The 144,179-nt window shown below is 42.7% G+C and overlaps 4 protein-coding genes, 1 long non-coding RNA gene and 1 other non-coding gene across 7 annotated transcripts; 5 read left to right on the top strand and 1 right to left on the bottom strand.

Moving 5' to 3' along the window:
* Positions 1-49,482: 49,482 nt before the first annotated feature.
* Positions 49,483-100,380, top strand: MYH9 (myosin heavy chain 9). Of its 2 annotated transcripts, XM_069967383.1 has the most exons (42): positions 49,483-49,646; positions 67,158-67,507; positions 67,718-67,874; positions 68,237-68,264; positions 69,949-70,042; positions 71,155-71,247; positions 71,737-71,800; positions 73,193-73,291; positions 73,396-73,539; positions 74,033-74,128; positions 74,736-74,854; positions 74,946-75,098; positions 75,640-75,813; positions 75,905-76,078; positions 76,928-77,042; positions 80,562-80,755; positions 81,506-81,627; positions 81,849-81,918; positions 82,619-82,779; positions 83,492-83,600; positions 83,749-83,880; positions 84,343-84,549; positions 85,119-85,256; positions 87,131-87,254; positions 87,581-87,752; positions 87,871-88,083; positions 88,195-88,339; positions 88,790-88,996; positions 89,094-89,198; positions 89,350-89,502; positions 90,250-90,498; positions 90,677-90,889; positions 91,713-91,925; positions 93,089-93,250; positions 93,495-93,623; positions 95,262-95,350; positions 95,502-95,625; positions 96,215-96,423; positions 96,543-96,651; positions 96,741-96,913; positions 98,740-98,769; positions 99,391-100,380. In XM_069967383.1, the coding sequence occupies exons 2-42, from the start codon at positions 67,178-67,180 to the stop codon at positions 99,506-99,508; spliced, it is 5,910 nt and encodes a 1,969-aa protein (XP_069823484.1). In that variant the 5' UTR covers positions 49,483-49,646; positions 67,158-67,177; the 3' UTR covers positions 99,509-100,380. The 2 variants fall into 2 exon arrangements, with proteins under 2 accessions (XP_069823484.1, XP_069823485.1); XM_069967384.1 differs by lacking the exon at positions 98,740-98,769 and having other exon boundaries at positions 49,484-49,646.
* Positions 100,381-108,174: 7,794 nt separating this feature from the next.
* SLC25A38 (solute carrier family 25 member 38) lies at positions 108,175-122,369 on the top strand. Its single transcript, XM_069967381.1, is given in 6 exon segments — positions 108,175-108,559; positions 108,789-108,870; positions 111,207-111,386; positions 117,116-117,284; positions 120,909-121,075; positions 121,492-122,369. Coding segments are annotated over 6 exon segments (930 nt in total). The 5' UTR covers positions 108,175-108,350; the 3' UTR covers positions 121,615-122,369.
* Positions 117,938-128,472, bottom strand: LOC138788951 (uncharacterized). The gene is made up of 3 exons (XR_011362672.1): positions 127,812-128,472; positions 127,503-127,572; positions 117,938-118,730 (listed from the first exon to the last, which is right to left on the bottom strand). It is a non-coding gene; the product is annotated as an uncharacterized lncRNA (long non-coding RNA).
* LOC138788949 (small ribosomal subunit protein uS2) lies at positions 127,973-134,312 on the top strand. The gene is made up of 8 exons (XM_069967380.1): positions 127,973-128,055; positions 128,268-128,434; positions 129,805-129,923; positions 130,525-130,770; positions 131,699-131,827; positions 132,741-132,897; positions 132,981-133,013; positions 134,138-134,312. The coding sequence occupies exons 2-8, from the start codon at positions 128,302-128,304 to the stop codon at positions 134,242-134,244; spliced, it is 924 nt and encodes a 307-aa protein (XP_069823481.1). The 5' UTR covers positions 127,973-128,055; positions 128,268-128,301; the 3' UTR covers positions 134,245-134,312.
* Positions 131,151-131,308, top strand: LOC138790417 (small nucleolar RNA SNORA62/SNORA6 family). The gene has a single exon (XR_011363074.1). It is a non-coding gene; the product is annotated as a small nucleolar RNA SNORA62/SNORA6 family (small nucleolar RNA).
* A 3,868-nt stretch (positions 134,313-138,180) lies between the features above and the next one.
* On the top strand, positions 138,181-141,681 carry FMC1 (formation of mitochondrial complex V assembly factor 1 homolog). Its single transcript, XM_069968947.1, has 2 exons — positions 138,181-138,375; positions 141,395-141,681. Exons 1-2 carry the CDS (start codon positions 138,244-138,246, stop codon positions 141,596-141,598), a joined length of 336 nt encoding a protein of 111 aa, XP_069825048.1. The 5' UTR covers positions 138,181-138,243; the 3' UTR covers positions 141,599-141,681.
* Positions 141,682-144,179: the final 2,498 nt, after the last annotated feature.

The raw sequence follows: 144,179 nt of genomic DNA, 5'->3' as shown, positions 1-144,179 counted from the left end.
ATTCTATGCAAGGGCGGATTCTGTTGTCCGTCCAAAGAATGAACATGTTCACTCTTTGGACGGACAACGGAATCTGCCCATGCATAGAATGGAGTCTATAACACGGGTGGAGACGCGCGCCCAGGGTGCGAGACGCGCGACGGGTTATCCGTGGCCATTCCGTAGTGTGCATGTACCCTTATATGGTGGAAGAAGCAGACCAATGAACTTTGAGTGAATATCACTACTTAGATGTGAGCAGAGTAGATAGAAGCAGGACACTCCTGAGGACAGCAGTAAGGAGCTACAATGCAGCTCTGGTTACACTGCGAGTATCCAGTATACTATATAGACAGCACTGAGATGTCATGTCAGTGTATTAGAAATAGGAAGATGGGGAAACATCACAGTAAATGAGATGACTCCTGTCTACTCTTAAGGCCCTATTCCACGGAAAAATTATCGTTCATAAACTCACTCCAACGACCGCTCGTTAACGATTTCCGAACGATTTTTTTAGCGAACGATAACACATAACACACTTGGGAACGTGAACGATATATGTAGAGTAACGATTATTTTGCGGTCGTTACATGGTCGTTTAAAACGTTCGCCGGGGTGATCATGACCATACGTCACACCTACTTTTTTTTAAACCTTTTTACGAACGACTTAAAGATTTCTAATTTTACGAACCGATTTGCAAATTATCTTTGAAAGACCAACGATTTTCTTTTTCGACATGCTGAAAAACAATTTCCAAAGACAATATAACGATTTCGCCTTTGTCGTTCGCTCGTTTACACCAATTCCATGAAGCGATTATCGTTAACGTGCGGTCGTTGGAGTGAGTTTATGAACGATAAACGTTCCATGGAATAGGGCCTTTAGGAGAAGGAGAGGATAAGCAGAGGATGGAGCAGTGCCGTCTATACACGCCGGTCCTGTATGGGGGGGTACAGCTGTGGACATAACCAATGAGTATAGGAATAAACAGTGAGGCCCCACTGGCACTTCATTTACAAAAAATTCATCAGCCATACATGTATACATATACAGTGGTACCTTGGTTTAAGAGTAACTTGGTTTAAGAGCGTTTTGGTTTAAGAGCTCACAGTTTTTCAAAATTGTGACTTGGTTTAAGAGCATTGTTTTGGTTTAAGAGCTCCCTGTACTGGGTGGGAGCGCGGGTGGGGGAGGGGCATGGTATGCATAGCGGGGTCTATAGCCCTGTACTCTGACCCAGGAAGTCTCCCTCACGTTCCAAATCATAGCAGATCCACTTCAGGCTGGGGCTTACATCAGAAGACAGGACTGTGGAGGCAATCTCTTCATAGCTGTAACCCTTCTCTCCGCGGACAGAGAGTGCTGCTATACTGCACCCACATCTGTCCTGCTCATTCCTTCATACTCCCTGCAGTCTCTGTCCGCCCTTGTGTTTCCCATCCTCTCCATTACTGTACAGTAACTTATAATATCACATATTCTGCTGTTTCTAAAAGTTTGTTTCATCTGTTTTACATGTTATTCAGAATAATAAATATTTATTTTTGGGGTGTGGAACCAATTGTCTGCATTTCTATGATTTCTTATGGGAAAATTTGCTTTGGTATAAGAGTGGATTTGGATTACAAGCACGGTCCTGGAACGAATTATGCTCGTAATCCAAGGCACCACTGTATATTCCAGAATACTATAATTTCCAGAATCATTAGGGGGTGTCTGTAGAGAAACAAACCCTTTAACTGAGTATCTGAACCCTCCAACTGCATAAAGGTACTGTCAGACTTGTTTTTATGTGTGGTAAATTGGGCAGCCGCCATTTTTACTAACTCGTTATGAAATAAATTTGGTTCCGTAACAAACCCAACTTTCTGCAAAGTTCGTAATGAATCTCGGTTTGTGAACTTCGGTTCTCTCATCTCTAACAGCAACAACATAATAATAAAAGACAAACAATGAAGAGAAAGACAAAGCACTCACCGCAATAAGGCTTCTTTATTCCATGCTTGATGTGCAGTTAGGGAGGGAGAACGGATGGTATGGCGGAGAGTACGCACCCCCCCCATACCATCCATCCTCCCTCCCTCCCTAACTGCACATCAAGCATGGAATAAAGAAGCCTTGTTGCGGTGAGTGCTTTGTCTTTCTCTTCATTGTTTGCATTGGACTTTTGTGTCTCTTCGGTAGCACCCCGCGAAGCTTGTGGATTGTCCCTACCATATTATTGTGTACTCCCAAATCTCAGGTGTGGTTCTGACCATTCTTTATTTCTGTTCATAATAAAAAAGACTCTTTGAACCTTTACTACAGCAGAGAAGTATAACTTCCCTTCCTAACACTTCATGTACATGTTCGTCAGAAAGGTTGTATAGAGCTGAGCCTTCTCCAAACATAACAGTTTCTTGACTCCAGTCCTCAAGGACCACCAGGTCATGTTATGATTTCCTTAGGATTTCACAGGTGATATAATTATAGTCCATGTATGAGGTGACACCACAGGTGTTCTTTGTATGGGTATCCTCCTTGTGACCCATTGGGGGTCTTGTGGAATAGAGTTGAGAGACCCCGCTATACCCTACCAATACATTCTGCAATTTTAGCTGTTTAAACCTCTCTAGATGGTTAGACAGCAGGTGGCATTCTGGTCTGCATGTAATCCCAGAAATACCCCCATCACCACTTAGGGGCACTTAGCGGTTAAGACGGCAGTCAGGGGCCTAGCAAAGGCACAGCGTATTAGATGATCAAAAGGTTTAACCCTAGGCGTCTGCTTCATATGCCATGTTTGATCAAGGGATTAGTATAGTAAAGCAATTTGGGAATGGATCTCTTCTGGCTTTGTGTCCAGGGTTATGTTTATAGGGAACAAATTTCCTAGAAGAACAACCGTAAAATAAAAATCCAAAATTTGTGTGAGACTCAGAAAGCATGTGTAAGCATGGGATCTAGCGATGTGTTAGAATGCATTGATGAATATAATGGTCAATCAGTTTGGCAGGATGATTTCGCTAAGGCTGAGCTTTCATGAATCGCTGCTGGAAACAATGGAAACATCAACTCATTGTCCAAAAAAACAAGCCCACATACTGTTTAGGTGTTTTATTGTGAAAAAGCGGTACAACAAAATAAATCTCTGCAATCATATCAATCCACAGATATTATGCTATACTGCATGGTTGGCATTGTAAAAAGAAATCCCTACCAGGCAGCTTTATAAAGTGTTATAAGACTCTAAGCTTAAAGGGAACCTGTCACCGGGGACGGGGGCACAGAGCCCACAGAGCCCAATTCCTTCAATACTTGTTATTATCTATTCAGTCTCCTTTCCCCAGATCTGAGCTGCTGCTTTCTGCTGAAGACACAAAGAAACTGTGCGTGAGCATTTCTCTCCCCCTCCCTGCCTCCCCCTTGTGAGATGGTTGACATAAACAGTCTCTGACAAGCTTTATCTGCAACTTGTGTAATGCTGGAGGATTAATCCCAGTGAGTTTAATAGCAACCTGACCTCAGTTTAAAGGGGTATTCCACTCAAACATAACTTTTGATATGTTGCTGCCCATGGTGGGACCGACGACTTATTCCATACTTGTTATTTTCTATTCAGTTTCCTTCCCCCAGTTCTGAGCTGCTGCTTTCTGTCGAAGACACAAAAATCTGTGTGTGAGCTGTTCTTTCTGTCTCCCCCTACCCCCTCCCTTCTGAGACAGCTGATGTAAACAAGTCTCTGACTAGCTGTATTTGCAACATCCAGGAGGATTAATCACAGTTAGTTCATCAGCAACTTGATCTTACAATAAACCTCTCAGCATTAGAAAGAAGCTAAGAAGGGAGGGGGTAGGGGGAGACAGAGAGAACAGCTCACACACAGATTTTTGTGTCTTCAGCAGAAAGCAGCAGCTCAGAACTGGAAGAAGGAGACTGAATAGATAACAACAAGTATGGAATGAGTTGTTGGTCCCACCATGGGCAGCAACATATCAAAAATATGTTTGAGTGGAATACCCCTTTAGGCATTTAGTTACTGAAAAGAAAAAGCACTTCATAGGGAAACACCCTAAGGTGATTATTTGGCTGTCAGCTATCTCTCTCCAACCTGTCCTGTGTTCTCTATTGAGTGGGGTAAACTACAGCAAGACATCTCTGACTGCACCTTATCTCTCTGAGAACAAAGAGATCAGGCAGTCATTTTACATCACACCACATGCCTATCTCCACTGACCTTATCTGTTGGTAGATGGTCAGGAGAGTCCCATACACCTATACGGGTGGCTGAACCCACCATGAGTGGCCGGTACTAACAACAAATGTATAAAGTGTATGGGCACCTATAGAGAGTAATAATGTATAAGATCTAATGGTTGTGTGCTGGAAACAACTCCCACAACAACTGTAATAGTTATCCACCCTTACAGAATTGCTGTCTTCTCTCTCATTCTTAATATGTAGTACTCTATGAGGAGACCTCTTTCACAGCAATTATCCTTCAAGGAAATTGCTTCAGTCCTTCAACCTTTAAAATCTTCACAGTTTATTAGGTTTAATGCTGTCATTACCTACAGTGCTTTTTAGTGTTGTACCATGGGGATGAAGCTGGTACCAATTTGAAACACGTTGTGTAGAGTGACACAATAAACAAAAAGGGCATAAAGATTTTAAACTTTGAAGGATTGAAGCAATGTCCTTCAAAGACAATTGCCGTGAAATGGTCTCCACATATAATCGAACTAGTTGTTCTAAGCATTTGGTCATGCCTTTCAGACTGTGAAACACCCTTGTTGTCCCACAGGAGATTGTTAATGACAGTTTTCAAGATCTCCCAAACATTTATGTAGCTTGACTGATATTCTTCTTTTCCCCCCTTCAGATCTCCAATCACAATGTGTTCATGTAAAGGTTCTGCTACAATGCCTGATGTGTCCGACTGACTTCAATATTCTAGCCTGTTCTCTGCTAGCCCCTTCACATCCAGATGGATTGTCTTCTTCTGTTTCCAGAATAGCCAGACTGAATGAGAAAAAAAGGTATTCGAATGCTTGAAGGGGTATTTTGGGCTGTAAGTCTTATACAATAAATGTGATCACCCTGGTAGAAAACATTTTAAAAAAAACATACTTACCTTCCTCGGTCCCACAGCTGTTCTCCTGAAGCCTGCTCCATTGCACATAGTTTCTTGTTTAGAGTTGGCACGTGCGTTGCCAGCTCAGCCAATCAGCAGCTGAGAGAGGACATCCAAACACAATAGGGGACATTTATCAAGTCTTAGATAAAGCCCTGCCCCCTTTTCCCCTGCCGGAGTGCCATGGGACCAACTTTAGGGGAACAGTGTTGTTGGAAGGAAACAAGGTAGGTAAGTATATTTTTTTCTGCTTGAGGACTTTTTTACTTAACCCTTTGAGGACCAGGCCCAAAATGACCCAGTGGACTGCGCAAATTTTGATCTTTGCGCTTTCGTTTTTTCCTCCTCCACTTCTAAGAGCTCTAGCACTTTCAGTTTTCTATCTACAAGGCAATGTAAGGGCTTATTTGTTACAGGGAATATATCCACAACCAGAAGATGGTGGCACCACTGCTCCCAGCAATCCTCTTGCTCACAGCCCGTTAACAGCGATAAGCTCAGGTGGTGCTAGTTTCCAAAATACGTAGGCACATACAAAATGTTACAAGTAAAGAAGGAAGATGAAACTGCACTCACCCGTTAAAATTTCTTCGTTTTTATTAGCACATCGTAGTAAAAATTGGACAAGGTGCAAACACCTTATATAATGTAACATAAAATCAGTAATCCACTCACTTTTTTCCCTCTTTTCGTCTACGACGTACGGTATATTATATGTTTATTTATTTTTATATGTTTTATTTATATAATGGGAAATGGGGGTGATTTAGACTTTTATTGGGGGAGGGGTTTGGGGTAGTGTGTTGGTGTTTTTAACTTTTTTTACACATTTGAAGTCCCTTTGGGTGACTTGTACACACTGCGGGGGTCCCGATCGGTAAGTCACAGGGGACTCCCCCTGTCACTTACACTTAAACGCTGCGGCCGCGCCGCGCGGCGTTTAAGGAGTGAATGTCTCGCTGCAGCGTGTCATTAAAGGTGAGGTGTCGGCTGCTGATTGCAGCCGGCCCCCACCTGCTATGAAGCGTGCTCCGGTTCGGAGCCCGCTTCATAGCTCAGGATGTACCGGGACGTCCAGGGTCGTCTAGGGACAGACTTCCAGGACATACCGGTACGTCCTAGGTCGCCTAGGGGTTAAAGGGAGACTAACAGCAGATTAGATGCAACTGTCCCTATAGTGCATGGGGCGCTGAGGATGAAGGTAGTTTTCTTATCTTGACCCTAAGCGCAGTTTTCATTAAGTTTTTAGTTTATTAACTATGCAAATGAGATGGTTTGGTGCATTAGGACTACTGCTGCCAGTGCATTGATCCGCCGAGGATTCTGATCTGTGAAATATCCCTCCAATAAGTGAAAGGAAATTATTTTAACTAATGGCAGATGTTTTTCTAAATCAAATAGAGGATAAAATATAAGGAACTTTTAAACATTGAGGAATACATGTGATTTAGCTATTTGCTGTGACACAAACAAAAAAAAAACCTTGGTGATCATCATTTATACCAAAGGTTGTAGAAATAATATCCGAGGAAACTGACTCTGCGATCTGACTATATAAGGAGGGTTCATATATGATCAGAACATCACAGAGTGTCTGGATGGCTGCGTAACAAAGAAATAGTTTGAGTGCTTAAGAAATACTTTGTGTATGGGGGGCTATTACTGAATGAGGACACACACTGAGCCATATAAGTCATAGAGAGTCACAAAGTGGTGGAGAAAAGTTACATTATTCAAATATGAGTAATTTTTTTTCTCATCCTAGCCCAAGTGTCCCTTATACTGTAAAAGTCCTAAACAAATATGACTTCCATCTTCACCATCCTATGACATCTTCAGACTGAATCTAGCAGACACCTTCCCCATTTTAACCTGTTAGCAGGGGCAGATCAGCGCCACAATGATTTTCTCTGTTTAAATGGGTGGTCAATTTCTAGAAATATTGGCCTAAAGTATCAAAGGCAAATGAGCTTCCTTGGTGCACTGGAGGTAGTCCCAGCATCCCCCTATGTACCACCTTCCTTACTCACTCACTCACTCACTCACTAATAACGCCACTTCATCAATATTCATCAGACTCATCAGCAGCAGGCTGGGAAGTGGTGCACGGGGGGGGGGGGGGGGGGTGCTGGCATCACCTCCGGTGCACCAAGGAAGCTCATTTGCATATAACATTTTAGGTACTATCTCTGGAACACCGATTTACAAACAGAAAAGAGCAATCAAGCCAATGTCATAGTATAATTTGCCCCTACTAACAGGTTAGAATGGGCAAGGTTTCGGCAATAATCTTTATAAAATAAGAAAGAAAAGCCAAGGGACCTGTGGATGAAAAGTTCAAAAAGTTATAAATCATGAAAGATATCCTGGATGTGGTCAGGACTAAATGTAGTTGGCCCGGTCAGGTTTGTATTGAAAAGACATAACTAACTCTTTGTCTGTCTTGCAGCATATAAAGTAAGGGCTAATTGAATACAGTTGCTTATAAGTCAGTAGTAAAGTATTTTATCTATAGTAGCGGGATAAATTGTACGGGTAATAATCTTTATAGAGTGACTCACTGAGATTCCATTTAAAGATAGTTGAATATGAGCTGTAAATGAAATACAGCACAGACAATAAAATAATATTAATAATTAGTAGTAATAATAATAATAATAATAATAATAATAATAATAAAAACAGGAACACTGAGGGCACATTTATCAAAGTCTGTGCCTAGTGCAAACTTGCTAAAAACGGCAAACCTTATTGAAAGGACTCCCAGTGCGCAAAAACTCTGTTTTGTTTTTTGTTTTTTTTTCAAATTTGCGCTTTGTGCACCATATGGGTGGAGACAGAACAAGGAGGGGGCATGGCACTACATGTTTTTCACTCATAATAGTGCAAAAACAGGCTAAAAATCTATGCCGACTACGAGGTGGTTTACCGTGTGGGAACAATAATGTTATCTTTTAATAGACTGGACCTGAGAGCAAACTCTATTCATAGATGGCCGATCCGACAGGACGGAGGTATCACTCAGTGACAGGAGCTTGTCCTGTCACTGAGTACCTTAAATACTGTGATCGCTATAGATGGAGGTGTTTAAGGGGTTAATAAAAAGCAGCTGTGGGATTGCAGCTGCTTGTCATTATCTCCGGCTCCCAGGACACTGATGTGTGCGGGGCCGCTCTCACTGCAGCAGTCCCGCACACATCAAACCTTTCTCACCTCAGGAATGTATATATACATTCCTACTGCACGGGGTGTGTGTGTGCAGTAGGAACATATATCTACGTATTGCTGACGTGGAGGGGTTAAGAGTGATTTGGATTACAAGCCCAGTCCCCGAAGAAAATTATGCCCTCTCTGATTGTTTTGAATAATTTAAATGATATTTTTTGCAGTGTGACGTCACTTTTAATGCCTGCAACCAACAATGAGCTGTTAGGAGTCGGAAGTATTCATGAGATACTCTCCCTGACCCACAGCTGCTGATTTCCAGTTTCCCACCTATTTTTGTACATGGGCAGAAGCTGTCCACCAGCGTCAGTGTACATCAGACTCCCACCTAACAGCTCATGTTGCAACGAATAACCCATAAGTTCTAGAAAACAAAAACATACTTACACATCAGCGACACCGCTGACATCATAGGGCCTGTCAACACTTCATGCTCGGGGGAGGCAGCATAAAGGGGCCGACAGGTTTCCTTTAATCTACTGTCACAAAATTCACTTCAGACCATAAAAACAGTAATTGTTGTTATTAGTGCTGCCTATGCCGTTGTCAACACAGTAAAAAATTTGGGGAATGTCAGGAGGGAATATGATCTTGATCTTTGCAACTCGGGAAGATCCCATTGCCGTCACGGGATGTTTTTAGCATCTGCATCAATTTATGTAAATGTTTAACGTGAAAATCTTTACTTTGTAAAATGGTTAAAAAAAAAAAAAAAAGATACCAGGTACAAAATATCAATTCTCTGCAAATACTCTGTTTTCTTCACTTATTAGCTTTACCACCACGACCCCCCCCCCCCCTTTGCAAAAAGAAAAATTAAAACCAGCAAGCTACATCCTGCTCGCACATTCCTGCTTTGTTTATTTACATCCTGTCCGGACTGGAGGAAGATGAACTAAACTATTGGAAAGAACAAAAAAATGGTCATTTGGAATAAGTTATCCAAGTTGCAGTAAATGTCAGAAAATATGTATAGTTATTATAAAGATTGCTCCTTAGTTGCCCATAGGCATGTACGTCTGCATTCTTTCATTTGACTCTTCTGGCAAGTAACATTCTCTCCTGTGTTTCTTTTACCTGGTTATCATGTCTGGAGGCTCAAATAACACTAGTGATTAACACAGACTCAATAAGCTATAAATGTTGTTAGTTAACCCCTTAAAGGCTTAGGGCCCTATTACACCAAGCGATTGTTGGTCGTACATGGCCAATTATTTGTTGTTACGGTGTAATAGCTAGTGTTAAAAGGCCACGATCAGTCGACATGCACAATGTTGGCTGATCCTTGTCTTTCAACATGATAAAAAATACTTTAACGATAACGACACTCTGGTAGCCAGCGCTCTGTTGCTATCCCCTATGGGTTCCCCGGAGGAACCCACAGGTCAGCACTCGCTTACTCCTACTGATCATCCCCTATAAGGGTACGTTCACACGTACAGGATCTGCAGCAGATTTGATGGCGCAGATTTAAAGCTGCAGATTCAAATCAAATCAATTCTGGGCCATCAAATCTGCTGCAGATCCTGTATGTGTGAACGGGGCCTTTACTTGTCCTCTATCCACAGTATGAAATTGGGGGGGGGGTCACCTCTGGGACCTTTAGAACTGAGCCCCAATTTCTTTGTTATGAATGGAGATGTGAGTCAGTGCATGACCCAGAGCTCCATTAATTTTCTATGGAGCTGCCGGAAAGAGCCAAGTGCTCCATTGGGGCTATTTTACTAACATGTTCCCGGTGGCAAATTGTTGTTTTTTTGTCCTATCTGTTTCTATCTGTTTAGTATCCCGACATGTTAACTAAAGGTGTGCAATGTGGTTTTTCCGAAAACTAGACAAACCCGTCATTTTTGTCAAAAAAACTGCCAATTGGGCGTGCTGTGGGTGTGTCATAGGTATGTTCTTTAAAACTGGCCCCAACCACCAGATTTGTAATTTTTTTCACGGGTTTTCTATTCTAAAAAGCAGCCACTTCTAGAATGGTCGGGCTTTAGTTTTTTTCCTGTGAAAAACCTTCCAGATTTACTAAGGGCGTGCTCCACATTAATGAATTTGACATGAAGTAATATGACACAACCAACAGCATAACGGCTGAAAATTGATGCATTGTTAGTAAATAAAGCCCATTGTGACCAATCAAAGTCCTATATGTATTGGCTTAAAGCGACTCAGTACCCACTTTCCCCTCTCCCCAACTACTTATACCTACTTGTAGCTCATGTGAAGTCCATTCTTCTAGTATGTTTGTGGACGCTGGTAGAGTTTTCGTTCGGGTGAAAAAAGAAGTTTACTTGTGGAGATGTTGTGTCGTACCCAGGTGAAGCGCCGCCTTTGTTGTCCTGGTCTGCGTCTCCCCCTCCTCTCGTTCCGCCCTTTGTCCACCCTCACTACTGAAGTTGTTTTCTTGCGCCTGTGCCATGCGTCGAAACCCCTGGCGTCGTTTCCGTGACGTGAGAGGTCAGCGCCCCCTCGTTGCGGGTCACGCTGTGCGTCGTCCACGCCCAGTGTTGGCAACGTGCTTCTGCGTGGCCCGCCTCCAATGTGTTTGTAATCCGCCTCCCCATGTTCCTGTCCCGCCTCCCATGTCAGTCTTCGTCCACCACGCCCCCCACTTACGCTGTTTACATCCTTTCTATCCTCAGCGTCGCAGCGCATGGGTACGAAGGCTCTCGGGCCGCCTCTTAGACACAACATCTCCACAAGTAAACTTCTTTTTTCACCCGAACGAAAACTCTACCAGCGTCCACAAACATACTAGAAGAATGGACTTCACATGAGCTACAAGTAGGTATAAGTAGGGGGGGGGGGAAGTGGGTACAGAGTCGCTTTGAAGGTAATTAAAAACAAGGGACAGGAAACACCAGACTTTTCTATTCTGGGGAGCACAATCAGGCAAAAGTGAGTTTTATCAGTTTTTACAGCTTTAGCTCAATAACATAATTTTCATAAATTTAGGCTTAATTTTTAACAGATTGTAATCTTAATTTGCATAGTACAAACATTTTGATTAACTTTCATTCTTTTTTGAGTAGAGAAGAGAAGTAAGGAAAGAACACTAATTCTGCTTTTTACACTAAGATTCAGGCCCGGGTTCACCCAGTTTAATCTGACCGTATTTACAGCCATATTTACCTCTGTAATTCCTGACCTGGCCGCGGATCCGATGACCTGAACTGACAGCTTTCAGTTCAGGTCATAAGACCCATAGTCAGGCCAGGAATTGCAGAGGTAAATATAGAATCTTATTAGGCCAGTGTGAACAGGAAAGACATACAGATACACAGTTTGTGAGAACAGAAAAGGGGGTCTTAAAAGAAAATCATATCTCCCCAAGCTCAGCATCTTACCATTTATCCTAGGTTGTTTTTATACAGTGTAGCATTGGAGATCTGCTTTTAACTATAATCTGCATGATGAGGTTGGGTTGAGACAGAGTGAGGCACTTTGATATAGTTTTAGGCTATGTTCACACTACGTAAAATAACGGTCGTTGTCCGCGGTGCAAAACTACGGCCGAAGTTCCCTATAATGACTGCAATGCAATGTAACTACGGCCGTTAAATTCACACTACGTATCAGATAACGGCCGTTGTTTATACGGCCCTGTGAAAAATGAACATGTTAATTATTTCCGGCCTGTAATAGTGCAACAACCGCCGTGGATTTCAATGCGGCCGCGAACGTAAAACTTATATCTGCTGAATTAAACTTGATTTTGATGTAAAAAATTTTCTGAGTGGTTTCTCGGGCTGGACGCAGTATTTAAAGTAAATGACCTGTTTCATCCCGTTTATAATCATGCTAGGAATCAAAATTAAACAACGACCGTAGTTTCACGACTAGCCTGTACGATCGTAATTCTACGGCCGTAGTTTTGGTCGCAAAAGTCCGGCCGGTGAAAACAACGGCCGTTATTTTACGTAGTGTGAACATAGCCTTAGGGTGCGTTCACACCTACAGGATCTGCAGCAGATTTGATGTCGCAGATTTGAATCTGCAGCAGATTTGATGGCCTAGAGTTACTTTGCATTGAATCTGCAACTTCAAATCTGCTGCAGATCCTGTACGTGTGAACGCACCCTTAAATGTATTTTCACAGCTTTTAAAGGGGTTTTCCAGGATAAGGAAAAGCATAGCTACTGTCTTTCAAAAACAGCACCATACCTGTCCTCAGGTCATGTGTGGCATTGCTGTTCAGCTCCATTCAAAACAGTGCAACTGAGCTGATAAACCTAAACCCAAACGAAGGACAGTGGTGGTGCTGTTTCTGGAAGAAAGCAGCCATGTTTTTTTTTTAACCCTAACCCCTTTAATACAGTAGTTTTTAAAGGTATATTAAAAAGTCTGTAGAAGTCTTAAAATTTGGAGCCTAGTGAATTCAGGCAATAAAATTTTTTAAATTCTTAGACATTACCGCATATGACATTTGTAAAAACGTTTAAGGCTTAGATACTTGATGGCCTTATGTTTGCTTTAATATGGAGATGAGTTATTCCAGTAATTTATTCTGACATATGCCATATCTAGATTTAAAAATGTATTTTCTCCTTAATATGGGGGGGATCAGTTTTTATCTTCTTCTAGATCCACACGGTAGGATTAGAGGCGACGATTGATGGACCTCTGTCATTTCCTAACCTAAGTAGGAAGAAGAGATATGCAAAGTTTTTCCTTCGAGTCAGTGTTTCAATCCAACTAGGGGTCTAGGGCACATGACTGGAGATAGATGCCAAGCCAGAAATCTCCACAAAAAAGGAAAGAATATTCATCTTCTGACAGCTGTTTTGGGGTTGTTGCCCCTCACTAGTACAGAGCAGGGTGTGCTGGCTGACTATTGATAGGACTGTTGTCATAGGATCAAAGGGATACTAATTCTGATTGAGTAGAGTGTCATATAGATGTATGAAAAAATATAGGCCATTCATGCTCCCCTGTGGATTCTGGGAAGAAAGGGCGTATATCCCTACTCATACTCCAAGACTCCAAGTTGGTGGGAAACGCTGGCATGGAAGAAAAACTACCTTGAAAGGGTGGTGTGAGAGCTACTTTGCATATTATTTCTTCCCGGAATTCCCAGTGGCGCATAAATGGCCAGTAAGTTTCCATACTTTGTTATGAGGCGCTCCTCAAGGTGAATTATTATCCCTTTGGTCCCTTAACCTTAGTGGAAATACAACTGGTGGATAAGGGAGGAGTCCTGGTTTTCACAGACAGGAAACAGTAGTAAAACTCCTTCAGGATACTGAAACATGCCAAACTTTGAGAAGAGATCCCAAGAAGGAATTTGTTAGATAAGCAGATGTGCTGTTTAAAAGAATTAAAGAGGAAGGCATTGTGAACAAGAGAGAAGCTGTCGTTCAACCACCCTGAACCTGTATTTTACCAAATTTCAGCAGCGCATAAGAACATGGAACACATACTAATATGAGAAAACTAAATAGGCAGCAACAACTACACATAGTTTGCACTGCTACAACCATAACAAAAAGAATGAAATGAACAAAATGAATTTATCCCATGTAGTCAACACCATAAAAAACAGTATAAAAAAAAAAATGGGATACGTCAAGTAACATTTGCAAATTTTATCAAACTTTGTAAAACAGAAAATGGAGAAAATTGCCCACATCAACTAAATACAGAGCTGGAAGCTGCGCTGTAATTGGCTGCAGTTATCTCACAAATAACATCCAGGGCATTAGGTGGGATACCTGAAGGCATCACAGGAGAACTCCCAGGGCAGCGTATCAGGTAAGTATGGGTTATTTTCTATGCAGCCCAAGCAATATATGAAAAAAAGATGATAGTACCCCTTTCACACTACACTACAAATTTCCCACCAATAAAGAATGGAGAGATCTGTAATTGTTATATTAGATACACTTCACCTGTGAGAGACAGATTCTATGAAAAAAAATCCAGAAAATCAAATTGAATTTTAGCTCTTAGCGACGGATGATGTACATTTACGCCATCTCGTCGCGACCCTGCTCTGAACTGCCACTATCCTGACTGCTATCTGCAGCCCGGGACCGTGGTTATTACCGGGAATGGCTGATCACCGCTCCCGCTAATTAAGTGCAGCTGTCAAACATGACAGTTGCATTTAAAAGTCGTTTGCAGCCCCTCTCCCTGGTGTCTAGCGGCAGGATCCCCCCCACCACCCCCAATGCAATCGCGGAGGGGGGATCCCTTCATCTTACCACCCCGGGACTCAGCGCCGGAGTGGCGCTAATCTCGGCTCGGTATTCTATTGATTTGGTCTGCAGCAGGCCAAACCAATAGAGCACCGATCTCATTGATCAGTGCTGTATAACGCATACTACACTGATTTCTATGAGAGTGTAGTTATGTTAGTGATTAAAAAGTCGCATATACACAATCAAGGTACCGATAGAAAGTACAGATTATGGCGCCAAAATTACACCTCTTACAGCCCCATAGCCCAAAGGATAAAAGCTTTATAGGGCTGGGAATAGAGCGATTTTAAGGTTTTACTTTTTTAAAAGCCAACAAATAATATAAAAGTTATGCATGTTACATATCGTTTTATTTGTACCAACTTGCGGAACATATAGAACATGTCAGTTTTTTCATAGGATGGACGGCGTACAAACGAAGCCCCCCCCCCCCCCCCAAATAAAAAGATTTTTTTTTTCATTTTACTGCGCATATAATTTTTTTCTGGTTTCACAGCATATTTTATCCAAAAACAGTCTTTCATTACAAAGTACAATTAGTGACGCAAAAAATAAGGGCTCATGTGGGTCTGTAGGTGAAAAAATAAAAGTGCTATGGCTTTTTAAACGCAAGGAGGAAAATACGAAAAAAACAAAAACGAACGGGGTTAAATAATAATTTTGCATTATCTTGCATGAAATAAGCATTTGATCACCTGCCAACCAGCAGGAATTGTGGCTTTTACAGACCTGTTATGTTTTTCTGTAAGAGTATGTTCACACATGTTGGAGTTTCATTGCGTTACCAAAATGCATGACTGCTGAAAGCCAATTAAATGATTAATTATTGCCATTAAATGATGCATTTACATTTCATTTTCATTGCGTTACTGCATGTGTTAAAACAGCCTAAGAAGCTCCTCCTTCCTTGCACTCACCTGCATTAGTTGCACCTGTATGAACTCATTACCTGAATAAAAAACACCTGACCACACACTCAATAAAGCACACTCCATCCTCTCCACCATGACCAAGACCAAAGAGCTGTCTAAGGGCACCACAGACACAATTGTAGACCTGCACAAGGCTGGGATGGGCTACAGGACTATAGGCAAGAAGCTTGGTGAGAAAACTGTTGACACAATTATTAGAAAGTGAAATAAACACAAGATGACTCTCAACCTTCCTCAGTCTGGGCTCCATGCATGATCTTGCCTTGTTGGGTAAACTTGATTCTGAAAAAGGTCAGAAATCAGCCCAGAACCACATGGGAAGGGAAACATACACTTTCCTTATTATACACCCATTTTATTGCACCTCCTAGTAAGTTAAGCTATAAGGGGAACGCGATCTCACGATTTCCCTCTCTACCCGAGAATGGCAAGATATTGAAACCAACACGGCAAAAAGATCCATTAACGCAGCCCTGGTCGAGGCTATTAAGTCTTGCTGCGCTGGTATCTGGTACCCTTGTGTTTTCGACACTGTGGCGAGGAGGGTACTATGTATCATGTGTAGTGGACGTGCCGAAAGGGTTTTAAATATGTTGTATTCTTTGACACAATGTAATGGATGCATGTCTTCATCTTAAGCTTTGCTAAAAGTGAAACTCCCAGGGACGCCGAAGACCACTCAACAATTTGCCTACTTTTTGTTTTTGGCAGCTAAAATTGCTATTGCCACTTCTTGGAAGAAAGGGGTGATCCCTCTCGACCTAGTGAAGGTAAAACTTAACTGGATAATGGTAAATGACTGATTGCATGCTATCTTACATGATAAAGAAGAGAAATTTCAAATGGTCTGGCAACCCTGGATTTCATATTTATCCTCCTCCCCTTAGGGGTGGTAATAAAATACAATAAAATAAAAGAGAGCTTTAACAGGAGCGGTCTGTGAGGAGGTGCTTGGACTAAATGAGTCTTTCCCCCTTCCCTTTCTCCCCTGCCCCCCCCCTTCTATTTCTACTCTTCCTTCTTGTTTTTCTTCTTTTCTCTTACCTTCCTTTGCTATATGGTCTTACCTTTGGTCCCACATAAGTGATGGAACCAGAGGAATTATTCTTGGTATAACTGGGCTGACGCCTGACGCACAGTTACTGTTGGCCTCAGAAGAGGCCCTTTTATAGTCCTTTTGGAAAGGATACGCAAGATGTAAGGATATAATAAGAGACACATACCTGTTTCAGTTCATATCTTTATTTGTGTTTTATGTTCTATTCTCCAATAATCAGTTGCTCTGGGCTATTGTTGTCTGCCCATTTGTTTGCTTATTTGTGGATTGTTTACTACAAAAACCTAAGAAAACTTTATGAAAACCAGAACCTGGGAGGACCTGGTCAATGACCTAAGGGCCCTATTCCACGGGCCGAGCAGGGCCCGATCAACGATGTAATAGGCTTATTGGGCCTATTCCACGGCCCGATGATCGTTGAGCAAGGGCTGCAGGGACATCGTTACCAATGTCCTTGCAGCCCTTGCACCATACATTACCTGTCCGGGCTTCTTCTCCGCTCTGTCTTCCTCCCCGAGTCCGGCGCGCTCTAGCTTCAGAATGGCCTGTCAGCTGACGGGCCACTCAGCCAATCACAGGCCGCAACGGTCCTGGCCTGTGATTGGCTGAGCGCTCTGACAGCTGACAGGCCATTCTGAAGCTAGAGCGCGCGGGACTCGGGGAGGAAGACGAAGTGGAGGAGAAGCCCGGACAGGTAATATATGGTGCTTCTCAAATCATCGGTCACCCGCCGCGCACCGCTATTCCACCGTAGTGATGCACGGTGGGGGACCGATGATTTTAGGTCTGGCCCTAAATAAACGATCAGCCGATGACACGATCATCGGCTGATCATTCTATTCCACCGAGCAATAATCGGCCAAATAGGGCCGATTCAGCCGGTTATCGCTCCTGTGGAATAGGACCCTAAAGAGAGCTGGGACCACAGTCTCAAAGATTACCTTTAGTAACACACTAAGCTGTCATGGATTAAAATCCTGCAGGACATGCAAGGTCCTAGTGCTCACACTATGCCTGAAGGCATGCCCAGGCCTGTTTGAGGTTTACCAATGATTACCATTGAAAAGAGGCATGGGAGAAGGTCATATGGTCAAACGAGACCAAAATATAACTTTTTATTCTTTACTTCCTATGTTTGGAGGAACAAGGATGAGTACAACTTCAAGAACATAGTCCCAACCATGAAACACAGTTCCAACCAAAGCACACAGCCAGGTCAACTAAGGAGTGTCCCCATAAGACGCATTTCCAGGTCCTGGCGTGGCCTGGCCAGTCTCCAGACCTGAACGTAATAGAAAATCTTGTCCAACAACTACCTCGAAACCTGAAAGATCTGGATCTGTATGGAGGAGTGAGACAACTCCCTGCTGCAGTGTGTGCAAACATGGTCAAGAACTACAGGAAACCTCTGACCCCTGTAATTACAAGCAAAGGTTTTTCCTTATTCTATTGTATCAAATACTGTTTTCATGCAATAATTGTAAAATAATATTGAAAAAAAATCGAACAATTTTCATTCTGTCTCTAACAGTTGAAGTGTATTTATGATAAAAATTACAGACCTCTCCATTCTTTGTTGGTGGGAAAACATGCAAAATCCAATTGCATACTTTACATTAGAGGGGAGTACGACGGGGAACTAATTGCTACTATCATCCTAGTGCAACCCCCTCTTCACTGCACCAACTTAAAGTGTCTCTGTCGTTATAACCTTCAAAATCTAAATCAACAGTAGATGTGATATAAAGCAAGTTTGCAATATACATTCATTTTTTTTTTAGTTGTTGTTGTTATCATGCTGTAAAAAAAAAAAAGCTGAACTTACCAGAAATCCAGGTCCAGTCTCTTGAAGGCAGATTTTCTGAAAAAAACAGACTAAACACAGGAATTCTGGCCAGTACAGAGAGTCACGGCTCAATGTGTCCATCAGTCACATGACTGCCTTCTCTCCTGGGATACACAGGACTTCCTGTTTTCTGACTCTTCAAAGAGTTAGAAAACAGGAAGTGCCGTGTTCTCTATGATAACTAAAAAAAAAATAATGAATGTAAATTTCAGACTTGATTTATATTACATCTACTTTTGGTTTAGATTTTGAAAGTACAATGACAGGTACACTTTAAGGATTATGGGTGAACTTGTGGAAACACAAGACTTTTCAACCTAAACCATTTCCTTAATGTTCTCATAGTACTAAGAAACAAATTATAGGTTGCTCACCGACAGGAGTCCTTACTGTACTATGCAAAATATTTGAGGCTTTGTTTTTTTTCTCCTTTCCCCTTACCTGCCCTCTCCTTATTACTTTCTATTCTCTTCTTCTATCTAAGCTCTACAGTATTAGAATACTTTTCTCTTTCTAAATAGTTTTTTTTACTTTTCTTAAGGTTGTCATTTATGTAATAGCTTCCTAACTCTAGATGTGAACTATTTGCAGAACTATTCTGGTCATGCTGACCTTTTCTCTTTGTGTTTTCTATGTCTCTACAACAACTCGCCAAAAGCCAATAAAAAGCATTTCAAAGTTAAAAACACTGCTTTCACTGAGCTGCGTCACAGAGGGCAGGGGAGATGGTCACACTGAGGGGCGACAGGCCAGTCTCCAGTGCTTCAGCTGGGCCAGAACTTGGGAAAAGACCGGCGCCGCATGCTGGAACCAGGCAGCGTTTCAAAAGAATAAAAATGGCTGTGCCACTGGGATCCCCGCACCAATCGGCTCAGGTAAGGAAAACCAATATACACTTATTACAGGAAATACTTATAAAGTGCTTTTTTTCCCTGCACTTACTACTGCATTAAGGCTTCACCTGGATAACATGGTGATGTCACTTCCTGGATAACATGGTGGTGTCACTCCCAGAGCTGTGCGGGCTGTGGCTGCTGGAGAGGATGATGGCAGAGGGATGCTCAGTGTCCCTCCAGTGCCCTGTGTCCCTCAGTGTCCCCCTGCCATCATCCTCTCCAGCAGCCACAGCCCGCACAGCTCTGGGAGTCGGGTCGGGACGTCAAAATTTTATCCAGGAAGTGACATCACCATGTTACCCAGGAAGTGACGTCACCATTTTATCCAGGAAGTGAAGCCTTGATGCAGTAGTAAGTGCTTTATAAGCATTTCCCATAATAAGTGTATATTGGTAATTTGGAGGGCAATACAATACTTTAATAAAAATTTTCGCCGGACTTCTCCTTTAAGAACAGCGTACTGGAACTCTACATATATTGAAAAACAAGTTAGAAGAAGAGTCTGGCTTTACCAAACCATGAATTTCAATAAGGTAGTTGTTGGCACTATTCTTGTTCTAGATGAGGGTTGCGGATTATCTTCGATCTGAGATTGTTTTGGGTTAAATAAATCATTACGTTGTCACGTCTAAGGTGCTTATTATGCTTTGTCACATACAGTAACTAGTGGCATGGTGTCGGACTGAGACAAGATGCAACAGGAAAATTAGTTGTCTTTTCTCAACTGCAGTGATATTGCAGGATGTGAAACCCAAATTAAATGTCTTGCTTTCTCCTGTACCTTCATATGCCTCTGATTTTATATGGGGTCATAACATTGTAGCTGCTAGGCTACGATCCCTACAAGTCTGCTGTTGCAGAGAGGAGTTGCTCTGCAGTGGATTCCTGAGATTGATTTCTATCATTTACAAGTTAACCAATTAAGCGCCAGTGTCCTAGTAAATGGCCTTCTATCTCCATGTCTTACCTTGCAGAAAGGGACGAGACGGTCCAGATTTTTCAGGACAAATTCTACAGGGGGATACAAATTGGCCCTAGGGGCAGCTTATATATAGATTACTCGGTAGTCCTACAAACAATGACTCTTACAGATGCCTTTGGAGAAGCTCTCCCAAGATTTCTTGTATACTGGCAGTAATCCTATTTCATGCCCCTTAAAATAAGGACTTGGATAATAGACCCAGAGTCTTTTAGGCTCCAGTCTTCTCAATTAAATATTTAGGTATAATGATTCCATGAGCTCATCCATCATCCTTCTATAACCTAATATCTATTTTACTGTCGTATCTACAATCTAAATTTACAACATGGAAATCCATGTTGTCCAGAAATCCATGGTGTCAGTACCAGGATGAATCAGTCTTATTACACATATTCTCGGCCGCCTGTGGCTGCGAGGTTGGCGATGATTTGCAGAACCTTTACATGGCACAATCAATCGAGCGGCCGGGCTGCATGAACAATCCTTGTATCATTCGTGCGGCCATTTAATAAAGGGAAACTGAAAGCAAGGATATGCATATATCGTGCTGACAGTTTCCAGATGCCTAGCACACAAGCAGTGTATACATACCATCTGCGCTGCTGTGTGATCTGGTATCTCACACAGGAAGATGTGCAGCCAATATCGATATATTTTACCGCAGTCCAAGAAATGCAATTGGCCAAGAATTGTGTGTTTTCACCCTCCTCGGCTGATCACTGTCATTTTTATAAGGGGAGATTATTGCCTGAAGGAGCGTTTCTAGCATCGTTCCTGGACGATAATCGGCCCATGTAAAAGGGCCTTAACGTCATGGAATCCTGTCACTTAAGGACCCATGGGTCAGGCGGCGCTATGAAGTGAGCTCAGGAGCAGAGCTCACTTTAAAGCAAGTGGGTACCGGCTGCTATATGCAGTCAAGTCCTCACTGTTAATGATGGGCCCTTACATCAGCACTTACATCGGTGACAGGAGCTGCAGCTCCTGTCACTGGCCCGATCGTTGTAACTGAGTGTCGGAGGTCTCTTACCTGTTTCCCAGCAGCAGTCAGATCGTCGATCCCTGCATTGTGTCTGCCACAGGCAGGCTCTATGCAATGACCGCAGATATCACTGATCAATGCTATGCTATGGCATAGCAATGATCAGTGTTACTAATCTACTGTAAAAATGTAAAGTCCCTAAGGGGACTTAAAAAGTGTAAAATAAAAAACACATACTAAGTTCATCTGATGGCTTCAAAAAGGTCAATATTATAGAGCAGTACTGAGCAGTGTAAGCTGTGAATCCCTTATTAGAATTTTAGCCAGGTCTCCTCTGTTTCTATCAACCTCTCTCTCCTTCTGTCCCCACCCTCTCCATAGACTTCTGAATTATGAGCCATTTAGGAAGAAAGGGAGGAGGAAAAGGGCCTGATAAGTGTATAGAAAGAGGCATTTCTTCTCTTCTATTTCTTAGTGGAAAATGTAAAAATTTCATGCTATAGTGATATTGTATCATGGAGCATTTAAGTAAAAGCAGCAATGGTGATTTCCTCATCTAAAACAATTTACTGAAACAGAAGTCGCCCCCCAGTAATGGGTGTACCGCAACAACATGTCACCGTCTCTATAATTTGTCATGTGCTATTAAGAATTAATTACAGCTTACCAGGGACATCTCATGCTCTTCACAAGTCTCCTTATTGTCTGCCGAGGCATGACATCCCACTTTTCTTGAAGGTCAATGAGGCTCTGGCATACAGAGTTATGAGCCTCTACACGGAGACTTGGCTGATCCCATAGGTTTCCTATAGATCTGGAGAAAGTGCAGCCACTCCATGTAAGGTCCCCAAGTCTCCAGCAGCCTCTCCATGTGAGGTCCCCAAGTCTCCAGCAGCCGCTCCATGTGAGGTCCCCCAGTCTCCAGCAGCCACCGCTCCATATGAGGTCCCCCAGTCTCCAGCAGCCGCTTCATGTGAGGTCCCCCAGTCTCCAGCAGCCGCTCCACGTGAGGTTCCCCAGTCTCCAGCAGCCGCTCCATGTAAGGTCCCTCAGACTCCAGCAGCCACTCCATGTAAGGTCCCCCAGTCTTCAGCAACCGCTCCATGTGAGGTCCCCCAGTCTCCAGTAGCTGCTCCATGTGAGGTCCCCCAGTCTCCAGCAGCAGCCGCTCCATGTGAGGTCCCCCAGTCTTTACATCCTCTCCATGTGAGGTCCCCCAGTCTCCAGCAGCCGCTCTATGTGATGTCCCCAATCTCCAGCAGCTGCTCCATGTGAGGTCCCCCAGTCTCCAGTAGCCGCTCCATGTGAGGTCCCCCAGTCTCCAGCAGCCACTCCATGTGAGGTTCCCCAGTCTCCAGCAGCCGGTCCATGTGAGGGCCCCCAGTCTCCAGCAGCCGCTCCATGTGAGGTCCCCCAGTCTCCAGCAGTCACTCCATGTGAGGTCCCCAGTCTCCAGCAGCCGCTCCATGTGAGGTCCCCTAGTCTTTACATCCACTCCATGTGAGGTCCCCCAGTCTCCAGCACCCGCTCCATGTGAGGTCCCCCAGTCTCCAGCAGCCGCTCCATGTGAGGTCCCCCAGTCTCCAGCAGCCACTCTATGTGAGGTCCTCCAGTCTCCAGCAGCTGCTCCATGTGAGGTCTCCCAGTCTCCAGCAACCGCTCCATGTGAGGTCTCCCAGTCTCCAGCAACCGCTCCATGTCAGGTCCCCCAGTCTCCAGCAACCGCTCTATGTCAGGTCCCACAGTCTCCAGCAGCTGCTGAATGTGAAGTCCCCTATTCTCCAGCAGCCGTTTCCTAATGCTGTGACTTCGATGAGCTGAAGCATTGTCCTCCATGAAGATGACATTAGGCGGCTGTGCTACCCATGCAGAGGCACAATGACTGGATTACTGATGTTATACAAGTCGTATGGGCTTGTCCCTCTACTATTCACAAACTGTAGGGCAGCTCTGTATTTACACACCTGCCCTGTACACCAACACCACCACTAGACACACCTGCCCTGTACACTGTAACACCACCACTAGACACACCTGCCCTGTACATTGTAACACCACCACTGGACACATCTGACGCATACACTGTAACACCACCACCTAAAAAGCTCCTTATTAGAGAACAGCAAGTTGTGCAAAAAGTACTGGAACATTAAACAGTTGAATACGTGCATTTAAAAGTTTAGATCAGGTTACATTAAGTTCACATGTAAAGGTTATTTTAGGGCATTTTAGGTTCATCTTGAAATTTCATCCCCAAGCCAAATATCCCTAATTTTTAGTGAATAGTGAATATTACAAAGGTTCTCATATTCACTTGTACTATTGATTTATGCAAAGTTTGTTGAAAGGTTAGTGACCATTTAGATCAAGCCTTGCAAAGCTAACACCATTCATCGTGTGAAATGACGAAAAGTGAAAAACCATAAGGTCATAGAAAGTAAACATTTTCAGGTGCATGTACAAAGTTCTTCACATGTATTGTGGAAAAAAGGAGCCTGAACTATAATGCTAAAGCTATGTACAGCAACTTATTATTGTGTTATTATTCATCTTTTTATTATTATAACACTGAATAGGGTGACACGGTGTTTCCCTTTAACTAGATTATCAAACTCTAAGAATTATGGTGCGTTTACACAGACAGATTTATCTGACAGATCTTTGAAGCCAAAGCCAGGAATGGATTTGAGAAGAGGAGAAATCTCAGTCTTTCCTTTATGACCTGTTCCCTGTTTATAGTCTGTTCCTGGCTTTGGCTTAAAAAAATCTGTCAGATAAATATGTCTGTGTAAACGCACCATTAGACTGCAACATATGGTTTACTTAAAGGAGAAAGTATTGAATTGTCACCCAAAAGTTATACAAATCACCAATATACACTTATTACGGGAAATGCTTATAAAGTGTTTTTTTCCCTGCACTTACTACTGCATCAAGGCTTCACTTCCTGGATACCATGGTGATGTCACTTCCTAGATAACATGGTAATGTCACTTCCTGGATAACATGGTGATGTCACTTCCTGGATAACATGGTGATGTCACTTCCTGGATAAAATGGTGATGTCACTTCCTGGATAAAATGGTGATGTCACTTCCTGGATAATATGGTGATGTCACGACCCAACTCCTTGAGCTGTGGGGGCTGTGGGAGTCGGGTCGTGACATCACCATGTAATCCAGAAAGTGAAGCCTTGATGCAGTTGTAAGAACAGGGAGAAAAGCACTTTATGTGCATTTTTTCACGTAATACAGTCAGTGTATATTGGTGATTCGTATAACTTTTGTGGGGCAATACAATACTTTAATAACATTTTTCACCGGACTTCTCCAGTACTACAAAAACATGGCCACTTGCTTCCAGAGACAGCACCACTCTTGTCTCCAGTTTGGGAGCAGATTTTGTAACTCAGTTCCATTGAAGTGAATGGAGCTTAAAGGGGTTATCCAGTGCTACAAAAACATGGCCACTTTCTTTCAGAGACAACACGACTGTTGTCTCCAGTTCAGGTGAGGTTTGCAATTAAGCTCCATTCACTTTAATAGAACTGAGCAGCAAAACCCCGCCCAAGCTGGAGACAAGAGTGAGGCTGTCTCTGGAAGAAAGTGGCCATGTTTTTGTAGTGCTGGATAACCCCTTTAATTGCAAACCACACCTGAAGTGGAGACAAGAGTGGTGCTGTCTCTGGGGAAAGTGGCCATGTTCTTGTAGTGCTGGATAACCCCTTTAACATGAGGCATGGGGGTCCTAAGTCCATTAATATTTCTGTTGATCATTAAACTATGGGCTAAATTTTTAAGTAGAAAAGGAAAGGACATGTGGGATATATGAAGGAGCGGTCCTTTGGCATGGCCCAACCTCAGGTCACAAATGAGCAACGATCAGTGAGATCAGCTCTCATTTACAGATACAAGGCTCAGTCAATCCTGCAGACGGGCAGCACAAACATTCACTAGATCGTCTACATGGCCCACTAATTTCATCACAGTTGACTTTCCTGTTTAAACAGATAGATGTTTGGTTTTTCCAGCAACAATGTGGCTACACAAGATGTGACCAAATCATGAGAAATCTGTCATCTAATAATTTAAGAGGAAAAAAAAGGAAGAAGAGATGCTGGGAAACTGCTGGGAATTCACAGAGTAAAAAAAATTGAGGATCAAGGTACTTGAAACTTGGTCCTTTTACACAGACAGATTTATCTGACAGATTATTGAAGCCAAAGCCAGGAATGGATTTGAAAAGGGGAGAAATCTCAGTCTTTTTTTTATAACCTGTTATCCGCATGCATCATATGTCCTAGGGGGAGTTACTCTGGGAGAGTCACTGATGGAGAAGGATCTGGGTGTACTTGTAGATAATAGACTACAGAACAGCACACAATGTCAGTCAGCTGCTTCTAAGGCCAGCAGGATATTGTCATGCATTAAAACAGGCATGGACTCACGGGACAGGGATATAATATTACCGCTCTATAAAGCCTTGGTGCGGCCTCATCTGGAGGATGCTGTCCAGTTTTGGAACCCGATTCATAAAAAGGATGTTCTAGAGCTGGAGAGGGTACAAAGACGGGCAACTAAACTAATAAGGGGAATGGAGCATCTTAGTTATGAGGAGAGATTAAAAGAATTACATTTGTTTAGTCTGGAGAAGAGACGTTTAAGGGGAGATCTGATTAATTTATTTAAATATATAAATGGCCCCTACAAGAAATATGGGGAAAAGATGTTCCAGGTAAAACCCCCTCAAAGGACAAGAGGGCACTGCCTCCGCCTGGAGAAAAAAAGGTTCAATCTCCGGAGGCGACAAGTCTTCTTTACCATGAGAACTGTGAATCTGTGGAACAGTCTACCACAGGATCTGGTCACAGCAACAACAGTAGAGGGCTTCAAAACAGGCCTAGACAAGTTCTTAGAGCAAAATAATATAAATGCATATGTATAGAACATATCACCCCTCCCCCTTCCCTGTATCCATCCCCTCCTTGGTTGAACTTGATGGACATGTGTCTTTTTTCAACCGTATTAACTATGTAACTGTTTATAGCCTGTTCCTGGCTTTGGCTTCAATAATCTGTCAGATAAATCTGTATGTGTAAAAGGACCCTTATGGCCTTATAACACAGAACCAGTATTCGGCATATATCGGCCAATAATCGTCCTGTGTAATAGAACACAACAATCAGCCAACATGAAAGATGTTGCATTAGGTATGCAACATTTCACAAATCTATAAGTCCCAGCATTCAGTGAATTTATGGAGTTATGTATACAGAGAGCCATGACCTAATCCCTGAGATAACACTGTTGAGTTATGATTCTGTTGCATATAAGATTAATTTATCATCCGGAGAAGTGGAATTGGTTTAATGTTATGGGGAATCATAATCATTGAGATTGTACAGGTACAGGCTCTATGGATAATACATTAATATCACTGTGAAACAATGACAGCACCTGTGAAATATAACTTTGCATTTAAACATATGTAAATTGTTAACCACTTAATGCTATGAACCTATCACATGCCTCTGTAAAGATAATAGTAAAAATATATTACGTCAACAGGGAGCATAAATTCTAGTGTAGCTAAAAAGTGATACATAATAGCTGGTATGCCAGACGGGAACATATAGTTCCCTAGAAACAGAAAGAACACAAAGACACAAAGTTTCATAATATCGGTTACTAGAGATGAGCGAACCTCGAGTACCCTTGGGTTTGTCTCACCCCAAGCATTTGATTATCGTCGGCAGAAGAAGTCGGATGCAGCCCTACACTGTCCTTAAAAACATGGATACAGCCTATGGCTGTTTCCATGTTTTCCAGGCAGCCTTAGGACATGCTCGGGTTCTCTCATATCTATTGGTTACCTGTTTTTTTTCCAAATCAAAACCTTAAAGGGGTAGTTCACAAAAAAAAATTCTTTCAAATCAACCGGTGCCAGAAAGTGCCAGAGATTTGTAATTTACTTCTAATAAAAAAATCTTGTCATCCAGTACTTATCAGCTTCGGTATGTCCTGCAGGAAGTGGTGTATTCTCTCCAGTCTGACACAGTGTCAGGAACATTCTAGGGCTGGATTCACACTACGTATATTTGAGGCTGTATAGCAACCAAAACCAGGAGTGGATTGAAAACACAGAAAGGATCTTTTCACATAATGTTGTAATTGAGTGGATGGCCGCCATTTAATGGCAAATATTTGCTGTTATTTTAAAACAACGGCCGTTATATTGAAATAATGGCCGTTATTTACTGTTATATGGCGGCCATCCACTCAATTTCAACATTGTGTGAACAGAGCCTTTCTGTGTTTTCAATCCACTCCTGGTTTTGGTTGCTATGAGGACCTGACATGAGGACCAAATACAGCCTCAAATATACATAGTGTGACCCCAGCCTAGAGCAGTAGCACATCCCCATGAAAATCCTCTGGAAAGAATGACATCCCATAAAGCCTCATAGGGGAAAGAATAAAACCGAAATAAGAGTCACAAAAGGGCAAAATAAATCATAATTATGAGCAAAAAAAAGTTTTACTGTAAAAAAAAAAAAAAAAAAAAAAAAGTAAAACATTAGAAAAGTTATGTAAACATGCATATTGTTGTGTTCGGACTCATGTATAGAATAAAGACAACATTTCAATTTTACCCCCAAAAGTAACAAAATTGCATTTTTTCCTATTTCACTCAAATTATTTTTTTAAGGTTCCATCATACCTTTTAGATCAGGGAGGTTGAACCTTTGGCCCTCTAGCTGTAGCAAAACTACAATTCCCATCATGCCTGTGCAGCCATAGGCTGGCCATTTCGGCCGGGTCATGAAGAGGTTAACTTTGGCTACCATTTGGTTCTAATCTCCGCAAACAGCTATTTTTTTTATCTGTTTGTGTGTAGTGTATGCTGTAAAATGTAAAACAATGGGAAAATTGGCCCTGAAAGGCACTTGGAGATTCTATTGACTGTTAACAAAATAAATAAATAAATAAAATAATAGTAACGAATAAATAAAAAGCTAAAAGATTGTGACAGGAACATTGTTTTCGTTTTTACAAAAAAACACTATTTAGACCGCACAAGGAATACTGTATACAATGTTCAGCATGAGTTTATAAATAGGACATAGCTGAGATGGAGTGGGTGTAGAGTAAAGAGAATAGGTGGATTATTTAACTACACTGGTGCCTTGAATTAGGATCATAATTCGTTCCAGGACAGCGCTTGTAATCCAAATCCACTCTTAAACCAAAGCAAATTTTCCTATAAGAAATCATGGAAATGCAGACAATTTGTTCCACACCCCAAAAATAAAGATTTTATATTCTGAATAACATGTAAAACAAATGAAACAAAGATTTATAAACAGCTGAATATGTTATAATATAAGTTACTGTACAGTATAGCAATCAGCATGTGGAGTATAATGTATAGTAAGAGTATTAACCTGAAAAACAGCAGCAGTTTGTAGATACAGGATGGAGCCGCAGATCCCCATAATGCAGTAGCGTAGTACAACAGGCTAGAATAGAGAAGCAGGGCTGCTGTCAGAGGTCTGTGTGGTCACATGACAGCAATGGGGAAGGGGTGTGTGTTCAGCATGGACCAATCCGGACAGTCAGACTGCAGGGGGCATAAAGGAATGAGCAGGACAGATGTGGGCACATACATGCAGCACTCTGTCCGGGGAGAGAGGGGTTACAGCTATGAAGAGATTACCTCCACAGTCCTGTCCCCGGATGTAAGCCCCAGCCTGAAGTGGATCTGCTATGATTTGGAAGGTGAGGGAGACTTCCTGGGTCGGAGTACAGGGCTGTAGACCCCACTCTGCATGCCAAGCCCCTCCCCCACTCACCCTCCCGCCCAGTACAGGGAGCTCTTATACCAAATCAATGCTCTTAAACCAAGTCATAATTTTGAAAAACTGTGAGCTCTTCTTGCAAAACGCTCATAAACCAAGTTACTCTTAAACCGAGGTACCACTGTATATTATTTTTAACAATCAAAGTAATATATTACTGGACAATACAGAGGGTTTATTACCTATTTATACATAGAACCATAACTGCGACAAGAAAGTCTCTACACCATCATAGATGAGGTTTCCTTTCTGTAAGATGTGTAACTATGTAGCTTTCTCTCACAGGATGTTATGATGGTAAATTCCTTAAAGACGGGGCCGGGATGCCTTTCTTGACACATAAAATATTGCAAATTATCAGAACTAAACTTTTGGAGAAAGGTCATTGTTCCATATTTGGAATTAAAAAAGCATTTTCCCTCTTAGAAATGGTGACTGCTTATTTAATAGTTTTCTGCCTTCCTCTGGATCATCATCATAGGCTTCTACAACAAACTTCTGCATTTAGCACATGTTTATTACTTTTTTTCTTCTGTGGTATTTACTGCAGTGTCCAGATGTTATAGCGTTGGGAACAGGAGTTTTAGAAATCACTTTCGCAATCGAGTCGAAATGCAGTTGCACAATTTTTAGGGCAGTTTAAAAAAAAAAAAACTATATATATTTTTTTTAATATCAGTTTGTAGCCATTGGCCCCTGATTAAAAGTGTTTTCAGTTTGTTTCAAGACCAACCGTTTGCAAGATTTAGAAATTTTACTATTTGACTGCAAATCTTAAATAGTTAAACCCCAGGTTTAAAAACAAAAATAAAAAAATAATACTTAAATGTAAAATGAAAAAACACATCAACAAATCTTTATTGTACTGTAATGTACCGTCCGTACAGATACTGTATATAAGAATTTTACTATACCAGTTAATATGGTTCTTCACAATACTACATATACAAACATTGCATCACTTAAAGGGGTTATCCAGCACTACAAAACCATGGCCACTTTCTTCCAGAGACAGCCCCACTCTTGTCTCCAACTTGGGCGGCGTTGTTCTGCTCAGTTCCATTGAAGTGAATGGAGCTTAATTGCAAACTGCACCTAACCTGGAGACAAGAGTCATGTTGTCTCTGAAAGAAAGTGGCCTTGTTTTTGTAGCACTCGATAACCCCTTTAACCCCTTAGTGGCCGCCGATACAGCTTTTTACGGCGATGGCAGAGAATAAGATTGCGGGGCCGGGAAGGCCCCCACCCCATCCCCCCAGCTACCGGAGGTAGCTGAGGGGTTGGGGCAGTGTGTGGGGTCCGTCCCGGCCGGCCCCCATACCGGCGATTGCCGCTATTAACGTTATAGAGGCGGCCGCCGGTAACGGGCATTGCCGGAGCCGCCTCCACCTTTCATCTCCCCCCGCAGACCCCAGATCATCTGTCCCCTCAGACCCCAGATCAGCCCCCCTAGTGCCCCGGTCACTAAACCCCCTCTCCGCGACGGCCATCAGATCCAAGATGGCCGCCGCAATCACTGTGAAAAGACATAGTCTGTTCACAGTGATTTTAAATAAAAAATGAATGAAAGCCCCATGCTCTCCGCCACCGAAGGTAGCGGAGAGCATGGGGCAGTGATCGGGGACCCCCCTGTGGGGTCCCGATACAAGCTATCAGCGGTATATACTATATACCGTTGATCGCTTGTGCCATGTGCATCCCGGCACTTTTTATCCCCTGTCACCATAAATGATTGATGACAGGGGATAAAAAGTGATGTGTCAGTCCCCCCAAGTCGCCCCCCACCCCCCCAGTCCCCCCCGTCCCCCCCCCCCCTGCCCCATATACTCACCGGATCCAAGGAGGTCCGTCCTCCTCGGCGTCCAGGCTGGTTATGAAGTGCGCATGCGCTCCATAACCAGCAAAATCTGCACTGAAAATGCTAATTGGCGCTCCTTTCCTTCTGAGCCCGGCTGTGTGCCCATACAGTGGTTTATGCCCACATATGGGGTACCTTTTTACTCAGGAGAACCTGCGTTACAAATTTTGGGGTGCTTTTTCTCTCATGTTCCTTTTGAAAATGAGAAACTTTAATCTAAACGTATATATTATTGGAAAATTTTAATTTTCCATTTTTTTACGGCCTAAGGCTATGTTTACACTACGTATATTTGAGGCTGTATAGCAACCAAAACAAGGAGTGGATTGAAAACACAAAAAGGCTCTGTTCACATAATGTTGTAATTGAATGGATGGCCGTCATTTAATGGCAATTATGTGCTGTTATTTTAAAATAGCGGCTGTTATATTGAAATAATGGCAGTTATTTACCGTTATATGGCGGCCATCCACTCAATTTCAACATTGTGTGAACAGATCCTTTCTGTGTTTTCAATCCACTCCTGGTTTTGGTTGCTATGAGGACCTGACATGAGGACCAAATACAGCCTGAAATATACTGTGTGTGAACCCAGCCTGATGGTGAATACTTTCCTCCAGCCCCTGTAGGTTTAAAATGCTCATTATACCCCTAGATTAATTCTTTAAGATGACTTGTTTCCAAAATGGGGTCACTTATGGGGCTTTTCAGGATACAAGACTTCTAAATCCATTTAAAAAAAGAACTGGTCCCTAAAAAAATCAGTTTTGGAAACTTTTACGAAAATGTGATAATTTGCTGATAAATTTCTAAGCCCCGTAACACCCTAAAAAAGTAAAATATGTTTACCAAATTATGCCAGAATAAAGAGGACATATCGGTAATGTGACTTAGTAACTAATTTATGTGCTACGACTTTTTTTTTTAGAAGCAGAGAATTTCAAAGTTTATAAAATGCTATTTTTTAAAAAAAATTTATGATATTTTGATGTTTTTCACAAAAAACATACAAAGTAGTGACCAAATTTTGCCACTAACATAAAGTGCCATATGTGACGAAAAAACAATCTCAGAATCGCTAGCATACATTAAAAGCATCACTGAGCTGTAAGCGCTTAAAGTGAGACAGGTCAGATTTTGAAAAAATTGGCCCGGTCATTAAGGCCCAAACTAGCTGCAGCACGAAGGGGTTAAAGTATCACTGTCATTGGATTAATGGAAAAGTCCCGATGTTTTAAAAATGTGACAGGCAGCAGGGGAGAAAATAACAAGCAAGCCTGGCTAGCCCATGCCCACAATGCGCCATTTGACCTGCCCTGGATCTTCTGCCAGAAGGCATTTTCCCCTGAGTTCTAAAGACGTCAGGAGTAGGGTAAAATACCCATCTCGGCTGATGGACAGTCTGCTCAGCCAATAAGTGACTGGAGTGGTATCCTGTCACTGACTGGCTGAGCAAGCAGTCCATCAGCCGGGTCATGACGTCGGCTCTGTTGGAGATCCTTATCCAGTGCTGGAGGGGCGAGTTGGTATAGTTTTTATGTTCCAACCTGTTTTCCTGTGGCCAGACTTCTCCTTTAACTTTTCACATGTTGTTTTAACCTGTCATCTGAAAATGCAGCACCAAAGTGCTGACATTGTTACATAGTTCTTGTGGAAAGGATACACACGTTACCTTTCCTTCAGATGTCTGTGGCTATGTTCCCACAACGTCTTTTTTTGGCTGTTTGATTTTAAGAGAGGCTGTTATTTCATAATGTACATAAATTTGTACAATAACGGCCAAAAAAGACGTTGTGGGAACATAGACAGATGAGGGCCGTAATCTATCCGGGCCATGCCTCTTTAGCACTACACTGCAGCATAAAATAGCATTCATTTAGCACATTGCTTTTGCAGAAAGCTAAATGAAAGGTCATATGTGCATTCTTTTTCCCAATAACTATCAGCACTTTGGTGCTGCATTTCTAGATAACAGTTTCACTTAAAGATTTCACCCGATCTCAGTCCTGAGACCTGCTGCAATCAGGAGTTATAGTCAGGAAAAGTGAACAACCCCACTCTTTACTCCTCAGCTGGCCGCCCAATCTGACTGATAGCAGGAGCCAGGCTCTATAGACTTATAATAAAGGTTCAATCTATATACCTGTATAAAGTTTTCTGTGTCTTCTTTCTGCTCTAAAATCGCTTAATTTCACTGGTAGACAGTGTCACCTGGGGGGGTGGGGGGGGGGGGTCAATTCGGTTGGTTCCCCTCTCCCCTGGGGGCCCAACTGCGGTGAAGCTCCGTCTCTATGACACTGTCAACCGAAGAGAACTGCAAATAGAGTAGTGGGGGAGCAGTATCAGCCCCAAATTCAGGGCTAAAAACTGTACCACCTACTCAAGGATTTTGCGTATGTAAGTTTGTGCAATGCTTTCTTTGATGGTGATTAGAAGAATTGTTTATACATTGGAAGTAATTAACGGGGGCTGCTCGCTGATTATTGTCATTTTTTTTAATTTAATTTCTACTACATTATAGGGGTTATTATGAATAGGAGAGGTTGTGTAGGGGTCATTCTCCAGTAAGGGGGGACCCTTAAGACCTCTCAGCAGTGCTATAGTAATCACATAGCTGCCTTCATGGTACACCACTGACCGCACTGTCTCTCTCGGCTCACTCCAGCACATCCCTCCGTTCATACACTCCCCTGCCAAGTAGCTGGGAGAATTAAGTAATGCCGGGGGACTGCACAGAGCCAGGTGAGTATAAGGGGGGCGTATAGGATCTATGGGGCCCTGTACAGTTTTTTTTGCTATGGGGCTCCATGAATTCTAGCTATGCCCCTGCCTAGGAGCTTCAGCTACTGTGAAGATCCTGTATTATCTATATACTGGTTTAACTCCTGCTTCAACCGCTGTAACTCCCAGGGGTTTGGCAGTGAAATGATCCGCAAATATGAACAGCATAAGGCTGACATCTGTATGCTGTCCACATTTTTCACTGACCCATTGACTTCTATGAGCGAGTCCGTTCCACAAATAAGGACGGTAAAAGTGCATGTCCTATTTTTATGTGAACAGGACTTTCCGAAAATATACAGAGCGTGATTAAGACGGTCATGTGCATTGGCCATTCACCAAGAGCTCTAGAGCACTTAGTTAAAAGACACAGAAGAACACATACATACAAAGAAAGTTAATAGAGATGATCACAAGTGAAGTATGCATAAGTTGATAGAAGATGGATGCAGCCCTATGGAGTTCAGGAAAACATGGATACAGCCTGGGTTTCTCTGTAGGTAAAACTTGACAGTAAAAAGTTGGGCCATGGTTGGGAGAAATATCCCCTGCAGCTAATAGCAGGAGAACAGAGCCAGCAGATGGTTTAGTGATTTATGAGAGAGGCTTTTGTGTTGCACGGGGGAATCAGATAGTTTAAAGTGATTCAAGAAGGTAAATAGTGCATGTGAGCTGTACATGGGCGAGGACACGAGAGAGGGACTTATGTGGATAGAAACCAAGAAGAGCGTGAATGGATGGAAGGTTTGAAGGCAAACAGCTAAAATGTAGACAGAACCAATGACAGTGTGAATATGTTTGTAACAAGATAGTAAAACAATCTAAATCATACTGTCCTCTTCTTTCCGCATCCATTTTCATTTTTAAGCTTGTTTTATTCTTCCTCACCTTCCAAGAACCATAACTTTTTTCTAAAATAAAAAACGGAGCAGTAAAAAGGCTAAGTTTCTGCAAAAAACTATTGACGCCCTTTATTTTACCATATAACATATGGCAAAACAAAAATAAATTGTGGAGAAAAATTAGGGAAAAAAATTAGGCAAAATTTTGTGGGACGTTCTTGTGTGGTAAAAATTACACATCTGCAGCATAGTATGATTACAATTAGAGATGAGCGAACCGGGTTCGGGTTCGAGTCGATCCGAACCCGAACGTTCGGCATTTGATTAGCTGGGGCTGCTGAACTTGGATAAAGCTCTAAGGTTGTCTGGAAAACATGGATACAGCCAATGACTATATCCATGTTTTCCACATAGCCTTAGGGCTTTATCCAAGTTCAGCAGCCACCGCTAATCAAATACTGAAAGTTCAGGTTCGGATCGACTCGAGCATGCTCCAGGTTCGCTCATCTCTAATTACAATGATACAATGATTTATAGTTTTTATTTTGATTTACTTTTTGATTTTTTTTATAGGTCTGCTTTGCCATATTTTAATCCTTTAAAATGTTTATTGCCCACATCATCTCCCACTTAGACTACTGCAACATCCTCCTCTCTGGCTGTAACGGGAGGAGTTATGGATCCGCTGTACCACTGCTATCGATGGCAAAGCTGCACCAGGGAGAAGACTCTGATGGATGGCAGAGGGACACAGGGCCCTAGAAGGACACTGAGCATCCCTCTGCCATCATCCTCTCCAGCAGCCACAGCCCGCACAGCTCTGGGAGTCGGGGCGTGACATCACCAGGTTATCCAGGAAGTGACATCACCACGTTATCCAGGAAGTGACATCACCATGTTATCCAGGAAGTGGAGCATTGATGCAGTAGTTAGTGCAGGGAAAAAAGCACTTTATAAGCATTTCCTGTAATAAGTGTATATTGGGGATTTGTGTAACTTTTGGGGGGCAATACAACACTTTAATAAACAATTTTGTCGAACTTCTCCTTTAACTTGTAGATTGTAAATCCTTGTGAGAAGGGTCCTCTCTCTCTATGTATCAGTCTTTCATTTACTTTATTCATGTGCTCTGTCGTGATGTTATTTTTAAAGATGAGCGAACCTGGAGCATGCTCGAGTCGATCCGAACCCGAATTTTTGGCATTTGATTAGCGGGGGCTGCTGAACTTGGATAAAGCCCTAAGGCTATGTGGAAAACATAGATATAGTCATTGGCTGTATCCATGTTTTCCAGACAACCTTAGAGCTTTATCCAAGTTCAGCAGCCACCGCTAATCAAATGCCAAACGTTCGGGTTCGGATCGACTCGAACCCTAACACAGTGCGCTCATCTCTAATTATTTTACATTCTGTATGTTGTCCCTTTATCACGTACAGCATTCTGGAATCAAGGGGGCTTTAAAAATAAATTATAATAATGGACTTTATCAAGTTAAATTCCACGGTCACACTCCTTAAGTAGCATTGTCAGATTCTGGAAGGTAAAAGGCAGTTTGCTGTCAGGACTAGAAATCAGTAGCAGGAGGCATTGTCAGGGGTCAGGGAAAAGGTTGTTACATAGATCAAGCTGAAACAGGGTTTAAGCAAGCTGGGTAAAACACAGGGGAGCCATATTCATAATCAGGAAAATACCAGAAACATACCACCGAGGCTCATAACCAAGCTAGAAACTATGGAACAGCTAGAGGCTATGTGGAAAACATGGATATAGTCATTGGCTGTATCCATGTTTTCCAGACAACCTTAGAGCTTTATCCAAGTTCAGCAGCCCCCGCTAATCAAATACCGAACATTCGGGTTCGGATGGACTCAAACCCGAACCCGGTTCGCTTATCTCTACATATTATCTAAACTTTCTGCGGAGTATTTAAAGCGTAACTGTCATGTTTTTTTTATTGCAGAAATCAGTAGTATAAGCGATTTTAAGAAACTCTGTAATAGGTTTTATCAGCCAAAAAAGCCTCCTTCTGTACTCAAGAAGCAATTTCCCAGCCTCCCTCCCCCCGACTTCTTATCTGTGCATTATCAGGCAAACACGTCTTCATTACAGAGAAGCCAGTGAAGACGGGCTCTGCTCTCTCCATTGTAAGCCTATGGAGGGGGGAGGGGCTGAGGGAGATGAGGGAGCAGGAAGAGGTGACATGAAGGTCAGCTGTTTGTAGACTCTCTGGGCACCTAAACCGCAGGATTCTGGGATCAGAAAGGTCAGTGCTTATCTATGAACTTACTGAGAGAAGATTGCAGGGTGTTTTGCTTTGCAGAAATCCTCCGTGCTCAGTCACTCCTAACAGCCCCTCCCCTCTCCATAGCCATAATGGAGACAGAAATCTTGCTTCATTTGATGTGAGGGGGGAGGCTGGGAGATTGCTTTTTCAGTACAGAAGGAAACTCTTTTAGTACATAAAACCTATTACAGAGTTTCTTAAAATCGCTTGTACTGTTGATATTTAATGTTTTCAGAAAAATGACCCTGAAATGACAGTTACACTTTAAATATTTAACATGGATATAGAAAACAGTAGGAGCTGACCTTATCGACTTCTACAGGAGAGATTTCTAGGTACGCTCTGTGTCATGTGCAGAGGTCATAATAAGGCCATGGCTGTTTTAACAGTCAGGAAGTACTAATCCTTTTGCTTCTTCATCTCCTTTCCTTAACTGTGAACGCGTGAGTGACATCACTCGTACACCGTAGTGCTGTGTGTGTGTGTGTGTGTGTGTGTACTGAACTAACTACAACGCCAGAAAGTCATGTTAGTCCATGGTCTAACCATGGAAAAGGACTTCGGGATATTAAGTGTCAGTAAAAGTAAAGTGGCACTCTAGAGAAAAAGTTTTTATATCAACTGGTACCAGATATTGATACAGATTTGTAAAATCAGTATAAAGTGGTGTATTCCTTCTAGTCTGACACAGTGCTCTCTGCTGCCACCTCTTCCCATGCCCAGAACTATCCAGAGCAGTAAGAAATTCCCATAGAAATCCTCCCCAACTCTGGACAGTTCCTGACATGGACAGAGGTGGTAGCAGAGAGCACTGTGTCAGACTAGACACAACTTCCTGTAGGACATACAGCAGCTGATAAGTACTGGAAGACTTAAGATTTTTAAATATAAGTAATTTACAAATCTTTATGACTTACTGACACCAGTTTGTTTAACCCCTAGACGACCCTGGGCGTACAGGTACGTCCAGAGCCACCAATGGGTGCTCAGAGCGGGGCCGCACGGCGTCAGCGATCTGAACTGCGGCTATTAGCGGGCACGGTCCGATTGCCGTGCCCGCTAATTAAGTAATCGGATGCAGCTGTCAAAGATGCAGCTGCGATTACCTTATGCAGCCCTTCCCTGCTCAGCACTCGACTGCTCCTGGCTGCAGCGGCCGGAAGTAATAGAGTGCCTATCTCATTGATCTATGCTGTATAACTATACAGCATAGATCTCAATGAGAGATCAGTGTACTTATACTAGAAGTCCCCCATGGGGAATAACCCTAACCCCAGGGGGAATAACCCTAACCCCAGAGGGGCTTCTAGTATAAGTGTAAAAAAAAAAAAAAAAAGTGTTATTATTAATAAAAAGCCCCCTCCCCTAAAAAAAGTTCGAATCACCCCCCCCCCCTTTTCCCATGTTATAAATAAAAATAAATAAATAAACACGTTTTGCATCACCACGTACATCACCCGAACTATTAATTTATCACATTCCTGATCTTGCACGGTAAACGGCAAAAGCGCAAAGAAATCCCAAAGTGCAAAACTGCGCATTTTTGGTCGCATCCAGAAAAATTGTAATAAAATTGTCGCATATGCGCAATCAAGGTACTGATAGAAAGAACACATCATGGCACAAAAAATGACACCTAACACAGCCCCATAGACCAAAGGATAAAAGCGCTATAAGCCTGGGAATGGAGCGATTTTAAGGAACATATATTTTTGTTAACAATGGTTTGAATTTTTTACAAGCCATCACATAAAAGAAAAGTTATACATGTTACATATCGTTGTAATCGTAACAACTTGAGGAACATATATAACAAGTCAGTTTTACCCCAGGGCGAACAGCGTAAAAACAAATACCCCCCAAATAAAAGAATTTTTTTTTAATTTCACCACACATTGAATTTCTTTCTGGTTTCGCAGAGTAATTTATGAAAAAATTCAGCTTGTCATTGCAAAGTACAATTAGTTGTGCAAAAAATAAGGGCTCATGTGGGTTTCTAGGTGAAAAAATGCAAGTGCTATGGCCTTTTAAGCACAAGGAGGAAAAAACGAAAACGCAAACATTGAAATTGGCCCGGTCCTCTAAGGGTTAAAAAATGTTTTCCTTCACAGTACCCCTGTACCAACCGGTGTCAGGCATCTGCTCTTCATGGTAATAAGATAGCTCTGTACACCTGGATTTCATATCCAGCACATATTCTCCATATACCAAGACCCCACATGATCCACCATGTAGTGTGTATATCATACAACTTTGGATATATCTATGTAAAAGCCAAAACAAGGCAAACTTGGCAGATCATAATCTACTTCCCAGAATATTATATAAATACACCCACGTCAAACCAGTGATTACAAAACCTATAGGTCACGCCATCAATTGTGCCACAAAATGTGAAAGAAGTGTTGCCTTGTTTTTAGACAGATATCCTATGCTTGCTTCCACAGTACCTCCTATCAATCCTTAATTCCCATTATGAATAACTGGTTCTCCCTGATATACAGAAACAATGACATCTTTCATGTAACAGGTGTTTCCAAATGCTCTGTACCTAACAGAAAACCATTATTGAAAATAGTCCAGACACACTGTTTAAATAAAATCCACAAAGGTGGATCCCAAAGATGAACGATAAGAGGCTATTACCACATCATGGCATTATGAGACTGACATCTCCTTTAGACCAAAAAATCTCATCGTGCTCAAGGTCTCAAACCATTTGCGCTTCCTTTGAAAAAGAGATTTTCTTTGTGTAATCACCTTCTCCGATTCCAAATCTGATCATTTAAATTAAATGGCCCTGTTCACACATCCATATGTGTGATTCATGCTGCAGAAAAAAAAATGCAGGTCCTAATGCAGACCTGCAACTGGGACATAAATCACTATACTTCAATGGATAGTTGCGTGCATTGCGGAAAACTTGCAGTTGTACTTCTGTAGTGCTGCCAGTAGCAACAGGTCCACGGTTATGGACAGCTTACGGAACATGTAACAGAGGCCTAAGGGTCCTATTAGACAAAGCAATGTTTCGTTCACCACATACATGGAACGATAGTAGTTATGATCGTAATTATGATAATTTGTATATCTACTATAGATAAGTATACGGACGATGTGTACATACCCCGAAAGATTTGCAAAGGAATAAGAACCATCTTATGGTCAAATCAAAAGATGCCATCAACAAGATGCAAACAAATTTTTGTTAGTATTTTGATCATTGCTTGCATACACACGGAAAGATTATCACTTAAATTGGAACGATATAGCGATTTTTCGCACAATAATCTTTTTGTGTACTTGGACCCTAAGATGTAGCTCTGCAGATCGATGATGGAAAGATATCACAGATGATAACTGTGATGATGGAGTTATAACAGACACCCACAAATTATTTTTTTCCACACTTATTTGTGTTCATGTTTCTTTTTTGCATCGCTTTATTCTTATCAAATAATTCACATCAAACAGGGCATGTAACACAGCATGCTTTGTCTTTACAGTGTAGCCGATAGCAACGTAAGAAAGCCCCCCCCCCCCCCAGCTCTATATGTATATGAGAAAAAGTTCTCGCCCACTTCTCTCTTCCTGATGTGCTGCAGCTGTGGTCCTTAGCTGTGATAAAACCCTCGTGATCTGTGTATAACATGACTTTGACTGCACACAGAGGTTCTCTCGGCCCCCCTGGCTTCTGAAGGGAAGGTCTAAACAATAGGGATACACTGAGACTTTAGTGCTCTACTAATTGGTAATAACTATCAGGCTGACCAGAGCAATACTTTGTTATTTGTAATCTTGCGGACTGCAGCTGTCACTCAATAGTGAATATCAATAAAGAGTCTCAGCATCGTCTGAGCCTGCATGAAGATCTTTTAGGTATATTGGCCCAGCATCTGCCAGATGTGCCTAAGTATCTAGAAAGTGTGCCATAGTAGAAAGGTGGGCAGGTTCATGTTGCAAGGACATAAATTCGGTTTTGTACACAACCTCTAAACGAGTAATGTGACAATCTATGTCGGTCTAAGTAGGCACAGACGTCATATGGGACTTATGGGACTAGTGCCATCTGTGGCCTGGCATTTACTAAGGAAGAAGTCAGTAAAAATTTGTAAGTCAGTTAAAATGTTGAAAATGTCTATTTTGGGTCGAATCTGTCCAAAAAAGTAATGCAATTTATAACACATTATGATGCAGTAGGGCCATTGTCTTAAAAATGTTTTTAAATCGACTGGTGTTGGAAAGTTATATAGATCTGTAATTCACTTCTATTTAAAAATCTCACGTCTTGCAGTACTTATCAGCTGCTGTATGTCCTGCAGCAAGTGGTGTATTCTTTCCAGTCGGACACAATGTTCTCTGCTGCCACCTCTGTTCATGTCAGGAACTGTTCAGAGCAGTAGCAAATTCCCATAGAAAACCTGTACTGCTCATGACAGTTCCTGCAGAGAGCACTGTCTAAGACTAAAATGAATACAGCACCATAATACAGTAGAAATACCATCAGTATGTCATCAGCAAAGGTCATAGAACATGTTTGGAATGCTCCTCACTCAAAGAAGTCAATAAGTTTGCCCCAGACTAGGATCCTAATGTGTCTGCTCTGTAAAAAAAAAAATGGTAAAAGCAGCTCAGGCAAGATGGCCGCCCCTATAATCATATACAGAAGTAGAATTAAGAAAAATATTAAATCAGTATTGATATCAGTATCTGATTTTAATTTGTAGGTAAAAAATAAGCAAAGAAATTTCTGGATGCTGCCTTCTTTTTCAAATGTGAGTGGCACTTTAAGTGGTAATAATACCGGGCTGCTTTTACACAGTCGAGTTAGGCTGGGTTCACACTGCATTTTTGCAATCCGTTTTTTTCATCCGTTTTTTTTGCAAAAAACGGATGCATTTGTGTGTATCCGTTTTTCCATTGACTTCCATTGTAAAAACTGATCCGTTTTTTTTGACGGACACAAAAACGTAGCTGACACTACTTTTGTGTCCATTAAAAAAAAACGGATCCGTTTTTTTTTTTACAATGGAAGTCAATGGAAAAACGGATCAAAACGGATGCACACAAATGCATATAAACAAATATAAAAGTAGATTCCAACGTGAATTTATTCCATACGAAAAAAGGGTGCGACGTTTTAACCGCCTCTCGCGGTGTTTTTCAAGCATAAACACGTGATGCACACAAATGCATCCGTTTTTTTCATCAGTTTTTTTTTGCAAAAAACGGATTGCAAAAACGCAGTGTGAACTCAGCCTTACAGTATTATGACCGACCAACTTATATCCAGATTAATCGCCTTGTAAAGCATGGACAGCAGCTAGAGAGGCTGCAAGTGACTCAATAAGGTCCTGGTTGGTGTCACAGGTATCTGTAGCCAAGCTGACTGCAGTACATGCCACAGCTGCTGGAGGGTGTATGGGGCAGCATCCATTGAGCGATCAATGTAGTCCCAGATGCTCAATTGAGCTCAAGTGAGGGGAAGTAGGGGCCAAGGTAGTACTTGAAAGTGTTGGTTATATGCTTTTCAACCAATTTTGGACATTTTCAGTCATGTGAAATGTTGTACTCTTGGCAGAAGATCCCATCCACCCCAGGGAGGGCAATCAGCATATATGGATTTACATACTCTGCAAGGATGGATTTCAACCAAAATCGAATGAGAGCGCCCCCACATGGATGAGTGGCCTAAAAACATTCCCCAGACCATAATGCTGCTATAACCAGCTTGTATTCTTCCACGAATGGTTCACAGAGTGTTTGTTCTCTGATGTTTCTCTTCTGACACACCAACGTCCATCTGTTTGATGAAGCAGAAAATGTGATTCATCAGAGAAGGCAACCTCTTTTCCAAGTCCAATTCTGATACTGCCGTGAAAACTAAAGTCTTTTCTGCCGATGCAACATCATTAGCAAAGGTGCAGTGACCATTCACCTGCTCTTGGGCCCCATACATAGTATACATAGTAGGGAACTGTTGTTTTAGAAACGTCTGGTGGCCCCCTGGTTCACTTTGGTGGTGAGCTGCTTCACTGTAGCGTCTGAACAGTTCCCAAACTGCACAGTTTTAGAACCCACGACAGCACACCTTATTTACTCACCAAGCTAGCTCATGACACTCGACTTCCTTCATGAGCTTTGTACTGCTCGAACATAGAGAGTGGTCATAACATTGAAACTCGACATTGTACTTAGCTAAATGATGCTGAGGTTGATTTTTTTCACGACACATTACACTTTATGTTTTTTTGTGTACTTTTGAAAATTCCTCAATTTACAAATAAACAAACTTTATATTTTTTGGCTTTTAAGGCTAGTTTCAGATTTCTGTGTCAAATTTCTGTCTGACCCAGGGTCTAATCACCCAAACTATGAGCATTTTACTGTAGATGCCTAGAATACTGTTGTTTCAGGTCATTAGAACCACGGTTGAGATGGGACTTGCTTCCATACTCTGCTTGAGTAGAACTAGTCTAAAACAGATACAGGAATTGGACAATATAGCTAGAACATCATCTTCAGATCACACATTTTATATTAAGAAGTAGCACCCTCATTTACATCAAGAAATAGACTAATACAAATTCAACAATACAATACTGACATACCCCCGCAGCATGGCTTTGTACGATTACCCCCCCCCCCCCCTCGGCCACGGTTGACAGTGGATTTTAAGGCAGTCGACACTGTGGCCTTCATCCTGTGAGCTCCAGACATACATATAACGGGAAGTGTAAAAAACTGATCTCAGACCATATCACGTTTTTATTCCTCCGGTGTCTGTGTTTTGTGGTCTCTGCACTATTCAACACTTTGTTTGACATTTCATGGTGTCAGCAAATTTGGCAAGGTCATCTCTGCCATGGATATACCTGCCTGACTGTTTTTACCTATACTGGTACACTTAAAGCGAATCAAGAGCATTTGTACCCTAGGCCAGCAAAGCCTCTCTCCCAGCCCAGGGGCATGCCAAAAAGGACGAAGAAAGATGTGCTCCAGGCCTAGGGAACGGATGCTCTAGGCGCCGCCTGATTGACACTCCACCTCGCCTTGGAAATAAAAGTTGATTCGCTCTAAGCTTATGTCCAGACTATATACAAAACAGCTGTTGTCTGACACAGCCATTGTATGCAGTGTCAAACAACGGCCGCATGTTCCTGCAGCCGACACTGCCATATCAGCCGCTAGAACATTATTTAAATATATTGAATTGGGCAGGATGCATGGGAGTAACACAGAATGAGTTAAGCATTGTTTGGAAACAACGGTAAGAAAAAAATGACAGATCAATTATTTCCATGGCAGTTGTTCAATACACTATGTGAACAACGGCCATTGTTTGCATTGATTCCAATGCGGTTCTTTTTTTTTTTTTTTTATGACAAGAATGGCCATTGTTTTAATTGGCAGCCGTTCTTGTCATAAAAAATACATAGTGTGAACATAGCTTAAAGGGGTAGTGCAGCGCTAAGAAATTATTCACAAAATAACACACATTACGAAGTTATACAACTTTGTAATGTATGTTATGTATGTGAATCGCCCCCTTCCCCGTGTTCCCCCACCCCGGTACATGGACCCGGAAGTGTAGTGTACCATACATACCTGACCGGTGACGACCTCCGTCCACATACATAACATACATTACAAAGTTGTATAACTTTGTAATGTGTGTTATTTTGTGAATAATTTCTTAGCGCCGCACTACCCTTTTAAGGGTCTCTGAGGATGGGAATCTGAAGAGCACCACCACTGCGGTGTGAAGACCACCGACAAATCGTCCTCAGCACTGTGGTGACATGTTTTGTATAGTTTTCTGGATGTAACGATGTTACGATTTTGATACTATAAAAAGGTACATTTTGCAACCACAAGTTGTCTTGTCCTGTGGTTTGGAATTATTAATGCAGTTTATACCAAGGTTAGCGGCTCGGTTCGGGACTAAGTCAAACAGTGTGTCTAGGCACCAATTTGCATGTTTTGCATAGCCTAAGGGTACCAGTATAGGCCACCAGAATAATAAAATATATAAAATACACTGCTAAAAAAGGGAACACTCAAATAAGACATCATAGATCTGAATGAAAGAAATATTCTAATTGAATCCTTTGTTCTGTACAAAGTTGAATGTGCTGACAACAAAATCACACAAAAATCATCAATGGAAATTAAATTTATTAACCAATGGAGGCCTGAATTTGGAGTCAAACAAAATTAAAGTGGAAAACCACACTACAGGCTGATCCAAGTTTGATGTAAGGTCCTTAAAACAAGTCAGAATGAGGCTGAGTATTAGTGTGTGGCCTCCACGTGCCTGTATGACCTCCCTACAATGCCTGGGCATGCTCCTGATGAGGTGGCGGATGGTCTCCTTAGGGATCTCCTTCCAGACCTGGACTAAAGCCTCCGCCAACTCCTAGACTGTCTATGGTGTAACGTAACATTGGTGGATGGAATGAGACATGATATCCCAGATGTGCTTAATTGGATTCAGGTCTGGGGAACGGTTGGGCCAGTGCATAGCTTCAATGCCTTCATCTTGCAGGAACTGCTGATACACTCCAGCCACATAAGGCCTAGCATTGTCCTGCATTAGGAGGAACCCAGGGCCAACCGCAACAGCATATGGTCTCACAAGGGGTCTAAGGATCTCATCTTGGTACCTAATGGCATTCACGTTGCCTCTGGCGAGAACATAGTGGTCTGTGTGACGCTACAAAGAAATGCCACCCCACACCATTACTTACCCACAGCCAAACCGGTCAGGCTGAAGAGTGTTGCAGGCAGCAGATCGCTCTCCACGGCGTCTTCAGACTCTCACGTCTGTCACTTGCTCAGTTTGAACCTGCTTTCATCTGTGAAGAGCACAGGGCGCCAGTGGCAAATTTGCCAATCAAGGTGTTCTCTGGCAAATGCCAAGCGTCCTGAGCAGTGTTGGGTTGTGAGCACAACTCCCATCTGTGGACCTTGGGCCCTCATACCATCCTCATGGAGTCGGTTTCTAACAGTTTGAGCAGACACATGCATATTTGAGGCCTGCTGGAGGTCATTTTGCAGGGCTGTGGCAGTGTTCCTCCTTGCACAAAGGCGGAGGTAGCAGTCCTGCTGCTGGGTTGTTGCCCTCTTACGGCCTCCTCCACGTCTCCTGGTGTACTGGCATGTCTCTTGGTAGCACCTCAGGACACTACACTGACAGACACGGCAAACCTTATCGCCACAGCTTGCACTGATGTGCCATCCTGGATGAGCTGCACTACCTGAGCCACTTGTGTGGGTTGTAGAGTCTGTCTCATGCTACGAGTGTAAAAGCACCACCAACATTTAAAAGTGACCAAAACATCAGCCAGAAAGCATAGGTACTGAGAAGTGGTCTGTGGTCCCCACCTACAGAAGCACTCCTTTTTTTAGTGTGTCTTGCTAATTGCCAATAATTTCCACCTGTTGTCTATTCCATTTGCACAACAGCATGTGAAATTGATTGTCAATCAGTGTTGCTTCCTAATGGTGCGTTTACACGTAACGATTATCGGCGAATTTGCGCGATATCTATCGAATTTGAACGATAATCGTACGTGTAAACGCAGCTAACGATCAAAGGACGAGCGAGAAATCATTCATTTTGATCTTTGTACATGTTCTCAAATCGTCGTTGATCGTTCACAAAAAATTTGCAGATCGTTCCGTGTGAACAGTCGTCGCCGATTTAACCAATGTGTGAGATAGGCTTAAGCGATCGCAAAACGAATCTTCCGTACGATATATTGTACCATCTAAACGTTGATCGTTATGAAAAAAAAAATCGTTACTCCGACATCGTTAATCGTATGATTGGGCCAATTATCGTTTCGTGTAAACGCAGCATAATGCAGCGTTTACACGAAGCGATAATTTGCCCAATCGATCGTGTAACGATTTTGAAGCAACGATTTGGTTTTTATAACAATCAGCGTTTACACGAATAAATCGTTAGAATATTCGTAAGAAAAATCGTTATTGCAAACGTTTTTAAGATCGCTTAAGCCCATCTTTCACATAGGGTGAATCTTTGAAAGACTGTTTACACAAAGCGATCTGCAAATTTTTAGCGAATGACGATTTGAGAACATGTTGAAAGATCAAAATGAACGATTTCTCGTTTGTCGCTTGATCGTTTGCTGTGTTTACACAGAACGAATATCGCTCAAGTGCGATCGTTATTGCAAAAAATTTGAATGATAATCGTTCCGTGTAAAAGCAGCATAAGGGTCCATTAAGAGTCCATTTACACAGAAAGACTATCTGCCAGATAATCTGCCAAATATTTGAAGCCAAAGCCAGAAACAGACTATAAACAGAGATCAGGTCATAAAGAAAAGCCTGAGATTTCTCCTCTTTTCAAATCCATTCCTGGCTTTGGCTTCAAATCTTTGGCAGATAATCTTTCTTTGTAAATGGACCCTAAGTAAATAGTTTGATTTCACAGAAGTTTGATTTACTTCGAGTTAGAGTGGGTTCATACTGAGGAACCCGTGCTAATAAGTTCCCATGGATTCCGTCGCTCAGCCCTGCTCGCGTCTCCGCCTGCGCCATAGACGCCATTCTATGTATAGGTGGATTCTGCTGTCCGCTGAAAAAACTAACACATCAATTCTTTAGGTGGAGAGCAGAATTCACCCGACCATAGAATACAGTCTATGGCATTGGCGGAAATGCACGCGGGCACAAGAGGAGGCGAGCAACGAAATCCGCGGGAACTTCTCTGTGCGGATTCCTCAGTGTGAACCCACCCTTACATTATGTTTGTGTTCCCTTTATTTTTTTGAGCAGTGTATATACATACCTGTCCATGCTCGCCAGTGTCTTCCTGGCTTCTGCCGCCGAGAGAACTGTAGAGCTGGTCTCTAAAGTGACAGACTGCTCAGTCAATCACCAGCCGCAGCACTGTCATGTCTTGGCCAGTGATTGGCTGAGTGGCCTGTCACTTCAGAAACCAGCTCTGAAGTTCAACAGGTTGCTGCAGGCGGAAGACACCAGGAGCGGACAGAAGCACCGAGGAACATGGACAGGTAAGAATATACTTTTCTTTACAGATTCATCAGCTGTGCATCACTACTACGACACGGATGGTGGCCGATAATTTTAGGTCAGGACTTAACGACACGATCACCTGACAATGGTTGTCTTTCTCACTTGGAGTGTTAATTTACCTTTTTTAGGGCCCTAAAAACTGTGGACCTGAACAATCACTGAATGTGTGAATGAGGCCTTAGGGCCCTATTACACAGGACGATTATCGTGCAAAAAATCGTTGGAATTTAAACGATAATCGTTCTGTGTAATTGCAGGCAACGATTGAAAAATCGTTCGTACATCGTTGATTTAGATCTAAACCTAAAATTATCGTTAATCGATTGCTGTAATTCCACGTTCATTCGCTCAAGTTCCATGTTTTTTTCACTAATCGTTCAGTGTAATTTCACATTGTTCATTGTTTTTCTGGGATCAGAAGGAAGAACAATTATGCACTTTGCCCCTCTGCCATTCTGTCTCGCACCCCCTCCTGATAGTATGTAAGCTCATGCATGCGAGCAGGGACCTCACTCCTCATGTATGGATAATTATATGTATATCTCTGTAATGTCTATGTATGTACCCCCAGAATTGTAAAGTGCTGCGGAATCTGTTAGCGCTATATAAATAAAAAATAATTATTATTATTAAACGATCATAGTAACGATTGTATCTAACGATTATTGTTCTGTGTAATATGGTGAACAATTTCAGGTTAACGATAAACAATCTCGTTTGCGATCGTTTATCGTTAAAAATCGCTCAGTGTAATAGGACCCTAATGGTATTTTTTTTTTACACGGAGCGATAATTCGCCCGATTGCACGATTTTGAATGAGCGATGTTTTTCTTATTACGATCAACGTTTAGACGGAATGATACATCTTACGGAAAAAGTGTTTTGCGATCACTTAAGCCTATCTCACACATAGGTGAAATCGTTGAAAGACTGTCTACACGGAACGATCTGCGAATTTTTTGCGAACGATCAACGACGATTTGAGAACATGTTGAAAGATCAAAATGAACGATTTCTCGCTCGTCGCTTGATTGTTCGCTGCGTTTACACGTACGATTATCGTTCGAATTCGATCGTTATCATGCAAATTCGAACGCTATATCGTCTCGTGTAAAACCACCATTAGCCATACTATTCTGGTTTTCTCGCACATGCCAAACCATACTGACAAGTGAATTTGGAATTGAAGTTTTGATTCTCAATAGTGGGCAGGACCTCATCTGACTGATAACAAGCTGTGTACACCGCTGTGGTATACGATGGCGATCTAAAAGTAAAAGAATTCTTATACAAACACTGTGAGCGGTCTCTATCTACAGATATCAGCCCTTTTCCTCCTCACTTCTTCACCTTTGCTCCCACCCGCCGTCGTCGTCTCCTCCTACCTCAGCTCCCCTCATAAATCTGAGCGCGCTTCTTCTCCTCATACCTCATCGCCCGAGAAACGCGCAAAACCCACCGAGCGCGCGCTCGCCTCATTGGCCAGCTGAGGTGACTGACCACGCCCTTTCTGAAGGGGGAAAAAAGCGGCACTCCCACACAGTCACATAGTGGGCGTGTCCTGTCGGCCACCTCCCTGCTTCAAACCTCCGCCGCCGGTGGCTGTTTAGTTGGTCCCCGGCTCCTTCAGAGGTGGCCGCAGGAACACGGAACGCGTTGGGAAAGTTCAACGCTAAACTATTGGTGAATTGTCGAGTGTCGCTGCTCTCTGTCGCCGGACGCCTTGCCCTCAGGTACGGTAAGCGGCTGTCTCCACACCTTAGGAGCTGTTTGCGGTGCGGTGTGCGCTGACAGGACGCTGTCTTGTACCGGGTGCCGCACGCTCTATTGACAAGTGACCACTCCTAGATGGGGATTGTCTGCGTGTCCCGTGCTGCACCATACAAAGGGACCTGCTCCTCTTCTCCCTCTTCTCTGCTCCTCTTCTCCCTCTTCTCTGCTCCTCTTCTCCCACTTCTCTGCTCCATGCTAGAACTTTATTTCCGGGTTGCAGCGCGTGCAGGGCGGCTCGGTCCGTTCCCGGTGCGGACTCTCCGTAACTCAGCATGCACTATGCAGGAAAACATGTCGGCATGCCCTGTTGTGCACACATCCGCCCTTGGGTTTTCTCCTAGTAAGGTCACATAGTAGTAATGTCTGCAACACAAAGTATAAACTTCATCCTGTGACGCACCGTCTTAGGCACAGCCACTTCCTTTAGAAGAATAGATGCGGTTTGAGGGGTCTGATGCGACTTTTTTTTACACACTTACAGGAGTGGGGCGACTTCTGTAGGCAGTAGGGCGTGTGATGGTGGTGGGAGTTCCTATTCTTCTTCCTAGTCACCTAGGCAGGTTTATGCTTTGTGATGTGGTGAGGAGTAGTGTTACATTCTCTCCTGCACAGTCTCTATGACTTTCTAAACTTTACAAGTTATCCTTGTGGTTACAATGTATCCAGCTGCTACTCTGCTGCATTGATACCATGTGTCCAGCCCTGTTACCTGTACTCTGCCCATGATCTCATGCTCTCTCTCATGACGTGGACTCTCTCAGCGCTATCAGCATGGATTTCCTGCACTGTTGTCCCAGGTCACTTTAGCAACTAGGAATTATGACTTTGGTTTTCTGCCCCCCCCTAAAGAGATGCAGTCTGTGTTGGTTTCTGTTGCATAGTGATTTTTTTTTAAATGGTTAGTGATGGTTTGCTATGTTTAATCCAGAGTAACTTCCTCTGAGTGAGTTTCATAGTGAACAAAGTTGCCACACCCAGCTGAGGAGTGCAAATGCTTATGCTTAGGTGTATAGGTGGGCTATGGTGACTTGTCCAAGAGAAAGTGAGGTGTGTGTGTGTATATGTATGTATGTATGTATATATATATATATATATAATTAGTGTATGTATGTGTTATTCAAGAACTTTACTGTGCAGAGAGAGAAGAAATATTATATATATTTTATACATTTTTTTTTCCCCCCATATCTACCTCTGTACTCGTACATATTGTTTGCATGGATTGGCCTTATTTGAATATTTATATGTACATGTTAAATAAAATTTTAAGTGTGTTTTGCCTTTGACGTGGGTTTTACAGTTTACATATTGTATTTTAAATAGCTTTGCTGGTCCTGTATATTATGGATTGCGTGCTCCAGAGCTGTATTTACATACAATTAAGTTAATGTTTGAGCTACAATTTGACTGTTTTTTTGGCTGCTTCAAAGTTGGAGAGAGTTTAGGGGGTTAATGCTCTGAAATGGGTATTCTCATCACATAAAGGGATGGGACATGGTTAGGTGATATGACTCTTGATTTGGACCTCCGCCAAACCTGACAATGAAGGGACTGCAGCAGTAAATCAGTGGGACCGCCTTCTAAGTCTTTCAAGTCATTGGGGTGGGCTTCAGTTCCCTGCACAGCCACATGACCGGGAGTGTCGCTGTGCAGGGGAGAAGAGTAGAGGGGGCGGCAGTGCTGAATCAGCTGTAACACCTTATTTCTCAGGATGTGTGGGTGTCTGACCTCTGACACCTAGCAATACGATAACGCTCTGAGAATGGGGGAGAGTAGTTATAATTAAAACTTTGTGACTTCATTTCAGTAGCTTAGTTAACTTGTTAGGGTGTGTCTGTCCACATTATTGCTTCCAGTAGCAAGCAGCTGCACTGTAAATGTAGCTCTGGGCTATAATATAGGCTGTGACCCAGGCACAATGGAGAATGAGTAATATATAGGTGACACCACCATTCAGGGCTTTTCAGGCAGTTCAATCACTTTGACGGCAAGAATAGTGAAACGTGTGGCTGCCTTATCAGGATAGTGGAGCACTGATGGATCCAGTAATCATTGGGAAGTCAAGATGCAAATGTAAACCTAGTCTAGTATATAAGAATATAAATGCAGTTGTATAATTTTCACACCCATGTTTACAGTGTTTCTGTATTGCCATATAATGTGTATGGGGGTTTGTCCCTACTCTTGCAATGGTAGACTTTTATTTTTGTATGTCCAAATCTCTTGTTATCGAAGGAGATACCGATACCAGAGGAGTCCGACGACATGAATGCTATCTAATTTGTTTGGCAAGCCCTAGACCTGTAGAACAGGGCTGCTCTGTATTCCCTAAACAGCATGGGGCATGTTGAGGTATGTCGCACTCATCTCCTATTACTGTTGAACAAGCTCAGCAGTGCACTAGTGTTAGTAAATATGCTCATTGTATATACAAAGTTAACAGGGTTTTACAATAAAAGCATTTATCTATCCACAGGACAGGTGATGTGTGCTCACTGGGGCCTATGGGACCCTTGTGAATGGAGTGGTACTGTGCTTGCCTGCCCACCTTTCAGTTCACTGCTATCGGGTACATATATACATTACAATTTATGTGTTGAATGGCAATTGGAAGAGCAGCCCACTGGACATCACCCCTAATCCGTGGTGTCACCATGTGGTTACCAAAACCTTGTGATGATGGCAGGGTTGATGCATGGATTGCATGGCTATTGGTGATCAAATGGTTTCGGTTGTATTCTGGACTGCAAATGTCAAAATTAGGCCTTCGTAATAGGGCCAAAAGCCTAGAAAGAGGTGAGAGGAGCCCAAGACTGATCTGACAAAATCGGCATAGAACGTTATTGACTAGTTTGTATTGTAATATATAAATAGATGTATAACAACATTTTTAAAGAAAACGAGTTAAATCTTTTATTTGTAAACTTACCCATGCAGTAACAAATTTGGTCCAAAGGTGTTCACAGCCTTTACTTTTTATGCAGTTGTATATTTTACAGGTTTTTTGTGGTTTAGCATCTGTTGCAACTTGCCAAATATTATAAATCTCTGGATGAGGAAAGGCGCTTTTACTTTAAACCAATCACATCACATTGCCTGTTATAGCAAATGTCAGGTCACGTGATAGCTGTCAGCTTGTAGATGCTACAAAGTTCTCTACTTACTGAGGGTAGTAGCATTCTGGATACAGATCTTACATCCAGTACTGGTGGTGGGGGAGATACATTCTCATGAGAAGTCTGAAACTAGAAGCAGGTTGCAAATTGCATGTACATATATCTGGAAATGAGCTATAATTGTAGCCTGAAACTTAATGCAGCTGTAACTGTAACAGCCTCCATTTAAATGGGATGTCTAATAAAGACTATCCTTGTACATGTGCCCTGTGGATGTTATGGAGGTGGTGAGCTACATTTGCCAAAATGGAGAGTGGCTCCTGTTCTATCAAGCAAGGGAATCCCATCAGAATGACTGCACTGTAATATGTGGATTGTGCTAGGGAAGCCTTGTCTGGATATGCAGTTTTCTAGACCAGCTGAGAGCTGGACCTGTGGTGACTGCAATCTATAAGAGGTTGTCTCTGGTTATGATGCCTTTATAGTTTGCATATTGCATTATGCTGTGTCATTCCTTCTGCATGATTTCTGCAGAACTCTCCTCTTTGCTGGTGACTATTGGCCCTCTTCCCTTGTGTAATGTAATTTTTTTTTATTTCCTTTGCATTTGGCAGTATATGCCTGTATTGTATTAGCGTTACACTCAGGATCTGTCATGTCACCCTGCAGCACCATCATTTCCTGTTGGAACCTCTTCTATCTAGCAAGCTCTGTACTTGTAGACATTACTCATTTGAATCTCAAGGACTTCCCCTTTTCTTTAATGATGTCATACGGTAGACCTGGAAAAAATCTTGGTTTGAATAATTGGTACATAGTTATTACCAAATTTATAGATTTTTTGCATATTTTCAGATGGATGGGGAGAAATTTCTCACAAACTTTACACTTAGGCCTTGTTTTCATGTTCTGTGGACGGGGTTTGGCGCTTCTGAGATAATTCACTATGACAGCGTGTCAGTACAGTAGTGCAAAGATGATGCTTGGAGCTCAGAACTCAGCTCTGTAGCATATCATCCATATTTAAATTTAAGGACCATGCATTGAATGTGGGACTAAGGCCACTAATGCATGACTTGGGGGGGGGGGGGGGGGGGGGGGGGGGGGGGGGACGGATGGACTTGTCTTTCCTAAAACGGAGAGAACACCATCCTTCACCCACCCTTAAGTGACAAATGGGCTTTACTATTCCTCTTATTGTTACTGTTGCAGAGACATGTTAAATGTTTTGATTGGTTGACGCTTCACTGCTGAACACCCCACCAATCGTACTCCCTGGCTCTTATTGCAGGTGATGGGCTATATAAAGTTATATTGGAGTGCATCTGTTGCAATGTGACTGAGATTGAGCACCAAGCCCCCCCCCCCCCCCCCCCCCCCCCAACTATTTTACTATTGGAACTACTTTCCATTCACTACTGCTGAACCAGCAAAGGTGGTCTGGGGAACTGATGAGGAGGGGAGCAATGCATTTAGAAGCATTTTTCACCTTCATTGAGTACTGGTTGTCTGAGTAAAGTGCTTTTAAGGTTACACTCAAGTTACCAAAAACGCATATGTCCAACATGTGATCACTTAGTTCTGGGCGGTGAGGTCAGAGGTTGGCATTCTAATCCTTTCCAAAGTTCCCTATTTCCATTACATGCTGGTTACAAAATGTAAGTACAACTGGTTTGCAGGTATTTTTTGCTTGCTCTCCATTTCAGCCTTTCTTCCAGGTAACATGCAGGACTGCAGACTGTTTGCACAAAGAAAGTAATCACTTTGATTCTGGACATTCTTGCTTCATTTACCATGACACAGGAATGTCAGGAATGCAGCCGTGAGGGCCGAATCGCAGATCAAAAAGTCCTTTTTTTTTTTTTTTTATAAAGACTTATATGATCTTGATTTTTCTCCTGCTCAGGACATGATGCTGCTATGGAGGGGTCTTCTGCAAGTACCTCCCTAATTAAAATATGTTTGCAAAAAAATCTGCGTGAGGCTTAATGATCAAAGCACATACTGAAGTTGCAGGGTTACATACATTAATTTTTTTTCTTTTCGTTTCTGACATTTTGACAAAAATAAAAACCCTGACATGCTGACTTTTGCAGCATGTACAGTGCAAGCTGCTCTGGATGCTGTTCTGTGCTCATTTTGTCAGATGGTTGCCTACACTCCGTTTCACTGAATCTGAAATCCTCTTTTGTTTATTTTATTTTGCATGCTAAGTTGTTAGTTCCTTCATTAGAAAGGTCTCAACGTTTAGCTTCTACTTAGAAAGGGTTGCACACCAGCTTTCTTAGTAGATAGGGGGGAAACAAGCCTTTAGGACAGCTTGCATACAATGGAAACACATGGCCTACAGGGGAGAATCCTGTAGGCTGTGTAAAAGGATAAAGATCGAATAGAGATCACAGAAAGTAATGTTTGTACAATAAAACTTTTTTGCCCTAGAAGTACAATGCAAGAATAAACAATCAAAAGCAGAATTTCTGGGCTTGTCATCAGTTTACCTTTTAAGCGTTCAATGTAACTTTGTAAGTTCAAGTAACTTAGACTATTTAAGATTTTATTTTACATAATTATATATAATGGTGTGAAGGTCCGTTTAAAGCCTCTTGATGTACACACAGGCTGTGTCCCCATGTGTGAAACAGGAAGTGGAGCTGTTATGTACTGTTGAGCTTCCTGTGCAGTAATAAAGAACATAGATATTGATCTGTTTTTTTTTTTTTTATAATCTACACACCTGTGTTTTTGTTTTTTTAATCTAGAAATTGAAGTCTTAAAATTACATATGAAACTTAGTTTTGCAGGTACAACTTCAAGATGTTGGTGGTCTATCCTGCCACTGCTTGGCTTTAAAGGGATACTCCAGCAAAAAACTTTTTTTCCCAGTAGTTAAAGCATATTACAAAGTTATACAACTTCGTAATGCTTTTCATTCACCTATCTGCCCCCCCTTCCCTATCTCCCCCCCCCCCCCCTCAATCCCTCACCAGGAAGTGAAGTAAATTCATGCTTAACTTATGACTTTTGACACCAGGATTTTCTATGGCAGCCATTTTGTGACAATATCATCAAGAGGGAGGCTTGTCTAAGCCCTGTTAGGTCAGCCTCCCTTTGTCTCATGACACAGGTTGCTCAGCTCTGATTGGCTGAACAAGATGTTAGACATCACAGGAACAAAGTGCATCATGGAAAAGATCACACTAGGAAGTGAAGAAAAAAATTAAGCTACCAACTAGAGCTTCAGTGATCTACAAACAGTGGGAAATTCAAACGGAGACAGACTCTGGAGGGATGGTAAATGTAAAAACTATGTTTATGATTGTTTTTTTTGTTTTTTTTCAGCGCTGGAGTACCCCTTTTAATAAGTTTTATAGATAAAGAACACTCTTTCAAAGGTTTTACAGTACAGAGATGGGGGAGCTGAATATTCTAGAGGTCCCAGCAGTCGAGCCCCTCCACTATCCTTTATCACCCAATGTTTGGAGAGGTGATAAATATTTTCTTCTTTAGGCCGGGTTCACACTGAGCAAAACCGCTGTGGAATTGTCCGCCACTGAATGCCGTTAGCCTCCCTCTCAAAATGGGAGTCTATGGGAGGCGCGCGCTCCTGCTCTGTCCGCGCTGAAGAATGAACATGTTCATTCTTCAGCGCGGAGAGACGCTGTGAGAACAGCAGCGTGCGCCTCCCATAGACTCACATGAGAGGGAGGATAACTGCATTCCACGGCGGACAATTCCGCTAGTTTTGTTCAGTGTGAACCCGGCCTTAAAATAAACCCAATCTTTGTAGCCATGATTCTCTCCCCCCCCCCCCCCCCCCCCCCCCCTTTCATCTAGAGCTCTGAATATTTTTTATAGACCTAAATAAATGATTAAATAGTCTAACAATTGAGTCCAGTATAAATGCAATGTGCCCATAACTGTCAGGCAGACATAAGTTGAATGAAATTGAATGAAGTCTTCATTTTGAAAAAAAATTGTTGTAATTTTGTCCCAAAATAGTGTCAAGGAGGTGGGCCCTAGATACCCCCAGTACTCACAATTAGACTATCAGGTTTATCTCTACAGTCCGCTGATCACTCTGCTTTTATTTAAAGCGACTCTGTACCCACAATCTGACCCCCCCCCCCCCCAACCGCTTGTACCTTCGGATAGCTGATTTTAATCCAAGATCTGTCCTGGGGTCCGTTCGGCAGGTGCTGCAATTATTGTCCTAAAAAAACCCACAAACTTTAAACGTGCAGCCCTGTGCCCAACGGACGGGGTTTAGAATGTCTATGCATTAGGCTGGCACAACTCTGTCCCTCCTCCCCGCCCTCCTCCTCATTAGGAATGCCCTTGGCAGATTGTCTCCTATTCATGAGCTGTGTAAATACTGAACATGGGCTGGATCGTTAAGGCACCTGTGCAATGTTCAGACAGGAGAAAATGTTCCACTGGTAATCCTAATGATGAAGAGGGTGGGGAGGGGTGGTGCCAGCCTAATGCATAGACATTCTAAGCCCCGGCCATTAGGCATGGGGCTGCAAGTTTAAAAGTTGTTTTTTAGGACAATAACTGCATCACCTGCCGAACGGACCCCAGGACAGATCTTGGATTAAAAGCAGCTATCCGAAGGTACAAGTGGTTTGGGGGATCAGATTGTGGGTACAGAGTCACTTTTTAACAGTCTGCTGCTCCTCCCCGGGTGCTGGGAAAGCTGGATCCAGTCATGGAGAAACTTCTCCCAGTTTCCCAGGACCTTTCCAGCTTTTCCCAGCACTCGGGGAGCAGTGTTTCAGAGATAACCAAGCGCTTTGCTTCATTACTGTAAATACGCTAATCTCTACTCACAATGGTGCTGTATAATTGGACACTCTCTTTTGAATGTTCTGCCATGCCATATGTATAGGGAGAACGGGAGAGAACGATCAGCTGAATACTGTTTGACTAGTGGTTATTTAAGGTGTACGCTCACCTTTCAATCAGTCAGGGTATGAGTGTTCACATCATATCATCATAACCAATCAGTAGAATAAGTGAGAGGAGACGTGCACTGTCCGCCTTTCTTTCTGCTATGTGTCTGTATATGAGACTGCCCCATAGATATGCATTATGTAGCCCACTCACATGACAGCTGGGGGAGAATGCACTAATGGAGCTTTTAGTTGGAGTGATAAATCGCTCAAGGATCGTTTAACGACCTAGATGTTTTTCATTTTTTTTTTTCTAGCGATTTTTCGTTTAGCCGAACAGATAAAACATTGCAAAGACTAATTGTTTTAATCTTTTGAACATTTTTTTTTTCTACTTTTAAACAGTACAATTATGGATAGTTAAAGGCTCTGTACACTAACAGATCTGTGGACTATCTAACGATCAACGATTTTAGGACAATGTTGTTGTGTCTTTCAACAATTTTTATCACTTGCAGATCGGTGGCTACATTTACATGGACAAATAATGGCTAAGTTTGTTATCGCAAATGTTTGAAAAATTATCGCTCCGTGTAAAAGAACAATTATTGCGGACTCCTTCCAGCTAGTTCACCTGATCAGTTAGGACATTCAGATGCTGGGACAAAGCTCCCTGGATGGAGCTCTAATACAGTTGTTTACCTTACCTTAGCTATGACCTATGTTTTGGATCTACTTGGACCTGGTGAGCATATATATGTGTAAAATAGGCCTAGTTCTTAAAGAGGTTATCCAAAATCAGAAAAACGTAACTGCTTTTCTTTAAAACCAGTGCCACACCTGTACCACAGGTTATGTATGGTATTAAAACTTCATTCATTTCAGTGAAGCGAAGTTGCAATAACACCCATAACCTATGTCCTGTGAGGAAATGCCTGGGCAGTCTTGGCTTTCTCTGGTGACAATAGCTGATAGCAGGGGGTGAGATAAACAATGATATACAGTCCAGTCTATATTTGACTTTCACCAGTGCATTTATAACTCTAGTGAATACAGTTCTGGAAACGTGCTGAAGTTTTTTTTTTTTTTTTATTATTATTTTTTTTGTGATTCAAAAAGTGGTGATCATGCTTAGAAAATATGCCGGGTCCTGCATCACGTCTACAGGTCTATGCCGGAGGAAAGCATGACCCGTTCTTGTGATGACCAAAAAAGGCAATTCCAGCCATGTTTCACATAGAATCAGATGCCGGAAATTCTGTAACAATGTGCATGTGTGACTGTCTTGTTTGCCAAGTGATGAAATGTTTGCCAAAGACCGTTCAGCCTGACTTCCTTCCAACTTTTGTTTTAATGAAGGACTATTTTTGTTTTAATCTGTTGTAGAGGAGGAAAAAAAGATTTGAGGGTGATGAAGCCTGAAGTGTGACTGCTTTAGTGTTGTATAAGAAGAGACGTTAGACTGTGTAAAGTGTCTGTTGTGGGTGGATTATCAGTAAATTATCACGTGTGCTCGAGTAATAGCATTTCTGATCGCAGTGTTAGTTATATTAGGTGTTCGAACTGACAGGGGAACCAGTCTTTAAAAAAATGCCCTGAAAGCTATATGTACGGTGTAATGAAAGATGTATAACTGGACACCTATAAGATTTGAACTTAACCCCTGAGAACAAAGTTTGTACATGTCCTGCACTGTACGCAAATCTCAACTAGTCATGTGGGCATTTTTAGGGACAAACTAGTCACCAATGGCGCTCTGGAGTAGGCTGTAATCCCGCCTCTTTGGGAGCGTTGGCACTCAAGGATGACCCCCTTTGTGACGTGCAGCAGACTCCTGCATTGAGAATCCCAGAGAGGCGGGATTACAGTTAAAGTGTCACTGTCGTGAATTTTTTTTTTTGCAGAAATCAATAGTCCAGGCGATTTTTAAGAAACTTTGTAATTGGGTTTATTATCCAAAAAAATCCATTGTTATAACGAAAAAGCAGTTTGAAGCTCTCCCCCCTTTCAGTCTTCATTGTTCTCCTATGGAGAGAGCTAAAGAAAAGACCAAAACAGGACAACAAAGAGTTAATCTACAAATCCCTCACCCGTTATCTCCTCTGACCATCACCAGTGACCTGTCTGAGCTCAGATTACAGCTGTCACCCAGCTCTGTGCCTGTAATCCTCTGTTACCCTCCTTCCTCCTCCCCTCTCCCTAGAGCAGACAGGGTACGACTCCTGCAACAAGTCACAATTTTCAGATTTTTTGGAGTGGATGAAAAAGAGGAAGGAGGGGGGGGACCTGGGAAAAGGCTTTTTACATGCAGATAATGGCAGATTTGGCTAATAAACCCAATTACAAAGTTTCTTAAAATCGCCTGGACTATTGATTTCTGCAAAAAAATAAAAAATACGACGGTGACTTTTTAACTCGAGCGCGCCATTAGAGAGACGCTGAGGACCGCTCACGTGAATACCTGAGGGTAATTTGCATGGGACTTCCTTTTTGGAAGGGGGTTTGTGCAAAGCTACAGTTACACGTTTGAAACCAGCGCAGGAGTCTTCATTACACTGTACGTATTTGTTCCCGGTAATTTTTGGAGTGGTTGGTCCCTTTAAATTATCATATTTACACATAAAAGGAGGAAAAAACCCCAACGATTTACCTGAAAAGGTTAATTATGGAGCAGGTGTAGATTTCTGCACAGATAATCGTTCCGTGTAATAGGGCCTTAAATCTGGCATGGGTGGAGGCCTCTTCTGCATCTGTTTGCTGGCGTACACTAGGAGCGCTTATATTAAATCTCCCCTATTACAGTAGGGGAGAATACATAGGGGCTTGATAAATTCCCTATGTGCTGGGGGGGGGGGGTGTGCTCTTGTCCATTAATGCTGCCTTTTTGTTTGGGCAGCAAGAAACTGCTCATATTCCACACCCACACCCCCATTCCCTAACATACAGACAACTCATATTGTGTATATACAAAAATGATGCTATAAGACCTTATGCTTGACAGAACATCCGAGCCTCTTTTGTGGTGGTCTAGCAATCGTCATTTATCCAGTGAAGAGGTAATAAATGTGTTGTACTGCTGGAGGCCTAGATAACAGGATGGTAACATAGATAATGCGAAATAAATCCCGGCACTCATTGTATGTCATGCGTCTTTTATTTAACCATCCAGATTACAAATTAGCTGATTTTGTAAAAGAAGCATGACATACAATAAGTGACATATCACATTGGTTACCAGAGTTATCCAATCCCACATGCACCACAAGTTAATGTAGGGCTGAGACTCGCATAAGAACTTATTCTTCATTTCATGGAAGTTATTTATATGACGTTTGTCATGACTTCAATTTATACACACTATGCAAAAGTATGTTTCCAATATGGCTGCTCCTAGGAAAGTTTAGAAAAAAAAATACTAGACCATTTAATAAAAAATAAATTAAATAATTCTTAAGACTAAGGGTGGGTTTACACGGGCTGATGGGGGGGCCCGATAATACCTGTGGACGAGCGCCGATCTGCTAGATCAGCGCTCGTTTACTGGGCCTATTGCACGGCCGCTCTTAAGCTGGAGCGCCCGGACCCGGGGAGAAGCACAGAGGAAGAGGAGACCTGCCACCTGGATAGGTATGTATTCCTCTTCGCGGTTGGCGCCTGACGATTATAGGTATAACCTATATCAATGATCAGCGGATGACGACGTTCACACACTGTACTTTTTATGAAAAGCCGTTCTTTTCACAATGAAGTTATTTGCATTGAAGTCAATGGAAATGGTCATTTCACACAATGTATTGAACGGCCATTGTATGGCTACTGCCATTGAAATGTTCATTTCATTTCCCGCCGTTGTCCATAGACTTAAATGCAATTTTTCATTTAAAACAACGGATGTTTGGTACTCAAAACGGACATTGCTTTGAGTGCCAAATAATGGTCGTTAATACGTAGTGGAAACATGGCCTTAAAAGTTCTATCAACTGTACATGACCTGTCTATACAGGATGATGTGTTTGCATTGGTGGCAGATCGCTGGTCCTTTTTTTTAAATGGGCTGATTGTAATAAGAGTTCCCAATGCTTATTTAATAGTGAGTTTCTGCAGCCAGAAGTTCCGGTACCCATGGATATAACTACGTTGTGACTGTAATGAGCGCGACCCCCATTCTGATCCAGTTGTTGTGAAGGCATGGTCGCACCCAAACTTGTGGCTGCAGAGTGTAATTCACCGCCGATTGGGTCAGTGGATGGGTACGCTTTAAATCTCATTGATTGTGGGAAAAATCTTATATATAATTTTTTTTTTTTTTTTTTTTTTTTTTTTTAGCATGACCCAGCAGCAAGAAGTATATTATAGCAATCTAGTCTATGCTATTCTATACAACTGTTTTTATAGAGCCCTATAGCTGGGTTTTCATGTACTGTTTTTGACAATCGTTGATCGTTTAATAGGATCCGGACCTATTTTTATTGTTTGATCGTTCGGTGGAATAAGAATTCACAGCTGAAATGTACGCTATAGCGCCGACTAAACGACCGCAAGAACAATCATATATAACGATCATCGTTCCGTGTAATTGGGCGAACAATTTCGGGTCGTTTGCCTGAGCGGTCGTTTAAGATCGTTAATCGTTAGTCGTCGAAAAATTGCTTGGTCTAATAGTACCCTAAGGGAGAGCCCCAGCTGATCTATCTGAAATAAGGATGTGTCCACACACAGCAGTACTTGCTATCACAGGAAAAGAGGCTGCAGTGCTGTATCCTAACTGCAGTGTAAGAACACGGCCAAATGTATTTTTGCTGAGAAGTAAAATACAGTCATATAGACAGATTTTTATAGTACCTTAATATTAGACAGCACATGACTGTACAGGGAGAGGATGTGGGTGACAGGAATGGAGACAATCAAATCTACTGGGGGGGGGGGTTGGGATTGGTAAGGCGTGAGCCAGACTGATGTGATATAATGGCTTCTTGATTCCAGGCAATGATCAGAGGAATGTAACACTTGAAGTGATTCTTCTATACACTGTACTTTCTACGGCACATCTTTGTGTGACTACATTAGATATACATACTTTGAGAGCCCTTCATATGTCCCCTAAATGGGCACTGTCCTTTGCAAAATGGTGACATATCAAATATTTTCATAGGTCGGGGTCTAAACTCTTAGGCCCCTATTACACGAATCGACTATTCCTGATGACAATAGTTTAGTGTAAAGCTCATGTTGAAAGGCAGCCATCAGCCGACCTGTACGATGATGGCTGATTGTTGTCTTTCATCGTGTTCTAACATCATATCAAAGGTCTGCTGCCCAGCGCTCCATGTATTAGGAGCAGTGGCAGCTTATCGCCTCCCTCCTCTGTGCCAACCCGACGATCTAAAGATCACTCGGCCAGCCGCTGCACCCGCCACCCTCCTCCCTGCTTGATGTCTGTGAGTGTAAAAGCAGACAGCTAGTGGGGAATGAGGGGGAAGCAAGCGCTGACCTGACAAGTCTGCACTCCCTCCTCCACATCGGGCCTTGCACTACGGCCGATGAGAAGAAAGGGGTGAAAAGAAAAAGGTCTGCTTTTTTTTTTTTTTTTTTTTTTCTCTCTCTCTCAGGCTGTGTCACGTGATTGATAAGGCCGTACAATGTAGGTTTATGGGGGTGTCTTGCCTACACTGAGCAATTTTACATGTGAAGATAGAGTAGATAGTGAGTTAAAGTATATGGTGGTTATTACATATAAATTCCTGTCTTTTGTACTTTAGATCCCTTTACTTCCTACTTTCTGCATTTATACAAAGTCTTATATTACACTTCTCCTGTCTGGTCTGCTTACGCATATCATGTACCTCTTTAGACATGGCGGTATCGGTACAACAAATGATGACCCTTGACATTTGGTTAACCCTAATTTCTCGCTCATTGAGCAGTGGTCATGAACTTAAAACCTGTAATACAATAGTTCACACAATCATTGGCCCAGAGAAGAGTGTATATTGTAGATGAGGCCACACGCCGTAAAGCATTAATAGTACGTCCTTGTCTCACAACCTCTTCGTGCTGGCCTTAGAGGCAGCCGACTGACATGCCCTGCTGATGTTTAGTCTATGATCTACAAGTACACCCAGATCCTTGTCAGTAAGTGACTCTCCCAGTTTTTTTTCCCCCTAGGACATATGATGCATGTATATTATTAGTACCTAGATCCATAACTTTACATTTTATCTGCATCAAATCGCGTTTGCCAGTATGCTCAAACACGCAGTTATTACTAGACTGATCATAATCAATGCATGCTTTATATAGAGTGCACTATTATACTTAGCATTGTCTAGAAAACATAAGCTGTGCTATAAATCCCACCCCTACTTGTGAACAATGGACACTGTCCTTGGGATTTTCTGTCCCATTACAACCAATACTTATAATGAACTTCTAGACTTCATTACACAGCCAGTCAGCCAATCTATAAAATTCACCTATATCTCCTTTAGTTCTGTGTAATAATTCCTGGGATCCTTACCTTCAGTTAGGTCATGTGATCTCATGATGACCCCCTTGGAAGTTACATGTGTTTCTGTGCCATCTCATCCAGAAAATCTATGATCTGCATGAACAATTCAATGCAAGCTCTTCACAGGGGGAGACAGCATCAAATTAGACTTATGGATAATGATTTTACAGATCTTGACACAAGGTTATAATGGATTTGATGACTGTTCTGCCCTGTTAGGTTTTTAGGGATCTATAGAAAAGAGGATCATTACACTTCCAAGCTGGTACTGGCTCTAGCTGCCCATTGGAAGCTGTGCTCATGCCAATGTGAGGTGGCTGTTCAGAGATCACATGACCCAAATTCACTAATGAAATGTATAGATGCTGCAGAGCTGGGAAGAAACAAATGACCCTGCAGAGTAGGTATAATGAATAGTGTGCATTATATGGGGAGGAAAGAAAACAGATCCAAGAGTAGTACTGTTTGCCTACTAGGAGACTGAGGGTCTTTGCCATAGGCTGCATTCACACGTCCCATAAAATTTTAGGGACCATTGAAGTGAATATGATCCTCGCCGCGACCCGCTCTGCGAAAAAATAGGACATGTCCTAGTGCGGATCGCAGCACACATCACCCCCCGGCCGCGGAGATGACCGGAGAGCATGATGTGCTCTGTCATTGCATCTACTACTCTCTTATTTCTCCGTCCTGACCAGCGTACATGTTCCCCAGAAGTGGCCTGGACTACGCTGCCTTCTCCCAGATCATGCTCTACTTTTATCTCTGCAGCCGGGGGGATACGTGCCAGGCGGCAGGTGGGCTCCGGCTAGCGGTTCCGTGCCGGATCGTGGCACGCATCGTGTGCATGTGACACAACTGTATATTGTGGACTGTATGTGAATGCTTTGCTTATATACTTCAAAAACAAATTCTCTTTTCATGCCTAGGGTGTTTTTCATGGCTTTCATGTATATGTTCTGATGTATTTTTCTGTACGTAATCCCATAACAACAAACCTCCCCACAAATCTTTTTTTTTTTTTTTTTTTTTTTTTTTTTTTTTTTCCTGCAACAATACATATTACAATTGTTCATGTATAATTAGTCAGGGCAGCCTGGGGGTAAGTAGAAATAAGTAACATATGACTGCATGGTCAGGTTACACTGGGTTTGTTCGTAGTCAGCGCATGTGCGTTTGTATTTGTTTGTGAGACTATTATATTTTATATTCTTTTGTTCCTTAAAGGGCTCTTTTCTGGGAAGTAAAAATGATAGCCTTGTTCTCCTTTTGTGGGGATGTTTGTTGCACAAATTGCAGGCGCAATGACTACATGATCATGCTGATAGCTACTGGCACCAAAGTTTAGATCCTCTCCTGAAGTCGCCCAACTGGTTCTAAAGTGTTTTGTTAAATGGAAAATTGGCTATCAATAAATTCTTCCTGGAACAGCTAATCTGATATTGATGAACTATGAATAACATAGCCTACATTCACACACCTCTAGTGGCGCTCGCAACTGCGGTCCCGCACTACGAATGTGCATCTGTTGTGCTTCGTGCTTCATGGAGCACTACATTGCCACTACTTTAATATAGCGATCCGTGCTGCAAAATTCAGTCCACATTACAGCAGGTTCTATTTTGCAGCACAGATCGCGACCTGTATGGATGTGAGAATGGGGCCATTGAATAAAATTGGTCCTATGTTCTGTCCGCGGTTGCTTGCCCGCAATTGCAGACAGAATGGACGTGTGAATGTAGCCATTAGCCGTCTGCTTTCAGACAAATATCTATTTGACCGATGGGCACAAATAGATGAGTGTTCCTTATTAGCAATGAGCGAACTTGCTTGACCCGAACACTCTGCATTTGACTTCCGGCAGCTGGAGGGGTTGGAGGCAGCCCCAGGGAGTCCTGGAAAACATGGATACAGCCATATGCTTTATCCATGTCTTCCTGGCTGCCCTAGGGCTGCCTCCAACTTCTTAAGCTGCCGGGAGTCAAATGCTGAACGTTCGGGTTCAGACGAACCTTAAAGTTCATCAAATTTGCTCATCACTACTCCTTTTGCAACCGTTTTTACCAGCCTAACCCAGCATGGTGTCTACACAACCTTCGGAGTGGTGTTTTAATGTACTTTGGCACTCTGGCAAATAGATGATTGGTTCCCTTTAATATCAGCTCAGAGGGCACCTCCTACCAATCAGCTCAATTGGGCTGATATGATTCCCTGAACTGCTGTATACACCTAATGCAGAAGGAGCTGTATAACGGAAAAAAAGCACTTTAATCCCTCGGGCGCGTGAGAGGCGGGGAGGTAGTCATCTGGGCGGCTCCCCACCCATCACTAGTCACCGCGCTCTGCCTGTCCAAGGGATGACTGACAGGCAGAGAGGCCAATAACTGACCTCTCTGCCTGTCATTCATCCCCTCGGAGCGTGGGGACTAGACACTGGTGGGTTGCTGCCCAGATGACTACCTCCCCGCCTCTGCCTCTCACGTGCCCACCTAGGGATTATAAAGTGTTTTGGGTTTTTTTTTTCCCCCTTTATACAGCTCCTGCAGCTGCAGCCGGTACGTGCCGCGGCTGCTGCAGGAGCTGTATACAGCGGTTAATTGAGCCATATCCGCCCAATTGGGCTGATTGATTTCCTTTAATTCTTTACTTGTATTCTGCATGCTGCAAAAGTTCATTGTGTAGTGAAAACGTAAATTTTCCAATATACTGCGTCAACCTCCGTGGTCTTCAAGACTAATGGTTGTTGCCATTTAATAGCACCTTTCATTGATTTAGTCGGGAAAACAGTTGGTCCTCCACACGATCATGACCATTGCCGTAAAGGTGTGTTCACCAGTGGGAAGTTATTATGGAGATTCTCTCCGATAATGCAGTCTGACTAGACTGGGTGAATGTATCTTTAGCACCGTGTGTAAGAGCTCGGTCTCCTAACATAGCCTTTTTTGTCTTTTACAGGTCTGCTTTAGAGAAACATCATGGCGCAAAAAGATGCAGACAAATACCTTTATGTGGATCGGAATATAAACAATCCGCTAGCTCAGGCGGACTGGGCAGCAAAGAAGCAAGTATGGGTACCCTCAGAAAAACATGGTTTTGAAGCCGCTAGCCTGAAGGAGGAGGTGGGCGATGAGGTAATCGTGGAGCTAGCAGAAAATGGCAAGAAAGTCAAGGTCAATAAAGATGACATCCAAAAGATGAACCCACCAAAGTTCGCCAAAGTTGAAGATATGGCTGAGCTGACGTGTCTGAATGAAGCATCCGTCCTGCACAACCTGAAAGAGAGATACTACTCTGGCTTAATATATGTAAGGAGATCTTTATGCAATACTTAGAAGTATTCTTTTTAACATTACACTTTATAAATATTTCTATGTCCCCTGAAAGTTTTGCTATTTTACCATTAGTCGACTATTGGTGTTTTTTTTTTTTGTTTTTTTTTACACGTTTCTTTTTTTCTGACAATCTCTGCTTGTGTTTCTGCATGTTAAATCTATTTTTTTCCCCCCAATTTACAGACTTACTCTGGTTTGTTTTGCGTGGTAATAAACCCTTACAAGAACTTGCCAATTTACTCAGAAGAAATAGTCGATATGTACAAAGGAAAGAAGAGACACGAAATGCCACCACACATATATGCAATTACCGACACAGCCTACCGCAGCATGATGCAAGGTATTGGATGATGCAAAGCTTAATTTTGAGTACTTTTTTTTTTTTTTTTTTTTTTTATATCCTTAGCAGAATGGTATGTAGATGCAGAGTTAATGTACTTAAGCAAACCTTTATTTATGACCTCTTATGGCAGACGATGGCCCCGTTGATAAGGCCTGTAATGGCCATAGGGAAGGCTGCTGATAACTGATCCTTTGTACTAGGACTGTGATCTGATCTGCTTCTCTTCTTGCAGCCATAAACAGGCAGTTAATGTATATGTATAGTTAATATATATATTATCAGCAATACCCCCTAATGAGTGGTTTGTATTTGTTCAGTCTTTTTGATTTGTTTTTAATTATCTTTCATCGTCTCCTCAGATAGAGAAGACCAGTCCATCCTTTGCACGTAAGTTTGTATGGCTTTATAGACTTATAGATATTGGGGATAATGGTTGAGTCTTTTCTGTTTCTCCTGTATAGTTTCTTAAAGGATGAGTCAGACAATATTTAAAAAATTACAGGAGGCAGGGACATGGAGGAACATAATAAACAAACTCTGGAATTCCTGGCTCCATCGACGACACCACTCGGCTGATGGATTTCTGCTCAGCCAGTCAGTCAGTCACTGGGACAGGACACCACTGCTGTCACTGACTGGCTGATGGGGCAATCCATCAGCCCTGTCTGGAATTTTTCCCCGAGCCCTAACTAGGTCGGAACTCTGGGTGGGGTGAATGAGTTCTATCCCGGGATAACACTTGTTTGTTTCCTCTGCCCCTGCCTGCTGGTAAATTTTAAAAATTTGCTGGACTTCTCCTTTAAGGTAGACATAAACCTTCAATTACTCGTCTGATGTCCTTGCAGATCGAAAGCTAACAAACATTTCCCTGTTCTCACCAGTGCTCTGCACATTAGAATTAACTAGTATATAAATGGAGGAATTTTTTTTTTTTTTTTTTTTTTTTAATTCAATTAGGCAAATTGTTATGCATGACTTAATAGGAAATGAATATTTAACTGAGAAAACTATTTTAAAGCTAATTCTGCCTCTGGTACTTTTGCTTTTAGATTGTTAGCTGAAATGTTAGAGCTATACATAGTCCTATAGCATAGGAAAAGACACATCCGTCAAGTTTACCCTTTGTCTGATCAATTATACTGCATTCGGTGCTAAAATATTCATAATCCTCAATGCCATTTCTCATAAGAGTCTAGCTTTTTTCCCCCTTTCCAATTGCTGACTTGTTGTCCACCATTATTACCTATTGGGATAGGACATTCCACAGCCTGAGTACTCTAATAGTAAAGAACTCTTTCCTATATTGATATTTCCAGTACCTTTTTGTTAAGGAGGTCTCCTGGGTCTTCTATACAGTTTAAGAATGCATAAATCCTCTGCCACTCTGTATGGACTGCAATTGTGGTGTTCACTTCTAAACTGTGTGGATATACATGTATATTATATAGCCAAACAGCTAATGCCTTGGATAGCTCATCAGTATGTTTTGTCCAAAGAACCCCTTTAAGGTCCCCTAACATCTTTGAATGCCTTTGGCCATATGCATGTTCCTTTCACCCAATACCCCCATGCACATGAATGTTTGTTTGGCTCGGCACAATCTTCAAGCATGCTTTGTGGCCTAATTCCAATGGGAGGAGGAGGAGGCTGGGTTTATTTTTGCTATAATCTGGCATCACTCTTCACTGTAATGCTGTACAGCTGCCTCCTTATGCTAGAAAAGGAAGTCTCGGCTCTGTTTTAAGCACAGGGGCCAAACTAAAATTTATTTTTAGGCTTATTTTATCATCTAGATGGTAGTTATGATTAACATAAACATTTAAATTCAAAAAATTGCTAATTTTCTGATAACCTTTAAGTTTTATTCACCGCGTAAGCAGAAAAATGAAGACCAATGAGAAATAAACAATGATACAGGTTCATTGAAGGAGGCCAGTAACCTGAATATAAGATTGGCTTTTTTCCCACATCACCCAATATATTTCCTTTTTTGTTTGCCCATTAAGTTTTTACTGTAAGTTTGTGTTCATTGCCTTAGCCTTATTTTTATTTATTTGTACTTCTTATGTAGAGGCGAGTCTGGTGCTGGCAAAACAGAAAACACAAAGAAAGTCATCCAATACTTGGCCTATGTTGCATCTTCTCATAAATCCAAGAAAGACCAGGTTGGTTTTTTATTTTGGGCAATGTGATATTGTGTCTTAATTTTCAAGCTTTAAAGGTAAGAATGGAGGCTGCGGGGCTTTTTGTGATCCACTTATTAGGGGTCCCGTTGAACATGTAGGGGTTGGGAAACACCATTTACTGCACAGAAAGTAAAATCACTGCATGTTACAGAGCTTTACAGAAAACTTTACCACAATACCTTCCTCCTGTCCGACATCACTTCCGAAATCACAGCTTCAACCCCCTGCATATAATTTTGGCTACACCGAGGGCTCTCTGGAACCAAAAACGAATATATAATTTTTTTTTTTTTGCTGGCAATTACTTTAGAGGTAGAGAACAATGCTGGAATCAAGATGGGGCTGAACAGTTTATAACTGGTTGTGTTACATTGACAAGAGGGACTTCTGATTTTCATAGCTGGAATGTTTGGTTGCCGCAGGAATGTGTAGGGAAGCGTGCACGGACATGACTAGTACAGAGTTATCAGAAGAAACCCTTACCTGCAGTCAGCTCATCTAGTATCGCCCCAGAGCCCTTTAGGGAAGAAGCAATTCATAGTAAGGTGCTGGTTTTCAACAAAACAAAGATTATAATATCCAGGTGTGCATTTGTGGAAGAACAAACTTGCCACAATATATTTTTAATAATCAATAATATTGTAGGAAAGCTCTCAGGCATGCTGTCTAGCACTTGGCTTAACAAGGATGACTTTTTTTTTTTTTGTTTACTAGAGATGAGCACAACTCAAACATGAATAGCTGAAGAAGTTGGAAGCATCCCTAGGGGGAGTCCTGTAAAACGTGCATACAGTCTGGACTTATCAGTCTGCCCTGGGGCTGCATCCAACTTCAGCAGCCACCATGTTCAAATGCTGAATGACTTGACTCTAGCATGTTTGTGTTGTGCTAATCTGTTGTCTACTTTCTTGGGGCTCCTTCACACACACTTTTGTTAGGGGGAAAGTCTATGCCACATATTAAGAGACAAAAAAAATCTGACTGCAAAAATCAGAATGCACTGTATTTACAATTTACAATATTTTCTATAGACCTTAAAGGTACACATTTCCTTTCATATACCTAACCATATTATATATTTTCTTCCATAGGGTGAACTGGAAAGACAGTTGTTGCAAGCTAATCCAATCCTTGAAGCCTTTGGTAATGCCAAAACCGTTAAAAACGACAATTCATCCAGATTCGTAAGTATCAAGTTTAGCTCTTAAAACCCCTTTATTTCCCAATGATCATGTTTAGCAATGTCTCTTCTAAAAACTGTATGCTTTTACAATTGTTTTGTGTCTGATGTATTTGGAGGCTCCTGACTCCAAATGTAGAGTGGCTAATAGAGATTAGCGAACCGGGTTCGAGTCCACCCGAACAATCGGCATTTGATTAGCGGGGGCTGCTGAACTTGGATAAAGCTCTAAGGTTGTCTGGAAAACATGGATACAGCCAATGACTATATCCATGTTTTCCACATAGCCTTAGGGCTTTATACAACTTCAGCAGCCACCGCTAATCAAATGCCGAAAGTTTGGGTTCGGATCGAGTCGAGCATGCTCCAGGTTCGCTCATCTCTAGTGGCTAAGCATATCTTGATAAGAAATTAAAGGGCAGGGTAGACCCGTATGGGTTTTTATATGCATAAAAAAATACTGAAAACCTCACTGTGTATTGTTTTACTCTAGGGAAAATTTATTCGGATTAACTTTGATGTGAACGGCTTCATTGTTGGAGCAAACATAGAAACCTGTATCCTTTTTACATGTAGAAAATTCATAGGAGCAAACTTCTCCGGTACAATCCAGATACCGGTAAAGACTTGAGTCACAGCAAGTTACTTTGCTGATTGACTGATGAAGAAATGAGGAAAAGTTCAAGTACTCTTACTGGAGCCCTTACTGGGAGAGAGGTGACTGTAACAGGCTGTGATCTATTCTGATGTCCGTTACCATAACATTTAACAAAAAATGTTGTTTTTTTTGGGGGGTTTTTTTACCAAAACCAGGAGTGGATCTAAGAGGAGAAAACTATACTGGGAAGATTTGCACAGCTTCTGTGTTTTCAACCCTCTCCTGGTTTTGGTTCAAATAAAAAAAAAAAAAAAAAACGAGATGTGTGAACATAGCCTAAGTGTGTGGTTGTACTGAAGGGGCAAGCCCTAGATCTGGCCGTAATTTAACTTATATGGCAGATTTTTGCGTTGGATGTTGACTTTTAGCTGTCTTTGCAGTGTGTTCCCAGACACCCCCCTCCCTCCATGGGCATCTATTGCTTGTAACCTGATGCCTGAGCTAGCTGCAAATCATAACCAGTAGAGATGAGCAAAACTTGAGCACATCTGAACCAGAGCATGCAGCATTTGATTATCGCTGGCTGCAGAAGCTTGATGGAGTCCTGGAAAACTTTGATACAGCCACAGAACTGTGTCCATGTTTTCCAGGACTCCTTAGGGCTGCATCCAACTTCTTCTAGGTTTTGCTAGTCTCTAATTAATCAAAGATTGTTGCCAAGCTGATTTTTTTCAGGGAGGATGACAGGTTAAGCAGAAGGAAAATGCTTGATAACAGAAGAAAGCATTATTGTCTGATATATTACAAAGTTTCTCATTTGCTTTTACAGTTGATCTGTACAGGACCTAAAACTTAATATTGAAGTTTATGATAAACTGTGAATCGGTGCACATTTCAGATTTGACTGCATTTAGAGATATTTTTGTTTCTGGTAGTGGTGCAGCAGCCTGCTGTGTTTAGCTGCGATTATTGTATGGCCAATACCGATCAAGCTGCTTTTAGCTGCAGTCACTATGAAAACTATGCCACATATTTGGCTGCATAACATCCGCACTTTGGCCGCGTCCCAGCCACCACGTATAAAGCCTTTGAGATGAGGTTTTATAGAATAAAGGAATGACACTGAACCTACCTGAGTAAACAGCATGGGGTGCAGCTGGGCACTCTTATCCAGACACTCTGCAGGATTAGGAAACTAACATCTATGTTTGCTTCCACTAGAACATGTCATGGTTCAGGAGAATTGTATGTACTCTCCCTGTAACCTAATCTACACAGCAACAGCAGAGGATCATATTCACATTGTAGTTTAATGGATGTCGATAAATGTTTTACCTTAACTACACACCAGACTTGTTGGAGAAATCCCGTGCAATTCGACAGGCTAAAGACGAGAGAACGTTTCACATGTTTTACTATCTGTTATCAGGATCTGGAGAAGCCTTGAAAAGTAAGATTTCAATATTTGATTTGCCCAGAAGGGTAAAAATAATACACTTTGGATGTATTTACGTATTGTAATCCTGCAAAAAATAACCTGACTTTCTCTTGTAGCTGATCTTCTGTTAGAGCCCTACAACAAGTACCGCTTCCTTTCCAATGGGCACGTTACCATCCCAGGTCAGCAGGACAAAGATTTGTTTCAAGAAACCTTGGAAGCAATGAGAATCATGAGCATCCCTGAAGATGAACAAATTGGTATGTGCCAAAGTCCCAGTCCTACAGCTTTTCTTTACGTATAATCCTTTTAAAAACTACATGGGGTTAAAGTTCCTAAGCAAGTAGCTGAAAACTAGACATGTACTTTTACACCTATCTCAAAGTGTAAATATTTAAAGGGCTTATCCAAGGTTACAAAAACATAGCTGTTTCCAAACAGCGCCACTCATATCTTCAGGATATGTGTGGTATTACAACTCTGCTCCAATTGCTTTAATGCAGGGATTTGGGAACCTTCGGCCCTCCGGCTGTTGCAAGACTACAATTCCCATCATGCCTGGGCAGCCGAAGCTAAAGCTTCGGCTGCCCAGGCATGATGGGAATTGTAGTTTTGCAATAGCTGGAGAGCCGAATGTTCCCCATCCCTTCTTTAACGGAACTAAGCTGCTATATCCTAAACTAAGAAACTGGAAGAAAACAGCCATGTTCTCATGTTCACCCATTTTCTAATTTTTAATGTTTGTGTCTGCAGGATTGCTGAAAGTCGTTTCTGGTGTACTGCAGCTGGGTAACATCATGTTTAAGAAGGAGCGTAACACAGATCAGGCTTCCATGCCGGACAACACTGGTAAAATATACAAACTGATGATTGCTATGACTAGTACAGATGAGCACAACTCAAACATGCTCAAGTCTGTTCGGACCCAGATGTTTCAGCGTTTGATTACCGGTGGCTGAAGTTGGATGCAGCCCTAGGGAGTCTGGGAAGATATGGATACAGCCATAGGCCTATGGCTGTATACATGTTTTCCAGGCAGCCTTAGGGCTGCATCCAAGTTCAGCCCCTGGTAATGAAATGCTGAAACAACCGGGTCCGGACACACTTGAGTATGCTTGAGTTGGGCTAATCTCTATCTAGGAATCTACTTGGAATGTTGCAACTGAATGCTTCACATATGTACAAGTCGCTTTGCTCTCACTTGGTGGTTTTCATGACTGCCATTCATTTCATTGGAGAGGGACAATGTATATGCACCCTGCTTACCATGTAAGCATTTGATAAATCACCCATCATCGTTCTTATAGATCTGAGAGTGATATCCTTTGCTCATAGAACCAGAGCTCAGCTTTCAAATATTCAGGAGCCCTGGAAAAATAAAAGCTGAGGTGTAATTGGCTCTAGAACATTCCCATTGTCATGCAATAATAATCTCAACTGGTTTCTTTGGTTACAGCTGCACAGAAGGTGTGTCATCTTTTGGGAGTTAATGTGAACGACTTTACCAGAGGAATCCTCACACCACGCATCAAAGTTGGCAGAGACTATGTTCAAAAAGCACAGACAAAAGAACAGGTAAATATTAACTTCTTTAAAAAAAATTATTCATTGACCACCCTGTTCATCATATACAAGTTATTTACATCTGTTCCCATTTTCTTCTTAGGCAGACTTTGCTATAGAGGCACTGGCTAAAGCAACGTATGAGCGCATGTTCCGCTGGCTCGTGATGCGCATTAACAAAGCCTTAGACAAAACAAAGAGGCAAGGCGCGTCATTCATTGGCATTCTGGATATTGCCGGGTTTGAGATCTTTGAGGTAAGGCGCGTGAAATTTAGGTTTTGTGCACTGGAAATGAGCATAGTGTATACATGCTTTAGGAAGTGCCCACAAGAAATTGGTGACTGTTGGTGGACTGTGTGTTATAAGTTATTGGGGCTAAAATGCCAGCCCTCTTAGAGGGAGATCAGCAGTACAAAAATGCCTCCTAAAAGTCATTACCACCTCAGGGGAACAATGTGTACAATAAAGACGTAAATAAATAAAAAAATAGATCATATTATATATAGTTTATCACTTTTAGGCCTTATTTACATGCAAGTGCACAGTCAGTGTATGCGGAGTATGGACCTCCCGGCATCGTATATCATAATGATGCCAGGAGCTCTGAAACTGTTTAACTCTTTGCAGTACTGTACTGATACAAATGGTCCGTAGCACATCTTCCATGCATGGACCGTATTCACAGAACATGGGTATAAGGCCTTAAACTTTTAAGAGATTTTGCAAACTCTAGACTTAAATCGTCAAGAGCAATTTCTTTATTGATGACCTTTCTTTCTGTTTTTCCTATTTGTAGCTGAACTCCTTTGAGCAGCTTTGCATCAATTACACCAATGAAAAACTGCAGCAGCTCTTCAACCACACCATGTTCATACTGGAGCAAGAGGAGTATCAACGGGAAGGGATCGAGTGGAATTTCATCGACTTTGGCTTGGACCTTCAGCCTTGTATCGATTTGATAGAACGACCTGTGAGTTAAAGCCGCCTATATCAGTTTTGTGTTTTTTGTTGTTTTTTTTGTTCTCTTTAAAAATTTGGTCATGTGTTTTATTGTTTTGAAGGCTGGTCCCCCAGGTATCCTGGCTCTTCTGGATGAGGAGTGTTGGTTTCCAAAAGCTACAGATAAAAGCTTTGTGGAGAAAGTGGTTCAGGAGCAGGGCACCCATTCCAAGTTCCAAAAGCCCAAACAGCTCAAGGATAAAGCTGACTTCTGCATCATGCATTATGCTGGGAAGGTAATGTATAAATAAAAGATACGTGCATGCTCCTAGAGTACTGTGATCTTCAGTGGGACAGCAGAGAAAAGCAAGGCTATGGTTTTATAGGCACAGTGTTCTTATGGTTATATGAAGCTTAATGTACATCTTTACTTGGTGCTAAAGTAGAGGAGAACATTGATCATTTGGCATGAAAAGAATCTCTATAAACCAATTCAGCAGCCAAGGACGTGCATTCAGTTTGCAGTAGGCTATTTTTCTTTAGCCGCAGTAGATGGCTTTTACAACATGTACTAAAAGTAGGGAAGCCCACCTAGTGCACTATGGTTATTCATTGGCACTGACGTGACATACAACTGCTTGGTAATTTATATGATTTAAAGCATAACGTTAATCATGGCAGGTTTGCTGCAGAAATGTCCATCCGTGGACTGTGTCCTTACTGCTAAAATGAGTCCGCACTAAAGAATAGAACAGGTTTTGAAAACATTCTGACCCTTTGAAATCTTACTATGACGCGTCACACATCAATAGGTTGCATCATTCAGGATCTAGGTATTCAGACCTCCACCAGTTGCTATAATGAGGCGTGAGAAGCGCACGGCTGAGCGTTTCTCTCCAGCTTGCTGCAGTACATGGGCTCCATACACTTGCTATAGAATACAACCGCTGAAGTGCTCAGCCGCACTCGTCTCTTATCTAGTAGTTGTGGGAATGTGAACACTCAGTCTGGTTGATAAAAACTTTTGACTTGTCGCTGTGAAGTGACTGTCACACGTCATGAATTTTAGTGTAATTTTAAGCTTGGACTGTGCTAATGAAAGATGATAGTGTGTGGTTTTATTCCAAGCACTTTGTCTTCCATAGGTTGACTACAAAGCAGATGAGTGGCTTATGAAGAATATGGACCCCCTGAACGATAACATTGCCACACTTCTGAACCAGTCATCTGATAAATTTGTGTCAGAGCTTTGGAAAGATGGTAAGAAATTATTATAAAAGTACTTAGCAGATCTAGCCTAACACTTGTCATAGCCCTAGGTCATTGTTTCCCAATCTGTGGCTCTGGTGACAGAACTACATCTCCCATTGTGCCCTGACTGTCTTCGGTGCTAGATTTTCCACAGGTTGGGGAAGACAAGACTGCTCTGGGTGCCAACAGGTGTATGTGTTTAGACTGTGCTATAAACCCTATGGTGGAAGAAAAAACACTATTTACCCTCCAATCTTTCTCTTGACCACTGTCAAATCTTCAACTGTTCAATAACTTTAATAGTTCTAGGTTTATACTAAAACACTTGTCAGAGCCGCCCAGCTGCCGGAACTACTCTGTGACGCCTCTTGTTCCCTCTGATCTTTCTGTTTTGTCGCTTGCTCTTCAAAAACCCTTAATTTCTCCTTTTCATCAGATCTTCAGAAATGGCACCTGTCTATCTTGAGGTGATTCAGAGTAGCAGGTATTGTTGTGCATGGCGTGGCTATTCACCTGCCTGTCTTAAGTTTGATCTCCTTCACAAATCATTGAGCACCTGTCCTCAGAAGTGTATAGTATTTACCTAAGAATCAACGTGAGAAGTTATAGGATGTGAACAGTTATGCCACCACTTTTAGTTTCAGTTTCTGGATTTTCAGAATATCTGCTTTTTTTTTTTTTTTTTTTTTTGGTAACCTTGCAGTGATATGTGTAATTTTTGCCAGTGACTCTTAGCCATAAAAAAAAAACTACTATTCCCATTATGCCTAGACAGCCAACAGTTTGGCTTTGCCTACCCAGGCATGATGGGAATTGTAGTTTTGCAACAGCTGGAGAGCTGCAGCCTCCCCATTCCTGATCTAGGGGTTATATAGATTTATTTCTCCTTTCACTGAGAGCACAATTTCCAAATGATTCCGCAGGGCAGATTTCTCAGATCAGTTTCTCCCCAAATCCTACAGAATTTCATTTTTTCACCTGTTTGAAGAGATGGTACTCAAAAGCAAAAGCCTCTTTATGTAAAGAACAAATTTTATACAGGTTTCTAATATACGTGTTCCACATATTCGTGAGCTCTTCTAATCCTGTACGTCCTCGGCGAGCTCGGATAGCGTGGGATCATGGGAACTGTGTTTACTTCCTAGCACAAGCTGCTGGATTCTAAATTCCAGCTGGTGTAACAGAGGAAATACAGGCATAGATATGCTGTGGAGTGTATTATGGATCTAGTTTATTTAAAGGGGTATTCCAGGAAAAAAACTTTTTCCACAGGATAAGGGAAAAGTAGGAGATCGCAGGATGTCTAACCACTGTACCACCCCGGCGATCTCCGTTTTGGTCCCCAACTTCTGTATTATGAATAGAGCCATGGGTACGGTACATGACCCGCAGCAAAGTACAGCGCTCTTCTGGTGTACGCCTCCTCCCCCCTCCCCCCCGAGCCGTGGGTCATGTGCCGTACCTGCGGCTCTATTCATAATACAGAAGCCATGGCCCAATATACAATGTATACTCAGTATAATACAATGTATACCCTTTTTAAAAAACAGCCAAGGGGCCTCCCGGATCCCCTGCTGATCTTTTCTTCCGGCTTCAGTAATGTCTGGTAGAAACCTGGTAGAAAACTGTTGCGGCTGTGTGTCTATTCATAATACAGGAGCCATGGCCCAATATACAATGTATACTCAGTATAATACAATGTATACCCTTTTTAAAAAAACAGCCAAGGGGCCTCCCGGATCCCCTGCTGATCTTTTCTTCCGGCTTCAGTAATGTCTGGTAGAAACCTGGTAGAAAACTGTTGCGGCTGTGTGTCTATTCATAATACAGGAGCCATGGCCCAATATACAATGTATACTCAGTATAATACAATGTATACCCTTTTTAAAAAACAGCCAAGGGGCCTCCCGGATCCCCTGCTGATCTTTTCTTCCGGCTTCAGTAATGTCTGGTAGAAACCTGTTGCGGCCGTGTGTCAACTCAGCACATTGCTGGAGGCCAGTGCATAGGCTGGCAGGGGAACAGGGACGTCTCACCATGGGAGCTCCAGTCAGTAGGGAAAATATGCCGCAGATCTGCGTTTTCAAACTCTGAAATGGCGTGCAGCGAATTTAAAGGGGACATGTCACCCCGGCTGCCAGAGACCGGGACTTCGAGAGGGGAATGATGGGGTCGGGCGGGCTTTAGCAGTTTGGAGTGTGAATTCCAGCTGACACTGTTAGTACCTTGTATATATTTGTTAATGCTTCCAGAACATAGAAAAATGCTTTTATTCTCCAGTAAAAAGTGTTGGAGACTTTCTGGAGCTCCTGATCTGTGGAATACCTCCTCAGTCCCCCTCCTATACCTGATTCTGCTTGATTGACAGTCAGCTGCAAGCAGAGCTCCTAGCGGGGTCAGGGATGGGAAGGAAGGAGGCATTACTTTCATCAAAAGATTAGCAGAATAACAGCACAGATTGATATATCAAAGGTACAATGTGTCTTCTTGACTCAATGGCTATCTACGGAACATGGATCGCAGCTGACAGATTCACTTTAAATGCACACTAGATGGATTTTACGTTTTAGGCAGTAATATGTGGCTATTATATACCAGAGTAACTATGCACTATAAAAGTTCTTTACAAGAAATAGAAATTTGCTTTCGGACTTTTGAAGAGTCTGGAGACTTTTATGGTACCAAAGTCTGTAAAAGCAGCTGAAGCATGAGCACCAGTGTCACAACAGATTAAATAATTTCTTTACAATCTTATCACTAAAATGCACTTTGCATGGGTTGTTCCTATCATTATCGCTTGTGTTGTGATATTTGAAGTGTTAATGTTTGTACAATTGCTGAAAGTGCAATGAATTAGAGGTTTTCCTGCGCTGGGATCCTTACCTGGATTATGCAGCTGAACCACTGACACATCATAGCTATTGAACATGCCCTTTTACTGTAGGGAAGTCAGTGCTGCAACATGGGTAAGTTGTTCATTTCTCTTATATATTGTACAGGTGTGAGCAATAAGTCTCGAGTTAGAAAAATAGCAAGGGCACTCACCGGTTTGTGCAGTAATCTTTATTGTCTTCTTAATAAAACATGGTATAGCAGGCGGCGAGGACGCCAAGCACCTCTAAGGACAGCTGTTTCACGGTATTCGCTTCGTCAGTGACGAAGCGAATACTGCGAAACAGCTGTCCTTAGAGGTGCTTGGCGTCCTCGCCGCCTGCTATACCATGTTTTATTAAGAAAACAATAAAGATTACTGCACAAACCGGTGAGTGCCCTTGCTATTTTTCTAACTCGAGATTGTTTGTGAAAGTGCTGGACTGCCGTTCAGCAAGTGAGCACCACCGCACAGAATATACAGTGTATTACTCCACTCACCATTGTGTGGATCCCAACCGCATGAAAAGAGTTGTAGTGCCGGTGTCTGTGACTTTTTAAATAGGTGTGAGCAATAAGGATACAATTTTGAATGTATACCATAAGATTTAGGAAGTGAACTCTTCTAAATTCCTATCTTTTCTATCATGATTGTAGTGGATCGCATTGTTGGCTTGGACCAAGTAGCAGGCATGGGTGAAGCGGCTTTGCCAGGTGTTTTCAAGACCAGGAAGGGAATGTTCCGTACTGTAGGTCAATTATATAAGGAACAGCTGTCTAAGCTCATGGCCACCCTAAGGAACACAAACCCCAACTTTGTCCGCTGCATTATCCCAAATCATGAAAAGAAGGTATGTAGTGACTGGCTTTATGCAGTATTGTGTGTATGTAATATATATTATATATTTATAGTATATATTTATATAATATAATCGTATTACTGTATTTTCCGGCGTATAAGACGACCCCTAACTTTAAAGCAGATTGTCAGGGGTTCGCCTTATATGCCGGTAAATGTTAACCCACAGCTGCAGGCAGGGGTTAACTTCAGCTAAATTAAGAAAACAAACAAAAACATTTAACTCACCTAGGGCCCGTTCCCGACACAGGCAGTGTGACGTACACTTCCTGCGCCGGGGACTGAGATCGCTGAACCTCTCCCTAGCAGCCAAGTGTCTCATCGGAGACGCTCGGCTGCCGGGAGAGCTTCGGGAGAATGAGAGAGGCGTTGGAAGTTGCCGAAGCCTCATATTCTCCCGGCAGCTAAGAGTCTCTGGGCCTCTCCGATGAGACGCTCGGCTGCTAGGGAGAGATTCAGCGATCTCAGTCACCGGTAGTGTACGTCACACTGCCTGCACCGGGAACGGGCCCTAGGTGAGTTATTTATTTATTTTATTTATAGTAGTCTCCCCATACGGTGGGGATGGGGCCATTTTTGAGCCCTCCCACCATATGGGGCGACCATAAAGGTCGTATAAGACGACCCCCCGACTTTAACCCTGATTTTTATACGCCGGAAAATAAGATATAATAGAATGATACTGTATATATTATAATATTTTTAGCCATAGAAAATATAAAGCTTATTCACTCTTTTCTAGTCTGGTAAACTGGACGCCCACTTGGTGTTAGATCAGTTGCGCTGTAATGGTGTGTTGGAGGGCATCAGGATCTGTCGTCAAGGATTTCCTAATAGAGTTGTATTCCAGGAGTTCCGCCAAAGGTAGAGAATATTAATTCTGATATTTAATGGTCAAGTGATCCTTTGTGTATATGAAATTCTGAGCCTTTTTCTCTATAAAATGCACTTGAGGGTTTTGCTGCTGCTCTGTAGCAAATTTGCTGTAAAACCCACAAACCTAGATTAACAGAATAACTTTCAGAACTGATGATCTTGTCTCACTTCCACCTTACCAAACCATCTTTCTCCCTCACTCCACATAGATATGAAATTCTCACTCCAAATTCCATTCCCAAAGGCTTTATGGATGGAAAACAAGCATGTGTTCTAATGGTGAGTAAAAGGCTACTTTTACTTCTTGCTGAATCATACAGTATTACGTGTGTTAACTATAGGAGCATTAAATGTACCAGATAAAACCAGCCATCAAATATGTGGAAACATGTTTTTAGAAACTTCAAAACTTGTCTAACCAGAATCAAATGTATATCAGCTCTCATATGTCTGCAGTGTAAATATTACCGTGCAGATTTTTGCAGAGGTTATGAATGTCACCAGTGTAAATATGAATTGCACATATTGGAGACTATGCTAGGTATAAAGTTAACCTGTTAAATTCCTGTTCACTTTGTTGGTAGAGTGTTCTAGAGCAGGAGATGCTGAGCAGATTGATATATGAACTTGAGTTACATCCATGTACTTTCTGTGCTTGATAGGAATCCAGCGGGCAGTCCTATCTGATGATTGAAGGCCTTCCCAATAGAAATGGCTTAGTGATTAGGACCGCCCACTGGACTCCTAAACTCTCAGTAGGGATTTAAATTGATAAAATCGATTGTACTGAACTTTTCCCACAACAATGATATCCAGTTTAGCTGCTCCTGCTATATAATGTAATGGATGATTAGGCAGCATTTTCATGGTGACTGGTTCTGTTTTAAATCAGAAAAAGGTTATCCCTCCATGTTTGGATGCACTTTGTGTACATCTGTTCCTGTACTAATAGTATCCTAACCTTGGTCATGTTTTACAGATCAAAGCCCTGGAGCTAGATTCCAACCTTTATCGCATTGGGCAAAGCAAAGTGTTCTTCAGAGCTGGTGTCCTTGCTCATTTAGAAGAAGAACGTGACCTTAAAATTACTGATGTGATTATCGGTTTTCAAGCCTGGTGCAGAGGCTACATTGCAAGAAAGTGAGTGCACGCATATATGTAGTGTGTGTGTGTGTGTGTGTGTGTGTGTGTGTGTGTGTGTGTGTCTCATTCCTGCTACGTTCTAACTCAGGGGTGGGGAACCTTCGGCCCTCCAGCTGTTGCAAAACTACAATTCCCATCATGCCTGGGCCCAGGCATGATGGGAATTATAGTTTTGCAACAGCTGGAGGGCCGAAGGTTCCCCACCCCTGCTCTAACTCCTAAGCAGTATTGTGCCATACTGCCTACACTTGGTGTTTATGGTGTGACAGTATCTATACTATACACTCCTATTTTATTGGTTAACAGAGTCAACTGGGCAGAGCTTCACAGCAGTTGCGCCTTATCTCCTGGCTGAGTGGGCCTAACTGTCATGAAGCCCCGCCTAGTTGACACTGACCTGATAAAATGAAGCTATTTTTTTAATTAGAAAAGACTGACAAGTTTCATACAGGTATATATGAAATTTGCAGCGTCTATGCTTATGGATGGTGCAGAGAACATAGAATAAGTAGGTGACGGTATCACTTTTAAGAACCTGTCTGGTTCGAGGTGGATCATAGATGGTCCCAGGACCTGACTAAAGAGAAGAGTATCCTGACACCATTCTCCTCTGCTCTATGCTTAAACGTTTTTTTTTTTTTTACTTAAAAAACAATCTTGTTATATGAACAGCATTTTGCTGAATTTCTTTGACACTGATTATTTTCAGGGCATTCGCCAAACGTCAGCAGCAACTTACCGCCATGAAAGTAATTCAGAGGAATTGTGCAGCCTACCTAAAACTGAGGAACTGGCAGTGGTGGCGGCTGTTCACAAAGGTGGGTGTCTGGATTTCAGTAAGGGAAGTGGTCAGCGCTGCATTATTCCTATGAAATACGAGGCTCTAAAGACAGATGTGAACAGAGCCTCATAAATCCAGGTATATGGCATAAATACTTGGTTTTTAAGTAACTTTTTTGTTTCCAGGTTAAACCACTGTTACAAGCTAACAGATTTGATGAAGAACTGCACGCAAAGGAAGTTGAACTTCAAAAAGTGAAGGACCTTCAAACGTTTTCAGAACAGAAAGTTTCAGACTTAGAACGGTTACAGACGCAGGTGATTATTAAAAAATGACTGTAAAATTGCTTTTCACATTTGATTTCTGTATTTAACCACCACTCACATTACTAGTATTTATGCCAGCCACATCATCATCCACTTTAGTCTGACTTTTCACGCATGCTTTCACTTATGCCGAATGGCACTGGTATTTAGTGGCAAAAAAAATGGACATTGTACTGTGAATTGCAACTTTTACTAGTAAAACTAGTGCGTGTACCTTGTAGATACACATGGCACAGTATAGGTGGCACTAAGACTATGTAAAAGAACTCAAGTCTGGCATGTAGGAGTATCCCAGTCATGACTGTAAACCAGTTATACATCTTACAGCCAGCTAATGACGTTATATTAATGCCTTTCTGTGACTTGGATAACATTACACTTTTTGACTTGTAGCCACCATTATAAACTATAAGTCCGGTCTGTCTTATTGCTCTGTGTTTTTTCCATCTTCAGCTTCACCAAGAGAAAATGCAGCTGCAGGAACAGTTGCAGGCCGAAACAGAGCTCTGTGCCGAAGCAGAAGAGATGAGAGCTCGGCTAGCCGCTAAGAAGCAGGAACTGGAGGAGATCTTACATGATTTGGAGTCCCGGGTAGAAGAGGAGGAGGAGCGGTGCCAGATTCTGCAGACTGAAAAGAAAAAAATGCAGCAGAATATTGGGGTAAGTTCAAAGCATATTAATGCTAAGTAGAGTGTAGTTTTGGCTAGAACTTTTTTTTTTTTTAAACCCATGACAATACTTTAGAGAATTTATGCTTTTTGTGTACCTGTCCCCTTAAAAGAATAAATACATTTTGATCACTCTGTATCTGAGTGTCCAGACATTGACCAGTTGCTAGTATAAGGAGGAAGAGAAGTGCACAGCAGAGAATTCTGCCCCCTAGCTGGCAGGGGCTAAAAATACTTAAGTGTTCAGTTTCTAGATCTTTCTAGCTATCTCTCATCCTGAACACCCAGAACCTGAATGATCAGATTTTATTAACATGACAGAGTGCCCATTGAAGGAAGGCGAAGATGCATGTCATAAGATGAGTTATGTCCGTGAGTCCCTAATGTGTACCCCCTGCCAGACACTGCAAAGGTGGTAGTGGGCCAACGGACAAAGCCCTTAAAAATGCTGCCAAAGTTTCTATTTGAGGTGGTGCCCAGTGTATCTAATACCTTTTAACACAAGGATATTGTGTTCAGTTTAGCTAAAATTGTGCTTGCCTTTTCATTTACCTTGTGTAGGAGCTAGAGGAACAGCTGGAGGAAGAAGAAGCTGCCAGACAGAAGCTTCAACTGGAGAAAGTCACAATTGAGGCAAAATTGAAGAAGATGGAAGAGGATGTAATCGTCTTAGAAGATCAAGCTAGCAAACTGAGCAAGGTGAGAAAATAAACACAGGATGCAGCCATATTATATGCAGTAGGTCCAGATATACACTACAAATGACTACTTTATTCCAAAAATGGTGCCCCATCTGTGCACAGGTTGTGTTGTGGTATTGCAATAATTTCTGTAGCATTAAGCTGCTATACCAGACACAACCCTTGTACATATGTTGTGCTGGTAGTGGAAGAACCAGCAATTTTCTTCTAACCCTGTGCAAGCCCCTCTTAACCCTTAGACGACCCAGGGCGTATAGTTACGCCATGGAAGTCTGTCCCCAGACAACCTAGGGCGTAACTGTACGCCCTGGGTGTTTCTCCCGCTATGAAGCGTGCTCCGGAGCGGAGCACGCTTCATAGCAGGTGGGGGCCGGCTGCAATCAGCAGCCGGGACCTCACCGGTAATGACACGCTGCAGCGATCGCGCTGCCGCGTGTCATTAACTCCTTAAACGACCGCGGCGTTTAAGTGTAAGTGACAGGGGGAGTCCCCTGTCACCTACCGATCGGGACCCCCGCAGTGTGACTGCGGGGGTCCCGATCGGTAAAACGGGCCGCCGGAGCTCTCTCACCTGCCTCCGTGCGGTCCGATCGGCGCTCTGGTCACTGAGCCTGCATAGGCAGGCTCAATGAGCAGAGCGCCGATAACACTGATCAATGCTATGCCTATGGCATAGCATTAATCAGTGTAAAAATCCAAGTAGTGAATGTAAAAGTCCCCCAAAGGGACTTCAAATGTGTAAAAAAAAAAAAGTTAAAAACCCCTCCCCCAATAAAAGTTGAAATCACCCCCCTTTCCCATTATATAAATAAAACATATAAAAATAAATAAATAGATAAACATATAATATACCGTAGCGTGCGTAATTGTCCGATCTATTAAAATATAACAAGCGTCATTGCGAACGGTAAACGGCGTACACGAAAAGAGGGAAAAAAGTGCGCGGATTACCGATTTTATGTTACATTATATATATAAAAAAATTAATAAAAAGTGATCAAAACGTCCGATCTTCACAAATATGGTATTAATAAAAACTAGAGATCATGGCGGAAAAAATGACACCCCATACAGCCCCGTAGGTGAAAAAATAAAACCGTTATAAGCGTCACAATAGTCCCATTTTATTTATAATTAATTGCCAAAAAAAAGGATTTCATTTAAAAAAAAATATATAACATTAGAGAATCTGCGTAAACCTGCATATGGTTGTGTTCGTACTGACCTATAGAGTAATGGTATCATGTCGCTTTTACCATATAGTGCATTACGTAGACACAGGAACCCCCCAAACGTTACCATATTGCATTCTTTTTTGCGATTTCACCAATTTATATCTTCATAAATAATATATTTGGAATTCCATCATACATGTTATGGTAAAATGAAAGACGCCATTACAAAGTACAACTATTCCTGTAAAAAACAAGCACTTACATGGCTTGTAGATAGAAAACTGAAAGTGCTGGAGCTCTTAGAAGGGGAGGAGGGAAAAACGGAAACACTAAGATCAAAATTTGCGCGGTCCACTGGGTCATTTTGGGCCTGGTCCTCAAAGGGTTAAAAGTCATAATTTGGCCTTTTCTATGTTCTTGTCAACAACCATTGCTTCTAGGATTGCTGGACTACTTGCACTTTATCTAGAACAAGTTCTCTAGAACAAGTTCTCTAATCTATCTGTAAAATATTTAAGGATTTGTATGCTTTGTCCTAATTCACACCTTGATCTTGTCTGACACGATTAGCTTCCTAGTCTGAACGTCACTTGATCTGTAAAGGCCTCATTAATATCTCTATAAAGGGTAGATCCACTTTAGGCCATGTGTATTCATCCTGTTTTATATCTCCCACCCCTGAATTCCATTTTTTTAGGAGAAGAGACTTCTTGAGGATCGTATTGCAGAATTTTCAACCAATCTAGCTGAGGAAGAGGAAAAGTCAAAGAGCCTGGCTAAATTAAAGAACAAGCATGAAACCATGATCTCTGACTTGGAAGGTAAGTACGCCTAACATGTGAGAGCCAGGGCCGTGCCAATGGGATGGGATAAATAACTGTATGAAATGGGCACTATGGATGCAATGAATAATTGTGCTGTGCCCATAAGATTGGGGTTGATTGGCAATGCCAGATGTACTGTACTGTGTATATTATTTTGGCTGATATTGGTAGCCCTTTTTTTTTTCCCCAGAAGTAGTAGGCATGGCAAGTTTGATGCATGGGTAGCTTAGGAGCTGCTTTACTCAAAATGTTTGGATGGAAAATCTATTTTAAGGCTTAATTTTCTTCAAGCTCACAAATATTTTGGTTGAACCTGCTTACAGAACGCCTGCGTCGTGAGGAGAAGCAGCGCCAGGAGCTCGAGAAAACCCGCCGCAAGTTAGAGGGAGACTCTACAGATCTACATGATCAAATCGCTGAACTGCAAGCACAGATAGCAGAATTAAAACTGCAGCTAGCTAAAAAGGAGGAAGAATTAAATGCCACCCTTGCAAGGTTAGTCGTACATCATTTACTGGTCACAGATCTCTAGTACTCTATAGGGACTTTCCTCTTGAGTTGTCTCTAGTCTTGTTTGCTACCATTCTAATTTGTGCTGTTAAATGTTTTTCAGAGTGGAAGAGGAGTCAGGGCAGAAGAATATGGCTCTTAAGAAAATTCGGGAGCTTGAATCACAAATCAGCGAATTACAGGAAGACCTGGAAGCAGAGAGAGCAGCTCGCAACAAGGCAGAAAAACAGAAGAGGGATCTGGGAGAAGAACTTGAGGCTCTTAAGACAGAACTAGAAGATACTTTGGACTCCACTGCAGCCCAACAAGAACTCCGGTATAACTTTGTGTTTTTTGTTTGTTTGTTTTTTTTGTTTTTTTTTTGCTTTTGTTTTTTTGGTGCAGAGTCTTTACAGATTGATTAATATCTTGTAATTTATCACATTAGAACAAAGCGAGAGCAAGAAGTGACACAGCTGAAGAAAAACTTGGATGAGGAAGCCCGAGTGCACGAGGCCCAAATCCAGGAGCTTAGACAGAAACATGGCCAAGCCGTAGAGGAGCTCTCTGAGCAGCTAGAGCAAACAAAGCGGGTGAGTAAACTACATAAAATGCATGTACATAAAAATGCATAGTTTACCATCTGGCGTTAAGGTCTCCACTTTTTATAGTTCCATCAGTATAAAGTGTATAGGGCTCTCCCGAGACTCAACCGTCGTGTGATGGTGGTGATATGGGTCAAGCGTTAGGGAATATCACCACCTGACCTTTTGTGTTTTTGGAGAATGAAGCCGCTGCCAGACTGCAGCTCACCCCTCCCCTCCTCCTAAAGAACACAGGAACGTTCTGCCGAGCCACACATTCGTGTGTATTGGGAGGACAGGAGAGAGCTATTATTGAAGATGTATGGCCAGCTTTACATGTACATTTACTCTAGGGAGATCTGGTTGTAACTTCTCATTCATCACTGCAGTTATAGGAACTTTTAACCTAGCATTGGGTAAAGAACACCAATGGCACAATTTTAAATTATGTTCATTTAGGTGAAAGGAAATTTGGAAAAAGCCAAACAGGCTCTGGAGAGTGAGCGTAATGAGCTGGCCAATGAGGTGAAGGCGCTGCTCCAAGGCAAGGGGGACTCTGAGCACAAGAGAAAGAAGGTAGAGGCCCAGCTACAGGAGCTGCAAGTGAAAATCTCAGAAGGGGACAGAGTACGGACAGAGTTGGCTGAGAAGGCAAACAGGCTGCAGGTAAGTTACAGTTCTAGGTATTCGGCACATTAAATTGTTTTTGGTGTTTTTTCCCTTTGCTAATTTTTTTTATATATTTTTTTTTAAACCTTTAAAGTTGGAATTGGACAATGTCTCAGGGCTGCTTAATCAAGCAGACAGCAAGTCTATCAAACTCTCCAAAGACTTTACCACTTTGGAATCACAGCTTCAGGACACTCAGGTATGTAACTTTTTTCAGTGCAATTCACATAAAGTATAAAATTGCTAAACAATCATAGTATTGCTGAGCAATTCATAGTATTACGGTACATCAGATATGTAGAAAAATATGTTGAGGTGGATTCTTATTCTTTTCTCCTACGTTACTTTAGGAACTTCTGCAAGAAGAAACTCGTCAAAAGCTTGGCCTCAGTACAAAACTGAAACAAATGGAAGATGAGAGAAATGGTTTCATTGAGCAGATAGAGGAAGAAGAGGAGGCGAAGCGAAACTTGACAAAGCAGATTTCAACATTGCAAGCACAGGTAAGTGATCTGGTGAAAATGGGATGTATAGTCTGACCTTGGCACAAATATCAGCAGAGCGCTGCCTTAATGTTAGAAGGGGAGGGACAGCTGGCGTGGATTGGTGCATTAAGGCTGGTATGACCGCCCCCACAGCACAGAAACTCTTCATTAGCATATTAAAGATAATATCCTGAAAAGGATGCTGAGGATGAAGGTAAGAACACTACCTTCATTCTCCGTGTTCTATAGGGACACATCAGCAGGTTAGATGCTTCTAACCTGCTGGTGGTTTCTCTTTAAATGATTGGTATTGTAGAAGTTCTAACCTTGGCCTAGTCTTAAAAGGGGTTATCCCAATATCCAAAATAACCCCTGTCCTGCGGATGGGCTATCTTGCTGTTTGATAGCCAGCCACAGACACCCCTACTGCCACTGCCTCTTTCAACATGTTATGTTGTGGGTAGGGAAAAAGTTCTGATCATGGGACGACCGCTTTATTTCTCTTGGTCAAATCTTCACTAGCATGAAGTGTGTGTGTGTTAGAATGTTAGTGTAAATTTAGCTTTATTTGGCTTAAATGTATGTAACCAGAATTCAGTTTATGTATAGACATACTTATACAGTCACATTCTTACACAGTAGGCTATATCTACCTTTGACTGTTATATCAGAAAGGGTGTACTTCAGGATTTTCTTCCTAATTAAAGGGTTTGTCTAAGATCCTCACACCGGTAATGGTATAGTCGACTCTTTGTATCTTCTTAGATGGTAGACATGAAAAAGAGGATGGAGGAGAGCGTTGGGTCCTTAGATGCTGTTGAAGAAGCAAAGAAGAAACTGCAGAAAGAACTAGAAGCTACAAATCAACAATACGAAGAAAAAGCAGCGGCTTACGACAAGCTGGAGAAGACAAAGACTAGGCTTCAGCAGGAACTGGAAGATATTAGTGTGGATCTTGATCACCAACGTCAGATCGTTTCCAACTTGGAGAAGAAGCAGAAAAAGTTCGACCAGGTATATTAAGCAAATGAAACGGTTACTTCTACTTGGGTTGAATCCTTTATTTTGTAAGTGTTTTAGTTTGCCCAAGGCCAGCTGCCTTGTTCAGCTGTCCTTGCTGGTTTTAAGTGTTCCTCTGTACTAGAAATAAAAGCTAGTAAATTAACAGGGTTTTATCTCTTGATTCCCTTAGTTGCTCGGTGAGGAGAAGACCATTTCTGCCAAATATGCAGAAGAACGTGACCGTGCCGAAGCAGAGGCTCGTGAAAAAGAAACCAAAGCCCTTGCCTTGGCACGCTCCCTTGAAGAGGCCTTGGAAATGAAGGCTGAGTTAGAAAGACTCAACAAGCAGCTGCGTACTGAAATGGAAGACTTGGTCAGCTCTAAGGACGATGTTGGAAAGAGCGTAAGTTTGTTTTGATTCTGGTTTGATTTCTCGTTGCTCACAAACTTTTAATCTGTCACATGCCTGTACAGTGCACATAGAAATAGATTGTCACAAAAGCATTTGTACTATGCCACTAAAACATGGCAGCCATTGGTGGCTGCCGTCAAACAAAGTGTATAGGTGGTCAGTGCCAGGTGAACGCTTACTGGTGGCTGCAGTATTCTGTTCACTGCCTATTTTAAGTTTCAATGTTAAATGGGGCATTTTGCTCATCCATGTAGACTGCAGTGGAGGATGTACAGTTTAGATCAGTATGTGTAAACTTGGTAAGAGCTATGTTGGATATTTACTGAATGAGATGATAGCTGTCTAGGTGTTGGCGGGCACGGCAGTATTTTTTATTTTTGTAAGTATGCTTTGGTGGCAGCTTTAAAGGACCATTTGAATTGGGGAATGTCATACGCAATAAATGTTATAAAATAAGATTTGGCATTCTCTGGAGGTTTTCCGCAAGAGGTTTGTGGGGATTGTAAACCACAGTGGGCACTGTGCCATTATCTGGTTGTTTATATTTCAAGAGGGATCCTTGCTGTGGGTTATTCCTATGGTTGTAATACACACAGACTGCAATGTCCCATTGCAACATCACATTTAATGACTGTCACTGTGGTCACATTGAGAGAGAACACAACTGCAACACGATGGTCATCCAAAGACAAATTTGATGCTTGTGTTACAGTCTTGCTTAGAAAGTCACTTAACATTTGCACCTTAGACTATTAGGTTAGATGTGTGTGAATTTTAGTTTGCCCGTGTGCTAAGTTCTCACTTGTGTCTACAGGTTCACGAACTCGAGAAATCTAAGAGGGCACTGGAACAGCAAGTAGAAGAAATGAAGACTCAGTTGGAGGAGCTTGAAGATGAGCTGCAGGCCACAGAAGATGCCAAGCTGCGTTTAGAAGTCAACTTGCAAGCTATGAAGGCACAATTCGAGAGAGATCTGCAAGGACGCGATGAGCAGAGTGAAGACAAGAAGAAACAACTTGTCAGACAAGTGAGTCATCTCATGCATTACGTGCACTTGGCTGTCGACTATAGATGCGCACGATTACAGCTACATCTGATGTAGTCACTTTCTAATTTTGGTTCTTGGCCCTGAGGTTTTATGCAGAAATATTGATTTCTGTTGTCGTAAGGAGTCTTAAGCAAGGTTGCATCGATACCAAATATCCCCTTTTAAAGAGAAATGGTAACATGGGAAAATGTGAAGCTTATAATGTACACAAATTGACCATGTCTGTGCCAGACTCCTAATGGTATTAAATGGTATTTGAAAACCAGTTCTTTCTAAAGGCTGTGTACCCGGGTTGCATCCCTTCTGCAGTTACCTAGTCAGTCTTAAAGGGTTCTCCAATTAAAACGAAGTTGTCCACAAGAAAGATCACGGTGGTCTGACCCCAGTACCCCAGGCGATCTCCAGATCGGCCCTCAGCTCTATTCATTTTCTATGGAGCTGTCTCTCTAGGTCTTTCCAGCAGCTCCATAGTGTTTAGAACCGAAGGTCACTTACCAACCCGTGTCTTTTCAAAACAAAGGAGCTGGGGAACCAATCTGGAGATCAAAAGGGTTAGGGGTACAGTGGTTAGACCCCCGCCATCTTACTTGTCTCCTATCCTGTGGATAGAAGACAAGTAAATTTTAATTAGCGAAACCCTTAAAGGTGGCTATACATATTGATAGCAGTCGGCCAAAGATTCACAACCCTCCTGCACATGCACTCAGTTGAACAGAGCTTGCATTTGTTCTCAGTGGGGATTGGTGAGTAAAACGCAGCAGGGCACTTCTAAAAGTTGCTTATCTGCCTTGGGGACAAAGTTTGGGTGCGTTGAAATCACGCCCAGACTTGTGTTCTCGACATTGGACAAATGATTGGCAGCAGAACATCTAATATGCATTCAGACAGTCATCTGGTCCTCTGAAATCTTTAGTTTAATGTGCCAATCTATGACTTTCACATGAATACAACTATGATTCTGGGCTCATTCTCTCTGTAGCTGCAAAAGATTAAAGATTGGTATTGCTTTTTGTTTTCTAAATATTTAGAATTTTATTAGTTATTTTTTCTCTTTAAAACCAATAAATCTTTTCACACTTGATGATTCAGTACTGCCTGCACTTACTTACAGCCATGTTTGCAACACTTAATAACCTTTTCAGGTCAAAGAAATGGAAGCAGAGTTGGAGGATGAAAGGAAGCAACGTACATTGGCCGTTGCAGCCAGAAAGAAGCTTGAGATGGATCTGAAAGACTTGGAGGGACAAATTGACTCTGCAAACAAAAACCGAGAAGAAGCCATCAAACAGCTGCGCAAACTGCAAGTAAGTCTTATCGGAGTTGGTGGATAAAATGTTCATATATAATATATGCAAAGGGTTTGCATGTGTAACTGGTATAAGTATTTTAATGTGCGCAAGCATATCTGTGATTTTACAGAAGTAATAAAGTATACGGACGGAATATTTAATCACTGCAATGCTCAGTAGTATTAGTACAGTTATGTTTGGGGGGGGGGGGGGGTGTTATGCATTGCCCATTTACTATATCTACCATTTTACAAAACAGGCACAGATGAAGGATTACCAGAGAGAGCTGGAAGACACCAGAGCGTCCAGGGATGACATCTTAAGCCAATCTAAAGAAAATGAAAAGAAATTTAAGAGTATGGAGGCAGAGATGATCCATATGCAAGAGGTAAAACAGTCTGCTAATGTACAATCACCACTGCTTAATTGGGGGAGCAGTATCCATATGTTTTTAGTTGTCAGATGAGAGTAAAAGGGCTTATTACATGGTCATATTATTGGTAAAATGATTGTTCCCAGGAATGCTTGTTTTTCACAAGTTGCCTGTGTAAAAGGGCCAGTGATTGGCGGATGAATGAGCAAAACCCTTCACCGGCTGGTTTGATCTTTGTAGCTATTAAAATTATATTTATTGGCCAAACATTACCCCATATAAAGAAGTGATGTGCAGCAAACGTCTGTTACGAGCCTCAAAACACGGTAATAGCCAGATATCCCTCCAGGGGAGGGAAGCCTATTGCCAAGGGGGTGCCTCCCAGTGGGGAGATCACCAAACCACCCTGATACGTAGCCCCTTAAGTCCCACTAGGTTGCGAGTATTGGAACATAAATAGGGAAACACCAGGGTGGCCCCTTTTTACGTCAAAGTCTAACTCTGTGGCGAGTTTTGCGACATGACAAGGGTTTACCAAGGCAGGCATCCATCCACAGACTATCGTTTCAGGATAGTTGCCCCTCGTCAGTGTGGAGTAGGATTCTGGTTAGAAGGGGCAATGAAAAATAGACCAACAAAACACAGTAATCGCTTGGCTCAGGAAGACCAGCAACAAAAAAATCAAATTGAGTACTCACTGAGTCTCTCTGAGATTGGCGCACTTTATCTGTATCGTGACCAATAGTCGGGGGTCGAGTGTGATGGAAAAATCACTGTCTGCCCTTTTGTTCTGTGAGCAATAAGTCAGAGCTCTTTACCCTCCCCTCCCTATTGAAAAAGCAGGAATGCTCAGCCGCTCTAAACATTCCTGTGTATGTGGAGGACGGGAGTGATAAGACTGCTACAGTCTTTCAGCTGTCTGTTATTGAAGGTGTTTGGCCACCTTTTTATGGTCCTTTTACATGGAGCGATTATTCCCCCAATCGAACAATTAACAATTTTGAAGTAACAATGTGTTTTTTTTGTTTTTTTTTATAACTATCAGTGTTTAGACGGAAAGATTTATCGTTTGAAAAAATCGTTATTGCGATCGTTTTAAGATCACTTAAGCCTATTTCACAAACTGTGTGAATCATTGAAAGATTGTTTACTCGAAGCGATCTGCGAATTTTCAGTGAACAACCAACGATAATTTGAAAACTTGTTGAAAGATCACAATGACCGATTTATCGTTCATCGCTTGACTGTAAGCTGTGTTTAAACAAGCCAATTATCACTCATATGCGATCTTTATCGTGAAAATTCGAATGTTAATCGTTCCGTGTAAAAGGACCATTAGACTCTAAATAACTTTTAGCTTTGAATTAGTTTCTGCCGGTCATAAAACAAGAATAATCAGTCCTGCTATTCAGGAACGGTAGACTTTTTGCTGACTGGTAAAGAAGCCAAAATGTGATTTTTATTTTTAACATCAAAGTAACTACTGAAAAAAGTAAGACTTTTGTGTGCAAAATTTTTAATCTTTAAAAAATAAAAAAATCCTTCTGTCAGAAGTTCCACTGTAATGTAGTGTGGGGGAAGAGGTATTAGTCATAAATGTTGACAGATCAGTCTTTCACCTTGATGTACTCATCCTGTGGTTCTCTATTGCAGGAGCTTGCAGCTGCAGAACGCGCCAAGAGACAAGCACAACAGGAGCGAGATGAGCTGGCAGATGAAATTGCAAATAGCAGTGGTAAAGGGTAAGACAATCCACCTTTTCCTTTTTGTCCACCCTAGGATTACTAAACTGATATGAATAAAAACAATACTGTTCAGTGCATAGTCTCTATATTGGTGTTCATATGTTGGATTATAGAATATACTTTATTTATTTATTTTTTTTATTTGTAGTGCTCTGGCTTTGGAAGAAAAGAGACGTTTAGAGTCCCGCATTGCACAACTTGAGGAAGAACTGGAGGAGGAACAGGGCAACACTGAATTGTCCAATGACAGACTGAGGAAGGCTACCCTACAGGTACTGTTACACTGATAAATATATCATTAAGGTTTCCAAGGTCTTAGTTCAGACTAGAGAGAAGCGAATTTACAGTAGAAAGAAGCAAAACATTTTGTTAAGATCAGCCGGCAGCGGCCTTGGTGTCTGTGTCGCTCCTTTACGAGTGCCGTGAAAAGCTAGATCCAGCCCTGTGAATCTTCTCCCAGGACTGGATCCAGCTTTTCATGACAGACTTCAAAGCCAGCAGCCTGACAAGCTGGCGGCCGATTGTAACAAAGCACTTCATAATTCACTCATCCCTAGTTTAGACATGTGCAATGAATAAGCTACCTAAGCTTATATAACTGTTTATTTTAATAAAGTAGCAGTAGTATCTTTTCATTGGTTACACATTAACCTGCAAATCGGGGTCCCAAACAATATATCGAAAAAAAGTAGTTGACCTTTATTTCTCTTTGATGTCCTGTGGTGGTCACTGGGAACCCCATCATCAATTGGATATTATCACCTATTGTATGAATCTGTAATAATAATAAAAAGCATTAGCCCAGAATGCTTAATTATTTTTTTTTTTTATACTTTTTTTTTTTCTTCCAACCCATCAAAGATTGACCAGCTGAACGCTGATCTGAATGCAGAACGTAGCAATGCTCAGAAGAATGAGAACGCCCGTCAGCAATTAGACCGCCAGAACAAGGAGTTAAAAACAAAGTTGCAAGAACTGGAAGGCACCGTTAAATCTAAATTCAAGGCTTCAATCACAGCTCTGGAAGCAAAGATCTCACAACTGGAGGAACAGCTTGATGCTGAAACAAAGTACGTAGGCTGCCTTAAATTTAGAATAAATTGCAGCTTATGCCCGTAGGCTCTATGTATGAAGAATCGAAACCACTTGATGCTGTAGAACTAAACTCCTTATTTTTCTTCCTAAATAGAGAAAGGCAGGCAGCAAGCAAACAAGTCCGTCGCACAGAGAAGAAACTGAAGGATGTGGTAATGCAAGTGGAAGATGAAAGGCGCAATGCCGAACAGTATAAAGACCAGGTGGTTAAAAAAAATAAAAAATTTACTGTAAAATGAATACTTAAGAGTCTTGAAGATTCAGTAAGCTTATCCATATACTTTGTCATTAGGCGGAGAAGAATAATATTCGTTTGAAACAGCTGAAGCGCCAGGTGGAAGAAGCAGAAGAAGAAGCGCAGCGTGCCAACGCTTTACGGCGTAAATTGCAGCGTGAACTTGAAGATGCCACAGAGACTGCAGAAGCAATGAACCGAGAGGTTAATACTCTGAAGAGCAAACTTAGGTAAGTGGTCAATTACCTAAGTGGTAAGTGGTTTTCCAGCACTACAAAAACATGGCCACTTGATTCCAGAGACAGCACCACTCTTGTCTCAGGTTTTGTAACTTGGTTCCATTGAAATGAATGGAGCCTATTTGCAAACCATGCCTGAAATAGAGACAAAAGTGGTGCAGCCTCTGGAAGAAAATGGCCATGTTTTTGTAGCACTGGATAACACCTTTTAAAATGGATCTTTTGTCTGATTATACAGTATTGCCCCATGTACAAGCAGATACCCTGTGGAATCAAAGCTATGAGCCTCCTGCATTCATAAGAGAAGTTCCTCCTCCCTCCCCCTGCAGTTGTCAGGTGGTGGTAGTCTGGTGGTGGTAGTTGGTTGCTATGTATACAAACAGGTTACTACAGAAAAGGGTTGAGTAGCAAAAGGGGGTTCCTGTTCAAAAAACAACAAGGTTACATATTAGGGCCAGTTTACATGGAGCAAAAGCGGCAGAATTGTAACGCTCAAAAAATTGACATGTCAATTCTTTGAGCGGAGAGTAATGGAAGTGGAGGCGCGTGAGCCCTCCCATAGAGACACTGTGTGAGACTGAGGCAGACGGGATTCCGACGCTTTTGCTCAGTGTGAACTTGCCCTTACAAGGTTAAAAAAGCTAAAAGCAGACTTGGAGAATACTGTAGCAGCTTCCAACAGGATTCTGCCGGTGTCAGTAATGGGGTATACTTCTGTCCCTCAATGAACTACTGTTCACCCGTTTTATATGTGAAAACTGCAGTTCTAATGTTTTCTTGTAAAAAATATAGCATTAGCCATTCTTTGTTAGTGAAGACTTTAAAAGAAGGTTTTAGGGGTAGTGACTTCTAAAAGCCTTAAAATCAGTCACCAGTGCAACCAGGTGGTGATATGAGCTAATGGTATGCTGGGCTGTAAATATAATTGTATGCTGGGCTATATAGTTAGAGGTATAACCAGTAGGAAGAGGGAGGTTGTGATCCCGCTGTATAAAAGTTTAGTGAGACCACATCTGGAATAGAGATGAGCGAACCTTGAGCATGCTCGATTCGATCCGAACCCGAACTTTCGGCATTTGATCAGCTGTGGCTGCTGAAGTTGGATAAAGCCCTAAGGCTATATGGAAAACATGGATATAGTCATTGGCTGTATCCATGTTTTCCAGACAACCTTAGAGCTTTATCCAAGTTCAGCAGCCACCGCTAATCAAATACTGATCGTTCGGGTTCGGATGGACTCTAACCCGAACCTGGTTCGCTCATCTCTTATCTGGAACAGGAAAAAATTGACACTACATCCGTATAAGCTGGAAGAAAGTGGGTACATGGCTGAAATATAAATTTTTAAGGTTTCAATCATGTCCCTTATTCCCTCGTCCCCCCTGAACCATATTTAAAACTTAACATATGTTAAGCAGATGTGGTTGGTAAATCCACAGTAAGAATGTAAGCCTGTCTGGAATAAGCATATATTGAATATATGATTTCCTATTATATGAAATATAAGACAGACTAGATGGACCAGATGGCCCTTTTCTGTTCTGACACATTTCACTGGTTCGGTAACACCATAGGAACAATGTGTTATGGATCATAAGACTGATGCCATTTAGTTAGCTCTCAGGTGTCAAACCTCCAGCCCTCCAGTCGATGCAAAGTTACAATTCCCATGAGACATGGATAGTCAAAGCTTTTGCTGTCCAGGTGTGATGGGAATTGTAGTTCTGCAACAACTTGAAGGTGCAAGTTTGATCTGTTCGCCCCATAGGTTAGATGACTATGGACTAATATGTGGGCTATACCATTTTTCTTTTTAGAAAAGGGCCTACTGCATCAAAATTGGAAAGGTATGTGCGCAAAACTTATAACGCATGTACATTGCATGTAGGAAACTGATCACCTATCCTATAAATAAAAGCAAAAATGGGCAAGCCTTTTAATTGGGCACTGTCATTACAAATAAGTTATTGATTACATAGGCTCCCACTCTGATCAGAATTTATAGCCTTGAAGAGAACACAGCAGCACGATCCACTCCCCAGCTGACTGCCCGTTCAGTCAGTATTTTCTCATATAGACCTAAATTGCTTGTCGACTGAATGAGCGGCCGGCCCGGGAGTGCATTGTGGTGAGTGCATCTTTCCCCGGCTGTATCTTCGGATCAGAGTGTAATCAATAACTTTTGACATGTCTGACATGGCAAGTTATTTGTAGTGACTGGTACGCTTTAAGGTTCTGTACAAATATAAATGTATATTACACTTCCCATTGTAGATACATAATGTAAACACTTATCTGTTAAGAAGCTACAAAGATGGCAGGCAGCAGATTTGTGCGTGGCTGCAAGGAGTGCTAAACTACTATACACTTTAATTTGTACAGAAACTTTAAAAATAAAATCAAAATCTAATTTGGTTAATTTTGGTAAATCTCTTCCCTGACACTTAATAATTTCTTTTCATACACAGGCGAGGCGGTGATGTACCATTTGTTACAAGACGCGTTGGACGAAAGGGAGTGGATGAAGCTTCCGATGAAGATTTGGATGGAAAAGCCGATTCTGGGGATATAAAATCTACTGATTAGGGATTAAACCACCACATAGAGCCACAAATATAAAATGTTATATCTTGTCGGAAAAGAGCAATGACGCATTTTTTCCCCCCCTCTTTCCTACAGCCATTACTTGATCAGATACAATCATTTTCCATTGAATTTGTGTTGTTTTTTTTTTTTTTTTTTTTTTGGCCTAGATCTCTGGGCACTTTCTGTAAATGAGAATGGATTTGTCAGCGGTTAACAAAAAGGAAAAAAAAATTAGTCTTCATTGCCTATCTTAATTCCAAAAGTGTCTTGAAGGGAGTGGCTGCTAACAGATCTGGTTTACCTTCCCTCTGGAAAGTGTTCTTTTTTTGTTTGTCTAGAAACCCTAAGTCTTCATTGCTGCCTTTTCTGTTTTAATATGCTGTTTTGCCAAAATACACTGTCATTGGAAAGTCTGATACGGACCAAATATTTAACATTTGGATCACATTTTTATATTACAAGTATGTGGTTTTTGTTTGTTTGTATACATAAAAGTATATAAGGGATAAATAAATTTGTTATAAACCTATAACTGGAGAATTAGCTGTCCTGCACCACTTATATTGAACCGAGATACTGTGCACTCCTTTTATTTTAATGGTCAAAGAATTTTCAATGCATTTTCTTTTCGCTTCACTGCCAGTCTGTAATGATCATTGTAAATGTATGCAGAGTACTGTTCCCTGTCGAACCAAATGACGTCTTTACAAGAGTTTGCAAACTCTTTAGAGAAGTTTTTGTTAATCTCTATCAGATTATCCTGTATAATGCAAGTGCCTTTATACTGCAGCCTGTTTGTATACAGAGTTGAGGAATCACAAGTCTGATCCCTTTTCGCTATTGCTTATAATAAATATGAACAGTACTGCAAATTATGTCCACGGGTGGTTTTAATCCGTTTCTTTGGGATTTTTGCAAGATTTTAAGGAAAACAGAATAAAGTTTCATACTTACTTACCATGCAGTCGGTACTATGAGACCAGTAGAGAATTTGCCGACAATTTATAATCATGATTTACCAGGTTGTGCGGCAATTAGTGTTACGGTCATGACAAAAATTTGGTATGTCAAAAGAATTGACCAGTCAGGGCTCTGGGTGCAGAAACCCTCATTGGTCACTAAAAAGATAGTGGCACTCTTTTTTCCTCTTCCAGTCCTCTCCGCAGAAGATGGAGCCGGTGAATAGAAGTATTTATCTAGAATGAGCCAGGAGAAGTTCTCAGCTTCTCTCCTCTTGCTCCATAGACTTTAGACTCCATCTCCAGCAGCAAAAAGAGAGAGAGCATTCAGTTGATCAGTACTTTTTAGCTTGTTCTAGTGACTGGTGGGGTCTCTTTGACAGTAACTCTTTTAAAAGTGTACCTGTCATGACAGTCCACCTCTCGATCAGCAGCAGCGTGAGGTCCTCTGCTAATCCAGAAGTTTGGATCTCCATGGATATGGACACTTAATGAGACCAAGATGTGGTGACACCCATTGGATTCCATTAGGGTTATGCTTATTATGGTCTCATTGCATGTACATATCCATGGAGACCTGAATGTCTGGATTAGTAGAGAAACTCCTAATCTGGAAATAGGCCATCACGACAGGTAAACTTTTTAAAGGGATTATCCAGAGAGAAGGAAAGATCCTACCTCTTCTGCTGTCTGGTGCTCCACTCCCTCCCTACACTTCCAGAGATGATTTGAGGGGGTGTATGTTGCGGACAGTGATCAATAGCTATCTGATGTATGGAATTTCTGCTGCAATTCACATCCAAACTGCTGACACTGTTAGATCGGGAAGACACATTACTTTTTATCTGTCTGTGATGTACAAAAATGCTTTTATTATATAGTAAGAAGAGTCAGAGGCTTTCCGGAACTCCTGAAGTAATCCACCCCCCCCCCCCCCCCCCCCCCCCCCAATACCTGACCCTGTTTGGGACACTGCTTCCAGGTGTCAATAAAGCAGGGAGGCTGGGAGAGAGAGGAGGCAATGCAGCTTGTAGCAGCCATTCAGAAGCTCTAGAGCAGTCATGTCAAACTCCGTGGTGCCATTACTTTTGGCCTGCCAGGCAATTCAGAGTTTTCATTACATCTGGCCTGCCATGGCTACTATATAAGAGACTATGGGGGAGGGCTGGCTACTATATGAAACTACAGGGGAGGGCTGGCTACTACATTACACTATTGGAGAGGGCTGACTACTACATGAGACTACTGGGAAGGGCTGTGTACTACATGAGACTATTGGGGAGGGTTGGCTACTATTTGGGCACTATTGGAAGGGTTTGCTAATATGTGGGGCAATTTTTGGGGGATTGGCTATTATATGGGTTGGGTTTAATCATATCATAGCAATTTACCATGTCATGTCATTTATCATAGTGCACACCGCTGGGAGACACACAACACTGAGTGTCAGGAACAACGCACGCTGCTCTGACAGTGTCAAGCATGGCATTCACGCTTCAATAATTATCGAGGTTGGCCTGCGACTTTGTCCAAATTTTTAATTTTGGCCTACTGTGTATTTGAGTTTGACACCCCTGACATAGAGGCATATCTTTGTACCAGAGAATTAAAGCATTTCTTTCACATCCTAGAAGCACAGCTAGATATAGGAAAGATATTGTGTCTCCTTGTCCTAACAGCTATCCTGCTTACTATGTAAACAGTGTGGAAATTCAATAGGATGTCTTGCGTGCACTGTATAATCTGTCCAAAGAAATGACACTTCCTATCACTCCTCCAAACAGACATGGGAAACGAGTGACCACCAAAGAACTAAAAAATTAAATGCTCCCAAACCTAGCTTGTGTTACTCAGTCTCCCTGAGTATTTTGAGCCATATCCCATCTTTCTAGCTGCTGCTGTTCCTGAGCTACAAGTTTTTCTAAAAGCCAAACCATATTGCAAGATGGCACTGGCCAGGAAACTACATTTCCCAGCATGCATAGCACCTCAGAGAAAACTGCTCAGTACCTGCCCATTGCTAGCTTAGGGTGGGTTAACACTGAGGAACTCTCGCTGATAAATTACGTGGAATTCTGTCGGCTGTGCACGGCCGCGCGTCTTTCCGCCGGCTCCATAGACACCATCCTCTGGGCCGCCTGATTCCGCATTCTGCCGAAAGAATTGACACTGACACAAAAATATCTATCTGTTGTCCACAGCCCAGTATGGCAGTAAGGGATATTGTGAGTTTTTGAGATTGAGGGAGGATACAGTAAACTCCAACAAAAATAATCAGTAGTAATAATGAAATGCTTCCTAGCACCCACACAGTCTGGCTGCTGCTTACAGGGGGCTAAGTCAGGTACCGGAGTTTCACTAGTCCTATCCTGTAATCCATCTGATTACATTACTTGATTTGCTTCATTTTACCTCACAACACACTGACTGGACTCCACACAATGCCTCTCCTCACACTGCACAACTCTTTTAACTTCCTCACTGCTGGACAAGTAGCAATGTTGTGTGCTGGCACTTCTGGCATTCTCTAACTGCCTGACAGAGGTAATTAATTAACCCTTGACAGTGATAAACTTACCCTGGGCCACATATCCATTTACATAGATTAGAAACAGATGAAAAAAACTTCCCTATACTGCTCAGGAGGCTGCCACTGTTCTGTTACTCCACCCCTTGGCCAGGTGCTCACTGATTGGTGTGGTGGTAGGGGCTGTCGATTACACTGCTCAAAAAAATAAAGGGAACACTTTAACCACACAATAGAACTCCAAGTCAATCGCACCTTTATAAAATCACTTGGTCCAGTTATGAAGCAACACTGAAGGTGAATCAATGCCTCCTGCTTTTGTGTAAGTGAAACAGTTAACAGGTAGAAATGATCGTCAAATAGCAGGACGCCCCTATAAAGGAGAGATTCAGCAGGTGATAACCACAGACCATTTCTGTTCTCATCACTTTTTTTTTTGGTCACACTTGCATTTTGTCGTTGGTCTCACCCATAGAGGTAGCATATGGCGGTGTCTACAACTCACAGAAGGTGCTTGGGTTTTGTAGCTTAGAAGGTTATTTGTGTCTGTCAGAGTAGTGTCCAGAGCATGGAGCAGATACCAGAAGACACAGAGGGGGCTGTAGGAGGGCAACAACCCAGCAGCCGGACCGCTATCTCCTCCTTTGTGCAAGAAGTGCCGGAGCCTGGTAAAATGACCTCCAGCAGGCCACTAAATATCCATGTGTCTGCTCAGACTGTCAGAAACAGACTCCATAAAGATGGTATGAGGGCCCAACTTCCACAAGTTAGTGATGTGCTTATACCGCAACACCGTGCAGGACGCTTGGCATTTACCAGAGAACACCAAGATTGGCAGATTCGACATTGGAGCTCTTTGTTCTTCATGGATGAAAGCAGGTTCACACTGAGCACATGTGACAGAGTCTGGAGACGCCGTGGAGAGCGATCTGCTGCCTGCAACATCCTTCAGCATGTCCGGTTTGACAGTGGGTCAGTAATGGTGTGGGGTGGCATTTCTTTGGAGGGCCACACAGCCCTCCATGTGCTCCCCAGAGGTGATGTGAATGCCATTAGGTACCTAGATGAGATCCTCAAACCCCTTGTGAGGCCATATGCTGGTGTGGTTGGCCCGGGGTTCCTCCTAATGCAGGACAATGCTAGACCTCATGTGGCTGGAGTGTTTCAGCAGTTCCCGCAAGGTGAAGACATTAACGCTATGGACTGGACGCCTGATCCCCAGACCTGAGTCCCATAGAGCACATCTGGGACATCGGGGAAGATTTATCAAATTGGTGTAAAGTAAAATTGTCTCAGTTGCCCCTAGCAACCAATCAGATTCCACTTTTAATTCCTCACAGATTCTTTGAAAAATTAAAGGTGGAATCTGATTGGTTGCTAGGGGCAACTAAGACAATTCTACTTTACACCATGTTTGATAAATCTCCCCATCATGTCTCGTTCCATCCACCACAGACTGTCCAGGAGTTGGCGGATGCTTTAGTCCAGGTCTGGGAGGAGATCCCTCAGGAGACCATCCGCCACCTCATCAGGAGCATGCCCACACAATACCCATCTCATTTTGACTTGTTTTAAGGACATCAAGTTTGGATCAGCCATGAGGGTGTAATTTTGTGTGACGTCAAATCCAGGCCCCCATTGGTTAATAAATTTGATTTTTGTGTGATTTTCTTGTCAGCACATTCAACTTTGTACAGAACAAAGTATTCAGTGAGAAGATTTCATTCATTCAGATCTAGGATGTTATTTGAGTGTTCCTGTCAGGAACTTACCTTCCCGGGCTCCAGCGACGTCTGTCTCCAGCACGGCTCCGGCGGCCGGCTCAGGAGTGTGCCGCCGCTCCGCCCGCCGGAGCCGAGTGACGTCGCGGAGACCCAACGGCGTCCCTGACAACCAGGTAGGCCGTGGTCACGTGACCACCGTCCGGCACTCAGCTGAGCAGCTTCAATGCAGGCTGAGTGACGGATCGCTCTGCCACTCAGCCTGCAGTGCTGCAGCTGAATTGTGTCTGGATTCAGGAGGCCGGACCAATCAGCCTTTGGTCCGGGCTCCTGATCCAGTATAATAGTAAGTCAGAGCCAGCCTCTAATCGCTGGCTATTAGTTCATTCTGATCCCAGCTCCCCTTATCCTATTCCTGCGAACCCCAAATGGCGCGATTTTATCTCTCTTGCTGAGTTTGTACTCAATAACCATGAGCAACGTTCTACTAAAATGTCTCCATTCTTTTGTAATTATGGATTTAATCCTAGATACTCCTCTGTTCACTCCACCTAATCCGTTAACCCTTCAGCCGAAGCTATATTGTCAAAACTGTGCACAGTTTGGGCCCAGGCTCATCAGAGCTTGGTTAAAGCCCAAGAGTCCTGCCAAAAATATGCAAACAAAAGACGCATATCTGGCCATCAATATGTAGTTGGTGATCTCTACTAGGTATCTTAAACGTAGGGTACAATCAGGGAAGTTGGCGCCCAAATACATTGGGCCATATACCATTACGGAAGTCATTAACCCTGTTACTTTCAGACTCAAACTACCAACCTCTCTTAGAATTCATTCCGTATTTCACAAAGCTTTGCTAAAAAAATATGTGCCACCTGTGTCCCCATCGCCTTCCCCTGCTCCAGTGGTCATTCAAAGTGAGTTGGAATACGAGTTGAAAAGAATTCTGAACTCTCGTTGGGTACAGGGCTCGTTACAGTACCTGGTCCACTGGAGGGGTTTTGGACCAGAGGAACGTACTTGGGTGGCGGTTAGGGACATACATGCTCCCCAGTTGATCCGACGATATCATGCCCAGAATCCGTCTAAGCCCGGTCCAGTGGATAAGGGTCCTGAGGCCCCTCATAAGAGGGGGGGTAATGTCAGGAACTTACCTTCCCGGGCTCCAGCGACGTCTGTCTCCAGCTCGGCTCCGGAGCGTGCCGGCGCTCCGCCCGCCGGAGCCGAGTGACGTCACGGAGACCCAACGGCGTCCCTGAATACCAGGGATGCCGTGGTCACGTGACCACCGGCCGGCACTCAGCTGAGCAGCTTCAATGCAGGCTGAGTGGCGAATCGCTCTGCCACTCAGCCTGCAGTGCTGCAGCTGAATTGTGTCTGGATTCAGGAGGCCGGACCAATCAGCCTTTGGTCCGGGCTCCTGATCCAGTATAATAGTAAGTCAGAGCCAGCCTCTAATCGCTGGCTATTAGTTCATTCTGACCCCAGCTCCCCTTATCCTATTCCTGCGAACCCCGTCCTATTCCTTCTGCCTGACTTACTCATGTTTTGACCTCCGCCTGACTTTTGACTATCCCTTGTGTTGCTGATTGTGTACTGCGTTGCCCGTGTGGTTTGACCCGGATTGTTTTACTATTCTATATTGTGTTTGTCTGTCTGTCTTGTTCTGTGTTTCACTTACGCAGTATAGGGAACGTCTTTGTGGTTGTCCACGGCCGCCTAGGGCCGCTTGAGGCAAGTAGGCAGGTAACAGTGGGGGGGTTCAGACCTAGGGCCCACTGTCTTGTCCTGTCTGTATCGCCCGATCCTGACAGTTCCCTTTTTTTTTTTTTTTTTGAGCAGTATATATAAAATCGCCAGACTTTTACTTTTTAATATGGGATCACTTCAGTATAACCATGCTTATACCATTCCCCATATTGGCTTTATCTGAAAATAATTTACCTGTGCATTTAAAATAACTAACATGGGAAAGGTTGAAATCAGCTCACCTTGTTAATGTCTTGAATCTCAGTGCATTCATGAGGGTGCATGGTTCCTACGGTGGCTAACCGCCTGTAAATACAATAGACTGCAAATGGTGTGGTTCTGGCACTCCAAGATACGTTAAAAGGTTAATATTTATTGAATCATAATGTTAAAACTAGCAGGACAAACCATGCTGTATGATAAGATCGACGCATTTCGCGCATGTGCGCTTAGTCATGGTGTATAAGATCAGCGCATTTCGCGCTTAGTCATGATCATGACTAAGCGCGCATGCGCGAAACGCGTCGGTCTTATCATACAGCATGGTTTGTCCCGCTAGTTTTAACATTATGATTTAATAAATATTTACCTTTTAACGTATCTTGGAGTGCCGGAACCACACCATTTGCAGTCTATTGTATTTAAAATACCTGTTTGCATCCTCCTGTCTCTCAGGACAGTCTCCTTCCCTCATAACCATCCTCTCTCAGGACAGTCTCCTTCCCTCAGCACTCTCCTCTCTCAGGACAGTCTCTTTCCTCATCACCCTCCTCTCTCTGGATATTCTCCTTCCCTCAGCACTCTTCTCCTCTCAGGACAGTCTCCTTCCCTCAGCACTCTCTTCTCTCAGGACATTCTCCTTCTCTCAGGACAGTCTCCTTCTCTTAGCACTCTCTTCTCTCTGGACAGTCTCCTTCCCTCAGCACTCTCTTCTCTCAGGACAGTCTCCTTCTCTCAGCACTCTCTTCTCTCTGGACAGTCTCCTTCCCTCAGCACTCTCTTCTCTCAGGACACTCTCCTTCTCTCACCACTCTCCTCTCTCAGGACAGTGTCTTTCCTCATTACCCTCCTCTCCCTGGATATTCTCCCTCCCTCAGCACTCTTCTCCTCTCAGGACAGTCTCCTTCCCTCAGCACTCTCCTCTCTCAGGACAGTCTCTTTCCTCATCACCCTCCTCTCTCTGGATATTCTCCTTCCCTCAGCACTCTTCTCCTCTCAGGACAGTCTCCTTCCCTCAGCACTCTCTTCTCTCAGGACACTCTCCTTCTCTCACCACTCTCCTCTCTCAGGACAGTGTCTTTCCTCATTACCCTCCTCTCCCTGGATATTCTCCCTCCCTCAGCACTCTTCTCCTCTCAGGACAGTCTCCTTCCCTCAGCACTCTTCTCCTCTCAGGACAGTCTCCTTCCCTCAGCACTCTCTTCTCTCAGGACAGTCTCTTTCCTCATCACCCTCCTCTCTCAGGACAGTCTCTTTCCTCATCACCCTCCTCTCTCAGGACAGTCTCTTTCCTTATCACCCTCCTCTCTCAGGACAGTCTCTTTCTTCATCATCACCCTCCTCTCAGGACAGTCTCTTTCTTCATCATCCTCCTCTCTCTCAGCACAGTCTCTTCCCTCAGCGCCTCCTCCCCTCTCACAGCGCGCCCTGCCCTAGACCTGCACAGTACAGATAGGAAGTAAAATCATGTGACCTAGTTGGAACACGTGACCTCACACGTCATCATCCCCGGCAGGATTAGCTCGGCTCTAGCGCTGACCCTGGACTCTGGCGGCGGCGGACGGACGGGCGGGCGCACGCGGTGATGCGCTGTCACGTTACTCCGGTTCCTGCTCCGCGGTGTCAGCTGGCAGTGCTCGCTCTGGGCATCCAGTAAGGCCGGGCAGATGAAGGCGCTGTGTAACGCCGGGGGGGTGATGGCAGCCGATCCCATAGTGAGCAGCTCCCGGTTCCCGGTGCTGTCGCACATGCACCCGGTGATGAAGGCGTTTGTGTGCGGTTCTCTGAGCGGGACCTGCTCCACTCTGCTCTTCCAGCCGCTAGACCTGGTGAAAACGCGGCTACAAACGCAGCAGATCGCCTCCGCAGGGTAAGGGCTGGCTTCTGCTATCTTACTGAAATTTGGGCTGAGTTCACACGCAGCAGATTAGGTGCAGAAATTTCTGCATTTAAACTTTGGGTGCAGACACCTGAATGGAGAACGTTTAGATGCAGAAATGTCTGCACCCAATCTGCTGCGTGTGAACTGGTCCATATTGCAGGGATGTAACTTTCTGTGGACTGAGGGGTCACTAACTTTCTCCATGTATCCTATATACCTGCAGGAGCCGAGCGGGGATGGTGAAGCTTTTCCTCAAAGTCATTCGCACTGAGAACTTCTTAGGACTGTGGAAGGGGGTGTCCCCGGTAAGTAACCGTGCAAAGACGGTCGTGAAAATCAAAGATGCTGGAGCAGACGTCGGTCCCTTCCAGAAATAAATATATTACAGTTCACTATATGTGCAGTGCTTCAGCCCGTAAGGAGATGCTTCCTCATGGGAAAACACACTGCAATAAATTTCATTCTGGAGTGGATTGAAGTCTGCTGGAGTATTTTCTTTGAACAATTGTATAGAACAAACAGTAGCCCTGTCCGCACGACAGTGGAGGGGTTCTTAGTGATACTCACCTACCCCAGTCCCCTGCCGCTTCCAGTCCAGCTCCTCACTGCTTGTTCTTGCTCAGCCAATTACTGACTGATGAGACCCTGCTGAGACGTCTTTTGGAAGCAGAATCAAGCGGTGATGAACCGGACTGGAAGCTGCGGGGGTCTGGGGTCGATGAGTATCACTTATTTTTAATTATTAAGGGTGCGTTCACACCAGATTTGATGCTGTGTTCAGTTATTTAAATGAAATCTGCTGCAGAAAATCAGCTGCAGATCCTGTAGGTGTGAACGCACCATAAAGGAGAAGTTTGGGCATGTGCTTTTTTTTTTTTTTTTTTTTTTTTTTTTTTTCTTCCTCCTTTCCTCACATGTGCTGGGGAGGATAAGAGAAATAAGGGCCCTTTTACACAGATTATCTGCCAAAGATTTGAAGCCAAAGCCAGGAATGGATTTGAAAAGAGGAGAAATGCCAGGCTTTCCTTTATGACCTGATATCTGTTTATAGTCTGTTTCTGGTTTTGGCTTCAAATCTTTGGCAGATAATCTTTCTGTGTAAAAGGGCCCTAACATGCTCTCACCTCCTGGGCTCCAGCGTCGGTGGCCACGTACCACCGATCCGGTCTCTAGGTCCCCCGCTGCTTCCTGGTCTAAGTGTGGACCTGGGTCATGACGTTTCAGGTCTGCTCAGCCATTCAGCTGCATCAGAGTCAGAGTCTCCTGGCCGGGAGAGGGAGGACATCACCGTGCAGGAGCTCCAGGGCTGCTCCTCTTCTCCTGGACTGCTGGTAGTATAAAGTGTATAGGGGGATGCCAGCGTATTGGGGTTGACTGAGCTTCTGCACAGTGCTATCCCCTCTCCCCAGGCGGCTGGTGTGTCTCCTATGCAGCTGAGTGCACTGACTACATGGAGAGGCAGGACGTCACCGTGCAGGAGCTCTGGAGCTGCACCTCTTCTCCTGGACTGTTGGTAATATGAAGTGTATAGGGGGTGACCCGAGCTTCTGCACAGTGACGTCCCCCCTCCCCAGGTGGCTGGTGTGTCTCCTATGCAGCTGAGTGCGCTGACTACATGGAGAAAGGGGATGTTAAGGTGCTCGGTTTAGGGGGGGGATTCCCGCTCCTTTATAATAAGTAGCAGTACATCGTACTCCATTACTTACTGCTAGTCTTTACACCCTATGGGCCGGGAGCGCTGTAAAAAACGGTTAAACACATTTACATTGTTCCCTATGGGAACACACTGCTTGGTTCTGGAACAGATTAGGTTAGAGAACAGAGGTATGACTGTATTACTGCAGTTGTAACAGTAGGACGTCCAGTTGTATTGGTTGTTACTTATCTAATATCCTGTACGTCTATCTTATGGGGGAAATAAAGATCAGACGACGTATATTATAGTGACCTCAGGCCAGAAGTCAGCTGATGATCAGCTACGGACAAACGTTTCATTGTTCGAGTCATTTTAATCCAGTAAAAAAAAATAATTAAAAATCCTTGTCTGTCTGTCTCACATCCCCCTGTTTAATAGAGGATATGCAGCCACCAATTACAGTACGGTCCTCCCTGCCCAACACTGATACACTCCTTTACATAGAGCGTGGGGCAGTGTTATATGGACTTTTCCAATCAATTGGTGTCAGAAAGTTATATACATTTGTAATTTACTTCTTTTGAAAAAACTGAACCCTTACAGTACTTATCAGCTGCTGTATGTCCTGCAGGAAATTGTGTATTCTTTCCAGCCTTCCATGTAAGGAACTGTTTAGAGCAGGAGCAATTTCCCATAGAAAACCTCTACTGCTCTGGACAGTTCCTGACATGGACAGAGATGGCAGCAGAGAGCACTGTGTCAGACTGGAAAGAATACACCACTTCCTGCAGGACGGACAGCAGCTGCAAAGTACTGGAAGGATTGAGTTTGTTAAAGAGAAGTAAATTACTAATTTGTGTAACTTTCTGACACCGGTTGATTGGAAAACCATTTTTTTTTTCCCCGGAGTACCCGTTGAATGCCTAGCATATCTATTAGAGAATGCATTGTGTGTGACGTTGCTAATATAAACTTTAATTTTCATATTGATGATTTAATTTCCAGTCTTTTATGCGCTGCATTCCTGGGGTCGGCCTCTACTTCAGCACACTCTATTTCTTGAAGCAACATGTTTTTTCGGGGCAGGAACTCAGCCCCCTAGAGTCAGTTCTATTGGGGGCAGGATCCAGGACAGTAGCAGGAGTATGCATGCTACCATTTACAGTTGTAAAGACCCGATATGAGGTAAGTCTTAATTTGTACATATAATAATAAAAATTATATATACACTGTGTTTTGGTCTAAAAGATTTATTTGGAACTTAAGGGGGGGGCGTGTATTCACTAAACAGTGTGTGTCTTATAGTTCACAGGTGCAGGCTTCCTTTAAAGTTTTGCCCGTTTTTTTTATTGGCACCTAAATGCAATATTAGGGTGTGTTCACACTATCTGATTCTTGCAGATAACTTCCTGTGGATTCTGCCACTTGACTCTCTGTTCGTCCCATAGACTACATTCTATGCTCGGGCAGATTTCGCCATCCGACCCAAAGAATTGGCATGTCAATTCTTTGGGCGGATGGCGGAATCTGCCCGAGCATAGAATGTAGTCTATATGGCATGGGCAGAGAGTAAAGTGGGGGCAAGCGGCGGAATCCGCAGGAAGTTATCCATGTGCATTCCATAGAGTGAACACACCCTTTAAGTGTCACTGTCGTTTGTAAAAACTTTTAACGTATCATAGAGGCATGTCAAAAGTTTTGATCGGTTCAGGTCTAAGGGTTCAGACCCATACCAATTGGGAAAACGAGCAGGGAGATGACCACGCCAAGCTTTGTGTGATCGGTTGGGCTCCGTTTGATTGCCTCTGTAATTCTATGGAGCCCAACTAATATCACATGACACAGACAGGAGAGGATTGCGCTTAGCACGGTCTCCTCATAGCTTGTTCTCCTGATCGGTACAGGTCTGAACACTGGAACAATCAAAACTTTTGACATGTTAGTGACATGTTAAATGTCTTTACAAATGACCGTGACACTTCAAAGTGTTCCTGTCGTTATACACAGCAGGTTTGCAATTATTTTTTATCATGCTTTACAACAGAGTAAATGTGATAAAGAAACAAGAGGCACTACAGGTCACAGTTCATATTGGTAACGGATCCCAGGTTGTAAATTGAGGCAAGACATGTGGTGGTGCTAACTAATAAAGTCATATAAATCATGCTTTACAACAGAGCTGTACTTACTTGTATTCAGGTCCAGTCTCCTGAAGCTTTTTAGTCTTGTCCTGGTTGAAAAAAAGGGACTAAACACATGAACTCATGGCAAGTACAGAGAGTCACAGCTCAAATGACTGCCTTCTGTTTGAGCACAGATGATAGGGACTTCATGTGTTTTGTTTTTAACCAGAACAAGACAAAAAATCTTAACTTCAGGAGACTGGACCTGGATACAAGTAAGTATAGATTTTATTGTAAAGGATGATAACTAACAAAATAAAAAAGAATGTAAATTGCAAACATTCTTTATATAACATCCCCTATGGATTAGGATTTTGGAAATTATAACGACAGTGACACTGTAAGCAATTTTTTGACTAGTCTTCATTTTTTACTGTAAGGGCAGTAAGGTGGACTCTCTGCCATGGGCCGTGATGGTTAATTTTGAGAGTTTAACATGGATTACGTTCTTATAGGTAATATTACACATTAATGGTCACTAGATTAGTGGAGAAAAAAATGTTAAACCAGGGATCGAGTCTGATTGCCAGATGTGAGTTTAGGAAGTAATTATTTCCCTTAGCTAAGGCTTCTGCCTCATCAGGTTTGTCTTTCATCAGTGTTTCAGAAGAACAGGTTAAGCTTGATGGACTTATTTTCAACATTGCTATCTATGCGCTGTTTGTATTTGTGCAGTATACATTCAGAACCATGTGAATGAAGGCAAAAATGTAGATGTTTGACAGAGCCGGTTCACAGGTCAAGGATGGCATTTTTGGCAAATAGAGTTTTAAAGGGAAAATAACAGCAGGTTAGACGACTGTTCTAACATCGCACAGAAAGATGAGAATAATTTTTCCATAAAATATTAGATATTGGACATATCCAGATTAGATTTGTCCAAAAATCAGCAATTTTGCAATTTGCCATTTTTGTACACTTACGCCATTTACTGTGCAAGATCAGGAATGTCGTAATTTAATAGTTTGATTCCGCACATAGCGATTTCAAATATTTTTATTTTATATTTTAAAAAAAATGGGAAAAGCAGGGGTGATTTAAACTTTTGTCTCAGAGATTAATGCAGTACATATGTACTGCATTGATCTATGAGATCAGTGCTCGATTACTATGGGCTGCTGGGGCCGATCGTAGTTGATTGTCCAGCGGGGATCTGCGCCATTTCTGTGCAAAGCCCTGAAAGTGGCACTATCAGCAGGTTCGGGCCAGTGAACCTGCTGATATGAGCCACCTGCTATTTACCTCCGGATTCCAGGGCTGCAAGTCATATTTTTGTGGGGTCAGGTATAGTGGCGTTTTCGGCTAATTGGTGATATGGTAATTAGCGTGCTCTGAGCATTTGGGGCGTTCCCCATGCTCCCGGAGCACCAGCTCGGGCCGCCCTAGCCTGCCTCCTCCCGGCCCGCCCACTATGCATATTCATATATGCATAGCTAGGCCACTTGTTACAGCGCATGTGCAGGGAGCAGCCAGTAACAAGCGGCCTAGCTATGCATATATGAATATGCATAGTGGGCGGGCCTGGAGGGGGAAAGCTAGGGTGGCCGAGCGGGTGCTTCGGAAGCATTGGGAATGCCCCACATGCTCAGAGCACGCGAATTACCATATCACCAATTAGCCGAAAACACCACTATACCGGACCCCACAAAAATATGACTTGCAGCCCTGGAATCTGGAGGTAAATAGCGGGTGGCTCATATTAGCAAGTTCATTGATAGTGCCGCTTGAAGGGGGCAGAGCTAATATTGGCGTTTAGTAGCAGCTGTAGCAGAAAGCTCAGCATGGCATGGAAGAGAACAGGGGCTGTTAGCTATTTCATTGGTGGCACAGGTTTTGTCTTGTAGTGCTGGACAAAAAGTAGCCCATTAGCTACTAAAGAGCTCCAATATTAGCTGTTCCTACAGGGGTAGGGCTAAAAATTAATGTGGAATTCCAGCCAGCCAATGGGAGGGACACCTGCCCCACCCATCTAATGACTCCACCTATCTGATGACTCCACCTCTGATCATATTCAGTGTAAGTAACAGGAAACTGATTAAGAGGATTATCCAGCATTAGAAAAACATGGTCGCTTGACTCTTGTCTCCATTTTGGGTGCAGGTTTAGCAACTCTGTTTCATTGAAGTGAATGGAGATTAACTGTAAACAACACCTGAACTGGAGACTAGAATGGTGCTGTCTCTGGAAGAAAGTGGCCATGTTTTTCTAATTCTGGATAAACACTTTACGGGTCCCTTCACACCTACCGGATCCGCAGCTGATCTCACTTCTGCAGATTTGCAGCGAGATCAGCTGCGGATCCAGTACCATTAATGCCTATTTTAGCACATACTCGCAGCGGGATTGACATCCTGGCGCCCACAGCCCCGCCGCTCGCATCAGCCCCGCCACCGGCATCCTCGATCCCCGCTGCTGCATCCTCCATCCTCCATCCCGGTCCCCCGTCAGCACCGCATCCTGCAGCCCGCCCGCTGCCGAGAGCACATTACCTGCTCCTCTGCGCGACTGCAGTGAGGCTCCTGGTCCCGCTCGGCCGATCAGTGTTGCTGTGCGACCGGAGCCGGGAGCCTCACTGAAGCCGCGCCCAGGAGCAGATAATGTATGCTCTCGGCGGCGGGCGGTAGGGATGGGGGGCCGGGATGGAGGATGCGGGGGGCGGGGATAGAGGATGCCGGTGGCGGGGCTGATGCAAGTTGCTGGGCTGTGGGTTAAAGCAAATACAGCGGGATGTCAATCCCGCTGCAAGTATGTGCTAACATAGGCATCAATGGTACTGGATCCGCAGCTGATCTTGCTGCGGATCCGGTAGGTGTGAAGGCACCCTAAACGTGACATTAGTGGAATTAAACAAATCACTAGCAGAGTGGTTATGTGATTGAGCCTGAGAACACAAGATGAGCTAGAAATAAAGTGTATATAGAACATACAACACCCACAGAAGTAAATTCAATGCAATTTTATTGAAAAGTCCTAGACAACCCTATTAACTTTAATATGTAAATTCAACAGTTTGCTGCATTTGGGGCCCCCTGTCGGGACATGACAGCAGGTTATGGTTTTCTAACCTGCTGTTAGTTTCTAGAGATGAGCGAACCGGGTTTGAGTCGATCTGAACCCGAACGTTCTGTATTTGATTACCGGTGGCTGCTGAACTTGGATAAAGCTCTAAGGTTGTCTGGAAAACACGGATACAGCCAATGACTACATCCATGATTTCCACATAGTCTTAGGGCTTTATCCAACTTCAGCAGCCACCGCTAATCAAATGCCGAAAGTTCGGGTTTGGATGGACTCAAGCATGCTCGAGGTTTGCTCATCACTATTAGTTTCCCTTAAAAAGGAGTAGTAAAGACAGGAGGCTAATCTATCACCATAGTACACTGCTGTATTGTACTATTAGTTCAAACTGCACAAGATAATTATGTGCCATTTGGTTGATAAACGTAATGGTGGAGACCACCAGTTTGGATGTCAATAGCAATACTTATGCTAGCATTTATATGGTATTTGTTTTGTCATCAATGTTATAATGTGGCCTTCTGGATATTACGTGTACTAGGGGAAGGAATGAGGTTGGGCAATGTTTTGTAAAATGTATTTTTGGTGTAAATTCAATAAAAACTGTTGAATATAAAAAAAGACAACAATAAAAAAAATACAAATATAGAATAAAGCAAACTCTTCTCATCCTCCTCCTCATTGACTGATGCCTGCCTGGTATGTATGTTTCATTCAAATGTTACTGAAAAATTGCCTAACAGCCTCTAATGTAATTGCGGTGAAAAGAACAACTCTCTGCATGGAGATCCAGCACAGAAGCTCAAGTGGATATCTAGGTCTTTGTTTACTATCGGTCTCACATGTGACCACTGCGGCCTGTCAGTCAAGTTTACATAGGGAAATTGTGGAAGAAGAATCCACCTCCATTGTTAAAACAATCAAATACAGGCTTTAAATAAGGTCAAAGGTTATTTAAAATCTTTTGAAAAATATTTGAGTGGTTAGACTTCACCAATTGTTAGAACAAGAGGGAAGAAGTGCTTCACTGCCCTCCTTGTTCTGATCTACATCCAGTTGCACTAGATGCTATTACATGGCATGATAATCCGGGGAAAGTGAGGGCCAACCTGTCAGGTCATTGCTTGCTTTCCCCATGTCTGCTCGCTGCCTGAGCTGTTACAGACGGGGACTAGTGGTAGAGGTGGCCCATTGAAAGTCAGTGGTGTTCTGCAGCCACCGCTTCTATTACACAGGGCAAATAAAGTGACTATTAACGACGAAGAATATTGTGGACATAAGGCCTTGCAGGAGCAGATGTTGGGGATACTTGGCCTAGCACACAATGGCTATTCCCAGTTCATAAAAAATAAAAAAACACATAAAGAGATGAGAAAGACCAGGCATGTTGAAATCTAGTTGCCTGATCCTTCTTTAGGGCCTGGTCACACTGCATAATCCACACAGATAACCTCCGGCGGATTATGGGCCCTACTCAGTACATGATTGGCCAAACCAGCAGCAGTCAGACAGGAATTAGGCTTGTGTTCTCTTTAATAGCGTACCTTATGGAGGAGCTAGTTTTCTAATCGTAAATAAGGACATGTTTTCTTGTGACCCTAGCACCCCAGCTTGGATCTGTATCTATAAATAAAGTCTATAAGTCTTGCGTCTGAAGCCTCTTGTTTCATAATAAATGTGGTGAAGCTGAAACCCCCTCAATGTTTCTTGCAGAGTGGTAAATATCGCTATAGCGGTGTGTTCCGAGCTCTGGGGAACATATACAGAACGGAAGGTACTCGCGGCCTGTTCAGTGGACTTTCTGCCACCTTGCTACGAGACGCTCCCTTTTCAGGGATATATCTGATGTTTTATACACAAGCTAAGAGGTTCGCACAGCCTTGTAAGTAGGTTTTCTTCTATTTAATCAGGGGAAAGGGAAAATTAAAGGGTTTGTAGGTTATATCTGGACTAAGGCAGATGACCATTACATGAAGCTATACATCTCCATAAACTTTTATATAACTGAATGTCATCACCAATTTTACAGATCCCCCTACTCTACACTGAGGTCTGTAGGCATCATGACATGAGCACTGACCAGCACTGGCATGAGTAACTTGGCAGTCAGTATAGGGCCTGGTTCTCAATGTTTCACAACTACAATTCCCATCTAACCTTTGGTTGTTCAGGCATGATGTGAATTGTGGTTTTGCAACAGCTGGAGGATGCCCAGTTTGACAACTCTGGTATTGGAGATATTAACGTGAATATACTACTGTTTTTTGTTTGTTTTTACATGACGTGGTTGGTGCCGGTGCATAGATCCCAGGGGATCTGTCCATTTTCAAAAAGCCACCCTGTTCCCGCCATCTGCACCAGTTTATGCAAATAGGGCCACTCTATGTCCTCAGTGCATCACTGAGGGCATATTGGTACATTGGACCACCTCCAGTGCATAGAGCGATACTATTTGCATTTCAAGAAACTGGCTCAAATAGCGTGTACTGGGTGGTGATTTGAAAAATGGACTGCGCCACCAGGATCACCACACCAGAACTGACTAGGTCGTGTTTAAAAAAAAAGCAAAAAAAAAATAATTATGTAGCTAAGTGGTACATTCCTTTAAAGTGGTTTATTTATCATGCCAGTGAGGGCTATCTGATGAAGTAACACTTTTCACAAGATTCCCCCACCCGACTTTTATTTAAGTTATTACACAAAAAAAAAAGCGCTATATAAGACAAATAAAACAGGCAGAGAGTGCAAGAAACTCTTATGGTAGAATGCAACACCAATCCATCCTTTTTATGGGAGATGTGGACTGCGGCTCTGAGGCAGCAAGAAATGTGATGAAGAAGATGATGAGAGCTGAAGTTCCAGCATCCACACTCGTATAAGTAAACCAGAGACATCCCTATGGTCCAAAGCAAAGTATAGTTTAAAAAACACATGCATTCTCTGCAGTAAATATGGATAGATTATTAAAAGTTGTAAGGTCCATCATGTCAGTATTCACATGGGTCTGACGTACTGTGGGAAGTTTCCACATAAATTTACAATCAATCTGTAGGAGAAGCAGAAGGGTAAATTTGCAGGTTTTAAAGTATCCCTGTTGTTATATCTTTCAGAATCTAAATCTACAGTAGATGTAACATAAAGCAAGTTTGCATTTTTCAAAGAATCTGAGAAATGAAAGTTGGAATCTGAGGCAGTTCTACTTTACACCAGTTTGATAAATCTCCCCCAATGTGTCCATCAGTCACATGACTGGCTTCTCTGTGAGCGCTCAGATAACCTGGGAAACACTGCTCTTCCTGTTTTCTGACTGTTGTGTTTTCCATGATAACTAAAAAAAAAAGATAAAAAAAAATGTAAATTAAAAACATGCTTTATTTCACATCTACTGCGGATTTACATTTTGAAAATTATAACCGGGACACTTTAAGGAATACGCAAAAAAAAACACTGCAGCCATATATTTTATTATGGATTTGTACATTTCAGTTGGACTTCCAACAAGTTTGCACTGCAGGCCAGTTTCCATGTGATTTCTGAATACTCATTTACATGCCTGGTACTTTTATCCACTGGATTTTTCCTGCCATAATCGACAGCTGATACATCTAGTCTGAACGGAAAGAGGTTCTCCAGGATAAACAAATAGGGGCACATTTATCATTCTGTTTGTGCCATTATTTTGGCTAATTGGGTGTTTTTGGTGTAAAATTGTAAGAAACATTTATAAAGGCCTTTACTGTTTTTGAGCAGTTTATGCTGCTGTGCCTTTTTTATTTTTTTTCCCCCTTGGAGGGGGTGTGGTTTCACCTAGCTTATTAGCCAGATTTTTTTTGTTTTTGCACAAAAAAAATTGGGCACCAAACAGTACTCTACCCTGGATTCTAATATTTTGAGAAGATACAGCTCCACGCACACTGAAGCACCTGCATTACATGTAAGAACCTGGGCTTCAGGCCCAAACTTTAAAAAGATACCTAGTATATCTCATTAGAAACCGCACAATATAGTAGAGCAGCATATGAATGAATTCTAGATTTAGATTATATAGTAAACAAATTTCATAAAGATACATCCATACAATACATCAAACAATATGCAAATCCTAAAGAGTGACTCCTTTATTACATGGCTTTCATTTATAAAAATTTTAAAGGGAATCTTAAAGGGGTTACCCAGTGTTAGAAAAACATGGCTGCTTTCTTCCAGAGACAGCACCACTCTTGTCTCCAGTTCAGGTGTGGTTTAAAATCAAGCTCCATTCACGTCAACGGAACGGAGTTGCAAAACTTGCACCCAAACTAGAGACTAGCAGTGTTGACTCTGGAAGGAAGTGGCCATGTTTTTATAATGCTGGATACCCTCCCCCATGAAGGGGAATGTGCTGGCCACAGCTGCTGGAGAGGTTGAATTTTTCCGTTGAGTTCCCTGTAATAAGAACATCCCCGACTCCTCCTCTTACCAGTGATTGAAAGCACCAGCATACAGCCAGAAAACAGCCAGGCCTTGCAATCACTGGCCAGGAACGTTTCCATTACGAAGAGCTCAAAGGAAGATCCCGACTCACCATGTCTCAGGCAGCTGTGGCCAGGACATAACACTCCATTTTCTCAGCCGTGCAAAGTGCATGAACAAGAGCAAAGGTGCTTTGAGTACATCTCATGTTGCCAATTGAAAAAAAACTAGACTAGTTTCCAGTTATTTGCCAGAACATGTGACCCATACTGTCCAACTTTACTAACTTGACTCTACTTCAGATCTTCAAAAACTATTCAAGACTATTAAAGTAGTGTCACAAATTTAAAGTGTTACTGTCGTGAATTTTTTTTTTGCAGAAATCAATAGTCCATGCGATTTTAAGAAACTTTGTAATTGGGTTTATTATCCGAAAAATGCATTTTTATCATTAAAAAGCAGTTTGAAGCTCTCCCCCCTGTCTTCATTGTTCTCCTATGGAGAGAGCTAAAGAAAAGACCAAAACAGGACAACAAAGAGTTAATCTACAAATCCCTCACCCGTTATCTCCTCTGACCATCACCAGTGACCTGTCTGAGCTCGGATTACAGCTGTCACCCAGCTCGCTGCTTGTAATCCTCTGTTATCTGCTTTCTGCTGCCGGCTAACTCCCTCCTTTCTCCTCCCCCCTCCCCTCTCCCTAGAACCTAGAACAGACAGGGTACGACTCCTGCAACAAGTCACAATTTTCAGATTTTTGGGAGTGGATGAAAAAGAGGAAGGAGGGGGAGACCTGGGAAAAGGCTTTTTACATGCAGATAATGGCAGATTTGGCTAATAAACCCAATTACAAAGTTTCTTAAAATCGCCTGGACTATTGATTTCTGCCAAAAAAAAAAAAATACGACAGTGACTCTTTAAGAGTTCCAAAAAGGGCAACCATTATGGAAGCTTGTGTAGATAGGCGTTGTTTTGCTATGTGCCATAAAATTACAATTATATAGTTTCTCAACTAGACTGTGAACCTTAATTTTCTGAACTTGTTTCCCTGCAGATAATATTGACCCCACATTTACTCCTCTTCTAAATTTCTCCTGTGGGGTTGTAGCTGGCATTCTGGCATCTGTCAGTACTCAGCCCGCTGATGTCATCAAAACCCATATGCAGCTATCTCCCGATAAATACCGCTGGACTGGTCACACCGCCTTTTATATTTATCAGGTATGGAATGGTTCCAAATAGTCATAGAATGAAATGCCCCAATCTCCCCTCCTACAACGTTGCTGTAGTCCCAGCACCTTCTGTGATTCTCGTATCTCCCCAAACAAAGGAGTCAAGCAGTAATTTTCCATTACGCAGGCCCCTATGTACACTGACATCATCTGTCGGTGGTTCAGGTGTGCCCCATACATGTTGACAGCAAAATCCACTGCCTAAAGTCTATGATGTACGGGGACCTTTAGGCACGGTTGGTCGGCTTTCTGTGGTTCCCTGTTCAGACAGATCCATATAATTGATTATTTATCAAGCATTTGTGCCTGGTCTTATAATAACCTCTCGGCTTCAAAGAAAGTTTGATTGAAATATAATAATGCTGTGTTTGCATTATAGTCTGACGTTGTTTAATTCTCTTCTAGAATTACGGATGGACTGGATTTTTCCGTGGAGGCATACCGCGAGCCTTACGCAGAACTCTAATGGCAGCAATGGCATGGACAGTATATGAACAAATGATGGAAAAAATGGGACTTAAGTCGTGAACAATTGCTGCAACCAGTCGTCTCTGACTGGGAGTACAAGTACCTTGGACATTATATATGACAACAAGACCACTTGCTTGAAGGATGTGGACCCAAGTTAGCAAATATGGATCATTACTATAAATCAGTACAATTTAAAAAAAAACTTTAGCCTATAAATATGAGAAGGTTGTAACATGAAACCTGCTTCTCTGATGTCTGCACATATGCCAAATTGTGCAATTCTGCCACAATGTGATGCTCTATGGAGTCTTTTGGCCAGACATTATATAAAGGGGCACTCCAACACCAAGTGGATTGGTGGGGTCTGACCACCAAAACAACCACGATCAAAAGAACGAAGACAATCTGCACCATGCATGTGTGACCAATGCTCTATTTATTCTCTTCTGAATCTTCCAAAATCTCATGGAAGACTTCTCTAAAGAGCTGAGGTTGTTATAACTGCAAAAGAAGGCCCAGGCCCATATAAACACCCACGGTTGCAGAACATGGGTGTTCAACATGCTTATATAGGTGTGATGGTTTTGTCCATATATTGCATGGGAAACCTGCAGCCGCAGGTCCCCCATCCTTGACATAGTGTATGTGGACTTCTCTTTTATCTTCCTCTAGTATGTGAATATGTTGTCGCCATCCAGACATTGCACATAGCATATTTGTGTTGAAATTTTGTTTGCCAAGTTTGCACAAAAAGTCTATAAAAAATACAGTGCACTGCGAGTAAAAGACTTTAACAAAGAAATATAAGAAAACATTCTGTGCTTCATTGGATTTTTGGGGTAGCTCCATCTTTTTCCACTGTCTACAGCTGTCACATTCAGTGTGGATTTATTGCAGATCATAATAATGTTTATGTAGCGCCAACAAAATTCCGTAGCACTGTACATTTTCATTCTTAGGCTATGTTCACACACAGTATTTCCATCAGTCTTTTTTTCAACCAAAACCAGGAGTGGGTTGAAAACACTGAAGCTGTGTGTAAACATAGCCTAATACATCAAAAAGGTGAACTGTATGGGAAATATCTGCCATTGAAATCAGTGAGCAGAGTTTACAGGGAAACTCCGGACAGCCTTGTTTTAAAAAAAAAAAAAAAAAACTCCATACAGTGCAGGGCTCTTACCCTGACACTCTTCATGTGGTTTTACAGTAGTCCTAGGCAGGAAACAGAGTGAATTGTAGGGAGGACAGTTTTCCTAACTTCCTGGCTGTCAGTCAACTACCAGTGTGGCAGAACTGCGCAGACACGGTAATACAAACATCTATATAACTTTCAATGTATTTTTAATTGAAAATAATTTTCCTTGTCTGGAATACCCCTTTAAAGGCCTGTATGTCACAGGTATACGCCTAGATACCATAAAAAAAGGTGTTCCAATAAATTACCATGAAAGACAACCAACAAAGGAAAGCCATGTCACACATGTAAGGGTGGCACTCCCAAAATAACAAAATAAATTAGATAAATAAATAAATAGTATAAGCTGCATGTAAAGGTGGCAAAAGTACAACAAATTTTATTAATACACGAAAGTCATAAAGTGCAAAACATACAGGTTAAAAGCAATTAAAACCACAACATACAAAAGTCCATGTTAAATAGACATGGAACCAGGACAAACTGACATGTATCCAAATAAGACGCCCCCTATGGTAAATGATACTGACTCAAACCATAAGAAATGATGTATATGTGTCAGAATATGAGCAGTGATGTCTGTATGAATGACAGAGCTCAATGGACACAAAACAACCCGGATAGATAGGAGAACAAAGAATATGAAGAAATTGTGTGAGTCTAGTAATAGGATTAAATATCACCAGAGGGGGAGTCCATGTCAGGGTCCAAAAAACCCCACGCGTTCCGTCTCCGTCACGAGACTTTCTCAAGGGTAAAGGTACAATGAATTGTTGGACATATATATAGCACTTTTAATCCATGTTAATTAATTACCATGTCCGTAGGTGAGTAACCATGCCTCCCATTAGATGTAGATCTCGACCTGTGCCTCCAAAATGGCCGCGGCGTTACCACATATTCACTGCGCATGCCCAACATGATAACACCGCCCTCCAATGATGTGGTCAGTGACGTATGGGAATCAACTTTATTGATACCAAGTGAGAATGGACACAACAGCATTACCAACGCCGCCGCGTCCCGAATCTACAGCGCACATGCGCACAGTGGAGATACCACCCTCCAATCTTAAGGTACGTATAATCCAGCAAGTAAATGACAGCATAACTAACGCACCCCAGCATAGGTCAACCCATATTCCAACTTGGTGCGCATCAATATAGACCACACATCTACATTCTAAACCATACACTGATGTTTTTAAAAAAATAAATTCCACAGATTTATACCCAAACATTTAAACCATGATTTGAAGGGAAAGAAACCGATACAATAAATACTATAAGAATATAATAAACAATAAATAATAACTATTAAAAAAGTGCAAAAAATAATACAATATAATATATATAAATAAGAAAATAATAATAATAATATATAATGTGCCAAATAAAGTGCTACACCAATTGCCACATACAAATAAAACCATGAATAAATAAATATACATATACCCACATGAATATAATCCCATACGTGTAACCAATATATACAGTGATAATTAGACCACATGATAATAACCCAGTGCACTAGTTCATATTCCAATAATACATATATCCTACCTATAATATATCTTCCCCACTTAATGTTATGCGCTTGCGCCATTAAATACCATTAAATACCATACACACAGCATACACCCAATAAATATTCAAATGTTCAAATAAGGCTACAAAGAAAATTCCATGAACAACCAATGAAAAACCCATACAAAACAATACAAGACGCCATAGAACCACAAATATGATACGCCGCCAATTAAACAACAATAAACAAAATATACCAACTAACCATAGAAGAATATTAGAGCACATACAGACACTAACATTGCGACCACATGCAATACATGTAACACAATGTGTGGGTAAAAATGGAACCATAATTTAAAAGGAAAGGAGCCGATGCAGTGAATACTATAAAAAAGAATAAACAGTGAATAATAGCTATTGAATATATTACAGAAAGTAATAAAATATAATATATATAAATATAAAATAATAATAATAGACATAAGTATATAGTATACCAAATAAATTGCTGCACCGATGACCACATACAAATAAATCCATGAATAAATATATATATATGTACATACATGAATAAAGTCCCTTACGTGTAACCCATATATACAGTGATAATTAAACCACATGATAATAACCCAGTGCACTAATTCATATTCCAATAACATATATCCTTCCTATAATATGTCTACCCCATTTAGTGTTATGCGCTTACGCCATTAAATAATATACACACAACATACACCCAATAAATGTTCAAATGTTCAAAATGGGGCTGTAGGAGAGATCCCATGAACAACCAATGAAAACCCATACAAATCGATATAAGACGCCACAGAGCCACATATATGATACGCTACCAATTAAACAGTAATAAAGAAGATATGCCGACTAGCCGTAGAAGAATATCAGATAACATACAAACACTGACATTGCGACCACATCTAATACAATGTACATATACAATTTGTGGGGCATATCCTGTAACACAAGCACCGCTAGTAGACAAAAGCACAGATCGAGATCCACGAGAAGCTGGTAAACACCTAAAAAATATATGACGACCAACGTGTATGATATATATATATTTATATGTATATCTCCAATATCCAGTACACATGCAACTAATTAATTAAACTTAAAATATGTAGAGTCAGAGATGTCGCACAGGCAGTCATAACAGTATTTACAATATGTCGAATAGCATACATAATAAGTATTATGCAAGGAGATTTTTATGTATATATATCTAATAAATTTGGTAGAACTACAGAACCAGACCATTTCATACAAACATCCTAAGACTAACCCCATACATCTCCAATGGTTAGCATTAGATTTACATTTGATATAAGTGTCTCTCAAAGCGAGGGGCAAGGGAACGGCGCAGGAACGTCTCTCATAGACCCGTGGAGGAAGTCCTTCACTCGACCAATGAATACGGATCCAAATATGGAAAGTGCAGGGATCCCATCCGACTCCAAAGGGAAATTCAAGGGGGTCACACAGATATATTGGAGTTGTTTCTGGACGGTGTTCATGTCCACTGGTCGGTCGAACTACGAAGCAATATATATATACAATAAATATACATAAATTACCATGACACAGAAGTACAGGCTATGCAATTTTTTGCTTTACAGAAATAAAACATTGTAACACCAAAGTAAAGAGGACTTAACATAGTTACAAGTAGACTACACCGGCACGTTGAGCCCTATGAAACACCATGGTATACATTAAATATCTTTTTGACTGTAACCCAAAATAATTCCTTAGTATTTAGTCAAAAAGTCGTGAACAAAATCTAAAGGAAATATTTTATAAAAAAGAAATGAAGCCCTATGTCCAACTGAAAGAAAAAAAAAGGCTTGAATAAGTATAGGAAAAAAATTTAATTAGGCTATGTTCTTGCTCAGTATTTTGAGCTATAAACATCTAGGGGGAAAAAAAGAGACCAAAAGCAAAAAGAGCTAAAAAAAAAACAACAAAAACAAGTGGAGATTGTCCTATGCTAAAAATATAAACTAAAAACGGAGCAGGAACATAGTCATACTTTCTAATCTGCATGCGGTAATAGAAAAACATGAATGTGTGGAACTTAGGGATGGTCCGAACCGAGCTCGGTTTGGGTTTGTACGAACCCGAACTCTCTGTAATGATTCCCGCTGTTGATTCCCATAGCCATAGGCTGTATCCCAGTTTTCCAGGCGGTCCTCCCGCTGTATCCGCCCACTGCACAGAGCGGGCAGACAGTGGGAATCTGATGCCGAGCGTTCGGGTTCATACGAACCCGTTACGCATTCCGCAGCTTGCACCCGCCGGCGGACTAATGCGGGCGCGCGTCTCCGCCCATGTTATAGACTCCATTCTATGCACGGCCAGATTCCTTCATCCGTCCAAAGAATGAACGTGTTTGTACTGATCTGCCCTGGCTGCCCACCCCTCCTAGCAAATATCAGCAGAGTGGGCTGGCTGGTGCGCAGGGGGTGTTAGTCCCGACCCCAGTGCACTAAAATGACTCATTAGCATATGGATTAAACTTCTTATATCAAGGAAACGTAAGAAACCACTATCCTCAGCACCCTGTACGCTATAGGGAGGTATCAGCTGGTTAGACACTACTGACCTGCTGATAGTTTCCCTTTAAAACGAATGTACCATCAGTTGTTTTTTCTTTTTACATTAAGCGGTCGTGCCGGGATCCCGGTGGCACAGTCCTTTCTTTTTATAAATTCCCTACTGATTCCTGCACTTAACGCCGTTCACCAGCATGGCTGTTTGCAGTGGGGGCTTGCCCGCTGACCCCCAGTGTGAAGGGATATGGTCACACTGGAGTGCAGTGAGCTAGGCTCCAGTGCATACAGCCAGGCTTTTGTACACATTCCTGAGCGTCAGTAGTGCGTTTAAAAAAAAAAAAAAAAAAAAAAAAGCAGTGGTGTCTGAGGAAGTGCACACACGCGCGAGAAACAGCAGTTCCACTTTCAGTGATTGATTGGCATCCCTGCCGACTGCTACACGCTCTGCAAGTTTTTATGGTTTTGTAAGAATAAAGAAGATTTTTCTATGTTGGATTTAAAAAAAATTTTAAAAAAGGACCTGATGTAAGGGTCTAATGTAAAAAAAAACTAAAACTTTACTTTGTTGCCTGTGTTTGTATTTCCATATTTCAGTATGCACTTTTATGTGCAGTTCAAGTGTCACAAAGGTGCGGCATGAGGTATTACCTGTATCCTTTTACTGCATTCTACGCTCCATGCACTTCAAGTTTCTCTCAGACACACATTTGGCACCGTGCTGAAAAACAACCCCCAAAAAACTGCATTTATTGTCAAATACTATATTATATATATCATGTGATTCAAGGTTTTCCATAGAAGAACTGGAGTAAAAAAAAAAAAAACACTAGAAAACGCTAATAGGCGTTTCTTTTGGCGGTTATATCCCCTATAGGAGTCTATGGGGGGAAACAAGTGTTGTCACCTACGGAGAAACCTCATCACTACGCGCTATCAACATCTGCAGTGAAACCTAACCTTATATCACTTCATGACATATGAGGACTCCGAAAAGATGGCCGCCGTGAGCTTCCGACGTTTCGAACATGCTAGGCAACAGCCGGCGAACAAGCGCGCCTTGCATTGACTCCCCGCCGATCACATGGATACAAGGCTGCCTGTGATTGGGCGGTGTCTGCACTATATATAAGCGCTGTTGATGCACGTCCGGTCCTTTTCTCTCCACGTTTATCGGGAGGACCTCCATACGGCTTTGTCTCCAGTGAGTGTTAGGCTACAGAGGGGAGCACAAACGCGGTTATACAGTGATTATTTACTGTGGTGTGAACGTGACACAATGCCATATACCGATAGTGTCCCTATTTGTCGTCCCGTTCCCGTAGCAGTCACGTGTCCCTCTCATGTTCCCCATCGCAGCTTCCTAGTGTGACAAGTCTTCATGGTAGTCCTCTAACTATGGCTTCTCCCCCTCAGGTTCCCCATCGTAGCTTCCCCGGGGTGATTCACAATGTCCGGAGGTCTTGATGTCCTGCAAATGAAGGAGGAAGATGTCCTCAAGTTCCTGGCTGCAGGGACCCACCTGGGCGGCACTAACCTTGACTTCCAAATGGAGCAGTATATCTATAAAAGAAAGAGTGACGGTCAGTAGGCCGGGAGTCTGCAGCTGTGGCTCTCCAGGGGTTCTACAACTACAACCCCCATGCTGTGCTGGCAGTGCATGATGGGAGTTGTAGTTATGATACTGCAGGAGAGCCACATGTAGTTATGCTGGTATAATATAGAAGAGCTATAAAGTGTTTATTTTAGGTCTGTAGCGACCAATCACATAGCAACTTGTTTTTCTCCAGTGCAAAAAAAACTCCTTTCCTGTGTCTATGCCATGTCAAGTTTCTTAAAGTGACAGATACCCTTTTATCTTTGATCAGTTGGCGTCTAGATGTTTAGAAACTGGTTGAGTGCTAGACAGGGAGAAGCCTGTGGCTGAGCACTTCTCCCCATTCACTGTGTATTAGAAGATGGCCTTATAGGCCTGCATCGGGAGGCTGTCACATGCATATAGCACATCCCTGCATATTAGTGTACCCGAAGGGTGGTGTTACACGCCATGATCTATAGGAGGAAGCGAGCACTCGCTTCCTTCTCATTCCCTGCTTGCTGCCGGTGCTATTACATGCACAGACAGAAAGCGGGAGGGGCTGCCCAGGCGATCCTTAGATTGTCCAGGTATCCCATTGAAGTCAGTGGCTCTGTGGCCTCCTATCCTATTGCACAGGGTGAGGTTCAGCAGACATCACAATTATTGTGATTTTTCAGGAAGTGGTGTATTCAGGAACTGTCAAGAGCATGAGAGGTTTTCTATGGGAATTTGCTGCTGCTCTGGACAGTTCCTGTTTCCAACAGAGAGCACTGTGTCAGACTGAAAAGAAAACACAGCAACTGAGAAGTACTGGAAGACTGGAGATTTTTAAATAGAAGTAAATTTCAACTCTATATAACTTTCTGAAACCAGTAGATCTGAAAGAAAAATATTTTCACCGGAGTACCCCTTTAAGATTGTGTTGCCGTGACATTTGGTTAGGGTTGCTAATGATGCTTCTCATAGTCTTTGGTGCTGTTTTAAACTGCTTTAGAACATGCAGCTGATTTATAAAGATGACCTGACAAGTCAAAAGTTTTGACCGTTGAGGGTTTATGGGCTAAGACCCCTCCAGTAATTCCAAAACCAACGTGGTAGAAGAGTGCTGTACCCCTCTGTATCTGATCAGTACTGCTCGGCTTTCCTGGGAGAGTGGAACAGCCGGTGTATGGATATGTAGACATGATCAATGCTTTACCCAAAAATCCAGGGAAAGTTGCTATTTTTTGCACAAATGAGTAACTGCTCAAAAATTAGTTATGAGATGAGTGCTTTGACACTGTTATCGGATATGTTTGTCAAGAAATTTTTAGAAATTATTTTGCCGACCCATTTAGCATTCAGCAGCATTCAAGGTGTTCTAATCTATTCCAGGCATCTACATTATCAACCTGAAGCGCACATGGGAGAAGCTGCTGCTTGCTGCACGGGCCATTGTTGCTATCGAGAACCCAGCTGACGTGTGCGTCATTTCTTCCAGGAACACTGGTCAGGTAATGGGAATCTTTGTTTCTTAAAGCGTACCTGTTAGAGATGAGCACGCTCAAGTCTGATCTTCGGCATTTGATTGTCGGTGGAAGAAGTTTGATGCAGTCCTAGAAAGTCTGAACATGGATACCTCCATAGGCTGTATCCATGTTTTCCAGGCCTCCGTAGGACTGCATCCAACTTCTTCCACCGGTAATCAAATGCCAAAGATCAGACTTGCTTGTGCTCATCTTTAGTACCTGACATTAGAAACCGCATTCAACATGTCAGACACATCAAAGGTTTTGACTGGTGAGTGTTCAGTCTGACGACTGAACACTTTTTCCATCCAACCTGGGCTGCTGCATATTCTTGCATTATGCGGCTGTCCAGGCAGGAGAGAGTGCATTGTGTGGATTTCTCCTGACTCGTTCTGATCAGTGACAGTCTGAACACTCAGACCCAAGCTGGTCAAAACTTTTGACATGTCGGTGTCTTCTAATGAAAGGTGCGCTTTAAACCACCGACTGTAATATCCGTATTGAGCCCTTTGAGCTGTGACTCATTTTTGACTAAGGTATCTTTCTATTTCTCATTTTGACTAATGATTTTTCTCAATTTTTTTAGAGAGCGGTGTTGAAGTTTGCATCCGCATGTGGAGCCACACCAATCGCTGGCCGCTTCACTCCTGGTACCTTCACCAATCAGATCCAGGCTGCTTTCCGTGAGCCTCGTCTTTTGGTTGTAACCGACCCACGCGCTGATCATCAACCTCTTACTGAGGCATCTTACGTTAATATTCCCACCATTGCCCTCTGCAACACAGATTCTCCTCTGCGCTATGTGGACATTGCCATTCCTTGTAACAACAAGGTAAGTGAGGGTTCTGTTTAGAAGAATCGATTGGCTTGAATCTCAGTAGCTACTTGTGTACATGGTGAGATGACTGCGCCCATAATGTACAGTATTGGAAAGCTCTTCTCCTGACCTGCCAGTTTTGAGGGCCTGTCGGGTTCATGCTTAGTGTTCTGATTCCTTTCAAGGCTCCTATATGTGCCACATTACTGTTATCCCCTAGCAGCACCACAAGAGAGCTACTCGACAAAACTAGGGCAGTCCTTGCACCACTGTGCCGAGCTGGACACAGAATAGCGGAGTGTATGAGCCATAGAACTTGACTTGTTGCTTTGTGTACATGCAAGGTATACTGACATATCTATTAATGCTTAAATACTCTGGCCATATAGGTGGTTATTGCACACCGTTAGAGCTTGGAGATGAGGTCATACATTGGCCAATGAACTCTGAGTGTAGGATGTGTGCTACATAAACACTGGCAGGTTTTTACTGACTCCATAAGGAGCATTATGACTCTAATGACTGGAGCTCTGTATAAATTCTTGCCACATCTTAGAAGTACTTGTGTTATGTGTTATGAAGTGTTCTTTGTGATTTACTTTTATGTGGCTTCAGGGGTTATGTGAAGTTTGTCATTTCCAATTTTGACAAGTCAAGTTACTAATGACGCCAGGTCTTACTCCGGAGACCAGCTGCGATCCTGAGATAGAGGCGAGGGGAGCGTGCGCTGTACCGTGCTTTACTCCCTGGCTGCTAATCAAATCAGACTTGCTCACTCTATATATTTTAGTGGTTGGATGTTCCTGTGCACTCCCCCGGGTGTGCCCTGGTTCCCAGGAATAAGACCCAGTGCCATCAGTAACTTCACATATCTGAGGACACATCAAAAGTTACTGGAAATGACAGTAACTGTTTAATGTTTAAATTTGAATTTTATTTTCAGGGAGCCCATTCAGTTGGTCTCATGTGGTGGATGTTGGCCCGTGAAGTTCTGCGCATGAGAGGCACCATTTCTCGTGAGCATCCATGGGAGGTCATGCCTGATCTGTACTTCTACCGTGATCCAGAAGAGGTCTGTACCTAAATTACTGAAGCTGCCGTTTAAGTCATAGGATATAAACCTCTTAACAACAAAGAACCCCTAAATTTCTTAGTACCTCTGCAGTAAGTGGGACATAACTGTATTCTGTACAGTTGTAGGTAATGTAGTAAAATATGCGGCTTCCTTTCTCTATTCCCTCCGTGTAGAGGCTTATATACCCCACATAAACCTGGTTTGTTGGATTGATATCTGTGGGTACAGCTTAGGGCTTGTCGGGGATCTGTGGTAATACGAACTCTCATTCACCCATTGGCCTGGGTAAAAGGGCCTTTTCTCTGGAACCTTGCAGAGGTCATGAGGATGAACTCCTGATGGTTCCTTTCAGTCCTATATCAGTGGGTTTGGGTGGACGTGTACTACAGGGAAAAATTACAGCACAATATTGCTGTAAATTACAGCATGGTAATTTGTTCATTGACCTGGCTATGCTGCAACATGTATTACTTTGCAGTCATGTTTGCATAGATCAACCTACTCTGTATTGAATTTTTGGTTCCTGCAATATCCTGAAGTTTTAATCTGTCATGCAAATGAGCTGTATGTAGGCTGAGAGCAAAGCGCATATAGCCAATGATTGGCCAAGAGGCGTATATCACTCTAATGGGACATGGGTGCCTGTCTGGATTCAAAACTTACAGCTGCTTTCTTCCAGATACAGCACCTCTTGTCCTCTGTAAATGAGTTGTAATACCGCAGACAACCTGAGGACAGGTGTGGCACTGTTTTTGGAAGAATCGGCTATCTTTTTCTGAACAACTAGATCTAAAAACATTTGTAGACCTAACATGGGGTTTATTGGTAACTTTAATATAAACTCCAAGCACACAAACTAACATTCACAAACCGGTTAGCCGCGCTAAGATGTCCTATTTTTTTTTTTCAGATTGAGAAAGAAGAACAAGCCGCTGCTGAGAAGGCTACCACAAAGGAGGAATACCAGGGTGAATGGACTGCTCCTGTGGCAGAATTCACTACAACAGAGGTTGCTGACTGGTCAGAGGGAGTACAGGTTCCTTCAGTGCCCATCCAACAGTTTGCTGGTATGTAATTCACAATTTTTAGGGCAAATTTACCAACAAAACAGAATTCTGCATTCTAATCGAATTACAATTTTTAATTTCAGAACGTACTGAGGTTCCTGCTCCCAAAGTTCCAGGTAAGAAATAAAATATACTTTTGTTTTCATTGTATAAGAATTCTAGAAAATCTTAACCTGCAAGTTCAAGATGCTTGAATAGTAATGTCTGGGAAGACTCATTTCATTTGAAGGGCAAGTCCAGTGATGCTGTCTGTGCTCTGGCATGGGGAGATGCAGCTCATGGTGGGTGGCTGGGTTGCTGAGGCAACACATGGTGAATTCTAATAGGACTCCTGCATGGAACTCTCGGTGTTATGCAGTTGCCTTGGTAATCTGACGGCCCAGCTTGAGCCGCAACTTTGCACGTAGAATAGGGGACTGCATCGTAGGACTGATCTCCTAAGCTCTGAGCTCTACTCACACTTGATGTGCATCTAATGAAACAGCAGTCATGATGGTGTGAACATAGTCCCACATCAGTGTCTACTTTAGCTATACATTTTGCAAGCTTACTAAATTGAAATAAATGAGACTGCCGCTTACATGTATTCCTGTCATACTGTATCTGCATAGCTATGCTAAGATGCTTAGACAATTCTGACTTCGTTTTTCCCCCAAGCTCATGGTTAGGGTGTGAACACTGAAGTAGGGGGGCTGCTAACCATTCTGTACTACTTTGTGTAAGGTTACAGAAAATCTAATAAGGGAAAATTTAAAGGGAGTCTTTCCTAAGAGGAAAACCTTATCTGTGTGAACAGCTTTCATGGTGTTGGGTGTCAAGACTCATTCAGATGTCTGGGGGTAAGGGATCAGGTGTGTTGGGTCTGTATGCTCAATCCCTTGTTCCTACAGGAGACAAGGCACTGCCAGATAGGATTGGCATTGATTCATTCCCCTCTGCACAAAGTCATAGATTTGCATACAAATGCATGAGCAGACCTGAATGGGAGAGTTGGGAAGTGGTGTTCTAACAGCTACTGAAGGTGTGTGGGTACTTTCAGGTCATGGCATTGTAAGAGCTCTGGGATTGTCTTTATGGTCCCTGTATATTTGGAGGGGTCACAGGGTAGCATATTGTTCTCCTGCAGTCATGTGGATAAACTTTAGGTGCAGATTTTACACCATAACCCTTAGAGTACCCACTTAAATTCTTGGAAAAGCATGCTGCATTGTGTATATATAACATCTCTCTTCTCCATTAGCCCCAGCTGAAGACTGGAGCACACAGCCCGCCAGCACAGATGACTGGTCCGCTGCCCCAACTGCTCAAGCCTCAGAGTGGGTCGGAACAACCACTGAATGGTCTTAAAGGAACATCTAAAGTCTTTTATTTCAGTGCCTGCAATGGTCCCATAATAAACAGGGTTTCAAACCAAATGTAACCAGTGTTTCAATCTTTTAAGTGCAACTGTTGGTAAAAGTAAGGCAAAAAAATATTGGGGAAGATATCTGGTCCTTAAAGAAATATTCAAATTTACAATCTGGCTCCTAATGTAAGTGTGGTACCAAAAAAATAAATATATATATATATATATATATATATATATATATATATATATATATATATATATATTATACAGTGGTGCCCCGCGCTTGTAATCCAAATCCACTCTTAAACCAAAGCAAATTTTTCCTATAAGAAATCACTGATATGCAGGCAATTGGTTCTACACCCCAATAATAATAATTTATTCTTAAAGGACAACTCCGGCGGGAACCCCCCCCCCCCCCAAAAAAAAAGACACACACACACAGACACCATACTCACCATCCCTCCGGTGACGATCACCACTCCATTCGCCCGCCGTCCGCCTCACCGTCACCTGCGTCCGCCGTCCAGCGATGTCTCTTGCTTCCGGGTCCATGAGAGAGAAAAGGCTGCCAGTGCGCTTGCGCACTGGCAGCCTTTTCATTGGCTGGAGCGCATCACATGGCTTTTAGCAAGCTCAGCCAATCAGGGCCTTTTCTCTCCCATTCACTCTCAATGAAGAGGAAGAAGACGCGGACCGCCCCTCAGCTCTGACGTCACCAGATGCCGCCTGGGAGAAGAGGACCGTGACGACCGTAATAGGTAATGTATACATTCTTTAACTTCTGGGGTGGGGGGTCGGGAGTCGGAAAGTGGGGGAAGGGGGCCAGACCGGGTATTTAACCACATTACAAAATTATATAACTTTGTAATGTGTGTTAAATAAGCCAAAAAAAAATTTCCGCCAGAGTTGTCCTTTAACATGTAAAACAGATGAAACAAACATTCAGAAACAGAAGAATCTGTGATATTATAAATTACTGTACAGTAATGGAGAGGATGGGAAACAAGGGCTGACAGACTGCAGGGAGCATGAAGTAGTGAGCAGGACATATGTGGGCACATACATGCAGCACTCTGTCCGGGGAGAGAGGGGTTACAGCTATGAAGAGATTACCTCCACAGTCCTGTTCCCTGAGGCAAGCCCCAGCCTGAAGTGGATCTGCTATGATTTGGAAGGTAAGGGAGACTTCCTGGGTCAGGTACCACTGTGTATGTGTATATATAATATATAATATTTTATTTGTAATGGTTAAATCTGGTGGTTTAATACATTGCGTTCAGCGTATTACCCTAAAGCAGTGCTTCTCAAACTTTTTCTACTGGAGCCCAACAGACCAGGGCAAGATGTCTGGGCCTCACTATCTGTGGTGAAAGTCCATTTAAAAGCTGAAAATGATAAAAGCTCTATATGCTAATAAAGCAAAAACAAAGTAAATTAATGTTAAAATGGAGATCTTTGCAAACAGCAAAAGGATTGTGCAGATCATAGTTTTGTGAAAACTGGCTCCCCAGCTGGGCCTCACCAACAACTATGGGGCACCCACCTTACAATTTGGATACCCATGCTATAGGGCAGTGCTTCTCAAACGCCCTCCAGCTGTTGCAAAACCACAATTCCCATAATGCCTGGACAGCTAAAGCTTTTGGTTTGGCTGTCAAGGCATGATGGGAAATGTAGTATTGCTGCAGTTTGGAGACCCATGCCCTATAGAAAAAGGCAACCTGCCCCCACCCCTGACTCTTAAGGGTCCATTTACACAGAAAGATTAAGGGTCCATTTACACAGATTATTTGACAGATTATCTGCCAAAGATTTGAAGCCAAAGCCAGAAACAAGACTATAAACAGAGATTTATCAAACATGGTGTAAAGTGAAACTGGCTCAGTTGCCCCTAGCAACCAATCAGATCCCACCTTTCATTTTCCAAAGAGTCTGTGAGGAATAAAAGGTGGAATCTGATTGGTTGCTAGGGGCAACTGAGCCAGTTTCACTTTACACCATGTTTGATAAATCTCTCCCAATGTGTATATTTGTATAGCATGTATGCCCTATATTACGAAATATTAAAAGATTTCTATACGTGGGATATAGTGTATACACTATACTTTTTTTTCACATTTACTTATTTTTATGTATGCTAATAGTGTATTCGGGCAGCTTACTCCTCTCTGCTTATCCCCTGCTGTTAGGGCTGCTCTCAGTGTCCTAGCAGCAGGGTCACTAAGCAGACACATAGGGGATCCTCTCCAGGTCCCCGGGGCCCATTGCAGAGCATTTCCCCAGTAACTGATGAAATCACTGGGAAACCCCTGACCCCATCAGGAGTCCCTACTGATCATAGTCATAATTGGATCTTCCTCTTGGCTGTACTCAGGAGGATGTCTGTGTGACAGCCAGTTCTTGCCACAGGAGTGCGCAGTGACCAGCAAACACCGCTCAACTACATGAAGTCACAGTAGACTGAAGACCCGCACTTCCTGCTAACATGGGACACTAAGCTGCTGTTCAAGTGTTAAGGGCAACACTATTCTTGTCTCCAGTTCAGGTGTGGTTTTAAGTTAAAGGGGTTGTCCAGCGAAAATCTTTTTCTTTTAAATCAACTGGTGTCAGAATGTTATATAGATTTGTAACTTCTATTTAAAAAATATCAAGTCTTCCAATACTTATCAGCTACCGTATGCCCTGCAGGAAGTGGTGTATTCTTTCCAGTCTGACACTGTGCTCTCTGCTGCCACCTCTGTCCATGTCAGGAACTGTCCAGAGCAGCAGCAAATTCCCATAGAAAACCTCTCCTGCTCTGGACAGTTCCTGTCTCGGCCAGAGATGTCAGCAGAGAGCACTGTGTCTGACTGAAAATAAAACATTTCCTGCAGAACATACAACAGCTGATAAGTACAAAGAGACTGGAGATTTAAATTACAAATCTATATAACTTTCTGACACCAGTTCATTTGAAAGAAAAGGATTTTACGCTGGACAAACCCTTTTCATTCTAGAGAATGCCAGGAATAGTATATAGAATACCCAGGGCAATGATCCCCACACTGACTCTCCAGCTGTTGCAGAACTACAACTCCCAGGATGTTAGTATAAGTTTTTATATAGTATTTTACAATCCTTGGTATTATGCATAGAAGGTTCCAGTAATGATTACAGCAGAGTTGTGTGTGTAATATGAGTGCAGCAGAGCTGTATGTAGCATGCAGAACTATATACAGTATGCTACTAGCATTGTGTAAAATGAAGCCATTGTATAGGATGATGCCCTAAGGCAATGTTCCCCAACCTGTGGCTCTCCATCTGTTGCAAAGCAGCTGACAAGCCACAGCTCAGGCCTCTCAGGACATGTTGGGTGTTGTGGTTTTGCAACAGCTGGAGAGCCGCAGGTTGGGGAATATTACCGTATGGCATCATATACAACAACTTCATTTCATGCAGTGCTGGAAACATACGGCATATAATCCTGTATCCATACTACACACACTTACCCTGGTTTTGCACGCAACACACATAGCTCTGCCGTATACATATCACGCACACATAGCTCTGCTGTATACATATCACACACAGCTCTGCTGTATACATATCACACACACAGCTCTGCTGTACACATATCACACACAGCTCCGCTGTACACATATCACACACACACAGCTCTGCTGTACACATATCACACACACACAGCTCTGCTGTACACATATCACACACACAGCTCTGCTGTACACATATCACACACACAGCTCTGCTGTACACATATCACACACACAGCTCTGCTGTACACATATCACACACAGCTCTGCTGTACACATATCACACACACAATCTATGTATAATAAGAGCAATAATACATATAAAGCCTATGCCCTATATCGCTATCCTAGAAGGAAGCCCAGCCCAGAGCCGGACTCCTTCTGTGCACGTGACTGATACGTGCTGATGACATCATCGAAGGTCCTCATACCCCCTCGGTTGTGTCCTGTGCTGCTGATGTAGACATGGCCGCTCTAGGACGTCCCGTGCACACATTCCGCAGCCTCCTGCGAGAGTTACGACAGACGTACGGCGCGGATCAGTACAGAAAGACGCTGGCCTGCGGTTATATCCGGGAGCAGTTCAGGAGGCATCAGGTAACGTGACATAGAGGGCAGACATTAGAGGTGACGTCCAGGACCTGCAGCATCAGGGACCCGATCACACCTAGCGGCCAGAGATCAGACCCCAACCACAGGTGTCACACTCAGGCCCTCCCCGTTACACAACTACAATTCCCATCATGCCTGGACAGCCAAAGCTTTAGCTGTCCAGGCATGATGGGAATTGTAGTTTGGAGGGGTAATGGGGGGGGGGGGGGGGGTGAGCCGCTGCCAGACACCTTATCAGCCCAATAACTAATATTGGGGGAATCAGGGGGCTGCCATACTCCGTGCTGCTCCTGTCCTACTTGGCAGATTCTGTTTATTATTTTTCGTAAATATTCTATACTGCACGAAATACATAATAAAGATTAAAAAAGCCAGGAAACCGCTGCGCAATAGGTAAAACGAAGAACAATTGCATCTGATACGCAGTCTGCTCAGTCACATTCATTGGATTATACTGGGGGTTTCAGAGAAGTTACTATTGCTGACCTATGGTTAGCTCCAGCCATCAGCAAAGTCGGTGGCGGCTCAGCTCCTGGCACTCTGATCAGCTGATCTGTGGTTGGCTGCGGCTCAGCTCCTGGCACTCTGATCAGCTGATCTGTGGTTGGCTGCGGCTCAGCTCCTGGCACTCTGATCAGCTGATCTATGGTTGGCTGCGGTTTAGCTCCTGGCACTCTGATCAGCTGATCTATGGTTAGCTCCAGCCATCAGCAAAGTCGGTGGCGGCTCAGCTCATGGCACTCTGATCATCTGATCTATGGTTAGCTCCATCCATCAGTTAGGTTGGCGGCGGCTCAGCTCCTGGCACTCTGATCAGCTGATCTGTGGTTGGCTGCGGCTCAGCTCCTGGCACTCTGATCAGCTGATCTGTGGTTGGCTGCGGCTCAGCTCCTGGCACTCTGATCAGCTGATCTATGGTTAGCTCCAGCCATCAGTTAGGTTGGCTGCGGCTCAGCTCCTGGCACTCTGATTAGCTGATCTGTGGTTGGCTGCGGCTCAGCTCCTGGCACTCTGATCATCTGATCTGTGGTTGGCTGCGGCTCAGCTCCTGGCACTCTGATCAGCTGATCTGTGGTTGGCTGCGGCTCAGCTCCTGGCACTCTGATCAGCTGATCTATGGTTAGCTCCTGTCATCAGCTAAGTCGGTGGCGGCTCAGCTCCTGGCATTCTGATGGCTGGAGCTAACCATAGATCAGCTGATCAGTTAGGTTGGCGGCAGCTCAGCTCCTGGCACTCTGATCAGCTGATCTATGTTAGCTCCAGCCATCAGCTAAGTCGGTGGCAGCTCAGCTCCTGGCACTCTGATCAGCTGATCTATGTTAGCTCCTGCCATCAGTTCGGCTGGCGGCGGCTCAGCTCCTGGCACTCTGACTGATCAGCTGATCTGTGCCTGATGAACAATGAAAAGGCTGCAGAGCACCATGGCCTCTTCACTCAGCTCTTCACTTAGGCCCTCCAGCTGTTGCAAAACTACAATTCCCATCATGCCGACAGCTGAAGCTAAATCCAGGCATGATGGGAATTGTAGTTCTACAACAGCTGGAGGGCCTCATGTTTGACCCCTGTGAGTTAGCTGATCAGAGGCAGACCCAAGAGGAGGTTCCCCACTGTTTTCATATGTTCTATCAATCGATATTAAAGGCAGCCAATCACCTCATCTCCTAATGGAGCTGCTATAGTGTTCTCTTACCATAGCGTGTGCCATCCTAGGGGAAAACATTTATTCCAGTGTGCGCTGCAGGGGGAGTGGCCAGAACTAGTCATTTGGGTGGAGCTGTCCCGTAACTAGTCATGGCTCTCCGCCTGTCAGCGTGCTCTGCAGGGATGATTGATAGGCAGAGAGCCATGACTAGTTACAGCCCAGGCCCACCTAAATGACCACAATTCCCATCATGCCAGGACAGCTAAAGCTTTAGTTTGGTTGTCCAGGCATGATGGGAAATGTAGTATTGCAACAGCTGGAGGGCCGCATGCTTTAAGAACTGCTGGAATAGTCCATTACAGTGCAGTCTATGCCACTTCCGAGAGTTCCCATACCTTGCTCGCATCGGGTGAGATGGCCTATCTGCCGGCATTTTCACAGTGTATCCTGCCACAAAGTGATAGGTACCCTATAAGAGTTAAGGTTAGATGGATTATTTAGGATTAGGAGGGGGGGAAAAAGCTGGTTTCTCCCCAAAACAGCTCCACCCCTGTCCTCAGGTTATGTGTGGTATTACAAATCAGACCTTCATTTTAGTAGCGCTGAGCTGAAATACCCCACCCAACCTGAGGACTGGTGGTGCTGTATCTAGAAGAAAGCTGCCATGTTTATCTAGGATAACCCCCTTTAAACTCCCAGACCAAAAAAAAAAAAAGTTTTTTTAAATACTGATTGTCTACATTGTATTCATTTCACTATGTAAAGAACAATTGTAATAACTATTTATAAATTTTAAAGTTTTTGTGTATTTATAGATCTTAAAGGGGTGGTTCATCCCAAAGAATTTTCTTTCAAATGAACTGGCGCCGGAGATTTGTAATTTACTTCTATTAAAGAAAATCTCAAGTCTTCCAGTACTTATCAGCTGCTGTATGTCGTGCAAGAAGTGGCATATTCTTTCCAGTCTGGAGAGTAGGAGAGGTTTTCTATAGGAATTTGTTACTGCTCTGGACAGTTCCTGACATGGACAGAGGTGGCAGCACTTTGTCAGACTGGAAAGAACATACCACTTCCCGCAGGACATACAGCAGCTGATAAGTACTGAAAGACTTGAGATATTTTAATAGAAGTGAATTACAAATCCCTGGCACTTTCTGACACCAGTTGATTTGAAAGAATTTGTTGAATGACCCCTTTAAGCGTTTGTGTGGCCAGTTGGGTTAAAGATATTTTATAACAGAAAAGGAAAAAAAATAACTTCCACTAGACGTTCCAGAGGTTATGGCACTGTGTTTCTTATAGTGTTTAGTGAGTATGTGCCTGCAAGTATTGGTGCTTAACCGATGCAATGTGACTCCGCAGGTAACCAGTGAAAAGCTGTGTTTAGCCCAACAGGAACTGCACTTCCAGGCCTCCACCTACTTATGTCTTCTTCAGAGTGTCAGGAACCATCTTATCTTTCATGAAGAATATCACAGCAAAGGGGAGCGTTCTGCCGAAGAAGCCGCTGCTCTCGTGGGACTTAAGATACCACAGCAACCGGGTGGAAAGGGCTGGGAGAGGTGAATTGCCGAAAGAACCGTCTCCAAGTCCGACCTCTTCTCACATTGTTGTCATATTAGCCAAATAAAAATTTAGTTGAAATTTCAGTGTTTAGTTTTTATTATTTTAAGGGGTTTGGGTTGGGGTTAGAGGGATAAAAACTAATACTCACCACTACAGGATCTGCAGCAAATTTGATACAACAGGGAATAGTCATATAAAACAGTCGTCGTAATAGTGAAATAGAAGAAAAGTAGCTTATTGTACACTGAACACCGCATGGAAGACCAGGTTCAAGGTAAAAAAGATTCCATAACATAAGTATTCTCTCGTAACTGGTGGACCTGGCGGCTAATTTACATAAACTAAAGACATAGTGAATGTATTAAGTGAAGTGTACAGACAGAAAGGGTGAAAAGAAAGAAAGAGAGGCAACTTCAGAGCTCTCAAGTGTATAGGAAATATGGAATGTCACCACTGAAAGGCTGCTGAATCTTTGAATAATAACCAAGATTGCCACATTTTATTGTATTTCTGTTCCCATAAGCATGAACGGAGAGGGAAGTTCTTAAAGCAGGGATGGGGAACCTTCGACCCTTCAGCTGTTGCCAAGCTACAATTCCCATTGTGCCTGGACAGCCAAAGCTTAAAGGGAATGTGTCGCAAAGTTAAAAAAAAATTTGAAAGTGTTAAAACTGAATTTATTTATTTTTTGTTAATTTATATGTGTTTTTCATTTTTTTACATGTAAGGAAATATGAAAAATTTACGATCTAATTTTTCATATTTCCCAGTGATGGCCACCAGGGGGAGCTCCAGCAGGAAAATGCTGGTAAAAGCAGACTGAAAGCCGGCTGCTGAAAAAAAGAGGCAGTCTCTACTCAACTGCAGTGACATCATCACCTCCCTCCTCTTTTCACAGGGAAACAAAGAGGGGAAAGGTGCTATTATGTGTACTTCTGGGCAGCGCCATTTTGTTGTTGTCTGCAGAGCAGGAAAGATACAAGTATGTCCCTAGCCAATAATACACCTCAACCTGCTGCAGAACCTCCTAATACACCTCAACCTGCTGCAGAACCACATACAGGTCACTTGCCCACACTCTCCTCCCGCACTTCTCACCGCCCATCCCCCACATGCACATAGTATTGTTGTTACACTCACACAGACAGCTCATGCCTGTACACTTGGGATAAGCAAATGTACAGTAGTAGCAAAACGCTTTGCTATGCTCGGCCGTCAGCCGGCTGCATTTGAGCTCCGCTCCAAGTGTCTGGAAAATCTGGTTACAGCTCTGGGGAACTTCTCCCAGGACTGTATCCAGCTTTTCCAAACACCTGGAGCGGAGCTCAAATGCAGCCGGCTGACGGCCGAGCATAGCAAAGCGTTTTGCTACTACTGCACATTTGCTCATCGTTAATGTACTCTCATACAGGCAGCTCGTACACGCACTCTCATACAGGCCGCTCGTACACACACTCTCATACAGGCAGCTCGTACACGCACTCTCATACAGGCAGCTCGTACACGCACTCTCATACAGGCAGCTCGTACATGTACTCTCATACAGGCAGCTTGTACATGCACTCTCGTACAGGCAGCTCGTACATGCACTCTCGTACAGGCAGCTCGTACACGCACTCTCGTACAGGCAGCTCGTACATGCACTCTCGTACAGGCAGCTCGTACATGCACTCTGATACAGGCAGCTCGTACATGCACTCTCATACAGGCAGCTCGTACACGCACTCTCATACAGGCAGCTCGTACACGCACTCTCATACAGGCAGCTCGTACATGCACTCTCATACAGGCAGCTCGTACACGCACTCTCATACATATACACAGGAGAGTACAGGCTATTATTGCTCTCTGGTGTCCACAGTCTGGTTGTAGTAGTGGTAGGCTGTGTGTAGTAGTGATAGCCTGGTGGGAGCCTGTAGTAGTGTTAGCAGCAGTAGACTAGGTGTAGTGGTAGCAGTAGTAGTTGAGCTGGGTGTAGTAGTAGTGGAAGCAGTAGTAGGGCTGGGAGGCTGGGTATAGTAGTTTTAGCAGTAGAGCTGGGAGTAGTTGTGGTAGCAGCTGTAGCAGTGGGGCTGGGAGGCTGGGGGTAGTAGTTGTAGGCTGTAGCAGTGGGGCTAGGAGGCTGGGGGTAGTAGTTGTAGGCTGTAGCACTGGGGCTAGGGGTAGTAGTTGTAGGCTGTAGCAGTGGGGCTGGGGGTAGTAGTTGTAGGCTGTAGCAGTGGGGCTGGGGGTAGTAGTTGTAGGCTGTAGCAGTGGGGCTGGGGGTAGTAGTTGTAAGCTGTAGCAGTGGGGCTGGGGGTAGTAGTTGTAGGCTGTAGCAGTGGGGCTGGGGGTAGTAGTTGTAGGCTGTAGCAGTGGGGCTGGGGGTAGTAGTTGTAGGCTGTAGCAGTGGGGCTGGGAGGCTGGGGGTAGTAGTTGTAGGCTGTAGCAGTGGGGCTAGGAGGCTGGGGGTAGTAGTTGTAGGCTGTAGCAGTGGGGCTGGGCTATTGTTCTCTGGTGTCCGCAGTGTCACACACACACACACACACACACACAAACACGAGAGTACAGGCTATTGTTCCCTGGTGTCCGCAGTGTCACA

Source organism: Dendropsophus ebraccatus, chromosome 4, assembly GCF_027789765.1.
Source record: "Dendropsophus ebraccatus isolate aDenEbr1 chromosome 4, aDenEbr1.pat, whole genome shotgun sequence".
Classification (NCBI taxonomy): Eukaryota; Metazoa; Chordata; class Amphibia; order Anura; family Hylidae; genus Dendropsophus; species Dendropsophus ebraccatus.
The sequence above is the reverse complement of the archived record's forward strand: the minus strand, read 5'-3'. Positions and strand labels throughout refer to the sequence as shown.

Bases quoted from the DNA above. Each gene is read 5' to 3' on its own strand.
- MYH9 (XM_069967383.1), top strand. From the start codon at position 67,178: ATGGCGCAAAAAGATGCAGACAAATACCTTTATGTGGATCGGAATATA. The intron at 96,652-96,740 runs GTGGTTAAAAAA...CTTTGTCATTAG, and splicing joins CCGAACAGTATAAAGACCAG to GCGGAGAAGAATAATATTCG. The intron at 96,914-98,739 runs GTAAGTGGTCAA...TTTTCTTTTTAG, and splicing joins ACTCTGAAGAGCAAACTTAG to AAAAGGGCCTACTGCATCAA.
- LOC138788949 (XM_069967380.1), top strand. From the start codon at position 128,302: ATGTCCGGAGGTCTTGATGTCCTGCAAATGAAGGAGGAAGATGTCCTC. The intron at 130,771-131,698 runs GTAAGTGAGGGT...TTTTATTTTCAG, and splicing joins CCATTCCTTGTAACAACAAG to GGAGCCCATTCAGTTGGTCT. The intron at 133,014-134,137 runs GTAAGAAATAAA...CTTCTCCATTAG, and splicing joins TCCTGCTCCCAAAGTTCCAG to CCCCAGCTGAAGACTGGAGC.
- FMC1 (XM_069968947.1), top strand. From the start codon at position 138,244: ATGGCCGCTCTAGGACGTCCCGTGCACACATTCCGCAGCCTCCTGCGA. The intron at 138,376-141,394 runs GTAACGTGACAT...GTGACTCCGCAG, and splicing joins AGCAGTTCAGGAGGCATCAG to GTAACCAGTGAAAAGCTGTG.